Source organism: Lissotriton helveticus, chromosome 3_1, assembly GCF_964261635.1.
Source record: "Lissotriton helveticus chromosome 3_1, aLisHel1.1, whole genome shotgun sequence".
NCBI lineage: Eukaryota > Metazoa > Chordata > Amphibia > Caudata > Salamandridae > Lissotriton > Lissotriton helveticus.
In genome coordinates, this window is record NC_136061.1 from 668,139,894 (window position 1) to 668,284,072 (window position 144,179).

Below are 144,179 nucleotides of genomic sequence, written 5' to 3' on the forward strand. Positions count from 1 at the left end.
ATGAGCAAGGGACTCATGTCTGAGTATACCCTTCCACGCTTAGGGTGGACAAAATTATTTACAACAAGGGGTGGTGAGGGACAGAGTCTCTGAATTAAGCAGAATACTCTCACCCAGTCAAGAGATCAGGGCTAGATCCAACACCGTTTTTTAGCTCATTGCACCATCCCAGTTTCAGAACCTGGCTGTATGCAAATTAGTCTGTTCCTGTCCCAGTGCATGATGGGAACAGGGCAAACCAAACTACAAAAGCCAATTCTTACACTGGGAAGGAAACAAGCTTCCGGGGACCGGTTTCTGGCATTACAGCCGTCTCCGGCCCGGCTTGCTTGAATCCTGATGGTGCAATGAGCAAGGGACTCATGTCTGAGATACAGTTACGGTCTTTATAGTTCAGGATCTTCGCAATGAGGGCTCTAGGAGCCTCGCCTGGGCGCGGAGGGGGCACAAGGGCTCTATGCGCGCGTTCCACGACGAAGACGCCGGACAGACCAGACGGGCACAGATGGGTACGGATCCAGGTTTCTAGGAAGCGTTCAGGGTTCCCCGCCTCCAATCTCTCCGGCACTCCTAGGACCCTTATGTTACTCCGACGGGCCCTCCCCTCCGCGTCTTCAGCTCGCCTCTCCAAGGCTCGAGTGGCAGATGTAAGTTGCGCAACTGTCTTCTGCAACGAGGCCACTTCACCCTGTAGTTGTGTAATATTGCCTTCTGCATCTGAAACCTTATCTGCCACTTTGTGGAGGTCGGTCCGGAGTAGATTCACATCTATAGAAACAGTCTCTATTTGCCGCTCCAGGGCAGAGTGAGAACCCTGAACAGCTTTCAAAAGTTCGGCCCTAGATGGTTCCGCAGGGCCTTCGCTTCCGTCCTCGGGGCCCATCTGGCGCGTAATCCTCTGCGACTGCTGGTGCGGGGTAGTGTATTGAACAATAGTGTTGGGCTGGGAGCCCTTCGAGGACCGATCCTTGCGTGTCGCCATACTACTAGATGGACGCTGTACTTGACTGGTGCGTTCCAGAGGACCCACTTGTGGCTCGCCGGCCTGGGAAGGTGAGTGCGAGGATGTCCAGACCACGGCCAGGCAGCGGAGAGGCCGTTGCAAGACTCGCGTCAATCAGGTCACGGGCTATGTCCAACGTCAGCCAGACGACCCCACAACAGTGGCAAAACGATGGTAGCAGGCTCCCGACCTCTGGGCCACGTTAAGAACTCAGCCGTGATCAGGGCCCCGCGTCTGCCAAAGGAGCGACCAGGGGCCGGCCGTACCGTTCGTCAACGCACCCCTCCGGGATCCCTCCACCTCCAGTTGTTGACAGTTCGGGTCCGAGGGCTCCAGGGGCCCCCCTCAAGGCGGGCACCCACTCGCAAGCAAGTGGTATTCAGGAACTCCCCCCTCACATGCGGCTACAGTGCCACCCGGGAGCCCCCAGGGCAAGCTATCCAAGATGGCGGGTGAGCGCAAAACGGGCGCCGGCGCCACGCCACTCTCCAGGCGCCTCGTCCCACGTCTCCCGCCAGGAACCGAGGCACCAGCAACGGGCAGCGGGGGTGTATCGTGCAGGCTCCCGTGTTGAGGGGGGAGGGGCGAAGCTTCAGTTCTCGCGTGTCCCGGCCAGTGGCCCAGAAGAGGCCGAGCACCCAACAATTAGGGCCCGTCAGGGGCCAGGGTCAGAACACTCACGGAGTCCTTCGTGCCGGTCAGGGTCCCCAGAGTCGCAGGCGGCTGTCAGCCGACCCCCGGCGGGATCAGCGCTGAGCCGGGCCGTCACAGCAGGGGCCTCGCCCGGGACGGGCGGCGCGCGGTCCCACCGTCAGGCAGGCAGGAACTCCGGGGGTCCGTGGCCGCCAACCGCCACCGCCAGATGCACCCCAGTGGTGTATTTCAGAGCGCCGAGGTCTGCCAGGGAGCCCCCCGTGCCAGGAGCTGTCGCGCGTCCGCGCCAGGCGGGCCGCTTAGCGGACGGGCTCACGTTCTAGGCCCAGACCGCGGCGTCGCGTAGTCCAAAGTGGCGCCGCGCACGTCGGCAGCGCCACCACCTCCGCTCACAGCCGACCTCCGAGTTTCTCCGTCAGCCCAGAGGCTCCAGGCGAGTTGGAGAGGTTTCCAACATCGAATTCAGGGACTTTGACAGCCCAGGCAGGATGTTTGAACAGGATTCTGCGGGTCCTCGGGACAGAGCTAGTAGAGCTCACGTCCTGTCGGCCATGTTGCTTGGCCACCCCCATTATTACACTATGGACCATGCATAGATGTCAATAGAGGTCGACTCACAATTTGTCTACATATTGATAATCTGTTCCATTTAAAAGAGCCGGTACCAGTAACCTGAAAGCGAACCTCATTTATTTAAAGACTGCACATATTCTTGCCTAAGTTGTACAGCTGTGCTAAACTAATGGTTCAAGTCATATTTCAGGGTAGCACGCTTGAGATTCTATTTAAGTCTGGACAATGTCACCAAGACTGTGGAAAACTTACTTGTATTATAGAACCCAACTGAGATTCAAAATCGCCTCTAACTGACGGTTGTGGTTTTCTATAAATGAAAAATGATGTGTCAGAACACTTTGTCGAGACGAGTGATCGCATTTGCCTTAACCCCACTTAATTAGTGTGATTACCTGAGTCTATATTACGCATTGGTCGCAGCACTCATCTGTTTTCCTCCTCGGTTCAATTTTATTCTGTTTCCTTTTTCAGAAATAGTGATCTGTGAAATTAAAAAATGTTTTACTAACTCAATGACTTATGAAAAGGTGCGCTAGTGATGACACAAGCTAAGCAGCGACTTAAGAATTATTGCTTGTTGACATGGACGCGAAGATAACAAAGGTTTGATCCGCCATGTGTCGCAGGATCATCAATAACCCGATCCGCATTACATCGTTGGCTTTTTGACTTAATATGAAAAAGCCATGTCGTGTCTTGAAACTCAACCGTCTTAATCCATCAAGTGATTCTCTCCCTGGTGTACTTGCTGACGGGAGATTCCGTGACACATTTAGAATAGCTATGTTGATAACGCTTAACGTGACATGGCGGTGTTGTCATTGGGGCAAGTTGAACTAGAGCGCATTAATGCTCGTACTAGAGTGCAATTAACATCTCGTTACATCCCTTTGATGTTTACTATCGGACACTTTGGCAAAGCAACATGCAATTTATAAACAAGGCGTCGTGAGAGTAACTCGCTAAGCATTAAATCTAGGCTTGCTTACTTGTGCGAAACTTCTTGGCGTTCGAAAGAGTCTTTCCTGTTGGTAAAGCTCTGTCAAGGCGTGGTCCCAGGAAAGAACCAGCGGTCAATTTGTCAAGATACTTTCTTCGCTTTATAAAGTGTTGTAACAAGTGGTAGCTTGTAACTACGCGAGAGCTTGAGACCTAGAGAGCCTCCGGAAGTCCGTTCAACCTGCAGGGACTACAATCTTATGGTGCCTATTCCAAAATGGTGGCTCTAAGACGTACATTGTACAAAGTGGCGGCCATTTATAAAGAGGAGGACTCGCGCAAAGTTGCTTGAATACCAGGACACAGCTTGAAAATAAATAATAACGTTATTTAAGAAGTTTCGCACAAGTAAGCAAGCCTAGATTTAATGCTTAGCGAGTTACTCTCACGTTCTAGTAAGCATATTTTCTGTTCATACTTTCTTAATGATTTACATTCCGAGTTACTACCTGGAACGTTAAAGGTTTAAATAACCCAATTAAAAGGCAGCGGGTATTGTCTCATCTAGCCAAGCTTAAAACTGACGTTGCCTTACTCCAAGAATCCCATCTTTCTAAGAATGAGGCCTCGAAACTTAAACGATGTTGGGTGGGACATGTATTTAATTCCCCTGCTATGGGTAAGAAAAATGGCGTTGTGATTTTGTGTCATAAAAAGTTAAATGTTTCTACTGTTTCTCATGACTGTGATATTGATGGTCGTTGGGTAATTGTTAAACTCCTTATAGATAAGATTCCTATAGTTTTCTTTAATGTCTACGCACCTACAGGTGTTGATTAATATTTTTGGCCTAATATCTCTGAAAAATTGTACTCACTTAATGATGACTATATCATTTTTGGTGGTGACTGTAACCAAGTCCTTGATCCCATATTAGATAGAAATTCCAAAGTTAAATTCTGTACAACCAAAATGCATTCTCAATTTGCTGTTTCCATCCATCATAAAGCTTTAGTAGATATTTGGAGATTATGCCATCCAGACCTTAGAGAATATAGCTTCTTTTCTCCCTCCCATCATTCCCAATCCCGTATAGATTATCTTTTTCTCAGTAAGTCATTAGCCCAACATGCCACTTCCTCCGAAATTGGTTCCATTTTAATTTCAGATCATGCTCCCGTTCATGTCGATATTGACCTCATTCCCTTTCCCCCCCCATCCTGGCCATTGGAGATTTAACAATTCATTACTTCTTGAACCTCTTTTTTGTACCAAATTCACCGCCTTTGCCAATGAGTTTTTTTTATGATCAACCATACCCCAGTCTCCTCTTTTGTTATGGTGTGGGATTCTTTCAAAGCAGCTGCTAGAGCTTTTATTATCAATTTTGTCTCACAGAAGAAAAAGTTTATGGAAGCTAAATCAACTCAACTTCTTAACAAAATCAAACTCCTTGAATATACATATTATCATTCCAATACTGAATCCTCTCTTAAGGACCTTATTGATACCAAATTTACTTTTAATAAATTAACCACAGACGCGGCCTCCAATTTTTTATTGAAATGTAATTCCCGCTTTTATGGAGGACAAAATAAAATGGGAAAATTACTAGCCAATTATCTGAAAGTAAGAAAGGAACAAATAAAAATTGATTCTATTCAAAGTCCTACAGGTGTTTCCGTATTCAAAGACAAAGATATTAAATGAATGTGTTGACTTCTATAAAAATCTCTATACTCCTGAAACTACTCCAGATCCGGTTGATCTTCTTTCCTATTTCCAAACTATACCCTCACCTCCCTCCACACATGTGGATTTTGGACCCTTGGAATCGGACATCTCACTTGCCGAAATCTCCCATGCGGTATCGGTCTTACGTCGTGGTAAAGCACCCGGCCCGGATGGTTTTACCATTGAATTTTATAATCATTTTGCTGCACTTCTCTTACCAAATCTTTTAATTTTATTTCAATCCTTTCTTGATTCAGGTTCTTCACGAGGTACGTTTCAGGAAGCCTTGATTTGTTTAATCCCTAAGGAAGATAAGGATCATTCTTTATGCAAGAACTATCTCTCTATTTCTTTGGTAAATACTGACTATAAGATTTTGGCTCTTAGGATGGATCCACTTTTACCTGACTTAATTGGCCCTGAACAATCAGGTTTTGTCAAAGGAAGACTTTCTTCAGATAATTCCCGCGTCTTTTTTAATGTTCTAAGTAAAGCTTCTTCGCTCAATTTTCCTTTGGCTGCTATCTCTTTGGACGCGGAGAAAGCATTTGATAGGATTAGCTGGGATTTTATGTTTAATGCTCTTAAATGGGCTGGTTTCCTGCCTAAATTTATCTCTTATATCTCCTTATTTTATTACAGTCCTCAAGCATCGATATTTGCTAATGGTATGGCTTCTGATTATTTTCCTTGCACAGAGGGGTTAGGCAAGGTTGTCCTTTGTCCCTTTTATTATTTGTATTGGCTTTAGAACCTTTTCTCACTAAAATTCGACTTGACGATAATATCTCTGGTTTCCATTTTGGTTCTCAACAAGTTAAGCTTTCAGTTTATGCAGATGATATTCTTTTATACTGTTCTGATCCTCAGTCCTCTCTTCCTTTCTTCCTTCACCAGGTTTCTTTTTTCTCTAAAGTTTCTGGGTATTGCCTTAATGTTGACAAATGTGAAATCCTACCTTTAAACCACTTATGCCAAAACATCTTTTCAAACATTCTGGTTTCTCTTGGCAACCTTCTAAGATTAAATACTTGGAAATTTGTTTCGCTTCGCTCTTATCTGACACTCTTAAAATACATTTTGTTTCTATAACCAAAAAATTGAACAATGCCATTACCCGATGGAATCCTTTGGTTCCATCCTGGTGGGGTCGTCTCGATTCAATTAAAATGATGTTATCACCTCTTATATTGTACATTATCTCCATGATTCCTATCCATATTTCTGACTACTATCTCAAGAAGATCGACTCTACTTTACTTAAATTCTTGTGGAAAGGCAAACGTTCTCGTATAGCTCTTGTCACCCTGAAGAAAGATAAATCTAATGGTGGACTTCGCTTCCCTAATTTTAAAACTGATCATCAAGCTTTTTCCTTGAAACAAGCTGCACATTGGATTTCCACTGATCTCACCTTTTATCCTCCTCTCTGGCTACAAATAGAATCTTCTTTTATTACTCCCTTTGATTTCAGAGAAATCCTCTCCTTCACATCCAACATGACCTCTTCGAAACCCTGTCATTTCCCACTCTCGTAATCTTCTTATCCCTTTTTGTCCTCCTCTTACGCCTCTATTACTTCTATTCATTTACAGCCTATTTGGCATAATAATCATCTTTGGACCCGTAATCGTTCCATATACTGGAAGTCTTGGTACTCCAAAGGTTTACGATGGCTTTCCCAACTTCTTTCTAACAGCCAACCTCTTCCCTTCTCTGATCTACAATCTCAATTTTCCTTATCTTCCTCATCTCATTCACAGTATAATTTGCTTTGTCCCATCCTTCTTCAATACCTTCAATCTTTACCCGTCACCAACGATATCCCCACTATCTCTCAAACTGAATCTTCTGCGTTAGACCCCTTTCCCTCTACTTCTTTTCTATATAAATCCCTTCAACTTTTATTGGACAGATCTAAAACTAAAATTGAATTGGCTTGGGAAAAATACCTTTCTCAGGATTAACCTGTTCCTCTTTGGGATAAGATATGGTTAAAGATTCATAAGACCTCTAGAGCCGCTAATACCACCCAAACCCTTTTTTTCATTTATACTCGGATTTTATTTACTCCTTTGATTTTGTCCACTTTTTCATCTAACAATCCCTCTACTTGTTGGTCTTGCCCATGCTCTGCTGCTGATTTAAAACATATGCTATTTGAATGTCCTCCTATACTCCAATTTTGGAAACTTATTTGGTCCCAAATTCAAACAATTTTATTGTCCAAATTTCTTTTTCCATTACACACATTTTTCTGGGTACTCTTTCCCCTCTTTGGAACCAATCTTCACAACAATATAAACTCCTCAACCTTTTGATTGCTATTGCTTTCCATCTCATCACCTCCAATTGGAAACAGGCAAATAATGTCACCTTTCGCTCTTGTTGGAATGCGGTTTGTTTCCATCATCGCTTAGATACTAATTATGTTTCTCCCATTTCCCTGGCTATCAAAAGAGATCTCCCCGGCTCCCCCTAACCAATTACTTATCTTTAGTTGCTTCTTCGTCCACTACGTCTAAATTTAATTTAGATGAAGTACAGAAACCACCTTGAATTTCTCCACTGCCTTTTTACCACTTTTGTTAGTTATTTACTAATTGTCTTTTGATTGCTGTTCTATTTGATTAATCTTATTTTTAGTTATTGTTATGCTTACGATGATATTTCTATTGATATATTTTGAATGATTTTCTTCTTTGCACTTCTATATTTTGTATTGCATTTGCCAGTTTATAGTTTTCTTTATCATACAATATGTTTGGTTGTAGCATTTTAACTGTTTTCTTCTTTTCTGCTCTGTTTGTTTTTCAATAAACTCAAACTTAAAAAACAAATAGAACCTGATGCGATGGAGTCAATGCATCTGGGTTGTAGAAATCTGCTGCTTCTACTCCTCTGAAGCCATTGTGCCCTTGGTTGAAGGCGGACCAGGATTTGGATCAGTAACAATGAGAACAAATTGTGTATTCCAGAAGTGACTACAATTCTATATTGTGAAGTTAGTAATCAATATTCTTAGAGATCTGTTATTGACATTCACTTTGATAACAAATACATTGATTTCTTTTGACACTCTTGCCCACAGTGAATCCTACAGTTCCTGTAAATTTTATAGAGACACAATTTACTTAAGATCCCAAGATACTTTTAGAGCAAAATGAGATCCTCAAATTTGGCAAATTAGTGCTGGATTTCAATAGGCCTTCAATGTAATGACACACTAGACAAAGGTTTCCGAAAAGAGGACTAGGATTTCACATCAACAGGCAATACTTGATATGATTGCAATATTATTCAAGGCAATTAGATTGTTTTCCCACACATATGGAGGCCACACATTGGAATATTTGTTGGAGAAGGCAGGTTAAATGTTTAGTGGAAACCAAATAAAACCATTGTGATGAAAATAAAGCACATATTTACTTGTAATTGTAACAAATTACCTTGCCCAGTACTAAAATACAAAGGTTACTCTTGAAATTCAGAGCTCATTCCACAAGGCTTATACTGAATGATTAGTGTAGCAACTGGAATGTCAATGGCAGAAGCTAAAACAAGCTTTGGCAAATCCATGCTGTCTAGCCATAGCCAAATTGTCAATGGTTGATTCTTTTTTATTTTTGTTGAAAGTAGATGCAAAAAAAATAAGATGAAAAAACATGCATTGTCAACTAAATGAGGCCACCATATGCTTGCAGTGAAAATTGCAATTTAAAAAAACATTCACTGATGCAGCTGATTTACTAGTGATTCTTTTTTTAAACGTCTTTCAGTTGTGCTATGATTGTAGTAGCAGTAGTATTAGGAATTGGTGCTGTTGTTATATTATTAGTGAATCAAAAAATAATAAATAAGGAAATAAACCAACAACTCAAACAGCAGACAGCTACAATGTTACAATGTCATTTACACGCTTAAAACCAGCAACTTTGAAAATGAAATGGAAAATAAATCACCATCTTACTGGGCACCTGAAGTGTAGGCAAAATATATAGTGGTTCTTTATAATTAAAAAGACTTAAATAAAGAAGCACACCCTGGAGAGTCGAACCAAGGTCGTGGAGAACTGGACCAGAAGGAACAATCTTCGCTTTGTGGGCTTCCTGGAGGGCATTGAGGGGGTGGCTCCCGAAAGTTTCCTAGAAAATTGGATCCAGTCCTGGGTCCCTGAAGGCCTCCTGTCTTCTTGCTTTGTTATAGGACAGGCCACAGGTCGTTGGTGTCTGCCCCACTGTGAGATCCTTCACGACTGATGATCGCTAAATTCCTACATTTCAAAAACAGGGATGTTGTTCTCTGCCAGTCCCGCGAGCTGGTCCCTAAGACCTTCCAGTCCACTAGAATCCTAATCTTCCCTGATTATACATGGAAGAGGTGCGGTGCAGTGGCCAGGATGGTTGACGGGGAATGCAAGATCAAGCAACTCAGAACAGCCAGGTTTTCAGCTGTTTTTGGAAAAATGGTGAGTGAGGGACTTCTGGGAGTGATTTCCACAGCTTGGGGCCCTGATATGAGAACGCACTCCCATCCGTGACCGTTACTGTTGGGATAACACATAAGGAATGGCCACTGGAATGAAGCGAGCGGGCTGGCTGATATGCTTTAACAAAGTCCTATACATAGCATTGGCCCACTCCTGCTCTTTCTCTTTGCACATAACCCAACCTTTTGAATTAATTTGCTTCTCTACTGGGAGCCAATGCATCGCCAGCAGCAGACTCACCACCGATGTCCACTTTGGAAGCCTGTAGAGTATTTTTTTAAAGTTCTTTTTATTGCAGTTTGAACAAACAAAACATACAGTGGTCACGTGAGCAAGCTACAGAGGCACACAGTATAGCACAGTGGGTCTATCAGGTACATGCATGTGCTAGCGACAGGCATTGACAGCGTTTGACAGTTACAGATCGACCTCGAGAGCAGATCGGTTAAGCTGGGGGGGTCGCATATAACACCTCTATACTCATTCCATTTATTCCACACCTCCGCCCATTTTTGGGGGCATCCCCGGGACAGTTATACAGTTCTTTCTTGTAACATGCACCAGTCCATGTCACGCTTCCATTCCACTAAGCACGGAGCCGTATTTGCCCCCCGAGTCTTGCAATATTCCGTTTTGCCACCATCTGGCCGAGAGTGACCCACAGTATGCCTCTAGCTGGGAAGTCCGTTGGTTCCCAAACGTTCAGAACGCATCGCTTCGCTTCTGGGCGCAATGCAGCCCCCCACACATCTCGCATACATCTCACCACCTTCCGCCAGTAGGCCTGCAACACCGGACACTCTCATATCATGTGGAAAAAGGAGCCACTCATTCCGCATCCCCTCCTACATCTATCATCTTTGCTCCTGCCCATAGCCTTGAGTCTAGTGATAGAAATATAGACTCTGTGGAGAATTTTTAGTTGAATGAGTCGGAGCCTAGATGAGATAGCAACCTCCCTAGGGGAGGCCAGCGCGGATTTCCACTCCTCATCATCGATAATCAAACCATCCTCCTCCCACCTCCCCTTGAGGCCCTGCAATAAGTCGGGGAGATTGTTTATCAGTTTCTTGTAGGTGAGTGAGATTGCATGTTGAGGTAGGAAACCATCCAGTAATCTATCCTCTAGGGGGGAGGCCGGTGGAGGCACAGTGCCGCGTGGAATGTTGTTTTGTAAGGAGTGACGAACTTGAAGATACCGGAAGTACTCAGTGTTTGCCAGTTCGTACGCCGTTTGGAGGGATGATAATGACTTAACACCACCCTTGTCCCATAGGTCCCCAATCCGGGCGATACCGATGAGGTCCCAACTCCGGAATCCCTGAGTGCGACCCAGGAAGCCGAGATGCTCCGAAACCCAAAGAGGGGTAGCTAATGTGAGCACGTCTTGCCAGCCCAGCTTCCGCTGGCCCATGTGCCATATTTTCACAGAATGGAGTGTAGGGCTCGTGAGGTCATGTTTGAGTGGTTGTGAGTAAAGCACTGCTTCATAATTCCCACCAGGCAGGAGCCACCTGTCCATGCCGTATCCTGGGTCATTACCCGCACAGTAGGTACCCTGGTTGATCACAGCAAGATGCGCTGCCCAATAGTACCTGCGGATGTCAGGCAGAGCTATCCCCCCGTCGTACCACCCGAGAGTCAACTTCTGTAGAGCAATTCGTGGTCCGCCTGCCCATAAAAGGTTTCTCTGCGCTGCCTCTATGGCCGAGAAATAGCAAGGTGGGACGAGATCAGGATAGTTTTGGAGAACATACAGCAAGCGGGGCAGCGCCATCATTTTGAATAACGCTGCGCGGCCCAGTAGTGAGACTGGGAGCGTCTGCCAGGCTGCAGAGTCGCGCTTAAGCCTCTGTAGGGGCGGTAATAAGTTCTTATCGTACATTGCTGCCTTGTCTCTGGATATATAGATACCCAAGTAAGTGAAGCCTGCGGTGACTATCCTAATGGGACAGTCCCTTGGGGGGGGCAGGGGCACTTCCGTGGAGGACGTATAGGAGAGATTTCCTGTAGAGCATTATTGCTGCAGAATTTTGCTCCACCTTCAATTGTCTAATGGAGGATTTGTTCTCCCCCAAGTTGAGTACATAGCCGTAATTCAATCTCGCCATGATAAGTCCCTGTACCACCATCCATTGAGCTGAAAATGGTAGTAACCCAAAAATATTTCTCAACTATTTCAAAAGGGTAAAACGTGGCCACCACCTTTAACACCTGCAGCTTCATTGACAACTTGTCATCGAGCACAAACCCCAGGTTCTTAACCTTAGGGGCTGGCTCTGGCAACAGGCCCACAATGTTTGGCCAATGGTGGGGACCCCGAAGGGACGAATTCCTTCCCAGCACCAACAGCTCCGTCTTCTCTCCGTTCATTTTTAGTGAATGGTGATTCATCTACTCTGCCACTTTACTCACACCTGAGTTTAAGGCTTCTGAGTAGTGGTGCTGTGCAGAAGACAAGGAGAAGATGATTTAAGTGTCATCTGCATAAAAGAATAACATGAGACCACAACCTTCCACCTCGTCTGCTAGTGGGTGCTTATAGATATTAAAGAGTGCTGTACTTAGGTAGGATCCTTAAGGAAATCCTGAGTTGAGAGCATACTGCTCTGAGGCGTTAGCGGCTGAAATCAGCTGAAAAAGCCAGTCTTCTAAGAAGGAAGTCAACCAAGCAAGGGCCATTCCCCGTATTCCAATCTCAATTAGCCTCTCTAAGAGAGAGACATGGGACACAGTCTCAAAGGCCGTGAGAAGAATCAAAGCGGCTGTCTCGTCCTCATCCAGGAGACGCCTAGGATATTCCATAAGTCCTAGATGGATTCAGTACTGTGTCCCATCCTAAACCTCTATTGAAAGGGATGAAAATAGTCTTGTGACTCTACAAAAATTGTCGAGTTACCTCATTTGAAGCCGTTAAATAGAAGCTGCGAGCACTGAACCTGCTATATATGCTCCTCTTTCCAGTCCTCCTCTGTGTGGTCCATGCATCCAACTCCTTCTTACTTGACACCACTTAGGCCGCATGGGATTGGAGGATGGAGCTCCAGACTTTGCCCAGCCATTTACCCCCTCCGTGGGGGAGGGTGAACCACATGGGACGGCCGTTGATGGTGTGGCCCGCAGCCGTGGCAGACGACCGGGTTCTCTTGGTCGCCAGATGGGGACTGGTAGGTCTCTGGCCTCTTCTGCCACTGACAGCCCCGGTCCCTCATGGAACACTAATTGTGGGGCTGCTGCAGCTGGCAGCCCATTTCTCTTAACAGACTCAGTGACTTCGTCATCTGCTTCTTGAGTGAACAGCAGTGACGAAGAGTGAACAGGAGTTGGTGGTTATGGTCACCCATTGGACTCGACTGTGACATTGTGCTAGCAACACAATATCATTTTCAGTGAGTAATTCCGGTGAGGGGACATGAGTTGTATCGGTCCAAAAGTTGTTTTGGGGATTTTTGTGAGTTGCTTTGTTGGGGTGAGAGATGTTTCTGGAGTGGAAGTGGGGGGTGTCTTTGGGGGTTGGGTCAGTTCAGCCTAGTTGGACATGTGTTTGTTCATGTTTCAGGCAGGTTGCGATCCTGAGGCTCCCTTTCCTTGTGATTGTCTGACTCAGTGTTGCCCAGACCCATATGCCCGCCCCTACACCAGATGGCTCTTAAATTATTGACGTGGAGTGTCAATGCATTACATACCAATGGGGTAACCCAGTATTCCGCCAGACCTGGGTCATGTGAGGTACAGTAAAATTGCTCCATACAGAAGAAAAGGATTTGTAAAAATCACATCACCCAAAATAAACACATTCTTCAAATTAGTATTATAAAATTGACAAATGAATACCATGTTCAGCAAATCAAATTCAATCTATACAATTCTAACAGGTGCTCCAAGATGGGGTGAAAGTAACAAGTGCTCAAGGAAGTACTTGTGCGAAGATTTGAAGGATAAAGATAAAAGATATCACAGTATTTACATTTCGTATTGGAAAGTTAATGGGACAATGATCGCATCAGGTGGAGTGCCATGTTGGGCTTTGCGAAACGCAACTCCCCTGACTTGTTCCTACTGCAAGAGATGCACTTCAATGGTACCTGTTCCCCCTTCTTGGGCCGCCATGCTTATGACGGGTGCTACCATGTGGTCCTGTGGAGTGCCAATCCTGCTTCACAAGCGCTTGGCGATGATGGTTGCTTGTAGTGTTGTGAATCCACAGAGTCAATATGTTAGGGTATTAAGGGCGATCAATTGACAGGCATACTAATTTCTAATTTCTAATTTAAAATATTTCTAGAGCGCAGCGTACACCTTGCGGTTTCTTGGCGCTGGGGGGATTGGCTACTGCGAGAAAGAGACGAAGAGCAAGGATAAGAGAAAGTATTAAGAGAATTTAAGAGGAGAATTTAAGAGGAGAAAGCCTGGCTGAAGAGGAATGTTTTCAGATCTCTACGAAAGGGAAGGTACAGAGTAGCAGAGCGGAGGTGATCGGGGAGTGAGTTCCAAAAGGTTGGAGCCAGGGTAGAAAAGCTGACCCCGCCCCACTTTTTCCGTGTGAAGCGAGGGATCTGAAGAAGAGACATGGAGGAAGACCGAAGTTCTCTTGCAGGTACATACGGATGGATTAGTGAAGTGATAAAAGCGGGGGCAGTGCCCTGGCGGGCCTGAAAGGCCATACAGCCGATCTTAAAAAGGGAACGTTCTTTTACAGGGAGCCAGTGAAGCTCCCTGAGGAGGGGGGTGGAGTGGTGATAACGAGGAAGGCCGTACACCAGTCGCGCTGCCTGGTTTTGGATAATCTGGAGTCTACGCAAGCTGTATGCGGGGATACCATGATAGAGAGCGTTTGCGTAGTCCAGTCGCGATATCACGAGTGCGGCCATGATGATCTTGAGTGCCTGGGGGGAAAAGAAGCGGGAAATAGAGCGGATAGTGCGGAGAGTGAGGAAGCAAGAGGATACCACGGAACTAATATGTGAATGGAGAGTGAGCTGATTATTTATTTTTACACCGAGTGTTTTGACTGTGGTGGAAGGGGTGGGTGAGGGGCCAAGAGAGGGGGGCCAGAAGAAAGAGTTCCAGGGGCTGGATGAACCACCCGTGAGAACCAGCTCGGTTTTATCCGGGTTCAGCTTGAGGTGGTTGTGGTTCATCCAGTCCCTGATGAAAGTCATAGTTGACTGGAAATTAGAGACAGAGAGAGGAGAGGGGGATAGATCAAAGATGAGCTGGAGGTCATCCGCGTAGTTATAAACGGTGACCTCCAGCTGCTGGAGTGCGAAAATGAGAGGAAAGATATAAAGATTGAAAAGCAGGGGGTAGAGAGAGGAACCCTGGGGAACACCACACGTGACGGGGAGAGGAGTGGCCGTGAAGTTGCCTAACCGAGCCGCCTCAGTGCGGTCCCTCAGAAAGGAGGAGAGCCAAACAAGGGCTGATCCCCCGATACCAGCCGCCTTGACACGGGTAAGTAAGATGGTGTGGTCCACCGTGTCAAAGGCGGCGGAGAGATCGAGGAGGACCAGTGCCTGGTGCTTGTTCTCATCCATGCCCTTTCTGAGATTGTCTAAGACTGCAACCACGACCGATTCGGTCGAGTGCCTAGGACGGAACCCGGCTTGGCGGGATGCCAGTCCACCGTTTGCCTCAACATGGGCGCTAAGTGCCGCGGTTCCATCACCTTGCCCAAAAAGGGCAGCAGGGAGATGGGGCGATAGTTGGCCGAGATGGAAGGATCCGCGCCAGGTTTTTTCAAAATGGGCACTAATGTTGCTGCCTTTAGCGCAGGGGGCACAACACCCTGTGCCAAAGAGCTGTTGAGGAAAGCGATGGGGAGATCAGGGCAGCTAGAGTAAATTTGCTGCAGGACTCGCGCCGGGCAAACGTCCGCAGGAGACCCTGACTTCACTTTGGGGAGTATCTCCAGAAAGGAGTCCTGGGTGAGGGGGGGAATGGAGGTAAGTGGGAGTAGGACGGACGGGGGGGAGGGATCAACGAAGGCAGACGAGGGTGGTGGAATGTTGGTCTTGATGGTAACAATTTTCTCTACGAAATAAGTATTCAGTTGATCACAGAGGAGCTGGGAAGGAGGAATTTGGGACGAGGTTCGGTCTGAGAATGCCAGGTCATTCACTATTCTGAAGATTTCCCTGGTTTTGTTTCCTGCAGAGGTTATTTTTAAAGAGAAGTAGGAAGTTTTAGCATCCAGGATTGCAGATTTATATTTAGCCAGTGCTGATAGGAAGTGGGTTTTTAATGGGGGGCTGTAGTTTATCCTCCATTGCCTCTCCGCCCGTCGGGCGCTCAATTTGAGATCCTTTAGGTGGGCATTAAACCATCTATTGGAGTCCTTGGGACGGCGGATGGAAATGCGGCGTAAAGGCGCCACTGAGTCGCAGCCTCCAGCCAGCCAGGTGTCAATGGCCTTGGCTTGAGAGGCAGATGATAAGCCAGCAAGAATGGGAGTGGAGTTGCGAAGTGAGGAGGTCAAGGAGGGATAATCCAGTCTGTTCCAGTTCCGCGCCCAGGTGTTTTTGGTGTGCGGAATTTTGGGCCTCAGGTTTCGGAGAATGGAAAAGGAAATGAGGGTGTGGTCGGACCATGGGCACGGCGAAACAGCGGCCGAGGCCACAGGGAGGTTAAGGGACCAAACCTGGTCCAATGTGTGCCCATGGGAATGAGTGGGGACGGATATGTGTGACACAAAGTTGAGGGATGAAAGATAATCAGTGAATTCTTTAGAGGCTAAGCACTCATGTGGGTCTGTGGGCCAGTAATTGAAGTCCCCTAGGACCAAGACCGAGGCAAAGTTGACCACCAGGTTAGCCAACAGGTCTTGAAATGCCGGCAAGAATAAGGGTGAGGGCTGAGGTGGGCGGTACATAAGGAGACAAGTGATGGGGGGGGAAAATGAAAGAGAGCGGACTACCAGGAAGTCGGCAGGGGGAATAAGGGGAAAAGGAAGTTGTTGAAAGTTCAGCTCCGACCGAGCAATTAGGGCGACCCCACCACCAGCCTTACCTGTCGGCCGGTCGGCCCGCAGGGCCACATAAGAGGAGGGTAGGGTGGCCAGGAGAACCGGGAGGGAAGAAACACAGTGCCAGGTTTTGGTCAGGAGCAGCATGTCTGGTTTCTCTGAGTCGAGTAAGACAAACAGCTTGTGGTGGTGCTTGACCGCTGACCTGGTATTGAGTAGGACAACAGACAGTGCCGGGGAGCGGGGGAAAGGGTCAGGGGGGAGGGGGCAAAGTGACGGGGAGTCATACAATTTGTTGAGTGTATTTGTTCCTCTCCAACTACAGGGCCCTACACCAGATGCTGTGAAGGATGTCTTGTGGTGCCTCCCCTGGGTGTCACCATAGTGAGTAGGGATTTTAATATGAAAATGTCCCCCAAGATAGACAGTTTGAGGGCCTCGGAGAACCCTTGGCTCGGTGTTTCTCGGCTGGCGTACTTGGCCTTTTGTATAGGTCTCTGTGATGTTTGGCGCACCTGGAACCCTGGCACTCACGCTTACACCCACACTTTCACATCACACAAGACTAGGTCATGCAAAAATTATGTCTTTATGCCCGCTTGACCTCCTTCTTACTACAAGTGTGAAGTGTGGCAATCCTTACGAGGGGGTTACCAGATCAGGCTCCAGTTGTTGCGTGTCTGGGCGGGCAGAGCCCATGGGAAGCGCCAGATTTGGCGCCTCAGTGTCTGGCGGCTCATGGACAGAAATGCTGTGGAGTTTCAATCGCATGAGCTTGACACCTATGTAAAACTCAGTGCAGGGTCAGTGGATTCCCCAGTTATCCTTTGGACCACCGGCAAGGCATTCAGGCTGGTGAGGTCGCTTGTAGGCACTTCCGTGCTTTGGACTGACAGAAACCATAACAGGTGGAGGGCTTGAAGGCCCGCATAGTGCTGGCCATGGAACATTCCGCTGCGGAGGCTGGACAGGCTTTCCTTACATCAGCTTTGTCTTAAAGAAGCAAGACAATGCTGGATGGCCTCCCAGAGTAGGATCTATGGATGGGGTGATACATCGAGCAACCATCTGTTTGGGCTGGCAACAAAAAGCCTGGTAGATAGAATGGTCCCCAGTGTCTGGGCTCCCCAACAGGGCCTGGTCACTGGAGCCCTGGATATTGCTTTGGTGTTTTCAGAATATTACCATACTTTATATGTCCATCTTCCACGCTCACCCAGTGAGTGCTCCTCCCCTCTGATTGAGGACCTGCCCCTGTGGATGCTTGCAGCGGTGGATGCTGCAGACCTAGAGGGGCCCATTACCCTCACACAAGTTGACACAGCCCTCTCAGGTATGAATCCTGGCAAGTCTCCAGTCCCTGGCGGCTTCCCCGTTAAAGATTATAAGAAATGTTGTGGGTCATTGCTCCCCATTTACTAGCGCTTTATGAGGCCACAGCCAAGGACCATTTCCTGGTGGAATTGAACGAAGCGCCACAGTAGTTTTACACAAGGCAGGGTGGTCCCCTGTGGATTGTGCATCCTACTGCCACATCTCACTCATCAACTCTGAGCTTAAAAATTTCGCTAAGATCCTGGCTAACCATCTCCTCTGGGTTATTCACAGGTTTGTTCACTCCAATCAAGGCAGGGTTTATGCAACAACCCGCCACTGTATCTTAAGGGCACAGGCAGTGGTGACATACCATCACATGCTACCGGGATTTAATGCCTTTCTCCTGATAGATTTTGAGAAGGCGTTTGATTCCCTTGACTGGGACTTTCTCTAGAATACACTTGCTCGGATGGGTGTTGGCCCTCGTTTATCTCCTATGTGCTCACCCTTTATGATGCGCCCACAGCTAGGATCCATGTCAACGGGGTCCTTTCATGGGTGTTTCTGATACAGCAGGGCACCGGGCATGGACCACCAGGGATGTCTGCTATCTCCTCTTCTTTTTGCCCTCGCGGACAAACCTCTGGCCACAAGGGTTTGCTGTGATGCACAGTTGCGGGGGTTTCGATGAGGGGTTGGGGTGGAGGAAGACCGTATTGCGTTATACACCAACAACGTCTACTCTTCCTGAAATATCCGGTGGAGACGGGCCTCAGGGCACTCGATATGCTTGATCTCTATGGTCAGGCATCAAGTTTACTAGGTAATCGCTCGAAGTCTCTATTGATCGTGCTCACAGGAGCTCTGCAAGATCATGACTGGCAAGCTCACATACCCCTTCATAGATTAAACTTTCTTTGCCTTGGCATCTATATTTCTCTCCTTCCCACTCTTGCATTTCACCCTGAATATAATGCCCCTCATTGCACGCATGCGGAAAGATTTGGAGTGGTCGTCTTCCCTAGCTCTTAACAGTTTGGGGTAATCGCCTTCTTTAAAATGATGGTGTTTCTATATGTTTTGTAAAACTTTTCCTATGCCATATCCAGGTCCTGGTTTCGCTCAACTCAGGCCTTGGTGCAGCCCTTTCTGTGGGACCTTCAGATTCCGCGGATCGCTTTTGGCAAATGTGTACAGTTCACTTTTGATGGGGGCCTGCTGGCGGCAAACCTACAGCTCTGTTACTGCACTTCACAACTCGTGGTCTTGAATGATTGGCTTTATAGGGACAGAGAAAGCCAGGCATACTGTGTGAAATAGTCACTTATGTCTTGGGGGACAATAATGGACTGCTTGTGTGGGTCACCCATTCTTTGTTCCCTTCCCTACTTGACTAAAAAAACGTATTTGGGGTGTGGTGATCCGCCACTGAATGGACCGGATGAGGGGGCAGGATCACTCTCCAGACTCCCCTTTGGAGTGGCACACAGCTCTGCCAGGTGACTGGCTTGGTGGGATTTGGGAAATGGTACCTGATCAGAATTTCATGTTTAGGTGATGTGTGAGAGGGATCACAAAGGCAAACTTCTAGTTACATCGCTCTCAATTTTTCAGAATCTTACAGCTCCGCCATTCCCTCTCGTCTCACCAATTCTCACTTTGGTAGGTCACGGAGTTCAGCTCCATGGAGGCTAAGATCCTCATGACTCCACTGGGACAGAGTGGGGTCTCCCAAATGTATCGTTCATTGGTCATTAACTCCACGGATTTGTGTGCCACATTCCAAGCCCATTGGGAATCCTGGGTGGCAGCAGCAGTTCCAATTCAAGTATGCTGGAGCTCTGCCCACTCAGTTTTACTCTCTTTTGTCGCTGAGTAAAAAAATACATTAATAGATAATAACAGAATGGAAGCTGCTATTCTCACCCTCACAGGGAATGAGAATCAGGCAGCCAGGATCTTTCAAGATACACAGTGCGCTTGTGTACGCATGACACATTTAAACTGGGCTTAGATATCCTCAGCCCTGCAATCTTAAAGCACAGAGGAGTGCATTTGTAGTACCTGCAGGTTCACTCTTCAACTTGACTTCAAGATAGTCGTGGGAGCTTCAAGCTACAATTCCCTCGAAGGCTGCTTGCACGTCACCCAAGGCCTTTTACTCCACCCTTTACTCGTCACAGGGATGGGGAGAGAACCGACAATCCTCACTTCTTCCAGCCAACTCTAACAGGAGTTGGGAAAAGGATGTGGGAAAGCACATTTCCTATTTGGTTGGGATGTAACATAGGGCCTGCCTCCGATCGCAGTTCAAGTGGTTTTTAGGTCTCGCTGAGCCAGCGGCTTTTGCTGGCTTCAAGCTTGCGTTTACGCATGTGTGCACGCGCGCAGCCGCCAAATTGGTTTCTGTCAAGGCTCATTAAGCGTCACTCTGCTGGCCTCTACTCCCCCCCCTGACCATGCTTGTCTCTGGGGAATTGTGAGCACATTCTTTCATCGTTCAGTTTGTGTCTCGCTGATCGCGGTCACTTTCGCTTTTACGGCCACACAGCTGCGTTACTTTCACGGCTGCGCGGCCAATGCTTGTTTTACTCGTGTCCAGTAGCTTGCAGACAAAGCCGTGTTTTGAAGGTTCCCATTTGAAATGTTATTGTTTCTGTTTCATTTGCTAAGGTTTTCCCCTGTAGTAGCCTCCTTACAGTAACTATTTTGCATGCTCACATGGGTCTCGTTTTCTGGTGTTTTCTCTCTCCAACTTCCTGCAGTCTCCTGCTTTACATGGTAGTCTTTCTTCTTTGTCTACGGGTGTCTTTCTTCTCTGGCTATAGTCTCCCGCTCACACGCTTTTGGCAGTCTCTCTTTTGTTGCCATGATGGTGGGGCCTACTGTACGGCAGTCGTTAGGTACCCTTGTGTTTTCCTGCAGCCGCCGCTGCCTACAGAGCCGAAAGTGAGGTGAGTGAGCGGCGACTGTGAGCTGCCTGAACACTGTCCTTGGGGGTGCAGGGACATAGAGAAAACTATTATTAGCCCTGTGCGATACCCCCTACTGAGCTGTCATGGTATCCTCCATCCTTACCTATGTGTCTCCTCTTTCTCAGTCGCTTCTGGCCTCTGTCTCCTGTGGTGTTCGGCAGGACAGACCTTCAGACGCCACACCCACCCGCATCCCAGTAGCTTGTAGCTCATTTACATAGATTTAGACCCACAGTGCACTGGTGCAGGGGCACCTCTTGGCGGACCAAAGCACCAAGTGTCCGATTTCTAATCTCCTCCTGCCAACCTCTCAAATCTCACTCTAGTGGTATCATTGTTGTGGGCCTCTTTCGGAAAATTACATGTTTTTAAAAAAAATGTAATAGCTTGCATGTACCGATGAATATCTTCTACACTTTACGTTATTATATGCCTCCTGGACAGTAACTGCTGTCACTTCTTCATACACACGATACTCACCTTTCACTGACTGTGCACTTGAGAATTGTGAATCCTGTAATTATCCTTGATCACATTGTATTGTTTATTTTTAATGCATTTCATAGTATCTAGTTTTAATTGAACCTTTATAAAACTGACACCAAAGAATATTTATCAAAAGTAAATGATACATTCATTTATATTAATAATTGTGTCCTAGAATGTAACCTTTCGTTGGCACTTAATACGTTTCACACACACACACACACTCTCTCACTCTCTTGCATTACAGCATATTATATATCAACATGGGCATTCAGGAATGTTCTTTGCGTTCCCATGATCGTCTAGATTTACATCACAATATTTTTCCTCAGTTGAACTATTCTACTGAGAAGTCACAACATAAATGCATATATTGAAAATAAAGAAGATTGGAACACATTTTCTCTTATATCGTCAATAGCTAACCAGAAGACCATGCTTTTCTTCAGTGCTTTGCTTGCACTTCAGTATGCATCCACATTATACCTCTTCTGTTGCAGCCAATCCGAAAGTGTACGTTTGTAATGCATATGTACCCCATTGATTCATTTATGTCGACATATGCCGTCACTGCTTCTTTACCCAATGTGTTTTTTACATTTCCTGTGTGCTTCCATTTTGTGTTATGCGTCTTTCATGTAAAGCATATTTCGAAATGCATGATTAACCTTGACACTGAACCAGTGTTGGCACACTTTTGTAGTCTGGTATTTTTACAAATTTACCACAGCACATGCAGAATACTATATGCTCTCTTGTTCCTGGGGGCAGGGCCAGCATGTACCCTCATTTGTGGCACTACCCCTTGACTGAGGTGTGTTTGTGGGACAGTGTGGGATAGTTCAATTCAAACACAAGCTGTTCATGGAAAAGCGAATGTGCCAAGTTATTAAAAGCAATCACACGACTAAGTGCAGTGAATCCTAGAAAAGAAATTGTATGGTCAGCGCAGGCATCATAGTGGTATTACAAGATTCAAAACAAAGAGAGTGCAACCCCTTAGAGACAAAGTTAAGGAAGATCATGAGTTAAAATCAAATTTGAGAAATCTTGGGATTCCATCTGTGGAATTTCTATACAAATGGAGGGCAAGAACATGAAAATTCAACAGAGCTGCAGTGACTTAATAATAGAAATATGTAGTATCCTGCATTTATATTGTAAGGTGTGTTACCAGCCCTGCCCAGCCAGTGCCTGTGCTCTGACTCATTAGAATGTTGGAGTCTGATGTTGCCTCGGAATGTTGGGACTGAGAGAGGCAGACTGAGGCAAAGTGACAGTTGGTCATGGCTGAACAGCTGACAGGCAGCTCCTGGTGGGGCTCTGATCTACAACATAACTACTTGATGTCCTGTACCTTACTATATGTTATCTTCATGGAATAAAGAATCTTGAAATACTACCTTCCTGAGTGGACCTTCATCACTACAAAATGGATATCTGAAATTGAGAAGATGGAAAGTGTTAAAATTGTGGCAAGTATGGGGGTAATTGATTGACTTGCAAGGGAGGATGGAGGAGATTTCTGAGATGTCGTGGAGGAATTTGTATCTAGCTTGTTGACCTCATAGCTGATCTGACACATAAAACAATATTTTACGATCTAATATATTAATTTCCATTGGACACACTTTATCAATCACACAATAAACATACCATACATAAATTGTAGAAACTCACATTTTCTGTTAAGTATTCCATCCATTTTCTTTTATTGAAACAAGTTATTCTTAAGCATGCACTCTCTGAGAATTATGGAGTAAGTACAAGACATCTTTCAGTGAGTGACTTTTAACATGCCATCAAAGTAAGGCAGCATTATCAATCCTTCAAAGCTTCAATTACATCATAGTGGGTAATTACCTACGCCATAGTGGGTAACTACCACTGGGCATTTCTCTATCATATCTTTGGGCATACTGACTTTAAGCTTGAACTGGATCTAAAATAGAAAACTGGGCGAATAAAAAGACCACAAAGTTCCTACACATTACAGCAAGGAGCAAGCTAATCAAATAATTGGCTATGGGCTGATTTTGACAAGCATGCATATATGAGAGCTCAATCCCAAGTAAAGTATATCATTCTTTTTTTTGCAAAGCCAATGCAATACCTATAACTTAACCGGCTGCTTGTAAATGCATTTGGAGCTTTTTACTTTCTTTTGATCTTTAGATCTTTAGAGTTTTAGCCCACTCTAGGACTGTGTGCATGAGCACAGTATCAGTTTTGAAGTTGTGTATCACCATTGAACGCCAATGCTAGGCTCTGCACACCTCCTAAAACAAGCATTGGCATAGCCAATAAGTCTCGCTTTTAGGACCTTATAAGTGTTAAGTTATCCAGCATAATATCCTAGGTGCAACAACATCAACTGTTGCATGGCTAAACACTTATTAGGTCCCAAAAGCGAGACCTATTGGCTATGCCAATGCTTGTTATTGCATGGATTCCAACCATCACCATGGCATTACCTGTGATTGGAGGCAGTTGTGAGCCAGCTCTAGGTGCATTGCTAGAGAACCAGCATGTGATTGTTGAACAATCTATGCTCAGTGCTGCCCGGAGCAAGAGATCAGAAAAGTGCCATCAGCACAAATATAAAGGGAGGCCACTATTGGCAAAGTCCTTGCACATTGCACGCCTCTTGGTGTGAAATACGAGAAAAGTAAGTGCCATAGAGGTTGGAAAGTTGGTGAAAACATAGCAGGCGATGTTAGACAATTGTGTACTTCTTTCCTCCATTACTGACCCGTGCGGGCAGTGTGTTACAGGCCAGGGTGACCAACCATTTGTAAATTTCATGGACCATCTGTTATATGGGTGTTACGTCCGATGTCGGTAATGATCCCTTTTACAGACACCCTCACCCTTATCTCTGGAGATTGCAGAGAGATTTGCTGTTTCTCTGCGAGAAGCCTCCAAGTTCTGCAAGTGTCCGTCCTGGGGCTAGCTCACACGCCTCCTCTAAAAGTAATGGGGCTGCAGCAGCCCCTCCCCAACTTAGCACAGACTGGGTTGGTCCCATTGTTATTCTGTCTGACCCATGATTGTCATATACAGAGTGACAATGGGCTAGCATGGGGAGTTATCAACCATCAGTATAGTTTTTCACCTGCTTTCATATGGGTTCTGCCTGCCACCCTCGCTCTACTTTTATGCACCAATAGGTAAAAACATTTAGTGGCTGATTTGTACAAGGTGCAACCACAAATCCAGGATAAATCATGGCTTCCCCCTTAACCAAATTGTTTGATCTTAGGAAAATATTTTCTATAACAATCTGAGCCACATACAGGCTTCAAATAACAATTGTCTTGCCTCTTCGTTTACTAATGCCACTGTTGCCAAAGTGGTATGGGGGCAGGAATGGGTCTAACTTCATGTTTAAAAACTACAATTTTTAATAAGTACTTCTCAATGCAATCCTTTAATGTGACATATCAATGTCAATCTTTCCACTTGTTGATGAAATACACTTTTTATTTTATTTTAAAGAGACGTTATCATATTTTACATGATGTTTGTATTGATTTACATACCATATATTTTCAGGGCTTGGCTTGTGCCTGGGCTTTAAAAGCCAAGCCAGACCTTTGGCTCAGCTCTGGCTCGGCTTGTCCTGTTAGTTTGTAGGCTCACCTTCTAGGCTCATTTCTGCAGCCTGTGCAGTGCCCCTGAGGTTCCGTGGTTTTCGGGACCGGACTCCATTTTGTTTGCATTGTTCGAGACGCCATTTTATGTTGCCCTCACGTAGGCCTAGGTGGTAAACGAACGAACGAAGTTGCATGGGCCTCGTCGCTCATGTAAGCATTAACAGGCCCTTTTCGACTTGCGAGTGAACTACAAAGATGCTGACCCCGTCACCTGAAACTGACCCTTTGCGAAGCCAGTTTTCTCTAGCTGATCATTGTCTGAAAGTGCCAATCAATGTTCAGGATATCGTTAACTTTTAGTTTCTTGCACATATCTTATCCTACTCAACATCTGAATTGTTTCTTTCTTTACGACTTTTTATTACATGGGTAGTGCTTTCAATTATGGTTTTGTCCGGCTTGTGGTAATCGAATTTGGGACAGTCCTAATAATTAACTTGTGGGTTGGTACAATGTAGAGTGAGCTTTTTGGAATGTAATAATATGTGTGAAAATGTATTTCATTGGTCAGAATTTGCCGCAGTGGGTGTGCATTCGTTATTAACCGAAAACAGCATAAAAAGTGATGTCTAGCTCTACGAAAGTTGAGCAGTCTCCTGAGTTGTACACCGTGTTGTATTGCTTGGTTTACTGTTACTAGCTGCAGCTAATATATTTGATCTCTAACGCCACCTAGAAGTATTCCGTGTCTCTGTATTCCAAAACAGGAGAACTCGAAGACTTCGGGTGTGTCCCTGGCACCGCTGGGTTCTAAGAAAACCCGGTTCATCAGTTGGCGCCCAATGTGGGGGGACTTCAGCGGTACCGGTCCAAGCCCAAGGATCGTGAGGAGCCACGTGAGGAAATTCTGGAGGAAGGCCGCCACTTCATCGACCCCTGTATGTCGACGTGGACTGAAAGTCTTTACTGCAAGGCCTCCTGCTTTCCGACGGCTACGAAGGACTGCTGCCCTGACTGTTGCCCTGTTTTGGACGCTTGATTGATCATTTGTAAAGCGAGACGATAGACGGTCTTCTGGTGGCGTGACAGATATTTTGGTTAAGTATAAGTGGGTCGCTCCCACGACTTTGTTTTGGTTCTTGGTTTTGATTCGGTTCTTGCAAAAATCGAAGCCGAGGGGCTCGTATATTTACGAGTGTATCGATAGTTGATAACCCCTTGAAGTTTGAAGCTAGATTAGTGAGCTATAAGATGCCTGGTTTTAGCAAAATTAGGAAATTTTTTAGTTGTGGTTGCAACAGGGATTCCCGATTGGAGGATTCGTGTCTGATACCTCCGGTTGGAACTCCGACTTATGAGCTCTATTCAAAACACAGAGTGGGTCCTATCGCTTATAATGAAGTGTGGGTCCGCTATACGAAGAAAGATGGTGTTTTACGATGGCCCCAACATGGTAGTTTCGAATTAAATATTTTAGATAATCTGGAAGTTGCGCTATTTAAGAAGAAAGCCCGGCCGGCAATATTTGACTCTTTCCACCTCTGGCGTAAGGAAGCCAAACAGTGAGAAATTAAGCAAGCAAAAAGAGATAGGAAAGATAAGAATATGTCAGTACTACAAGCTGCTAGGCAGTTTAAGGAAGATGGAGAAGAGCGTGCGAGTGAAGTCTCAAATAGACAACATTGTATGGCCATTGATAAATGTTATCCGGCCTTGCCGTCTTCTCCTTTGAAAGTGATTGAAGATCTTGAAAAAGATCCTTTGATCTCTCATCTACTGAGATTGCCACCCCCTTATGGGCAGGGTGCTACTGTGCCTCCATTACCCCGGTTGTTCCACCCTTTGTTGTTCAACCTCCTGCTGTTGTTCAGCCACCCGGTGCTCACGGGTGGTTTTGCCTCCTACTGCGCAACTCACTCTAGGGTCGCAAGCTTTGCTACCAGCTTTGCCTCAAACTCCTTTGCCTTCTACTTCTGCATCTTCGACTCCTACTGTTCTTGCTTCCACACCTCTTTTGCCTCAATATACTCATTCTCCTGTTCTCATTTCTGCTTCTTCTCCTTTTGCTCGAAAACGAATGACTGAGACTGTTGCTAATCTGTTGTCTCCATTGTTTGGGTCACTGAGTATGACCCCTGTTTCGGAACGAAAGCAGAGTCGTAGTCAGCTTCCTAGTTCCGAAGAGCGAGCAGTGTTGGATCTTTTGGCTCGTAGATGGATTTCAAATGTTTCTAGGTATAATTTACAAGCGGTTATGGATGTTTTCTTTCAATGGGAGCCGCCTAAGCAAAGGTATGTTTTTGATGTAATGTGTACCTTTTTGCGTCAGGAATGGGAAGATAATGAGTTGGGTCCGATTCCACAGGAAGTGCTTGATGTTCAGTCCGAATTTGCTAAAGGGACGATAGTGGAGTCTGATATTGAGGAAGCCGTAGAGACAATACTTGCTTTCAGGTCTAGATTACCGCTTCAGACATTGTACGAACCTGATTCCTCTGTTAGGAGGAAAGTGAAGCAGTATTCTATGAGAGAGGTTCCTCCTGTATGGAGAGAGGAAGTTGTTGCTAATGTTAATCAGGGTATTGTGGCTGTACCGGCACATTTTCAGCAAGTATGGGTACATGTTCCTTGGAAGAGAGCAGAGGTCTTGGCTCTTAAGCAGACCTTACCTGATCCCCGTAAGAATCCTGCTGGTTATTACAAAGAGTTGTCCCAGACAGTTGATGCATGTATTATGAATTTAGCTGACATAGATATGTTGATGGGTAATGTAGTTCCTCAACCTTTGTGGGCGAAGATTCGTCATGAGAATCATGCGGCAGAATTGGGAGATACGTGGGCTAATATTGTTGCTGCAGATGATCGGCAGGTTGGAGGTGCCAAACCTGAGCCTTTAGTTGCAGAGTTACCTGGTAGAATTATTAATTTAAAGAAAACTATGATGCCTCCTTTGCGAGTGAATTGGGACAAGTTAGCAGCATGCAAACAAAAGAAAGACGAGAGTGTGTCTGATTTCTTCACGAGGTTTGAAGAAACGTTTATCGATCATAGTGGTCAGGACATGAGTACGGAAGGTGGTCAAAGGTTGTTCGTGTACAAATTTGTCTTTAATTTGCTTCCCGAACTTACTAATAAGTTAAAGACTCTGAGAGTTCATGGGCTGTTTCTTCGTTGGCCCAGATATTGGCTACTGCCCAATATTACGAGAATAGGGATAAAGATGAGAAGGATAAAGTAGAGAAGAAAACTAAGGATCTAAAGACGAAAGTTATTTTGCAGCAAGCTTATCCGCCTCGTCAGAATCAGCCTCAGTTTCAGCAACCTCCACAGTTTCAGAGATTGTTACAGAAGCCTGAGCCTTATGCTCCGCGATTCTTTCCTGGTCCTAATCAGTGTGCTTATTGCAGAGAGGAAGGTAATTTTAAGAATAGTTGCCCGGCTTTGTTACAGCGTGCAAATGACTTATCTGGTCAGAGAGGTCGTGTTGGTTTTCAGCAAGTTCCTAGGGGTAGGGGACGTGGTGTGTTACCCCAGAATGAGCGTTCCTCTTCCCTTCAGAATTCTGCGAATTATTTTGACAGACAGAATGTTCCGAGTGGTCAGTCTGCACAGTACTATGTTGATGATTACTATGTCGAGAGTGAGAGTGCTGGTTATAATGATAGTTAGGACAGCCATGGGCAAAGAGAGGGAGTAGTGTCAGTTCCAGTAGACCAGAGTGGACCTAATGTTGAAGTGATTACATCAGGTGTGGCAGAACCTTTTCTTTTGGATACTGGTGCGACGAAGAGTTCTATTATGCACTCTAAACTTCCTGGCACACCTTTGTCTGGCTTGACCAATGTTTCTGTAGGATTTTCTGGCGCCCCAGTTTGTAACCCGGTTTCTAGTCCTTTGTCCCTTTCTATTGGTCCTTGTGAATTGGAAGCTCCACTTATTCTGACGACTGGTTGTGGTGAGAATCTGTTGGGTTTGGACTTGCTGAAACGATTGTATGCGACATTACATTGCTCTCCGTCGGGAGTACATTTACCTTGGGTAAGATAGTGATTTCTCCGATGTATTTGTTTAAAGATTGTCTTCCACTGGAATTGCGTTCTCTTCCTGATACACTTTGGGCTACAGGTCTGAATGATGTTGGTCTCTTGCAGATTTCACCCTATGTTGTTACTCTCAAGTCGAATGCTAGGCTACCTCGTATTCCACAATATAAGATATCTAGTGATGGCGAGAGAGCTCTTTTGGCGATTATTTATGATCTGGTAGAGAAGGGTGTAGTTGAAGAAACGAGAGGTAATGTGTGTAACAGTCCTGTTTTTCCTGTCCTTAAGCGTACTGATGCTTCTCAGCCACCTGTGTATCGGTTTGTGATCGATCTTCGAGAAGTGAATAAGATTGTTGTGCCACAGTTTCCTGTTGTCCCTGATATCACTGCCTTGTTGACTCTGATTCCTGCTTCGGCAGCCTGGTTCTCTGTTATCGACCTGAAGAATGCTTTCTTTAGCATTCCAATTGCTGAGGAGAGTAGAGATATTTTCGGCTTCTCATTAGGAGGTCGAAGCTTCCGGTTTAAGAGAGCTCCCCAAGGTTATTGTGAAAGTCCCTCCATCTATAGTCAGGCGTTGAAAACTCAGCTTGATGATTTTGTATTGCCTTCTGGTGCTACTCTTATTCAGTACGTTGATGATCTGTTGTTTACTGCTGATGACGAAGAGATTTGTAAAGAGGCTACTCTTTCTTTGTTGCGACATTTGTCTGACCTTCATCATAAAGTGTCACCTTCCAAGTTACAGTATTGCCGACAAGAAGTAACCTACTTAGGTCATCTCTTGTCGAAGGAGGGAAGAAGGTTGACCCAGAACGAATTCAATCGATTGCGAAAATGAGTGTGCCATCCACACAGAGAGAAGTACGTGCTTTCTTAGGTATCACCTCGTATTGTAGGCAATGGATCCCTAACTTTTCCCTGCTAGCGAAACCTTTGTTGGCATTGACTCTTAAAGATACTCCGTATCCTCTCCCTTGGTCTGATGATTGTCAGAAAAGTTTTTCTGAATTACGTGATGCATTGTGTTCGGCTCCGGTTTTGGGTACTCCTGACTACAGTAAGCCTTTCACATTGTATGTTCACGAGAGAGAAGGTTGTGCATTGTCAGTGTTGACTCAACAGTTTGGAGACAAGCAACGCCCATGTGCGTATTTTTCAGCGACGTTAGATACGGTAGCTAAAGCGTTGCCGAGCTGCCTGAGAGCTACAGCGGCAGCGGCTGTTTCTATCCGACAGTCTGCTGGTTTGGCATTGGATAATACGTTGATTGTGATGGTCCCACATGCAGTGGATACCTTATTGAATAGGACTAAGACTCAGCACCTTACTAGTGCACGTCTGTCAGGTTATGAGCTGACTCTTTTGGCTAGCCATGTTCACATTAAGAGATGTAATGTGTTGAATCCAGCTACGTTGTTGCCGATTTCTGTAGAGACAGATGCTCAAGAACAGCATGATTGCTTTCTTTGGACAGAGGAAGAAACGAAGGCTAGAGTTGATTTGAAAGATACTCCTCTTACGAATGTTGATGGTACCTTATGGGTAGAAGGTTCGTGTTTCAAGCTTCCGAATGGTGAGACGACTGCAGCATATGCTGTCACAACTTTACATACAGTTGGTGAAATAGCACGCATAGCACAGAATTCTGCGCAAGCAGCAGAGTTGATTGCATTGACTAGAGCGTGTGTGTTGTCAGAGGGAAAGTGAGTGAATGTTTATACTGATAGCCACTATGCGTTTGGTGTTGCCCATAGTTTTGGGCATTTGTGGAAAGAAAGAGGATTTCTTACTTCCCATGGCACGAAAATACAGCATGGGCAGTTAGTGAATGAACTTTTGGAATCACTTACTCTCCCAAAGCAGATTGCAATTGTGAAGTGTAGTGCGCATAAGAAAGTTGTGGATGATGTAGGTCGAGGAAATGCGTTTGCGGATGAAGTTGCGAAGGAAACGGCGAAAGACATGATGACCCGTATGTGTGTTGCAGGCCCTGCAAGATGGGTTATGGCTGGTGGAATGTGTGAAGACACAATAGAAAGTGTGAAGATGATTGAGGCTGAAACTACGGAAAAAGAAGTGAGTGTGTGGAGAGAAACTATGGGTATGTTGGATTCGACAGGTTGTTGGGTTGAGTTGTCAGAACACCAGCGATGGTTGTTGCCAGACGCGTATGTGTTCCCAGTGGTTACAATGGCTCATGGAATGGCTCACATTAGCTCGAAAGGGATATGCAAGTTGTTGGCTCCAGTATGGCAGAATGCTGGAATTCCGAAATGTGCTGAGAATGTGGTGAAACATTGTATGATTTGTTTGTAGTACAGGCAAGGGAACTCCTACTCCAGCTGGTCATTTTGCTCCTCTAACGTATCCGTTTGAAGTGATACAGTTAGATTACATACACATGGAGAGATGCAACAATTTGAAGTATGTCCTTGTCGTTGTTTGCGCCTTTTCCAGATGGATAGAGGCTTACCCCCTAAAGGATAATACTGCCTTGTCTACAGCCAAGGTTTTGCTCAAGGATTATTTCACTAGATATGGTTTGCCGAGATTTGTATGGAGCGACAATGGGAGTGAATTTGTGGGCCAAATCATGAAGAAAGTGTGTGCGGGTTTGGGTATCAAACAGAAATTCCATGCTGTGAATCACCCCCAGTCTGCTGGACTTGTCGAGTGCTATAATGGCACTCTCAAATTGAAATTGGCTAAAATACAAGCGAGCACTGGTCTTACATGGCCAGATGCCTTGCCGTTGGCTCTTTTGTCAACAAGGACGACAGTGCATTCTCGTGTGGGACTTAGCCCATACGAAATTGTCTTTGGTCGTCCAGCGAATGTTTGGGGTGTGCCTCGTCCTAAGAAATACAGCGACATTGAGTACCCTATGTTGGTGGATTACTTACATGACTTGACTGCTAAATTACGTGTTCTCCACCAACAGGTCTATGACAGTTTGCCGACAGCTACTGCAGATCCAGGCCATACGATTCAACCTGGAGAGTACATCTTGATCAAGAATTTTCAACGAACCAAAAACTTGGAGCCGAGATGGACTGGACCACATTTGGTCCTCTTGGCCACTAGAACTGCTGTTAGAGTAGCTGGTAAAAAAAACTGGGTGCATGTCACCCATTGCAAAAGAGTACCTTTGCCCCTACCTTATGATAAGTGGGTGAAGGATGGAATAGCTGATTCTGAATGTGAAAGGATTCCTAGATTTATACCTTTTAGTGATGCACATTTGACATGGACACAGTCAGAACGCGAGGATGATGACATTCTGCAAGCTGCTGTGCCTTCGCCTTTGAGACTCGACACAACGAATCCGGAAGTCCTTTTTGAAGATCAAACTGTGCCTGGTAAAGAGCGCTACAATTTAAGACTGAGAAAGACTGAACCTATGGACAAATAAAAATGTAATTTTTTTATGTAGTGAATTACACCTTGTCAGATCAAGAGACTTTTTTCTTTTTCGAGTCACCATCCGGACTCAGCTGCAGGGTCGCGGTACAGCCTTACGGGGTGAGCCGCATATTGACATTAGGTCTGTGGTTCATGGTCGTTAGTACGATCTTGACGTACACTTAAGTGAAGAAGGTAATAGCCGTGAGCAGCACGTTAAAGGATGGAGTCTTTTGAGTCTGATAAGGGTATTAAGAGAATAGATTTTAAAGTAAAAATGTGTACATTGGTTCGTAGCAAATGTTTTTTAATACTGTGTTTTCTAATGCTTTTGAATATTACGTTAGCTTGTGTGGGTTGGATTGTCTATGTTACACAACAGACGCTTGCATCTACTTCCTAACCTACTCTTTCTTTTTCTACTGTTTCCCCACATGAGTTTCATACGTTGCCTGAACATGAACAGACACGAAGATCAGAATATGTGAACAATTCGTTTATACAGATGTTGCATCAGCATCAGTTAGTTGTAAATACCACAAATTGTTGGGTTTGTGGTCTTATGCCACATGCGACAGATAAGGGAATGCCATATTTAGTTTTGCCTTTTTCGCCTAATGGGTCAGTATGGCCACTCTAAGCAATGTTTATCTATGCGAATGAAGCATCTCCTGTACGTTCCGTCAAAGATAATGCGAGTAATAATGCCTTGATACAGGGAATAGTAGATATGATCAGAGATATTGATGCGTATAATGCTTTTCCTAAAGATGAGGTACGAGCATATGTTGGTTGGAACAAGGTGAGATATAGCATTAGTGTGACAGAAAAAGAGAGACAGAAAAGATCTCCTCCTTTTTGGATTGTACCTCACCGAGGTCATTTTTGTCTGCAAGGTAATGGTCAGAATCCGAGAGCTCAGCTTGGTAAGAGTGTGTGTGTGTGCACACCTATGTCTATACATCCCAGAAATCTCCACCGTTCGTGCCAGCTAAAGGCATGTATTTTGTTTGTTACGACAGAGCATATACATGGTTGCCTTCTGATTTTACAGGCACATGTTATGTGCCATTTTTGCTTCCCCCTACGTACACAGCTGCTTTCAATTACCATAAGACAAGATATGGTAGAGGTGTTATCGATGCGAAAGATACTGTCGCACAAGAAGTTGGAGACTTCTTTAAGGGTTTTCTGCCCTTTTGGGGTCCTATGGCTAATAGTAGGAATATTCGTCAGCTTACGAGAGTGGTCGAGGCCACTATAAATGAGACTGCAGGTGCCCTTAGTAATATTACAGCTGAGCTTCAAGCGGATCGCCTTATGATATTACAGAACCGCTTTGTTTTAGATATTATACTCGCAGATAGAGGTGGAGTATGTAAATTGATCGGGTCTAGTTGCTGCGTTTTCATACCTGATAACGCCCCGACAGTGTACCAAGCCATCTTGAAGTTACATAAGTCCGCTGAGTCTATACATGTGGACGAAGGGAACTGGTCGTTGATAGGATGGTTTTGGGAACTGCTGTCCAAATGGGGATGGAAGATTCTGATGTTTCTTGGTATGGCTTTAGCGATCCTTTTCTCGTGTTGCTTATGCATCCAGTGTGGTCCCGCCATTTGTGGCCTTTGTGCTACAATCTGTGTGAGAAGACCAGTCCCGAGAGAAGTGAAGGATAATAAGATGATGTTACAGCAACACCTTGATGACCTGATGAGAATAGACATAGACCTGGATTCAGATTGACGTGAGTTTAGGTCATTGCCTACGTAATGGCAAAAGGAGGGTCTGAGGTTCCGTGGTTTTCGGGACCAGACTCCATTTTGTTTGCGTTGTTCGAGACTCCATTTTATGTTGCCCTCATGTAGGCCTAGGTGGTAAACGAACGAACGAAGTTGCATGGGCCTCGTCGTTCAGGTAAGCATTAACAGGCCCTTTTCGACTTGCGAGTGAACTACAAAGATGCTGACCCCGTCACCTGAAACTGACCCTTTGCAAAGCCAGTTTTCTCTAGCTGATCATTGTCTGAAAGTGCCAATCAATGTTCAGGATATCGTTAACTTTTAGTTTCTTGCACATATCTTATCCTACTCAACATCTGAATTGTTTCTTTCTTTACGACTTTTCATTACATGGGTAGTGCTTTCAATTATGGTTTTGTCCGGCTTGTGGTAATCGAATTTGGGACAGTCCTAATAATTAACTTGTGGGTTGGTACAATGTAGAGTGAGCTTTTTGGAATGTAATAATATGTGTGAAAATTTATTTCATTGGTCAGAATTTGCCGCAGTGGGTGTGCATTCGTAATTAACCGAAAACAGCATAAAAAGTGATGTCTTGCTCTAACAAAGTTGAGCAGTCTCCTGAGTTGTACACCGTGTTGTATTGCTTGGTTTACTGTTACTAGCTGCAGCTAATAAATTTGATCTCTGACGCCACCTAGAAGTATTCCGTGTCTCTGTATTCCAAAACAGGAGAACTCGAAGACTTCGGGTGTGTCCCTGGCACCGCTGGGTTCTAAGAAAACCCGGTTCTTCACCCCGGGCCCTGAGGCAAAAGCACTTCAGGAGCTGATTGTGGGACAGACTGATAGGAAGTCATAGTCATCGAATGGAGAGATTTCATTTTATTGTAATCTCTATTTCTGTAAAGTTTAGATATCAACATTTCCAGTTAGTGGAGAAGAAAGATCACAATCATAAATGCTTAACATGACCATGTACTCTGATCCCAATATCTTGTAGTACCACAATGTAACTTGCCACACAAATGCTCTGTGCTGTAGCCTTGGATGGATTTCCCCCTGTTTCCTTTTAAAATAGCCTTTTCTTTGTAAATATCGCTTTCCAGTCTGTGTATGTGTGTGTATATATATATATATATATATATATATATATATATATATATATATTCCAGCTCCAGGTGTCCCTTTCTTGGAAACGCACTCGCAAAGGTTGGTGTCACAATCCTTTATTAGGAACAAACATCTCCCAACGCTGTAGGGATTACAGCATGTCGAAAAGCCTTACGCGTTTCAAAGCAGATTGCTTCTTCCTCAGAGGCTCGACTGATGCAAAAGGACACACCCACAGTTTTAACACATCCCACGCCCATCTCGGGGCAAAGCATTCTGGGTCCTGTAGTGTGTCCTGAAAAATAACACCCACAATTAGGTACATCAATGTTCACTTGCTGCCCTTTACAGTCTTTATAAGAGCCCGCAGATGGGCCCCAGCGTGGCGATGCCCATGCGATACCAACCAAGTCCCACATGTTAGGACATATCAAGTCAGCCCGTGGCCCACGGTTTTAGTGGTGGTGCGTTCCCCGCAGCAAGGACTGCCGCGTATTAAATTCCAGCTCCAGGTGTCCCTTTCTTGGAAACGCACTCGCAAAGGTTGGTGTCACAATCCTTTATTAGGAACAAACATCTCCCAACGCTGTAGGGATTACAGCATGTCGAAAAGCCTTACGCGTTTCAAAGCAGATTGCTTCTTCCTCAGAGGCTCGACTGATGCAAAAGGACACACCCACAGTTTTAACACATCCCACGCCCATCTCGGGGCAAAGCATTCTGGGTCCTGTAGTGTGTCCTGAAAAATAACACCCACAATTAGGTACATCAATGTTCACTTGCTGCCCTTTACAGTCTTTATAAGAGCCCGCAGATGGGCCCCAGCGTGGCGATGCCCATGCGATACCAACCAAGTCCCACATGTTAGGACATATCAAGTCAGCCCGTGGCCCACGGTTTTAGTGGTGGTGCGTTCCCCGCAGCAAGGACTGCCGCGTATTAAATTCCAGCTCCAGGTGTCCCTTTCTTGGAAACGCACTCGCAAAGGTTGGTGTCACAATCCTTTATTAGGAACAAACATCTCCCAACGCTGTAGGGATTACAGCATGTCGAAAAGCCTTACGCGTTTCAAAGCAGATTGCTTCTTCCTCAGAGGCTCGACTGATGCAAAAGGACACACCCACAGTTTTAACACATCCCACGCCCATCTCGGGGCAAAGCATTCTGGGTCCTGTAGTGTGTCCTGAAAAATAACACCCACAATTAGGTACATCAATGTTCACTTGCTGCCCTTTACAGTCTTTATAAGAGCCCGCAGATGGGCCCCAGCGTGGCGATGCCCATGCGATACCAACCAAGTCCCACATGTTAGGACATATCAAGTCAGCCCGTGGCCCACGGTTTTAGTGGTGGTGCGTTCCCCGCAGCAAGGACTGCCGCGTATTAAATTCCAGCTCCAGGTATCCCTTTCTTGGAAACGCACTCGCAAAGGTTGGTGTCACAATCCTTTATTAGGAACAAACATCTCCCAACGCTGTAGGGATTACAGCATGTCGAAAAGCCTTACGCGTTTCAAAGCAGATTGCTTCTTCCTCAGAGGCTCGACTGATGCAAAAGGACACACCCACAGTTTTAACACATCCCACGCCCATCTCGGGGCAAAGCATTCTGGGTCCTGTAGTGTGTCCTGAAAAATAACACCCACAATTAGGTACATCAATGTTCACTTGCTGCCCTTTACAGTCTTTATAAGAGCCCGCAGATGGGCCCCAGCGTGGCGATGCCCATGCGATACCAACCAAGTCCCACATGTTAGGACATATCAAGTCAGCCCGTGGCCCACGGTTTTAGTGGTGGTGCGTTCCCCGCAGCAAGGACTGCCGCGTATTAAATTCCAGCTCCAGGTGTCCCTTTCTTGGAAACGCACTCGCAAAGGTTGGTGTCACAATCCTTTATTAGGAACAAACATCTCCCAACGCTGTAGGGATTACAGCATGTCGAAAAGCCTTACGCGTTTCAAAGCAGATTGCTTCTTCCTCAGAGGCTCGACTGATGCAAAAGGACACACCCACAGTTTTAACACATCCCACGCCCATCTCGGGGCAAAGCATTCTGGGTCCTGTAGTGTGTCCTGAAAAATAACACCCACAATTAGGTACATCAATGTTCACTTGCTGCCCTTTACAGTCTTTATAAGAGCCCGCAGATGGGCCCCAGCGTGGCGATGCCCATGCGATACCAACCAAGTCCCACATGTTAGGACATATCAAGTCAGCCCGTGGCCCACGGTTTTAGTGGTGGTGCGTTCCCCGCAGCAAGGACTGCCGCGTATTAAATTCCAGCTCCAGGTGTCCCTTTCTTGGAAACGCACTCGCAAAGGTTGGTGTCACAATCCTTTATTAGGAACAAACATCTCCCAACGCTGTAGGGATTACAGCATGTCGAAAAGCCTTACGCGTTTCAAAGCAGATTGCTTCTTCCTCAGAGGCTCGACTGATGCAAAAGGACACACCCACAGTTTTAACACATCCCACGCCCATCTCGGGGCAAAGCATTCTGGGTCCTGTAGTGTGTCCTGAAAAATAACACCCACAATTAGGCACATCAATGTTCACTTGCTGCCCTTTACAGTCTTTATAAGAGCCCGCAGATGGGCCCCAGCGTGGCGATGCCCATGCGATACCAACCAAGTCCCACATGTTAGGACATATCAAGTCAGCCCGTGGCCCACGGTTTTAGTGGTGGTGCGTTCCCCGCAGCAAGGACTGCCGCGTATTAAATTCCAGCTCCAGGTGTCCCTTTCTTGGAAACGCACTCGCAAAGGTTGGTGTCACAATCCTTTATTAGGAACAAACATCTCCCAACGCTGTAGGGATTACAGCATGTCGAAAAGCCTTACGCGTTTCAAAGCAGATTGCTTCTTCCTCAGAGGCTCGACTGATGCAAAAGGACACACCCACAGTTTTAACACATCCCACGCCCATCTCGGGGCAAAGCATTCTGGGTCCTGTAGTGTGTCCTGAAAAATAACACCCACAATTAGGTACATCAATGTTCACTTGCTGCCCTTTACAGTCTTTATAAGAGCCCGCAGATGGGCCCCAGCGTGGCGATGCCCATGCGATACCAACCAAGTCCCACATGTTAGGACATATCAAGTCAGCCCGTGGCCCACGGTTTTAGTGGTGGTGCGTTCCCCGCAGCAAGGACTGCCGCGTATTAAATTCCAGCTCCAGGTGTCCCTTTCTTGGAAACGCACTCGCAAAGGTTGGTGTCACAATCCTTTATTAGGAACAAACATCTCCCAACGCTGTAGGGATTACAGCATGTCGAAAAGCCTTACGCGTTTTTCATCAGTCGAGCCTCTGAGGAAGAAGCAATCTGCTTTGAAACGCGTAAGGCTTTTCGACATGCTGTAATCCCTACAGCGTTGGGAGATGTTTGTTCCTAATAAAGGATTGTGACACCAACCTTTGCGAGTGCGTTTCCAAGAAAGGGACACCTGGAGCTGGAATTTAATACGCGGCAGTCCTTGCTGCGGGGAACGCACCACCACTAAAACCGTGGGCCACGGGCTGACTTGATATGTCCTAACATGTGGGACTTGGTTGGTATCGCATGGGCATCGCCACGCTGGGGCCCATCTGCGGGCTCTTATAAAGACTGTAAAGGGCAGCAAGTGAACATTGATGTACCTAATTGTGGGTGTTATTTTTCAGGACACACTACAGGACCCAGAATGCTTTGCCCCGAGATGGGCGTGGGATGTGTTAAAACTGTGGGTGTGTCCTTTTGCATCAGTCGAGCCTCTGAGGAAGAAGCAATCTGCTTTGAAACGCGTAAGGCTTTTCGACATGCTGTAATCCCTACAGCGTTGGGAGATGTTTGTTCCTAATAAAGGATTGTGACACCAACCTTTGCGAGTGCGTTTCCAAGAAAGGGACACCTGGAGCTGGAATTTAATACGCGGCAGTCCTTGCTGCGGGGAACGCACCACCACTAAAACCGTGGGCCACGGGCTGACTTGATATGTCCTAACATGTGGGACTTGGTTGGTATCGCATGGGCATCGCCACGCTGGGGCCCATCTGCGGGCTCTTATAAAGACTGTAAAGGGCAGCAAGTGAACATTGATGTACCTAATTGTGGGTGTTATTTTTCAGGACACACTACAGGACCCAGAATGCTTTGCCCCGAGATGGGCGTGGGATGTGTTAAAACTGTGGGTGTGTCCTTTTGCATCAGTCGAGCCTCTGAGGAAGAAGCAATCTGCTTTGAAACGCGTAAGGCTTTTCGACATGCTGTAATCCCTACAGCGTTGGGAGATGTTTGTTCCTAATAAAGGATTGTGACACCAACCTTTGCGAGTGCGTTTCCAAGAAAGGGACACCTGGAGCTGGAATTTAATACGCGGCAGTCCTTGCTGCGGGGAACGCACCACCACTAAAACCGTGGGCCATGGGCTGACTTGATATGTCCTAACATGTGGGACTTGGTTGGTATCGCATGGGCATCGCCACGCTGGGGCCCATCTGCGGGCTCTTATAAAGACTGTAAAGGGCAGCAAGTGAACATTGATGTACCTAATTGTGGGTGTTATTTTTCAGGACACACTACAGGACCCAGAATGCTTTGCCCCGAGATGGGCGTGGGATGTGTTAAAACTGTGGGTGTGTCCTTTTGCATCAGTCGAGCCTCTGAGGAAGAAGCAATCTGCTTTGAAACGCGTAAGGCTTTTCGACATGCTGTAATCCCTACAGCGTTGGGAGATGTTTGTTCCTAATAAAGGATTGTGACACCAACCTTTGCGAGTGCGTTTCCAAGAAAGGGACACCTGGAGCTGGAATTTAATACGCGGCAGTCCTTGCTGCGGGGAACGCACCACCACTAAAACCGTGGGCCACGGGCTGACTTGATATGTCCTAACATGTGGGACTTGGTTGGTATCGCATGGGCATCGCCACGCTGGGGCCCATCTGCGGGCTCTTATAAAGACTGTAAAGGGCAGCAAGTGAACATTGATGTACCTAATTGTGGGTGTTATTTTTCAGGACACACTACAGGACCCAGAATGCTTTGCCCCGAGATGGGCGTGGGATGTGTTAAAACTGTGGGTGTGTCCTTTTGCATCAGTCGAGCCTCTGAGGAAGAAGCAATCTGCTTTGAAACGCGTAAGGCTTTTCGACATGCTGTAATCCCTACAGCGTTGGGAGATGTTTGTTCCTAATAAAGGATTGTGACACCAACCTTTGCGAGTGCGTTTCCAAGAAAGGGACACCTGGAGCTGGAATTTAATACGCGGCAGTCCTTGCTGCGGGGAACGCACCACCACTAAAACCGTGGGCCACGGGCTGACTTGATATGTCCTAACATGTGGGACTTGGTTGGTATCGCATGGGCATCGCCACGCTGGGGCCCATCTGCGGGCTCTTATAAAGACTGTAAAGGGCAGCAAGTGAACATTGATGTACCTAATTGTGGGTGTTATTTTTCAGGACACACTACAGGACCCAGAATGCTTTGCCCCGAGATGGGCGTGGGATGTGTTAAAACTGTGGGTGTGTCCTTTTGCATCAGTCGAGCCTCTGAGGAAGAAGCAATCTGCTTTGAAACGCGTAAGGCTTTTCGACATGCTGTAATCCCTACAGCGTTGGGAGATGTTTGTTCCTAATAAAGGATTGTGACACCAACCTTTGCGAGTGCGTTTCCAAGAAAGGGACACCTGGAGCTGGAATTTAATACGCGGCAGTCCTTGCTGCGGGGAACGCACCACCACTAAAACCGTGGGCCACGGGCTGACTTGATATGTCCTAACATGTGGGACTTGGTTGGTATCGCATGGGCATCGCCACGCTGGGGCCCATCTGCGGGCTCTTATAAAGACTGTAAAGGGCAGCAAGTGAACATTGATGTACCTAATTGTGGGTGTTATTTTTCAGGACACGCTACAGGACCCAGAATGCTTTGCCCCGAGATGGGCGTGGGATGTGTTAAAACTGTGGGTGTGTCCTTTTGCATCAGTCGAGCCTCTGAGGAAGAAGCAATCTGCTTTGAAACGCGTAAGGCTTTTCGACATGCTGTAATCCCTACAGCGTTGGGAGATGTTTGTTCCTAATAAAGGATTGTGACACCAACCTTTGCGAGTGCGTTTCCAAGAAAGGGACACCTGGAGCTGGAATTTAATACGCGGCAGTCCTTGCTGCGGGGAACGCACCACCACTAAAACCGTGGGCCATGGGCTGACTTGATATGTCCTAACATGTGGGACTTGGTTGGTATCGCATGGGCATCGCCACGCTGGGGCCCATCTGCGGGCTCTTATAAAGACTGTAAAGGGCAGCAAGTGAACATTGATGTACCTAATTGTGGGTGTTATTTTTCAGGACACACTACAGGACCCAGAATGCTTTGCCCCGAGATGGGCGTGGGATGTGTTAAAACTGTGGGTGTGTCCTTTTGCATCAGTCGAGCCTCTGAGGAAGAAGCAATCTGCTTTGAAACGCGTAAGGCTTTTCGACATGCTGTAATCCCTACAGCGTTGGGAGATGTTTGTTCCTAATAAAGGATTGTGACACCAACCTTTGCGAGTGCGTTTCCAAGAAAGGGACACCTGGAGCTGGAATTTAATACGCGGCAGTCCTTGCTGCGGGGAACGCACCACCACTAAAACCGTGGGCCACGGGCTGACTTGATATGTCCTAACATGTGGGACTTGGTTGGTATCGCATGGGCATCGCCACGCTGGGGCCCATCTGCGGGCTCTTATAAAGACTGTAAAGGGCAGCAAGTGAACATTGATGTACCTAATTGTGGGTGTTATTTTTCAGGACACACTACAGGACCCAGAATGCTTTGCCCCGAGATGGGCGTGGGATGTGTTAAAACTGTGGGTGTGTCCTTTTGCATCAGTCGAGCCTCTGAGGAAGAAGCAATCTGCTTTGAAACGCGTAAGGCTTTTCGACATGCTGTAATCCCTACAGCGTTGGGAGATGTTTGTTCCTAATAAAGGATTGTGACACCAACCTTTGCGAGTGCGTTTCCAAGAAAGGGACACCTGGAGCTGGAATTTAATACGCGGCAGTCCTTGCTGCGGGGAACGCACCACCACTAAAACCGTGGGCCACGGGCTGACTTGATATGTCCTAACATGTGGGACTTGGTTGGTATCGCATGGGCATCGCCACGCTGGGGCCCATCTGCGGGCTCTTATAAAGACTGTAAAGGGCAGCAAGTGAACATTGATGTACCTAATTGTGGGTGTTATTTTTCAGGACACACTACAGGACCCAGAATGCTTTGCCCCGAGATGGGCGTGGGATGTGTTAAAACTGTGGGTGTGTCCTTTTGCATCAGTCGAGCCTCTGAGGAAGAAGCAATCTGCTTTGAAACGCGTAAGGCTTTTCGACATGCTGTAATCCCTACAGCGTTGGGAGATGTTTGTTCCTAATAAAGGATTGTGACACCAACCTTTGCGAGTGCGTTTCCAAGAAAGGGACACCTGGAGCTGGAATTTAATACGCGGCAGTCCTTGCTGCGGGGAACGCACCACCACTAAAACCGTGGGCCACGGGCTGACTTGATATGTCCTAACATGTGGGACTTGGTTGGTATCGCATGGGCATCGCCACGCTGGGGCCCATCTGCGGGCTCTTATAAAGACTGTAAAGGGCAGCAAGTGAACATTGATGTACCTAATTGTGGGTGTTATTTTTCAGGACACACTACAGGACCCAGAATGCTTTGCCCCGAGATGGGCGTGGGATGTGTTAAAACTGTGGGTGTGTCCTTTTACATCAGTCGAGCCTCTGAGGAAGAAGCAATCTGCTTTGAAACGCGTAAGGCTTTTCGACATGCTGTAATCCCTACAGCGTTGGGAGATGTTTGTTCCTAATAAAGGATTGTGACACCAACCTTTGCGAGTGCGTTTCCAAGAAAGGGACACCTGGAGCTGGAATATATATATATATATATATATACTTGTGTATATATATATATATATATATATATATAAATAAATATAAATATATATATATATATACATATATTCACTGAAAAAAACATAGGTTTCAGGGACGTTATAGTTAGTTGGAAATTTCACTCCTACAAAACCATAGAAATTCCGCCGTTATAGTTAGTTGAGCTAACTATAAATCGCGCCCCCACAATACACTGCTGATGACATCAAATATTACATCATTCATGACATGGTCAGTGAAATGTAACGTCCCTAAAACCTATGTTTTTTTTAGTGAATTTCAAAGGTTTTTTATATGCTAATTTGTAACTATAACGTGCCTGAAACCGATGTCTTTTTCAGTGAATTTCAATGGTTTTTTAAATGCTAATTTCTACCTATGCCTACAAAGGTAGGACATGTGAAGAAAGAGGAAGAAAAGCACAGAAAGAAGCAAGACAAATGCTGAAAGAGTTAACAGAAGTCCAGAAAGACGAATAAAAGTACAGGAAGAAGCAAGAGATGAATGAATGAATGAATGAATGTGAGACTTTTAGAGCGCGGACTTAGCCCAAGGGCATCAAGGCACTAGCACCGATAACATACAGGAAAAACCGATTCCTACTCAAACTCGACTTTCAGGGAACAACAATGTATTCAGGGCTTCACGAAAGATAGAATGCACACGTTGCCCCGAGAGAGAGTCCGGGAGAGAGTTCCAAACATTCGCGGCTGCAAATGAAAAGGCCCTTTCGCCCCATCTCATCTTTTTAACCCTAGGAACAACAAGGAGATTCTTTTTTGCTGACCTCAGGTTTCTGGAGGGCACATACTGTTGAAAAATGGTCTTTATGCCCGAAGGGCCCAGGCCATAGTATGCATTATGAGTGAGGCAAAGAGCTTTAAACACAATACTACGGTCCACAGGGAGCCAGTGCAATGACCTAATGGAGGGTGAGACCGAATGATGTTTCGGAATGTCCATCACCAACCTGGCAGCGGCGTTTTGCACCAGCTGCAAATGGCACAACTGGCCTTTGTTGATGCCTAAATAAAGGGCGTTGCAATAGTCCAATCTGGCCAATATTATTGCAACAACCACTTTTTCAAGTGAGAGGAAATGAGAAATTTTCCTTATGATCCGGAAAAGCCAGAAGCAAGTGGCCAGTGTCCTAGCAACCTGCAGGTTCATGGCTAGGGAGACATCAACCACCACTCCTAGATTCTTCCCATGGGAGACCGGGGTTGGACATACGCCTAGGGTGTCCGGCCACCATTACCTAGAACAGATGTTAAGCCTGTCTCCGAAAATCAGGACTTCCGCCTTCTCGCCATTCAGTTTAAGATAACATGCAGTTCTTAAAATTCTGCGCTGAGTCCCTAGCGTTTTGCGTGATTGACACCATGATTTGGGTGTCATCCGCATAAGACAGCACTTCCAACCCAAATGACTTAACCACCCCTGCCAGCGGGGCCACATAGATATGAAATAAAGTGGGACTCAAGGAGGAGCCCTGAGGCACACCGAAGACAAGGGGGAAAGCCTCAGTAGAAGCTTCCCAATTTAACTATTTGGGAACGCTCTTCCAGGAAGGAAGTCAGAAGATCCAAAGCCAGGCCCCCGACCCCTATCTCTCTGAGGCGCTACACAAGTCTCTGGGGAGACAGGGTATCGAATGCTGCGGTGAGATCCAGTTAGATCAAAAGAGTGGTGTGACTTGCATCCACCTGCACTCGAATATTGTCCAAAACTGCAGTAAGGGCAGTCTCTGTGCTATGGAACCTTCTAAAGCCATGTTGCGAGCTACCCAAAATTTGATGTTCCCTCAAATAGGCACTCAAATGAGAGTTCAGATGGATTTCTAGGATTTTCGCTGGAACCGGCAGAAGGGAGATGGGACGAAAATTCTTCAAGTTTGACGGGTCTAGCGAGGGCTTTTTTAAAAGATGCCTAACCACTGCCGCTTTCCAACTTAGGAGATACTGGCCCTGTGAGATGGCTAGGTTCAAAACCGTGGTGAAATGTGGGATCAGCACCGCCTTAGCTGTTTTCAGGACCTTAAGTGGACATGGATCCAGGGGCGACCCCGACTTGACTCCATCAAGTAGGTTCTCGACTATTTCCGGAGTAAGCATTGGAAAGGCAGAGAAACTTACAGATGCCACATTTCTCAAGCTATCACAGGGATAGCTTTCCGGTAGGCCACCAGGTGCCTGATTAGCATTTAGGATCTCTAACTGAGCATAAATGTCAGAAATCTTGGAGCAGAAAAAGGAGGCCAACCTATCACAGAGTGCCTGAGATTGCTCCACTGCCTCCGAGACCGTGGGAGCCACAAGGGAGTTGAAGATGTTAAAAGGCTCCTTATGTGACGTCAGGCTCTCTGATAACTTTGAGTAGTAGCTTTCCTTTTCTTCAGTGATAGCTGCTCTATAAGCCTTCAGGGATTGCTTGTGTAGTTCTCTACCCCGGGACGTCAGATCCCTCCGCCAGAGCCTTTCCTTCCTTCTGCACTCCTGTCTCATCCTATGCAAACGGTCAGGGGGACCAGGGTGCAAAAGGCTTCTTTCTAGCCGAGTAGTAGGTTTTTAGGGGGGCGAGAGTGTCCATCACAGCTAAAATCTTCTTAGAAAGGATAGCAGCAGATGAATTAGCACTTAGATGTCCCTGATATTGAAAATCTGCCAAAGCAGCAGTGACCCCTTCATTAGTGACCAGGTTAAGATTTCGCTTATCGCTCGCCTTCCTATTAGCAGAGTTAGATATTCCTGATATTGTGCCCCTTAGTTGAAAAGGAATAGCACAATGATCAGACCACGCTAACGGGAGGGGCACACCCACCTCCACCCGACGATCATTGGAAAAGATTCCGTCCAGGGTGTGGCCCGCCATTTGTGTGGGGGATTCAACCAGTTGTGCAAGGCCGCAGCCATTCATGCATTCCATAAATATTTGAGTGTCATGATTCGCTATATTTTTTAAATGAAAATTTAAATCCCCAAGAAGAGTGAAATTCAGTCTCTCAAGATAGGGTTCTAGCCTATTACACAGGTCCTGGCCCTAGAGCCCGGGGGTCTATAACAGAGGACCCCTGAGAAACTCTCCGTAGGGGTAGAATTTTTCAAACAATATAAAGCTTGGTAAGAATCGAGCGTAGAAGTGAGTGGTTCTGATCTGAAGGTGAAGGTATCCCTGACCAGGATCCCTAGCCCCCCCCCGTCGTCCCTCCCTATCCAGTCTAAAAAGACAAAATCCTGCTGTGATGGCTTCTACAAGCTCCGGGACGGACATCTCATTAGACCAGGTCTCAGTTACAAAATACCCAGTCAGATGAGTGCTGAAGAACAAAATCTTTAAAAGCCACATTGTTTTTAATCAGGGACCTAACGTTAATAAGAAAGTCCTGTAACATCTTCCTCCTTCCCATAGGGATTTCTCTAGTTGTTCTGTTCAAATGGTTGCTCACTTCTCCGCCCATACAGCACAAGCCACACTTCATACAAGCAGAGGGCCCCTTTTTGAACAGCCTTTCAGTGTTTAAGATGAGGTCACAACACCGGGATTCCTCCTCCTCAGGTCTAAAAGTGCTCCACTCAAGAACCATAGCTTAGGGCAGGAGACTGGTGGCAGAGATGCAGCCTCCCTGGCCCGAGGCCCGTTCTTGGCGCGGACGGGTGCAGCGCGGGGGACAGGGCATACCGTTTATGCAGGGAGGCAGGTTATTGTGCACTAGAGCGCCAACCCCCTGTCTCTGCCCCTTCACCAGCCGGCCAAAGGAGCAAAGAGGCCGCTTTCTCGTTCCACACAAATGGTATAGACCGCGGTGGAACGGGGTATGCGGCAAGCAGGAGGCGCCTGATCAGGTAAGTTAAGAACAGCAAACAGTCAATCTGTACGGCAAACCGTAGAATAAAGCGTTATTTTAAAAGCATAAAAAGCCCAGTGGGACCAGGAAAAGCAGGGTCAGTGTACCTGCATTCATCAGTACAGCACGTGAGCGGAAGAAAGGCTGAATTTAAAGATTATTGCGCACTAGAGCGCCAACCCCCCTGTCCTTGCCCCTTCACCAGCTGGCCGAAGGAGCAATGGAGCCGCTTTCACCCTCCATGCAAACGGTATAGACCGCAGTGGAACGGGGTGCGCGGCAACCATAGAATACATTGTTATTTTAAAAACATAAAAAGCCCAGTGGGACCAGGAAAAGCAGGGTCGGTGTACCTGCATTCAGGTCTAGAACAACCAGAGGAGCAGATAGTCCTACTCTGCCCCCAACTTTTTACTGAGAGGTACTGGTGGTAACTGACTCTGACTAATCAGGACCAGAGCCAGTGCTATGCTGAAAGACACTTAGAATACAGTTAAAATACCTACATACACTAGGGAACACTATGCCTTGGGGTACCCCTGTGATTAGCATGACTTCCTCTGTATTTTCATGAGTTAGTGCCTGGGCCATTGCATGAGTACATGGGTACTGAGTGGATAATTAGAGTACTGCAAAGAGAGTGCATGGTGAATGTATAAGTGCTTGGGTTTTGGCGGACTGATTGCATAAGTACACACATGTCACATCAGGCCCTGCCCTGCCCCCTCCCTTCACCACTGGGCAAACGCGCCCCCTGTCGGGTTCTAAGTTGTGGGATTAATTCCCCTTGATTCCTGAGGGTACCTGGGGGCCAACTAGCCCACCAGCTACCTCCAATAAGCACCACAGAGCTGTGTTGCAGAGAGGTGTAAAAAGGGGCATGGTCTCTCAACACCTCTCTGCAACGCAGCTCCCTGGCACATACTGGAAGTACCTGGTGGGCTAGTTTGCCCCCCGGAACCCTCAGGATTGAAGGGGACTTAATCCCCCAATTTACAATGTGCCAGAGGGTGCGTTTGCACACTTGCTATGTCAGGCCCCGCCCCCTCCCTTCACCACTGTGCAAATGCACCTCCTGGCGCGTTTTAAGTTGGGGGATTAATTCCCCTTGAGTCCTGATGGTCCCTGGGGGCCAACTATCCCACCAGGTACCTCCAGTAAGCACCACAGAGCTGCGTTACAGAGAGGTGTAAAAAGGGGCGTAGCCTCTGAACTCCTCTCTGCAACGCAGCTTCCATGTGCATACTGGAGGTACCTGGTGGGCTAGTTGGCCCCCAAGGACCCTCAGGATTCAAGGGGACTTAATCCTCCAACTTAAATCATGCCACAGGGTGCGTTTGTACACTTGTCACATCAGGTCACGCACCCTCCCTGCACCACTGTGCAAACGCACCCCCTGGTGCGTTGTAATTTGGGGGATTTGGTTCCCTTGAGACCTGAGGGTTCCTGGGGGCCAACTAGCCCACCAGCTACCTCCAGTAAGCGCCACAGATCTGTGCTGCAGAGTGGTGTAAAAAAAAAGGGCGTGGCCTTGGACCACCTCTCTGCAATGCAGCTCCCTAGCACATACTGGAAGTACCTGGTGGACTGGTTCACCCCCAGGAGCCCTCAGGATTGAAGGGGACTTAATCCCCCAATGTACAATGTGCCAGGGGCTGCGTTTGCACACTTGTGACATCAGGCCACACCCCCTTCCTGCACCACTGTGAAAATGCACCCCCTGGTGCGTTGTAAATTGGGGGATTAACTCCCCTTGAGTCCTGAGGCTCCCTGGTGCATACTGGAGGTACCTGGTGAGCTAGTTGGCGCCACAGATCTGTGCTGCAGAGTGGTGTAAAAAAAGGGCGTGGCCTTGGACCACCTCTCTGCAACGCAGCTCCCTAGCGCATACTGGAAGTACCTGGTGGACTGGTTCACCCCCAGGGACCCTCAGGATTGAAGGGGACTTAATCCCCCAATGTACAATGTGCCATGGGCTGTGTTTGCACACTTGTGACATCAGGCCACACCCCCTCCCTGCACCAGTGTGAAAATGCACCCCCTGGTGCGTTGTAAATTGGGGGATTAAGTTTCCTTCAATCCTGAGGGTCCCTGGGGGTGAACTAGCCCACCAGCTACCTCCAGTAAGCGCCACAGAGCTGCGTTGCAGGGGTGTAAAAACGGGCATGTCTCAACACCTCTCTGCAATGAGGCTCCCTGGCACATACTGGAGGTACCTGGTGGGCTATTACACCCCCAGGGACCCTCAGGATTGAAGGAAACTTAATTCCCCAATTTACAATGTGCCAGGGGCTGCGTTTGCACACTTGCTATGTCAAGCCCCGCTCCCTCCCTGCACCACTGTGCAAACGCGCCAAAATAAAATAGGTCCATTTGGGACCCCCTGAGGAGGCGTAGGGGGTCAGGGTGTTTCTACCCTGCCCCTTCTCTTGTTTTATATCTTTGTTTCTCTGTTTTCTGGCGACTTGCTTCTTTCCAGCCACAAGATGGCTGCCAACACTTCCTGGTTTGGAGTGTTGGCAGCCAATCACAGTGAAGCTCGTGCACGGGACTTAGGATCTGCCCAGATATCGAAACTTTTATTTTTCTAATTTCTCAGCAACTGCTGAACGGATTTACACCATTTAAATGAAAGGTCGCTTTCTGACCCACGCACTACCTTTGTGCCAAATTTGGGGTAATTCCTTTCAGTAGTTTCATCTGTAGCCTAGCACAAAGTTTCCTATAGGAAAATGATTTTTTCACTCTTATTTTTAGAATTTCTCAAAAACTACTGAATGGATTTACACCATTTAAAAAAAGGTCGCTTTCTGGACCAAGCTCTACCTTTCTGCCAAATTTGGGGTATTTCCGTTCAGCAGTTCGGGCTGTAGCTCATCGCAAAATTTCCTATGGAAATTAACATGGAGAAAACGTGTTTTGGGACCCCCCTTTTATCTCAGCCCTGCTTGACGAATCACCCCCAAACTTTCGGGATAGGAGCTGACCTGGATAGACTTTTTTTGGGAGAATTTTGCAAAGATTTATCAAAGGACGCCAAAGTTATTAGCAAATCAAAAAAAAAATTTCCTATGGAAACTAGGTTGTAACTATAACTACCTACTGGTGACCGCCCATAGGTAATATATATATATCTTATTTCCGTAGTACAAGGCAGCAGAGCACTGTGCAAGGTCCAAGACACAATGTATGTCCCTACACCTGTTCCACACCATTGATGGCCAGGTTTACTAACATTTCACCCAACACAGCACAGTAAATGAAGTTCCTGTTTTCCTTTAGGTAAAAGAGCAGAAGAGTAACATATTTCAAAAGAACTGATGCATTGGAATTTTAATTGAAAGGTCTGACATGCAAGTCATACAGTGAACCCTCACATAATCTTTCCGTTCACTCCCTTTTCTCTCTCTGTTGCCTTTTTTTCATATGTTCCCTCCTCTCTTTTCTACCTTGTCATTCATCTCTGCCTCTCACTCCCTCACATGCTTACTCTCGGTTCCCTCTACTTCACTTTTATATGCCCACTCTACCTTTTTTCTCTTCTCAACCTTTTCCTGTCACCCTAAGCATCTTTCTGTATCTGTTTGTTGCTCCTTTCACTGCCCCATCTTATTGTCTGATCCTCTTTTCGCTTTTCACTGCCTGTACTTTCTCTCAGCTGGCAGACGCTCTCTTGCTTTCCTCTTCTCTCACTGTTCAAATTTCTGTCTCTTCATCTCTGTATATAGCCCTCTCTCCGCCTTTCACACCATAATTTCTCTCTCTGTTTCACACTTTCTAGTAGTGCTACTCAGCGGTGTAACGAAACTTGAAGGGGCCCCCCTGCAAAGCACATGGAGGCTCCCCCCATAGGCCCACCACCTACCACTATGGTCCCAGATCCAGTCAGTGTACTGTACGGAGCAGGCCCTGGAGCTCGGGCCCCCTGCACCGCGAGGGATGTAGGGGCTAATGTTACACCACTGGTGCTACTGTGAACTCTAGGTCTACCTACAGCAACACAGCGCTGCCGCTGGCACTATCATTCATGGTACGGGTAGAATTGTGAAAACTGCCCCTTATGCCGGTTGTCAAATTTTGAAATTTTTAAAAATCATTTACTATGTCCAACTATTTGTGAATGTTTGCTCAATACTCCAATGTGTAATGTAAACTAAACAACATAAACCTGTTTGGCTTGAACTGATTTCAGCTGTTTATTTTATAACTGTGCAACGTCCTCAGGTGTGCCGTAAAAATGACCTTTTGTCCGGAATTTTTACTGCCACTGTCCAGAATTTTCCTTCTTGCCAGGTGGTCACCCTATTAGAGTCTCGGGTGTCCAGTTGAAACAGGAGGGCTGGGGATGGTGAGCAAATCAGATCCAACACCTGTGAGCAGAGCATTTGCACCTTCACTTCTCAACACTATTGCTGCAGGGGTGCCACGTGTGCCATGTTTCACCTACAGTTATCTCGAGTTTGTCAGCTCCACCATGCTTGGGAAACTCATCCAAACCATGGATTTTCTTTGAATGCGAACATTGTAGCCCTGCTTTTTAACCATACAAATCCCAGCACCCACCTGGAACGGGAGAGCTACTCACACGATGTTGGGAAACTTTAGAGTCCTTAGTAAGACTGTTATCGCCTCATTCACTCGCCACCAGTGCCTTCAGCTGCTGCTTCATGTCTCACGACCCACTCATTTGCTCAACCAGTTTGCGTTCTTTAAAAAATGAGCATTTACTACACCTATATTTTAATATGACTTTTGCAGCACCTCAAAAAGTAATTTAATACTCCCACGAGTAACGAGCACAGGCCTGTGGCACTCTCACTTCTCATGTTGTATGTATGCTTCATTTCCGTTTGCAGTTATTTCATATCATGAGATCAGGGTTCAAACATGTTTATATTTTAGTTGCTTGATGAAAAAATTCCATCTCCGACTACATGTCAACCCTTTCTCAGTGCTATGCTTAGTGTTTTCTGACGCAGTCGTGGTCATGTAACCTCTGCTAATTCCACAGCTGCCTAGTGGCCCAATATAATTTGAAACAATTTCAGCCAGTTCTGCCCCTTAAGGCAGCATGTCGCATTCTAGGAAATGAAGTTTTACTTTTGACATTGATAGTATGGGTTCAAAGCTTATAGTATGCATAGGGCAAGTAAAACAGAAATAATTACCCAATGGTGTGTCACATTAGCAGCTATGGATCAGCAGAGTACTCGCATCATGGTGTATCTTAGTGGTATACATTTACTCACTTGCGTTGTAAAGTGGCACCATACTCTTTCAAAAGGCACCTACTATTCCAATAATAGTTCTCATCTTTGATTACGAGGCATGGAGGCCTACTCATTATAAACCCTTCTCATTGTCTTGTTTTAGAAAGCTTCTTTAATTGACTGATGAAAAGACCTCTGTAAAATGCTTTTGTAACGTCTTGTTTCTTTTAACAAGTATGCATTTGTTTCAGGATGTATATATGGTGTGGGGAGTAACGGGTGCTAATCGTGCTGGTAACTGAGCTAAGCAATTAGAGTGAGCACTTGGTACAAATAGCAACTAACCTGATTTTTGGGGAATAATGGCGGAATACATATCCATGTGAAGAACAGCATCATGGACATTAATGTCTCTATTTCAGCATTTCATGGAAACAGAGAGATATAAACAAGCATTGGTAATGCATCGGTTTTGCCTATATAATGAATAAAGAGCTGTTTTCAGCAATCATTGTCTGGAAGATGGAAAGAGCTCCCTGACAGATAACATGGGAGTGGAGAGGACATGGCGCAGCGGGCAGACCTGCTGACTCGAGAGCTGGGGATCCTGGTTTGAGTCTCGGCAGCGCCATGCAACATCCTGAGGTTCTCCCAACATCACTTAATCTCTGTGGGTGATAAATTGTTATATAAGTATGCTGCAATAGTAAAATACAAAACTTTATGAACATATAGTTCTACCAAAGTGGATGTTAACAGTATTTCAGCCGCAGGAAACAGAAAAGAGAACCAGATGAGGAACAATCATTGCTAAATGTAGGTAAATATGCTGTAGCCAATAGAAATGGAGGAACATTAAGTGGCATGCACAAGAGCCAATGAGAAGCCAGGAAAGAGAGGAAGCGGGATGTAAAATCCTTTTAAGTTTATATTAATCACAAAAGATTTCTCAGGCACATCACAAGCGCTGTGCAGGTGAAACCTAAAAAGTATGAGGAATGTACCCATTATCTTTCATTTCAGGATATTATGCTGTACTTGTACTATTCTTTCGCAACAAAACCGGCCCAGAGTGGTGTACCCACCCCCCCACCATATCAGACCACCAAAAATCTCGGCAGCCAGTCAGATCCTGGTTTTCTGCCCTATCACTGCTCCAATCCTGAGTATTTGGCTACATCTTACACAGGACAGGTATCTCCACCCTTGCCTCTTGGGATTTTGAGCTTAGAGTGTGACTTCGCTCCAGGATCATATCAAGCTAAGAAGCTGAACCAATTCCCCATGCAGGGATGGAAGCACAACCACATGCCCAGCTAACATTTTTGCTGTACTCCACACATAAGCTCAGCTACAAAATATCAATATCAGAGAGCTGCTGGCTGTCGCACAACACCAAAATACTTTTTCCTTGCCCCTACACCTTTCCAACCATATACTATTCAATATAGCCCCTTCAGGACCTCTAGATTTTCAATTTTCTGTAAAAAATATGCTTTAAAATCCAGTCTTTGCCCTCCATTACAAAAAATATTTTTCCGGGAGACAACCTCACACTGCCAGACATTCTCTACGAGGACACGATTGCTTGCTCATTCTGTACTATTTGTGGAAGAAATTTGCACCTCACCTATTTCGAAGTTGAGCAGCCACCACTGCTGGGAGCTGCCTTGGAGGATCAGGAATGGAGGGAGGCACTCATGGTCCAGAAGAATCTGAAATGAATGAATGTGTTCTCAGCACACCAAGTTTCTCAAGATAAACCTGTCATAATCTTTCTCTAATTATCTGTGTGCTGCACCTAATAGAGTATACCCTAATACTCAGTTAATTCAAAAATGGAAAAGTGACTAGTCAACTGGACGTTGACTCAGACTTAGATGCGTACAACATAAGTAAATTTCTAGTGATCTAACACTTGTGTTTCTTTCACTGATACAATTTTATTCCTGTTGATTCACAGTAAATTCTATTAAATTCTGCACAAAGCATCATATTTTTGCAATTTTACATATACATGAGCGTTTTTAACACGTCATACAACATACAGAAAAAATCAATTAATTATCGATTCGGTTGTCAATCGCCCAATGCATTTCGGGACACGTAGAAAGTCCCTTCGTCCGGGGCAACACTGTAAATAAAAGATAATGTACAGGCACATCAGTTAAAAACGATGGTAACATCATGTACAAAAAGTAGTACTTTCTTTAACAAAACTACCCTTCACCAAAAGATCCACCACCAGTGTAATGTGTGTCTAAATATCAACAAAAAGGCAATCACTTACACCACTGTTTGAGAGCCACTTCCTCTCAATAATCCTTCAGTCCTTCTTTCAAAAAACGATGTCCGTATCCAGAAGTATATATGTGAGTATCTTAGCATATTGGACTCAAGACTAACCGGAATCACAATGTAATACTGACCAGCTCAACAATACTCGTACCTTGTGTTCATGACAATGAGACACCTTCGTTTGTAGCCGCACAAGATGTTCTCCCATATGTTTCTGTATACAAAAAACAACCATAGTAATCTCGTCCAAACATAAAAGATAGCATTATTAGTAAATCATGCCATGCTCACCAATTCTTGTCCACTCGAAAAGTTTTTGCATACAATTCCTTTCTGCTTCCACGTAACTCTATCCTTCCCTGAAGAATTAAAAAGGATCCAGTCACTAAGTATCAATATCATAACGAAGTTCTTGGACCAACCTCTGAGCTATCCCCTCAACACTCACCTCCTTATGACTCCGCTATCTCATGCCACAAGATCCGTAATATCGCCCAACTCCGTTACCGGTACCAATAACGCGACAATGCGTTCAGAACTACTTCCGCATTTAACCAAACTAACACGCCGCCACATTGGTTGAGCTCACAGGATTTTAACCAATAGAAATAACGCTTTCTCATAATAGCGTGTGACGCGTAACGTACCAAAACACCGTAGCCTTTCCGAGTTATTTAAAAAAACGACTGCAACAACAAGAAAACTTTAATCGACCTTCACATCTTACTAAATGTGCATCGTGCCAAAATAAAAATAAGCCGTGACCACATAGTACCATGCTCCTCAAATTCAGACGAATCAAGCAGCATAATATTGCCAAACGAGTAAGAAAACGTGAGAAACGAAGCGTGAATTAAACAAAAATAAAAATTAACAGAAATAATAAAATGAACATCATTTATCGTTATCACCAGTGATACATATAAGCATTTACAGCTGTAAGACCATAATTCACAAGTGACTACTCAGTTCAACACGGTCATTGAGACCCCCTGGAGTCAGAGTACAAAGCATTTTTATCCAGAATGTTTCTCTCTGCAATAGTTTTTTGTTCATATCAATACCTTCTTGAAACGACACTACATCTAGAATTTGAAATCTCAACTGTGCTATAGTTAACCCTGGGCGTAGTTCGCGGAGCCGCACTCCACGGAGCTACGCAAAGACGCACTTGCACTCCGCGAACTACGCGTAGCTCCGCGGACATGCGTAGTTGCTTGCTAGACCCGTTCGCGCGCCGTTTTTTGTCTTCGGGAGCACGGTGCGCGTGTTCGGGGCGCTGCCTGCATGCTCGAGATGGCTAGCGCGCTAAGTTACCCAAGAGGTTTGTCCCGCCCGCTTGCGTTCCCTTATTTCCTGTTCCGGGTCACAAGTAACGTGTTCGCGTTGTGCAAGACATGTTCGGAAACTCATCTTCTCGTTCGCACTACAAAAGTGCGTGATCGCGCTAAATATCACGCGAACTTACCCAGGCGGTCGCGACGGGCGGAGCCATCTTGGATTTCACACTCTGGCTATGGTTTTGGGCCTACTTTAGCATCTAGCTCCTATCTCTTTAATCCTGGTCTTTTCACCCACTTTTTTAAACTTTCTTTAGTTATTACCTATCTCTCTCTGTGCCTAGGTTTATATTTTTCATTTTATTTCTACTTTTACAACTTTTTTTCAACTTTTCTCTTGTTTTATATTACTTCCTTCTTTTACCTTGCTTCTTCTTTCCCCTACCTTTTTGTCTTGAACTTTTCTTCTCCCCTCCACCCAGAACCATGGTGAAGGGTGCCAGCAGCATCGGCGGCTCAAAGGGCAAGGCGGCTGTGCCCAAAAAAAACCGGCTGCCTTGCGGCAGAATGCGCCCCGCAGGAGTGACGGCCCGCCAACTTTTTGGGGAGGAGGAGGTGGCTGCCCTGGTCTTTTTTATCCAGCGCCACCTCCCCTTGACCTTGGCAGCAGGCGGCAGGCCCGGCTCCGGCTACCGTATTGAAGAGCGTCTCCGGCGGTGGGCGAAGGTGCGCCGGTGTCAGGTCTGTCGTGGTTGCTCCTCAGGATTGGATCGATGCTATAAGGGGGCCCACCTCTAGATCATCCCAAGTCTAACAATACAAAGTTACAGACTGTTAAGGAGATCAAGCGGGGGAAAATTGTAGGTCCGGAGGGGAACAGCTGGGCAACTGGAACCACGACCTGTAATTACAGAAGCAAGGGATGAGTGCACCTATGACTCTACACTAGAAAACAGTCTAATCAATATACCACATGCTATCTCACCTGCTTCCTACAGGTCTGGATAACCAAAGGAATAATCTAAAGGGCGGCTTCTAAATCCCCTGGTTCTGCTGCTAGAAGATATAATAAAGAGACCATTAGAAAACCCCCCTTGTTCCCTCCCTTCCTTTGAACTGGACCTTACAGCTATTGTAACTGAACGGACACCTACCCAGGCGTAAGATGAAGATAGCCCAACTCTGCCCAAAACAAAAGGAAAAAACAAGGATTCTCCTTGATTGTAGATCTCAACTAAATGTTCCTCCTCCGAGGAAATGTAAGCAACGAACGTTTCTGGGGATTGTAGAGATAGTGTCAACCCCAAGCAATGGCATACATTCCCTGAATAAGTTTTGGATCAAATGAGTAACAGGTAGTAAATCATAAGCCCAGCAAAAGCGAAATAAACAAAGCGTCTTTACAGATCCCGCTCTGTAAGCGCTACAAGTCAGTTTTGTACCATGAATGGGTTCTGCGGCACCTAAGCCCAGGTGTCCTGCACAAACCGGAGCAAGACGCTCCCAGAAGATAATAGTTTATCTGATACACGAACACCAGGTTCCTAGAAGGTGAATCACACTCTTAAAACACCACACTCCACAAAGGAAAACCTGAGGCTTGGCAAGCAGGTCACGATGTGGGCGTTTCCTAAGCCCCACCAGGTAATTCCAGAAAAACGGGTGCCAGGAATCCGGGGAACCGAGCAGATGCAGGCGCTTCCTAAGCCCCACCAGATAAATCCAAGACTCTTGCGCTGAACAACAGCGCTCGTAATGGGCGCTTCCTAAGCCCCACCGCGGTAGCTTTGATCCAAGCCAAACGGACTCACGCTACCGCCACCGATCTACAAGGTACCTCCAGCCAGAAAACAGGTCACACGCTAAGACTTGCTCTCAGCAAACAGGAATAATCGGCAGCGCGTCCACCGTCAGACGCCATGTTTATCCCATAGTCGCGCAGCGTCATAGCAGCGCGCCTGGCAAAGGATCATGGGATTTGTAGTTTCCTATCCCGTTCATAGCAAAGAGCAGGCAGTGTTTACCAGCGGTCGGGGGAATCGTGACAGTACACCCCCTCTCACAACATTCACTGACTGCCACCAGGCTTACCAGGATGAGAAGCATGGAACCTCCGCAACAGTCTAGGAGCATGAATCGCACCAACAGGTTCCCAAGAGTCCTCCTCCGGACCATATCCTTTCCAGGATACCAAGTACTGGAGCCTCCCTCTCACCCTACGAGCGTCCAGAATGCGCCGCACCTCGTATTCACAGTCTTGCTCAATCCGTACAGGAGCAGGGGCCTTAGCACCAGGACCCCGAGCTGGCTTGAGCAGTGAAACATGGAACACAGGGTGTATCCGAAAATGAGAGGGGAGACTCAACTTCACCGCCACAGGGTTGACATGGCGCATCACCTGGTAAGGACCGATGAACCGAGGGTTGAAAACACTGTACCGTTTAAAACGGATGTTCCGAGTGGACAACCACACCCAATCCCCTTTCCTGTACTCAGAACAGTGCCTACGATGTTTATCAGCTTGTTTTTTGTACCTTTGTTTTGCCCTTTCAAGGTTCCTTCTTGCCTGCAACACTGTCTTTCGCAACTGCATTAAGCTGGACCGTAACTGTGGAATTGGAGCGTCAGTGACCGGCACGCTCAAGGGGGCGAATCTGGGGTGAAACCCATAAGTACAAAAAAACGGGGTATACAAAGTAGAGGAATGAACTGCATCATTATACGCCACCTCAGCAGACCACAACCAATCCACCCATGCCTCCGTAGTGGTATCCACAAAACACCTCAGGTATTGCTTGAGGGTCTGGTTTAACCTCTCGGTCTGCCCATCCGTCTGCGGATGAAAGCTGGTGGACAAAGAAGAGGCAATACCCAATCGGTCACACCAGACCCTCCAAAAGTTTGCGGTGAATTGGGCCCCTCTATCGGAAACGACAACTTTGGGCAAACCATGCAACCGAACGACATGGATGAGCAGTAAATGGGCTAACTGACTAGCTGTGGGAACCCCTTTACAGGCAATGAAGTGGCCCATCTTGGTCAAGAAGTCCACGACTACCACTATCGCAGTCATCCCTTGATCTTTAGGGAGTCCCACCACGAAATCAACTGAAAAACTCTCCCAAGGACTCACAGGCGTGGGCATCGTTTGTAACAGCCCTTGTGCTGGTCGATGATCGCTTTTAGCCTGCGAACATACTTCACATTGTTGAACCCAAGCAAACACATCCTGCCTGATGGAGGGCCACCAATAGTTGCGTAACATCTTCTCCAAAGTTTTCTTTCCTCCAGTGTGTCCTGCACATGGTAGATTATGACACCACTTAAATACTTGTTGTCGCAATGCAAGTGTGGGGAGAAGCAACTGAGACCCCTTTCTCGGCAACCCTTGACGGATTCTCCATTCAGGGTGTAAACGGATCCAGGTTTTCCACGCAAAGGTCTGAATACCTCTTTTGACCTTGAGGAGAAAGCTTTCCGTGTGGATCACCCCTACCACCTGTCGGGGTTCGATGATGCTGGTTTCGGGATACTCTATCATGGCTGGGTGGCTTTCTGGACGGGAGAGCGCATCAGCTTTACGGTTGTCACATCCCGGACGGAAAGTAACCACGAACCGAAATTCAGAAAAGAAGAGCATCCATCTCAATTGTCTGGGGGTGAGATGGCGTGCGGCACGCAGAAACTGCAAATTGCGGTGGTCAGTATAAACAGTGATTTGGTGCGATGCGCCCATCAGCCAATGCCTCCACTCAGTGAAGGCGTCTTTGATTGCTAGTAATTCCTTCTCCGCAATAGTGTAGTTGCGTTCTGCAGGATTTAACTTGCGAGACATGTAGGCGATGGGATGTAGATGACCGGTGTCCTCACTCCTTTGGGAAAGAACTGCTCCCACCGCAAGTTCTGACGCATCAGCTTCTACCACGAAGGGGAGGCTTGGGTTAGCATGGACCAATATTGGGGCCGACGTGAATGCAGTTTTCAACCGATCAAATGCAGTTTGTTCTTCGACTCCCCATACAAAAGGGGTGTTCTTCCGGGTTAACCTTGTGAGAGGAGCTACCAAATCAGAAAAGTGTGAGATGAACCTCCGATAGAAGTTAGCGAAACCAAGGAGTTTCTGGATATCCTTAACCGTGTTGGGTTGTGGCCACTCCACTATGGCCCTTACCTTCCTCTCAGCCATTATTTGCCCTGATGGAGAGAGCATGACTCCCAGGAATTCCACCGTATTAACATGGAACTCACATTTCGTTAGTTTGCAGTACAGTTGATTTTTCCGTAAGGCTTCAAGCACTTGACTCACATGTCTTTCGTGTTCTAGGTCATCATCCGAATATATTAAAATGTCATCAATGTAGACTACTACGAATATATCTAAGTAGTCTCGCAATACCTCATTGAGGAAAAACTGGAAGGAGGCAGGGGCGTTGCATAGCCCAAAGGGCATCACCAAGTACTCAAAGAGCCCATATCTTGTTTTAAACGCTGTTTTCCATTCGTCGCCAGATCGGATGCGTACTAAATGGTAGGCTCCCCTCAGGTCCAATTTCGTGTAGATTTTAGCCGATCTCACTTGCTCCAGTAACACGGGTATCAACGGGAGTGGGTATTGGTTCTTGATTGTTATGGCATTTAACGCCCTGTAGTCAATACAGCAGCGTAATTCCCCATTAGCCTTTGGGATGAAGAAAAGCGGGGAAGCTGCTGGAGATCTTGATGGTCTGATGAATCCCAAAGCAAGTAGATTATCCAAATATTCCCGAAGATGTTTTGTTTCTGGTTGTGACAACGCATAGATTCTGCCACACGGAACCGCTGACCCTGGTGTTAAATCAATGCGGCAGTCGTATTCTCTATGCGGGGGTAGGACTTCCGCTTTTGCCTGGCTGAACACCTCCTCAAACTCCTGGTAGCATCGAGGAAGCTCCACCTCTTTTTCGGCGGCTGTAGAGACTGTGTGTGTCATCGCTAGTACCCTGGAGGGCCTGGGATTTACCTTGATGCAGTGGTCTTGGCAATACGAGGAGGTGAAATCCAAAGACTGTTCTGTCCATGATATAGTGGGTTCATGTTTCTTCAGCCAAGGGAGTCCTAGTATTATTCCATAGGTAGGGGCCTGGATGAGGTTAAAGGAAAGGAACTCCATGTGATAACCCCCATACCACATCTCGTACTCCGGGGTGTGTTGAGTGATAGGACCGGATTCCAGCACATGACCGTCCACTGCAAACACGTCTTCGAAGACGGTTTTATCCAATGGAGCTACACGCAACTTCTGGGCTTTTGTCAAATCCATAAAGCAACCTGTTGCTCCGGAGTCTACCATGGCACGAACTTGCTTAAGGTTTTGATCGATCCATATTTCGATGTCCACAAAGAACAGCTGGTTTCCCCCTCGGTCCTCTTCTGTTATTGAAGGGATGAAATGTGCACTTGAGCCCTTCCCTTCCTTTGGACTCAAGCTTCGGAGTTTTCCGACCCCTTGTCGACTGTGGATACTGCTCCTTGTCCTGTGCGATAGCGTCCTCCTTTCGGTTTCACAGGACATTCTCGTAGGAAATGGCCCTTTTTTCCGCAGTACAGACATAATCCAAACTTACGGCGATGTTCTCTTTCACTTGTTGTGAGGGAAGCTCTCACCACTCCAATGTCCATGGGTTCTGATTTTCCTTCGGCTTTATCCCCACCAGTCGTTTTCTCCCCACACACGAGAGGTCTGTCTTTTCTTCCTGTCTCCCCTTTTCGCTCTCTCAACCTGTGATCCAAGCGTAAGGCCAAATTAATGAAGGCCGCACATGTGGTAGGCTGGGGTTCAACTTGTGCTATGACGTCTTTTAGATTGTCTGTGAGCCCTTGGTAGAACAGTACCATCTGTTTGGCTTCAGGCCAATCAGTTTCAGCGATTAATCTCCTGAATTGATTCAGATAGGTCACTAAATCGGAATTGCCTTGCTTAAGAACAAGCAGCTCCTTATCAGCGGAGAAGGTTTCAGCTCTCCTATCAAACGTTGCTTCGAATTCAGCACGAAACAAGTCCCAATCATACAGGAGCCCATCATTATTCCTGACAATAGGGACCGCCCACTGCGCTGCTTCTCCCCCTAAATAGGAAATGAGAAAGGAAACCTTTGATTGATTGGTAAGGAAACATTTGGGCTTACAGGTGAAATGCATCATCACCTGTGTCATGAACACCTGCACCTTTTTTCTATCTCCCATAAACCGTTCCGGAGGTGCCAAGGGAACAGGGGATGGCATTTCTACCACCACTGAGGCAGCCTGAGGGGCAGGGTTCCCTGCATCAAACGGGTTCCGCTGCATAGCATCCATCCGTGCTTGCAACGCTGCCGTTTCCTGGCGGGAGGCTGCTAATTCCGCCTGAACTAAGCCCAATGCGGTCATCACCTCATCTAACGTAGCCATCCCTTATATCAACCCAACCGGGAGGAGCAAATATTCTTGGGCCGATTATTCTGTCAGGTCTGTCGTGGTTGCTCCTCAGGATTGGATCGATGCTATAAGGGGGCCCACCTCTAGATCATCCCAAGTCTAACAATACAAAGTTACAGACTGTTAAGGAGATCAAGCGGGGGAAAATTGTAGGTCCGGAGGGGAACAGCTGGGCAACTGGAACCACGACCTGTAATTACAGAAGCAAGGGATGAGTGCACCTATGACTCTACACTAGAAAACAGTCTAATCAATATACCACATGCTATCTCACCTGCTTCCTACAGGTCTGGATAACCAAAGGAATAATCTAAAGGGCGGCTTCTAAATCCCCTGGTTCTGCTGCTAGAAGATATAATAAAGAGACCATTAGAAAACCCCCCTTGTTCCCTCCCTTCCTTTGAACTGGACCTTACAGCTATTGTAACTGAACGGACACCTACCCAGGCGTAAGATGAAGATAGCCCAACTCTGCCCAAAACAAAAGGAAAAAACAAGGATTCTCCTTGATTGTAGATCTCAACTAAATGTTCCTCCTCCGAGGAAATGTAAGCAACAAACGTTTCTGGGGATTGTAGAGATAGTGTCAACCCCAAGCAATGGCATACATTCCCTGAATAAGTTTTGGATCAAATGAGTAACAGGTAGTAAATCATAAGCCCAGCAAAAGCGAAATAAACAAAGCGTCTTTACAGATCCCGCTCTGTAAGCGCTACAAGTCAGTTTTGTACCATGAATGGGTTCTGCGGCACCTAAGCCCAGGTGTCCTGCACAAACCGGAGCAAGACGCTCCCAGAAGATAATAGTTTATCTGATACACGAACACCAGGTTCCTAGAAGGTGAATCACACTCTTAAAACACCACACTCCACAAAGGAAAACCTGAGGCTTGGCAAGCAGGTCACGATGTGGGCGTTTCCTAAGCCCCACCAGGTAATTCCAGAAAAACGGGTGCCAGGAATCCGGGGAACCGAGCAGATGCAGGCGCTTCCTAAGCCCCACCAGATAAATCCAAGACTCTAGCGCTGAACAACAGCGCTCGTAATGGGCGCTTCCTAAGCCCCACCGCGGTAGCTTTGATCCAAGCCAAACGGACCCACGCTACCGCCACCGATCTACAAGGTACCTCCAGCCAGAAAACAGGTCACACGCTAAGACTTGCTCTCAGCAAACAGGAATAATCGGCAGCGCGTCCACCGTCAGACGCCATGTTTATCCCATAGTCGCGCAGCGTCATAGCAGCGCGCCTGGCAAAGGATCATGGGATTTGTAGTTTCCTATCCCGTTCATAGCAAAGAGCAGGCAGTGTTTACCAGCGGTCGGGGGAATCGTGACAGCCGGGCAGTCTTCCGCTGCTCCGGTATCCGGCGTACCCACCATCAGCTGTCCCACCGCTGGGCCGACATTTTGGACCGGGAGCAGGACCTGTTGGACCTGCTTGGTGTCGAGGTTGTGGGTCTTGGTGAGTGGCTACCCAAAAAAAAAGGTGTGTGTGTATATATATATATATATATATATATTTATATATATATATATATATAGTAGTATAAATATTGTTATTGTATCTTTCTAAATCTTGGCTGAATAAGTAACGCGATGACTGTTGCTCCTAGTTACATTTCCGATGTATTCCGTTATATCTACTGTAATTGTATGACACTGTTCTTCTTCACTGACTCTTGCGTGTTGTTTCAACTTGCCGCTAGCTGTTGCTGTTTATTGATGTGACATTTTCTTTATTGTAGAGAACTGAAGTTAGTTAATGCTATTAATAGAGTCTTGTCCTTCCTTTGTCCGTCAGTGAAATAGCGGTGGATGGATAATTGTACGTAGTTTGCATATTGTAGCATTTTTTTTCACGGGCTTCTCTTCTGCATGAATCCTCCTCTGGCAATGAATGCTAAAGTTACTTTGTTCTTCTTACCTCAGCCAGGGCCGGCTTTAGGCATGTGCAAGCTGTGCAACTGCACAGGGCCACCAAACTTCAGGGGCCACCACACCAATATATATCCTTAATTTAATAATCCTCTGAGGATGGATACATATTTGCGTGGCGGCCCCTGGCAGGGATTTGGTGCCTCCGGCTCTGTTCCACTTCCAAACACCCTGACTCCCCCTCTTCACTGGCCTCCGTCCTCCGCCCCGACCTCCTCTTCCGGGGCCCCCTACCTACGCTCCCTGCCCAGGACCACCATGAGCCTAGAGCCACCCCTGCCTCAGCCCTCCATAGAACTGATGTAGTTTGTTTAATGAGTGGGTAGGCTTGGCAGCAGTAGCATTCAGTCAGTAGCAGAACAAAATATGATGCAACGAACGTACAATTTCGTGTATGCACAAAGTTTCTGCATGTCTCCTCCTTGTGATCTATGCATTTTGCTGGCAAAAATGAAAAAGAAATGACTACTCACAGATAATTGATTACCCAATTCTTGAATCTTGAATCGGTGGTGTTGTTCAGGTGTTACTGCCTCTGTGTTACTTAGTAATCTGCAATCAGAATGTTTATGGAACATTTGATTTGTTTTCTCCAAGTATACAGTCAGTGAATCCTGCAAGGCAGTAGTCATTTGGTAGATCAATGTTTGTTTCTTTTAATGTTCTAGCAGTGGTTTTTGATTTGAAATGATGTCTATGTTTCACAGCACTCAATGTTTTTCTCTTTGTTTATTATTTCTTACATGATGAACCACAGAACCCAGGGGCAAGCAGAAGGCTGGGACCGAGTCGGCGGGTGAACCACCACAGGCACAGAGCTCCTCTACTGAGGATCCTGCTGCTGTCCCCAGTAAGTCCAACAGTGCTTTCTTTTGGAACAATGATATTTCCCTAACTTTGTAACGGAGCTTTTTTTTTTCAACCGATTAATTACATTTACTTCCTAAAGAAATTTTGACTCTTTAGTTAAGGTATTAATCTTTTCCATAAATATGTGATAAAAATTAGAATAGCTGTAGGCACAGGGTCCACTCCTGTCTTATGCTTTTTCCTCTGTAATGTCTCTGCTTTGGCAATTGACACCAACCAAGTATGCATCCAGATGTTGGTCTAGTATTTTGTAAATGTTAGTATACCACTAGTAGTCTTGTGGGAATTCTATCTTCTATGGAGTCATATACATATTACATAACTATGCATGCACCAGAAAATTAGATGTTGGTGCTGATAGGCAGGTTGGACCTTACTTACACCTCAGTCACAGAACTCTGAGGAACCCACAATTCACTGAACGACAACCTATATGAGCTCAGTCATTGGTCAATTATTCAATTATCACACTCCTGAACCCCAATACCAAGATGCCCAATGCTTTTATTACACAATCCATAACCTAAGTAACCCCCTTTTGCTCACTCACTCGTGTAAGTCTACAAGACAACAGACACTGAAAATAAACTTCAGAGTCAAAGTGGTACTTCAAAAGCTTTATTTTGTTAGAAGTAAGTAAGTAACATCAATGTTTTTAAGTTGTTCCGTGAAATACGTCGAGGGGCCCACCAGAAAAAATCCAGAGTTAAAAAAGGCTGAATAAAGTAATCAACATTTGTACAGCTACTAGTGCACGATAGGGAAATGTGGGAAATGTCGGAGACCCCTCACCATTGAACGTATACTGGTTACATATGCCTCTTTTTGGTAAGCTCTGGAAATGTCAGCTTCGTAGAAGGAAATCTTCTCATCTGCCGAAAATTAATGACAAAAGTGGTGCACGTTAGACAGTATGAAATACATTTAGGCAAGTTTTATGCAGCCATGCAAAAAAAAAAAGTTGTAACCTGTAAGCAAACTCGATTCCACAATCCACATACAAAACGTAAATACGGGCCCTTTTATTTTCCAACCTCTTCAGGTGTATGCATTGAACAATCATGTTGCCTCAAAGGCGTCTTCAACTGCGCAACAAGCTGCGAGGTAGCATGCGCAAAATTGGATACATTGATGTACAAAGGTTACATAGTTCACTTCAAATTTCCAAGGACTAGAGTAGCAGTACAGATGAGATGAGCTTGGGTACCATACCATAACAAATGAATGCTAATATGTGTAGTGACTCTGCTGTACTATGCAATGTGGACTACTACTGATTACGTACGTTGTACTTAACTGTTTTGCAGAACTCCATTCTTGGTGAACAAGTACAATGGGGGCTGTGCATCCATCTAAAAAGGTGTACTTATTTTTATAGGTGCAGAACCCGTACCATCCACCAGTGCCGACGGGGACAGCGGCGCAGCGTCAGCGATCCTGGAGGGGGACAGGAGGATCAGAGGCACCTACACCAGCACCAGCAGCAGTGGGGGAGGAGCCAACAGCGGTGGGCGATGGTAAGTTACATTCAATAGTGATCCGCATTACTTGGTGGGAGGGGAAAACTTCGTCACTGTACTCTGAGAATTAAGAACTTGAAGTTCTACTGGACAATATATGACGCCACCTTTACTTGTCACTACCGTGCTTAGCATTACCACTACAGTAATGCAGGTGGCTGATAGCAGTCGGATGCATGGGTTGTTGTTGAAGCATGGAAAGGGGAAAACACAGCTGCCTGCGTGGTTGGGAGACACACCCAATATTGGTGGTTAGTGGATAGTCTCAGCAGCAGCGGTGTTTTGGTCAAACCCAAAGGCAAGGGAAGGAGGGGACGACTGGATGCATGGGTTGTTGCTGGTGGAAACACAAACCAAACAAGGTTTGTTGCGCGATATAAAGAATGATAGTCTCTACTAGACATTTACTACTAGCTGCCCCCTGTTAATTAATGTTAGTTTGAGACTGTTCCCACCTTCCCTGAAACAGAGTATATAATATAAAACGAGATATCAAAAAGACAGGTGTTCGTTCGTATGTGTGTGACCGTTGAAGTACACCCATGCTACTAGGGCAGGCATAATGCCGTGCCAAAAAGTCCAACAAATAAATTATATAGGCCGTAGAATGTTCAAGATAGATGCAACACATTTTTTTGTACTCAGCTTGCTTGCTAGTGCTACTGTGCCACTATGTGTTGAATCAATTTTGTGTTCTTGATTTGCTGGGATTTTGGATTACAACAATTCTGTTTCTTTCTTTATAGTTACTCCTTCAAAACGAACAAGGAAGGAGTTGGCAGTCCGGGCCCGGCAGCGGAAACTGCAGGCCATCGTTGAGGCCTACCGCCGGCTGGTGGCTCAGGCCGAGGAGGAGGAGGAGGCGGCGGCAGCAGCTGCTGCCTCTTCCAATGCCCCGGCCCCCAAGCCTGCAGGAGTACGTCGCCGTGGTCAGGCAGCCGCCCGCCACCGAATTTTTACATCATCGGCGCCCCCCCCACAACATGCGTGCCAATGTAGGTGCCGGGAATTTCACCAAAAGATTCTCCGCCGGGTAGCGAGGCTTGAGGAGGAGCGGGTGAAGCTTGAGGATGGAATAGAGGAGCGGGTGAAGCTCATTGTGGACAAACACCTGAAAGCCCGCCGGCTTTGAGATGGACCCTGTTTGTTTGCCCCTTTTTCAATCCTTTTGTTGGTGGGTGGGATTTGGGTGTTGGGGTTTACATTTAACTTTGAAATTTGGTTGGGGTTAGGGGAGGGTAGGGACAGCTGTGGGGTAAGATTTCATATATATTTTATTTTTGTATCATCTTTCTTTATATTATGTTAAAATAAAAATGAGACACAAAGTTATTTTCCAAAGAAAACATTTGAAGTTCATTTGTGTTTGTTGGGGGGGTGGAGGGGGGACTGTTTCACCAAATAATGTACGTTGTGCAACATCGCAACGTTTAATTGGCCATGCAGGTCAGGGGACAGTGCTTTCGAATAAAAAAATATATTGGCCACATCTTTAACATGCAGACAGATAGATGCGGTAAACCCTCACCGAGTTATATTTGTAGTATTAGAAGAACTACCAGTCTGTCTTGCGTTATACCTCACAGCAAACTTATCTTACCTGTGATTGCTGATGATGAAGTGGGCTGCATTTGTTTCCCAAGACAATGGATAAGAATCTGTTGTTCTGAACTTCTGTGATAGTAGTAGTAGACAGACCCTGCCAGTAGCATTTTGAGACAAAAAGAAAGAGGCAGTCATTTGCGTGATAGACAATGTGGGGGTAGTATAAGTATTAAGTACAGTACATTACACGACTGACCCAATACAATTTTGCAACTGCTAAACTGAAACAAAACAATGGTTTTGGGGACTGGAAAGTAAGTGCAAGAGAAGATAAGAAGTTCAACTGTAGTTGTAGTACTCACGTCAACGTCAAACTTTTCTAAATCATAATGCTGTAAACTTAAACCCAAACAATGACGCCAATTCATTACGTATTCGTTGTTTGATGGTAATGGTAAATTATTTGGCATTATACACAGAGCTTGAGTTGGGAAGCAGAAGAAGATCCCGGCCATGCCTTGTTGAAATTACACTATTGTTGCTTTCACCACATCTGCCCCAGCAAGCGCGTGATCAAATTGTTGGTGTATATTTAATGTAACAAACATCGCACCTCAATGAAACCACGCAGCCCGGGGGAAGAGGGTTAGGGTTTGTTGAATGGATGGGTACGGGAGTTTTGGGAAAGGTTTGAGAAAGAAAAACAGTACGCATGTAGACAACAAAAGCAAAACAATGAAGACGATGATTTATGATGTTGAATTTGATCCACTAGCCAATGAATGTAAGGAATAAACGTAGAAACAGGATACGCTGAATATCATTCTTGGTTTCCCGCCATCCAATTGCTTGATGATGATGATTAGTGGTAATGGTGAGTAGATGCTCATAGTATAATAGCAGTGGGTGAAAAACGTCCAGCCTGTGTGGATTGAAAAAGAAAAGGCAAATACAAAAGAATGTGAATGACCTAAACAAAGTGTATTTGAAATACAGTGAAGATCAAAAAAATAATACAAGCGGAGTAGTCGTAAAGAGAGGACTTTCAGACTGAGGCGGCTTCGATACAATATGTTATGTATTAGTCTACTAGTTGCACATCATTATTAATCTAGAAGTACAAGAAAAGATAGGAGCCAGCACAGAACAGACCCACGACACAGGGTCGCCAGTAACACAAACTGCATTTACCTAACAATTTGACTGAGCCAGAGAAAGGGGCATAAAAATTAAAAAAGCAACCTAGCGTTTTCAAAATTAATCAACAAAATCAATGCCTCATCCTCAGTCACCAATCATACCACTATTGTACTGTACCACTGCACAGTGCACACACATGAAGTAGCCTGGGTCTACTGTGCTGTGCCTCTTATTTGTATTTACCTTGTATTCCACTCCAAGAAACATCGTACATCAATCAGCTCAGATCCAACTGCCTGACAGCGTGCAAAGATATGTGTGGTGTCACCATCATTATCAGGTGTGGCACGTCTAGTCCAACAGCAACAGCAACTCAGTCTACTCTGTAGTGAGTGACTACGAACGATAAATTAAGTCCTGACTGCGCCTGTAGTAGTAGGATCACAAGTGCATAAATACATTTTATATTATTAAATAACATGGAAAAATTGGCCATCACATCACGTGAGTCTGAAGTTACTAGTATACTTCAATTCCATGCACATTTGCTCAGAGTCAGCTAAACATCCTATGCAATGCATTGCATCATTCATTTAATATACCTGTCTTGCTCTTGTCTTTCACTGTCAGATGATTGATCACAGATGCAGCCGAGCCTTTTAAAAGTAATGACGACGAGTCACAACAAGTTGACTTCAGTTGTGGATGCCTGCTCAAGTATTGACACTGAAGAGTCGTCTATGAATGCCTGCAGACAGAGGTGGTAGCCTTAAGAGTAAGACAGTGATGAGTTGCAGATTTCAAATGATATAGAGGATGGCTGTAGTCATGACTGTACGGTTCACTTGTTATGGAGGGACTGTTAGAGGCTACATTATTGTACTATACTCCATCTACAACATCCAATGTATGGCTGGCAAGATGGAATTGTATTGACTTGAGTGGGAGTCAAGAAGATGGAGCAAGACTCTGAGGAGTGCTGCAGTCAACAAATGCACAGGCGTGCAACTCCAGTAGGTAAATAAAAAGATACAGTGAAAATAAATGCACAGGCGTGCAACTCCAGTAGGTACATAAAAAGAATCAGTGGTGGGGATGGATTTGGTTGTGGTTTTTATTTGCAGTTTAGCACCAGAAAGCCATTGTTAATAAGAAAATAACACAAATAAAGGAAGGGAGAAAGTAACAATTTAAAAGCCTAGTTGTCAGGGAAGAGGAGCTCGTCCTCAAACTCTGTGCGTTCGGACAGAAGTAGGTCATGTAACCCAGTAGTGAGGAGGTCTTCGGACTCGCTTTCTTCATCCTGCTCTGATTCACGTACTTTATAGTCTGGTGGTATGAAGTGTTGATTCATTTTTATAATTGTCAGCCTCTCCACGCTTTTGGGGGAGAGACTAGTCCTTTTCGATGTCACAATGGCACCAGCAGCACTGAAAACCCGCTCAGAAGAGACACTGGCTACAGGACAAGCCAGATACTTTATCGCCAGCCTGCTCAGCACTGGCCACTGTCTCCTTCTTTCATACCAATAGACCAATGGGCTTTGCTCCATGAACACCTCTGTTGTGTCATCCAGATAGGCCTGAACCATCCGCTCAGTGTTCATTGGGGCTCTGCTTTGCTGGTCCTCTTTCCCCTTTGCAACAGCAACGGACTTACCCATCCCTTTCTGTAGAAAAAAAGCAGTTATGCTTTTGGTTGGGTCTGCTGAATCAGATCGTGTAGGTGCTGCTTTTGGTACTGTTGGTGCCTGCTGGAAAGCAGACGCACTGCTCTCATGCTCTGAAGAACTTGCGTCAGGAGTACTTTGACTGGCCTGGGCTGGCACTGGCAGGCCTTTAAGTAACAGCCGTTCAGTTTCTAAATCATTAGCTTCCGCAGCTATGGAAGTTTTGTACTTGGCAACATCCTCATCTGAAAAAGGAATTACTGCGCTACTGCTGACAAATATTTTGTACCGTGGATCCAACATTGTTGCAGTTATGTAATGTTCTCCTGACACAATCATTTGAAGCCTTGCGTTTACAGATAAGCGGTTGGCTAAGGCCTTGGCCAAGGTATATGCATCAACTTTTTGTTCGTCACCTTCGTATGTTACACAGACCTCCTTCAACTGTTGCTCAAGCATGTACAACAATGGGATGGCTAGGCCCATAGTACAGTCCTCCCTGCTAACTGCACGTGTGAAGACCTCAAAGGGTAGTAGCATCTCTGTGATGCATTTAATGAGGTCCCACTGCCACATCTCAATGGTCAGGGCTTTAAGATTAACACTAGGATCCCCTAATCTTCTTGACATGACATAAGCATTCAGTGGTATGTACTGCTCAAAGAGACGCTCAAGCATGAAATAAGTAGAGTTCCAACGTGTTGGGACCTCCTGGATCAGTGCTTTGACTGGCAATTTATGCTCACGCTGAATGACCCATAGCAGCTTCCGTCCTTTAAAAGACTTGTTAAAGTGCGTGCATATTCTTCTGCAGATGGTCAGCATGTTGCTCACTTTGGCTTCAGTTTTCAGAAAGTCTTGCACGACTAAGTTAATGCAGTGTGCCAAACAGGGTACCCTGAAATAATGTCCTTCTCTCATTGCCTTCGCTACATTACTGCCATTGTCGGTGGCAACAAAACCAATCTTAAGGCCTCTTGGTTTCAGCCATTCAAAGACCTTGGTGTTAAACTCAGACAAAATGTTTTCAGCAGTATGACTTTTCTCCATAGCAAACATGGCTACAGTTGCATTTCTGCACGTATCATTAAAAATCCCAGCAACGTCAAGGAGGCCTGAAGTTAACTTGTCTTTAACACCTACAAAAGAGATCCAGTGTGCGGTGATGCACATGAAATATGTAGCATCGCAACTGCTCCACATGTCTGTTGTCAGGTGGATACAATGGACAACACTCTGTTGTAAGGCTTTCCCAATCAATTCCAGCACGTCGTGGTGTAGTGCTGGAACAGCAACTCGGGCAAAATAGTAGCGACTGGGAACGTTCCATTTTGGGCAGAGTGTTGCCACTAATTCCCGAAATCCCACAGCCTCAACAAATGAAAATGGGAGAAGGTCCAGTGCCAACATTTTTGCAAGTTTCGCATTGTACAAACGTGCTATTGGGTGGTTTCGCTCGTACTTTGCCTCCTGCCTAAACATGCTAGTAATGGTACGCTGCTTTGTATTTCTTTCAGTTATGCTAGACGGACCACCTTGCATCGCAGACTTTGCACTCCTTGGTGTCTCCAGCTGACTCTGGTGCCACTGAGAAGTTGCTGATGCGGAGGATGTGGACTTTACCACTCCAGTGCTGGTGACAGTGCTCATTTGTGTACCACTCCCAGATAGAAGGTCATCGTCTCCCTCTTCTTCTACCTCCTGGTCAACCATGAGTGGACCTTGTAGCACTGTATCCCCACCAACACCAGTGCTCACATTTTTTAAGCTTGCAAGGTGGTTCTCCCACCTGATTAAGTGTGTTTTTTTCAAATGGGTCGTTTGGCCTCCATTACCATAGTTTGTACCAATCTTACCACGACTAACATTGACATGACAAATGGTGCATACAGCAATGTTCTCCTGAACTGGGTGAACCGTAAAGAAGTCCCACACTGGGGAGGTAAACTTTTGTCTCCTGCCATAGGAAGAGGAGGACCCACTTCCAATGCCGGATGGACTGGAGGATTGTTGAATTTCCCTATGTGACAGCTCAGTCCTAGTACTGCCACTACCTCCTTCTGTTGAAGTGGCGCTTCTGCTGGATGTCGGATGCTGCCGGGCCTTCGCTGATGAAAAAATGGGAGCTGGTGTTACTTTGGGTGTTGAGTGTGTAGGAGTTATGCGTGCTACCTGCACATCACTAATCGCAGCATTTCTGGATAGGGTGAAAATGTTGGTCTCTACATCCTCTGCACCAGGAATAACGCTCGTGATGATGACAGTGTCAGACCCGTCTTTATCACCAGCAGTATCCTGCTCACCTACATCGACCTCCATAAGTTCAAGCCTTGCTGGAAACTTCCTTTTTCCTAGCCTGGTCTTGGGATGTCTCTCCTTTGAATGCTCAGATAGTTGTGGCTGCCAATCCTTATCAAGGTCATCGGAAGGGATGCTTGGCGAAGAACTCGATGCACTAACCCTCCTTTCCCTTGGTGAATTGAAAGACAATAGATCACCTCCAGAAGTGGCTTCCTCTTCTTCTTGCTCGGAATGAGGCTCTACTTCCTGAACTGCCCCGACTTCGGGAGGAACAACTACTACTATTGCGTGCGGAGATGGTGGTTGTTGTTCTTGAGGAAGTACTATTGCGGGCTGTGGTTCTTCAACAAGTACTATTGTGGGATTTGGTTGTTGTTGTTGAACAACTCCTATTGTGGGCGGTGGTTGTGGTTGTTGAACATCTACTGCTGGCGGTGGTTGTTGAGCACTTCCATCTTGCGTGGATTGTGTACTACTTTGAGACAGCGATAAGTTTAGTTCAGGCTCAGTATCACTGCTTGCAAACATTAGGCTGGCTACCTCTTCGACCCTCATCATGTGCTTGGCCCTGGGTTGGTGGGTTGCCCCCACTAATGCGGGTGTGCTGGTCCCAGCTTGCACCCCAGACACTGCTGCTGCAGGCGTACCTTTTGGGGTCCCAAAAAAGGTTTTGGGGTCCATACCAGACTTAAGTGACACTTCCTTCTTCTGTTCCTTCTTCTCAGCAACTTTCTTGGTGGTGGAGGACCTGGTAGCTTTCTTAGGGCCCATCTTCTTCTGATGTCAGCACACAGCAGCACAAATTGCAGAGATGTCTGGTCAGATGAGACACACCACACGTGGCGTACAACTGAAGGACGTCTGTCTGGCAGTAGAACGGGCGATGGATAAAAAAACAACCAGCACCTCCTCAGTCTTTTTTTGTGCACCTACAAGCAAAGAAGGCAGAACAACATCAGTCAAACAAGCAGTAAGCCAACATGAACAATTGAAAGACACACAGGCCAATGTATAAAAGACAAAACAGAAGACTAATACTACCAGTCCAGCACCACAGCTCCAAGCCACATGAAGTCCAGAAAGAACCAATAAAGTCAAGCAGGCCTATATATACCAATATGGACAGAAAAAGGAGGATGCCTGCTGCACATGACAGGTTAATGCAAGGAATAAAAATACCCCATGGCTAAGAGGTTGTAAACCTACACCGCAAAAACACATACAAAGGCATACATTTATTAATGCACCCCTGACCAGACAACACATTTTGGAATGCAATGCCATACACACATGCCCTAATGATGTTAATTGAATACACCGAATGGAAACAGCTACATAAAGGCAGCACCCCCGCTAACTACTACCTCTGGGACTCTGGCCTACTGTCAGATCAGACCAAAAGCTGGGAGGCCAATGATAAATGCACAAAGGAAGTACCTACAAAATGGCCACCACCACATGGCCTGGACAACCCCAGCAACATGAAAAGAAAGAGAAAAGAGAAGACAGACAATAAATGCCTATGGGAAAGGGACAATGCTTTGTTTTGCTTCACAAAGTAGCTGCACCGCTGCCCACGTGGTCAGCCCACCCACAAACCAGAAGACAGACACAGGAATTGTTCCAGGCTCCAAAAACTACAACCAAATGACAACTTCAGTTTTTTTCGGTGCACAAGAAACACATGCAACATTTTCCAGAAACTTTTATGCAACTCGGGACATATTGTTCGCGAGAATGCAAAATCGGCGTGTTCGGCAGCGCGAATGGAATAAAACGTCGTTATCGCGTTCCCGAGCAAGTACATTGAGCGCGCGAACAAGACAAAAAATGTAATGTCGCGTGTCAAGAGTTGATTAACTTTAATGCACCTATGGCTATGAGTAGTAGTACCTCTGCCCTACTGCCAGAATAGTCACAAACATTGGATGCCTATGGCAAAAGCACAAAGGAAGGACACACAAAATGGCCGCCACCATAGGGCCTGGCCACCAACAACAACATGGAAAAATCACAAAGGATGTATACACAAAATGGCCTCCAACACATGGCCTGGCCACCAACAACAACATGGCAAAATCACAAAGGAAGCATACACAAAATGGCCGTCACCACATGGCCTGGCCACCAACAACAACATGAAAAGAAAGAGAAGGCAGACAATAATGCCTATGGCAAAGGGACAATGCTTTGCTTCACAAAATGGACACACCACACCACCGCCCAAATTGGTCACCCCACCCGCCCATAAACAAGAAATCATTACATAGAGGACAGAAAATGGAAGTGGTCCATGCTCCAAAAAGAGAAAACTACAACCAAATGACAACATAACATAAATGAGGACTTTTTGTAGCACAAGAAACACATTAAACATTTTCGGCGTCTTCGGCAGCGCGAATGGAATAAAACGTCGTTTTCGCGTTCCCGAGCAAGTACATTGAGTGCGCGAACAAGACAAAAAATGTAAGGTCACGTTCTCGCACTGTGCGAAGTTACCAAAACTACCCAAGCTGTATTCCTAGGGTTATCTAAATGGCAGAAATTGACAGAGTATTTAAACACACCCAAAACCTGAAATACCCCACACATAAAAATAAGATTTTCTACATCAATCCAAGCCATCCATGATGTTCAAATTAAGGGTACACCACAAAAACAGTTGATTAACTTTCATGACCCTATGAGTAGTACCTCTGGCCTACTGGCAGATTAGGCCACAAGGTTGGAGGCCTATGGCAAGAGCAAAGTGGCTGGAAACATAAAATGGCTGCCAACACATGGCCAGGCCAACCACAGAAAGTTAATACAATGAACTCAAGCATGCCTACACACTAACTACATGGAGTACTAGGGTCAGCTATTGGCTTAAAAATAAAAACAATTTTAAATTCCACAAACAGAAATTCCACAACAGACATTGCTATTGCATAATGAACATAATCCAATGCCATCCATGATATTTGTTTACAAACTGGAATAAAAATTTAAACACAGACTACAGAAACATGATTGGACCCATGGGTACCTCTCTATGTAGCCTGGATTAAATTTAAAAAATAAATACAAGTTGGGACCTCATAAAAGTACAGGCCTCCATCAATAATTTAATTCCAGGATTGAATACTGTAGTTAAAAAAAAAATCAAATCAAACAAACACAAGTCTACATCATACTCACTCATACATTACACAAACTTACTTGAAAAAGAGAATTCCAAATCCAAAAGACCTCAATAAATCCAAGAAAAATCAGTAATGCAGCCAACACACACAGAAAGTGATCCTTCCAGCTCAAAATCCAAAGGAAAGTGAGCACCACATGGACAAAGCACTGGGAGGAGCCTGGTGGACAGGAACAGGAAGTTGTAAACTCAAGGGCCCTTCCTCCATCCTCCTTACTCTTCAAAACAAGAGTATAAACAAAAAGAGGACTCCTTCCCCCCAAAAAATACAGCCAAAGGTACAACTTTAAGGTTTTTTTTCATTTTTTTGCTAACCAAAATGGTAATTTATTATGGTTTTAACATGCTTGCGAGTTATTCTGTGCAAGAATGCAGTTTCTGCGTGTTCGGCAACTCGATCTTACCAACAAGCATCCTCGCGCATACTTATGACGCTATCGCTCATCCAAATGACGTTATCGCGTTCGGACAGTCGCACGGGATTGTGCGAGAGTGTTTACAAACATGGTGGCACACGCGACCGGGAAAAAGCGAACGCAGAACCAAGGTAAGCCATTGCCGCGCTCGCGATAATGTTATTCAGCGCGCGAGAACTATGCTACGCACCGGATCGCGGAGTAATCGACAGCTTCGCGTTCTCCATGGAACGCGGAGTTGCCGAAACTCCGCAAGCTCCGCGAACAGAGCGTAGTTCTTCGCCCAGGGTTAGCTATACTGTGGTGTGTTTCTTGCCAATGAATCGCTAAGGGCGATGTAGTGGATTTGTTGTGTATCCTACTTTTATGTTCCGAGATGCGGATCTTTAATTTACGCTCAGTTTTTCCTACATAAAGTAGCCCACATGGACATTTGATGGTATATATAACCTGATTTGAGTTGCAGTCACCTTCATATTTTAAATTGATCGATTTTTCAGTCTGGGGATGGAAAATCACATTTCCTATGATTGCATTATTGCAGTGTACACAATTCATACACAGACGCATTTCTTTGTAGATCTTTTGTTTTTGTGTTACTTTTGGGCTGAGCAATTCCTTAATGTTTTTAGATCGAGTATAAGCAAATAAAGGTCTATCTGAAATTTTTTTGTGGAAGTCTGCTTCCTGTTGTAAGAGTTCCCATCTCTTGTTAATGATATTCTTGATTTTCGAAGAGTTAAGAGTATTTTGAAACAAGCACGCTACATTTTTGTTCAATTTGTTCTTTCTTCAACAATAGGGTATTGCGATCCTCTTTAAGAGATTTTTTCTGTGCTTCTTCCAATAATCTCTCTGGATAGCCTCTTCTTTTGTAATACTCTGTGTACTCATGGATGTATTCAATGCTTTTTTCTTTCTTTGTCACTATTCTCCTTAGATTGTTTAACACGTTTTGAGGGTGGAAACTTTGGTAGTGTAACAGACTATTCTTATCCGTTGATTTTCGATGAAGTGTAGTAATAATGTGTGCTCCTTCCAATTCAACATTGACATCTAGATATGCTATCCTTGATCTGCTCGTGGTATGCGTGACCTGAATCCGTTCATTCCTTGTGTTCAAATGTAATATGTTGTTCTCTAGTTGTGTTTCTGAACCAGACCATATTAAAAAAATATCGTCAATAAAACGACAAAAGAATTCAAGATTGTCCATCCACTCTTTGTTGCCAAAAATGTGGTCTTCTTCAAATTTAGCCATGTAGGTGTTGGCATAAACTGGAGCACCAGTAAAACCCATGGAGGTCCCATTAAGTTACATGTAGTACTTATCTGCCCATCTGAAATAACTGTTTTGTAAACAAAACTGTGTTAGTTCCAATAGGAATACAGGGTTTAATTCAATTTCTGGGTGCTGTAACAGCATCCATTCTTCAGCTTCTAATCCATCAGCATGACCAATTGAGGTGTACAAAGACACCACGCCTATTGTACACAGAATGTAATCATTTCCAGCTTGCAATTTAATTTGCGCCAATTTGAGTAAAAAATCAGTAGTATCCTGTATGTAGGTGTGCCATTTTTTAATGAAAGGTTGCAAGAAATAATCAATCTAACATCATAAAAATGACTGTGCTACCTAAATATACATACCTCTTTAACACCATTCCGCTAGAATAACATCATAAAAATGACCGTGCTACCTAAATATACATACCTCATTAACACCATTCCGCTAGAATTTAAAAAAAACTGCTCTAAAAAAATTGCAGGGGGAAATCACTAGTTTCATATGGGCCTCCAAAGGAACAAGAATATCATGGAGAAAGCTCAGGAGGAAAAAAGAGAACGGAGGGATAGCAAGCCCAGACCTGGCAGAATATCACAGGGCATTTCACTTTAAAAACATGCGAACCCTTTAAAAAATTCATCAATATTACCCAGAACACTTACAGGCAATAACAGAAGCTGAGGATCACTTTCTTTTCAAGTTTGGTCACCAAAAGTACTTTAAAAAAATCAAACTAAAGATACTAAAGGAGGCAGCCAAATTATGGCTTCAAATTAGAACAATCCTAAATATTCCCTATTACTGCTCAATGGCACCGGTATGGGACTCACCAGGAACCCCGGACTGCTTAAAAGACGCCATGGCTAAACCTTTGAAACAAGCTGACATTAAACACTGGGGCCAACTTCTAAACGGATCAACACTAATCTCCTGGGAAGAACTGCACACGATTTCTAACGGGACAGTCTCCAAATTTAAGTTTTATCAACTAAACAGCTGGGCAAAAACAATTCCGGCAAATGACAAAGACAGTAAAACTCTTGAAAAAGAAATGATAAAAATTTTACCTATAAAAAAGGAAATTGCAAAGTGGTACTGGACCTTTATAATGGCAGGAGACGAAAGTATTCAGACTGAAGATCAAATCTGGGGGAAAGACCTGCCCATGGTAGACCTAGACAGAATATGGGAAGAGTCTCTAAAGAAATGTTGGTCAACACTAAAATCAGCAGCCTTGAAAAGAAATCATCTGTACACACTACATAGGGCATACTGGACACCGAAAAGACTATCCAAATTTTAAAATGCAGGAGTGAAAAAATGCCCTAAATGTGGAGAAGAGAGGGCAGACGATGTCCACATGTTCTGGAATTGCCCATCCCTGGAAAAGTTTTGGGAAGAAGTTGGTAAGACTCTAAACTCGATTTTCCAAAGACAACTAAACGTAAGTACAAGTCTTATTCTCTTTGGGATTGATAACACAGCAGAAGGGCATAAATTAACAGTAAGTGAGGCAAATCTACTTTTTGTACTAATGGTGATAGCAAGGAGGGAGATTTTTATTAAGTGGATTGGGCCAGTGCCTCCAACACATGGAGAGTGGATGAAATCAGCTCTCAACATAAGCAGACTAGATAGAAGAGGGAAAGCTAGCAAGAGACATAAATACTGGGAAATCATGGAAAACCACCTGACCTCCAATGCAAGGGCAGAACATACGGTCCTATGATTAACGTGAAAGCAACATCTGGTTGATGAGTATAATACTCATAGAGTAGCCAAGGTGGCTAGCTCCCCTCCTCCTGACAACAGAAATGTTAATATGTAATGGCTTAAAGGGACTCCTCTGACACAATGAAATAAGGGAAACTCCCCAACTAAGAGAGACCAAGGGGCAGTGACGGTACAAAAGTTCAGAGGCAGAGACCTGAAATTCCATACACATAGAATTTTCGCAATATGAGGACAAAAAAAAAAAAGAAATAATCAATTATTTTCCCTGCTGGTTCAAACACAGAGTTGCACCCCGACACTATCGGTCGGAATGGCGGATCTTCTAATGATTTATGCACTTTTGGCAACATATACATTTTTGGTCGTGTTGGATTTTTAACCATTAGGTATTTTGCCATGTTATCCGTGATCCAGTCCTCTTCAATTGCCTTATCTATGAGGGATTGGAGTATTTTCTGTATTTCAATTGTGGGATCTTGATATAATGGTAAATAAGTTTTAGTATCATTTACATGTTCTTGAACCTTTTTCTGGTAGAATTCTGAATCCATAAGTACTAAGGCACCACCTTTGTCAGCCTTCTGAAAAGTCAATTCTGTTTTTTGTCCCAATCTGATCAAAATGCTTTTTCCACTCTGCTCAAATTATTAGAAACTATCTTCTGTTTTTTGTAATTCCGTTTTTTAAAATCTTTTGGTACCAGAGTCTCAAATAAATCCAGCGTTTTATGTGAGGTTGGTGCCTCGAAGGTACTCTTTTTTTTTTTTTTTTTTTTTTATTGAGATGGATCGGAATATAACACAATTTACAAATACCAACTGAATCCCATCAGACATTTACACATATGGACATAAACTATAAGCATATGATAAAATCAGACAATTAATATGTAAAACATCTCGGCAAACAGCAGAAGGGCAGCAAAAGTACACAAGAATGTTACAGTCCAAATAATACAAGGGTATCATTCTTACATCAACTCACGGTCTATTCATCTTAGTTCTCTCCAATTTCTAAGAGGAGCCCAAATCCTTTTACCATATTCTTTCGTCCTTTTACCCTTAAAGTTATATAGGCATTCCTCTATATTATGGATCCCCAGCAGCCTGGTTAGCCACATCTGAAAAGAGGGCGCAGTCGGGTCTTTCCAAGCCGCTGCAATTAAGATTCTAGAAACGGCTACGGATAGAAAAATAAATGCTTCAGCTTCATGTCCGATTGCTAGGTTTTCATCCCTACCAAGTAAAACCATAATTGGGGATAGAGATATTTGAGACTCTAGCAGCCCCGATAAATTTTTTTCCATTTCTGTTAAAACAAGTGTGAGATTCTGACAAGAATAAAAGATATGTAGAAGATCCGCCGGGCCTTGATTACACCTTGGACATTTATCGTTATCTCTTAACCCCCATTGGAACAATTTTGCAGGGGTATAATACAAATTGAAGACCATCTTATAGTGCTGTGCTTTTAAATTAGTTGCTCTTAATACCTTTTTGTTCAGTGCGAGCGCGTAATCTATGTCTACATTTGGATCCCCTATCCTTTGAGCCCAAGCAGACTCTATCTGTGTAATATCATTACCCAGCGCCTTCAAGAGATAACTATACCCTACTTTGATCTTCTTGCCGCCATTTATTACATACTTTATAAGAGGATTTATCTCCTGTAATGCTAATCTCGGTCTGAGTGATTTAATCGTCTGCTTGACTTGATTATACAGGAGCCAGTGGGTAGCCGGAATACCAAATTTCTGTTGTAAAATATCGAACTCCAATAAATCATCCCCACACATGACATCCCCCAAATATCTAATACCCAGCGCCTTCCATGAGCTGCTGTTTCTATTCTCTCCAAGATGAGAAAAAGGTCTTGAGCTCCAAAGGTCAATCATACCATTGATCTTCGGGATTTTCAGGAATTTCAATATCGCCTTCCAAGTACCCCATACACTTAGCATTACTTTACTTTTACTCCTTTTAAAGTATGAAACATTGATTTCTCGTGTTAGGAGCCCCCGAGCCCTTTCTCCTACTAATACTTCATAAATTGAAGGAATTCTATAAAAGCCAGGTGGAGTCTCTAAAACATCATTTCTCAACAAATAATTCATTTGCAGCAGTAAACAAACCCAGTGGTACAGCCTCAAATTGGGTGCAGATAGCCCTCCTTCCTCTAATGGTGCAGAAAGTCGAGCTAATGATCTCCGGATTTTCCCATACTGCCACACGAATTTTACAAAAACTGCTTCCATTTTTTTAAGCAAACCCTCTTCTACTAGTAAGGGTATGGCACGGAATAAATACAACAATTTCGGAAACATTGACATTTTCAGTACATTCACCCTCCCAATCAAAGATAAATGTAAAACATCTAATCTTCTGAGTTCTCTATCTATTGAGGTAAGTAGAGGCAGATAATTTTCCTCGATAATTGTCCCAACATTAGCATTGATTCTTACCCCAAGATAAACTGCAGAATCCACATATCTTGGATCTCTTTTATGGATATTTCTTGTCCCAATTATTATTGTTTTTTCGGTGTTAAGCCTATAGCCAGAACATAATCCAAACTCATGCGCAAGATGAGTTAGTTCAATCATTGCCGTTTGCGGATCCTTAGTGGTGATTGCCAGGTCATCCGCATATGCCAATAATTTAGTGCTATGACCATTGGTTATGACTGGGGATATGTTATCAGAGGCGAGGATTTTCCTGATAAAAGGGTCGATGAAGAGAGAAAAAAGTATCGGGGAACAGGGATACCCCTGTCGAGTTCCTCTCCTAATCACCACTTCTTCCGACTGCAGACCCATTGCGTTAATTCTGGCTACCGGATCTCTATACATAGCTTTAATTGCATTTCTACATTTTTCTCCAAAACCCCTTCTAGCTAAAACCTCCCACATAAAATCCCATACTACACGGTCAAAGGCCTTTTCGGCATCTAAAAGGATCATGGCCATATCTCCTCCCGTAGCAGCATTCGAGTCAAACAGCGAGATTGCTCGCGCGATGTGTTCCGTTGTCCCCCTACCCGGGACAAACCCATGCTGCCAAGGTGAGACAAGTTGGCCAATTACCCTCCCTAGTCTTTTGGCCCATACTTTCGAATAGAGTTTTGCATCCAAATTTATCAATGATATTGGCCGATACGAGCCAGGGTTTTCCGCCGGTTTTCCCTTCTTATGAAATATTACGATATTGGTTTGTTTCCATGTGTCGGGGATCATTCCAGTGCAGATTATTCCATTAAAAAGGTCTACCAACATAGGAAGGATTTCGTCTTCCAGAGCCCTATAGACTTCTAATGGTAGCCCATCTGGACCTACTGCCTTACCCGCTGCTAGTTCATATAAAGCAGTCTTGATCTCTTCTGATGTTATGTCTAAGTCCAGTCGCGTCTTCTCCTCCTCCCCCAGCGAAGGGCATGATGGCCCATAGTCATGCAACATTGGTACCAACCCAGTCTCTTGATCATATAATTTTTGATAAAAATTCTGGAATACCCCCATTATAGCTTTAGGGTCTGTATGCTCAACACCATTATATTTGATCTTCGCAATTTTATTTTTATTTGTTTCTTGCCTAATACGGAGGGCTAGGACTCTTCCAGCTTGCTCGCCTGTCTCATATCTCCTTGCTCTGTGTGTCTGATAATTACCGATCTCCTTCTGCGTAATTATTTTTAGGATCTCCCCCTTGATCAAAGCCATAGTTCTAGTCGTTTCTGAACTATCCTGACCTGAAGCTATTTCCATTATGTGGCATTTCTCAGCTTCTGCTAACTCTAATGTACGTTTCTCCAAGATACTTCTATCCTCTTTCCTTAATTTGGCTGCACAGCTGATTGTCTCCCCTCTTAATGAAGCTTTAAAGGATTCCCATACACCATTTCTAGATGCACTATATCTATTCATTTCAAAAAATTCTTTCGCCCAGTGTTTAATGTGTTTGACAAACCTTTCGTCATTTAGGAGTTTCCTTTCAAACGTCCACTTTGAGATTTCCCTTTGAGTACTAGGGATTTTATATGTTAGTATCAAAGGATTGTGATCCGAAATAATTCTTGGGGGTTTGGTAATTTTAACCTTACAGATTTCTCCCTTTGTCACAAAGAAATAATCTAGTTTAGAATATTTCTGTGCGGGATGTGAGAAATATGTATACCCTGGATCCCCGGGCATCTTAAGTCCCCAAACATCCCCCAGGCCATGTGACTCTATTAGAGAGTCAAGAGCCCTCTTTACCTTCCGTTTACGCCCTGTGTATCTGCTTCCCTGTTTCCAGTCAGCTGTGATGTTCATATCCCCACATACTATCATCGGGGTTGCCCAATTAGCCAGTTCTTCCTCCAGCTTATCAAAAACCATTGGCTCATCTTCATTTGGGCCATAAATTACACACAGCGTAACCCCCATCTGCAGCTCCACTATGGCCCATCTACCAGACCCATCCGTTTTGCTACGTTTCGCTCCCCCCAGATTGCATTTAGCTAAAATAGCCACACCTCTTATCATCGAAGGTACTCTTTGGTCGAAATAGTTCTCTCTTTCTGATCCGAGTCTCATCTTTCGGGACGATGTTATCAAAGAAATTCCTTAACCTCAAATTCCTCATGAATCTGTAAAATGCTATTTCGGCTTCAAATTGAGAACCTATGTACGTTGGAACAAATGTAATTCCTTTATTTAAAGTCTTCTCCTCTTGGCTCGATAGTGAGTACTTTGAGATATTAATTATGAGGGTTTCCCCTGGCTCCTCAATCCTTTTTTGAGCTTCTCTTTTTCTTTTTCCTCTCCTTGTTTTCTTAAAGCTATTGCCTCTTTGTCTGGGGGATGATCTGTCTCCAGTACTTGTAACAAAAAAGACACTTGAGCTCCTGAGGTGCTGGCTTTCTCTTGAGTTTGTTCAGTTCCTGATGTGTGTATTATCTTTATTGGTGCTCTGGATGAATCCACATCCTTATCAGTAGCCAAGCTTTCCTCCTTTCCTATTTTTATTTTGACACGATGCACATTTAATAAGATGTGAACGTCTATTAAAGTTTTCTTGTTGTTGCAGTCGTTTTTTTAAATAACTCGGAAAGGCTACTGTGTTTTGGCACGTTGCGCGTCACACGCTATTATGAGAAAGCGATATTTCTATTGGTTAAAATCGTGTGAGATCAACCAATGTGGCGGCGTGTTAGTTTGGTTAAATGCGGAAGTATTGCTGAACGCATTGTCGCGTTATTGGTACCGGTAACGGAGTTGGGCGATATTACGGATCTTGTGGCATGAGATAGCGGAGTCATAAGGAGGTGAGTATTGGGGGGATAGCTCAGAGGTTGGGCCAAGAACTTCGTTATGATATTGATACTTAGTGACTGGATCCTTTTTAATTCTTCAGGGAAGGATAGAGTTACGTGGAAGCAGAAAGGAATTGTATGCAAAAACTTTTCGAGTGGAAAAGAATTGGTGAGCATGGCATGATTTACTAATAATGCTATCTTTTATGTTTGGACGAGTTTACTAAGGTTGTTTTTTGTATACAGAAACATATGGGAGAACATCTTGTGCAGCTACAAACGAAGGTGTCTCATTGTCATAAACACAAGGTACGAGTATTGTTGAGCTGGTCAGTATTACATTGTGATTCCGGTTAGTCTTGAGTCCAATATGCTAAGATACTCACATATATACTTCAGGATACGGACATTGCTTTTTGAAAGAAGGGCTGAAGGATTATTGAGAGGAAGTGGCTCTCAAACAGTGGTGTAAGTGATTGGCTTTTTGTTGATATTTAGACACACATTACACTGGTGGTGGATCTTTTGGTGAAGGGTAGTTTTGTTAAAGAAAGTACTACTTTTCGTACATGATGTTACCATCGTTTTTAACTGATGTGCCTGTACATTATCTTTTATTTACAGTGTTGCCCCTGACGAAGGGACTTTCTACGTGTCCCGAAATGCATTGGGCGATTGACAACCGAATTGATGATTAATTGATTTTTTCTGTATGTTGTATGACGTGTTAAAAAGGCTCATGTATATGTAAAATTGCAAAAATATGATGCTTTGTGCAGAATTTAATAGAATTTACTGTGAATCAACAGGAATAAAATTGTATCAGTGAAAGAAACACAAGTGTTAGATCACTAGAAATTTACTTACGTTGTGCGCATCTAAGTCTGAGTCAACGTCCAGTTGACTAGCCACTTTTCCAGAAGAATCTGGCCATATCCTCTCGTCTCCGGCTGATTCAAGTAAATGTCTTACACACCACATACCTGATGACACTGAGGCTTTGGAAGGCAAGTAAACTCGCAACACCCCATGCTGCTGCTGCGAAGCTGACCAGGCAGACCTTTATCATGTTGTGCCCCATCATACTTAGGTATTGGTCCAGTCTCTTGAGCTTTTTATTGGAGGTTCTGAGCATGCTCACGGATTATTCATGCCAGGTGGAGCTCCTGGGGTTGTGCGAAGACCTGGGTGGAAAGCTCTCTGAGCGGTACCTTATAGGTGTGGGAACTCTGCTCACCAAGCAAAATATAGTTCGGAACAGGTCATCGGCCACTGCTCTGGATCTGCTTGCATGCCATGGACTGATGTGCCAAGATGGAAGAGCCTGTGGATGCAGTGCGTGTTTGCCCTCATAAACACAGCAGGATTTTGAACATTTGGTGGGACTATTTTGGGCGCCAGGGAGTAATCTGAATATCCTTTGGATGACATGTGAGCACGGGTCGCAGCTTGTTCTTTTCAATCTGCCTGTTATGTTGATTGCGCTCTGTTTTATGCAGAGAAAGCAATAAAAGTATTCTAATAAACAAAAGCACATTTTGAACCCACTTTGTCACTGCCATTAAAGAGAAATTAACTATTTTTAGGTGGATGTGAATAATGTAAACAGGATTTGTGCAGTCATTCATAGTGAAGGGAGCCAGTGGGTATAGTGGGGTGACCCTTTGCCTTAAACAGTATGCAGTAGTTGGGGGATGCAAAACATGATGACATTTTAACAGACCAATAGATGAGGCCCGCTGATTAAAAGTCCCACTATGTATGTATAGTAAGTATTATTTGTTTTTCAAAAGCAGTAGTCTGACTCCAAGACCAGACTTAAAATAGTTAGATCCAAATGTTTAGGTTTCAATAGCCATACAGACCAATAGTGAAGTGTAGATGGTGAGAACAAATACAAAAACTAAAAACCACTCCTTCAGCATGAACTGCAGATAAAGAAACTAGAAGATAAGTCAATACAGGCAATAAAGCTGATGTTTCCAACGAGGAGCTTGTGAGCTACCATTGGCTCTCCAGCTCCTTGAGAGTAGCTCTCCTGCGTGCAGCTGAGCCTACTGCAGTAGAAGTTTTTGCTTGGTTTTTATTATTATTTGTATGCCAAGATAAAAAAAGCATATATTCAAGATGAAAATGTGTGTATTTTCGGAACTCATAAGCTGTTGCTTTGAAAAAATGTTTGAATTCTAAATGTGTTTAAAGTTATTATTTGAGTTGGAGAGATGTATTACTCCCTTTATTGGATTGGTGCTATGGGGTGGGGGTGCAGCTATGGCTGTTATGCATTACCCATGTTGAGGGTACCACTGTTGGTAACCCTGCCTAATGCAATGATGTGATCCCTGTTGACAATCTTGGATGAGGTGGGCACAAGTATGTCACTGATATTAGTAGCTCAGGATGATTTTCATTGAACATAAGTAGCCCTTGTTACAGAAAAGGTTGGAGACCCTTCTCATAAAGCATATCACAACCCAATGTAACAAAGAGTGTACTTAAAATGCAGGGAAACATATTGTCTAGTGCAATAGACCGGGAGTATTTGAGTAAGAAAGACTCGGTAAAATTCATGAGCAAAAGCTGGGAGAAAGACATAAGCTATCCTTACCTAGACATATTACCAAACCGATGGTTAAGAATGGAATTTTAAGGATAAGAATTGGAATAAACCCAGCTGTTACAAATAGTGCAAAAAAATCCGGCCTAATGCAAACAGATGGTAAATGCATGTGTAAGATGAGGATGAAATGTAACATTCTACACATTTTATTTGATTGTTGAACATTTTTAAACTTACTTAAATTATTTTTTTTCGCCCAATTTTTTTAAAGTATGATGTAAAGGTGCGCTTGCAAGCATGGGAGCTTCTTGCTGATATGGAAAATTTAGAAATTGCAATAGCCATTGGGAAATATATGCAGGGTGTATATAAGTTCCCTACTTCATTAGAGGCTTAAGTGTAGAAAATCGTATCGCAATCTAAAATGACATATTACAGTTTTTAAATTTTTTAGGGATGAAGTTTTAAGGATCATATGATTTTTTTATTGTTGAGAATAAGACTTTTTAATGTGTAAACTTTTTAAAAAATTGACTGTATGAGTTGTGGTTTAAAGATTAAGGGCCATATGTAGGTAAATCCCAAATACCGATTCTTAAATACCGATTTTTAACGAATTTTACTGGATCGGTGATAAGAAATCGGTATTTGGGATGTAGGTAAAAAATCGGTAAAAATTACCGAATCGGTATAATTCGATAAAAAATACCGAATCCCCAACACCGATTGGTAAATACCGATTCAGTAAATACCAAATCAGTAATTCAAAAATAGAAACAATTAAGGAATCAGCCAATCCGGTGCAACCACCCCTCCTCCCAACCAGGAAGTGGCCACACCCATGCAGGTGCACTCAATCTGAAGCTGCTGGAGAGGCTGGGAGAGCAGAGCAGAGCCCTTGAACCACTGGGAAACGTACTCATGAAAACCGGCAAAATGGCAAGCAAAGACCTTCCCCAATGTGGTAGTGTTAACCCCACTCCAGTACAGCTTTTAGTATACACCAACAATGCATTATGGGAGATGTAGTCATTGAAACAGCTACCATGTCAGACAGCACACCAAACAACAAGGCATGCGATACACATCAGTGATGAGCAAGCTGAGGCAATAGCGACAGTGTTTCAGAGATGAGAATTTAATTGTATACGCAGGGCTGCAGGACCACAGAGTTAATGTACGACTTTCTGTCCACAGGCGAGACATCTCGCAAGCATCCCAAGGACAAGGAAGGTAATGCACAACAGAGGGAAGACACACAGGAGGCGAGTACCAGTGCAGGGCAAACCACACAGGAAACTGCTGCATCAACAGCACAGCCAGCCTCCCAAGACCTTCCAGCGTCACCACAGCTGTAGGCCTCCCAAGACCTTCCAGCGTCACCACAGCTGCTGGCCTCCCCAGAGCGGTTTGGCTCACCACTACTGCAACAACACCTGCAGTGCAAAAACCCAAGATGCATGTTGTGGACACACTCAGGGAAATGGAGTCTTCAAAGGCAGATATGGTGGGGGGATGATACATCAACCGTGGCAGTTGAGGACAGCAATGCCAATCAGCAGTCCACCGCCGAGGGGGCCCACACAGGTGCCAGACGGCTCAGGGCGAGAGACAGCAGTCAATACCAACATGGCGAGGGTCACGGTGTCTTCTGCGGACTGGAGGCTAGTATGGTCAAGGTGCAGTGCATGCAGGGGAAGGCCATCCCGTCGGTCCAACGACAGATGAGGCACCTAAATGAAAATGTGAAAAACATTGATAAGGGCATCAGCTCAATGGTGGGGGGAATGAGAGAGATGGCTGCGGGCATGCGGGACATGTCCCAATCTGTGCTGCTCTTGTGCAGCAAGCTGGACAAGGACAGGGCAACAAGGCAGGAGGAGAGGCAGAGGTCAGAACAACACACAAGGGCAGTGAACCGCCTAGCCACTGCCACTTCCCTGCTTTGCAGGCGCTGCGTTAACATGCAGGAGGGACTGGCACACAGCATCAGTGAAGTCTCTAGGGGCCTTGTGAGGGTGACAAGTGCAGTTGAGGTGCTGCTGACTGCTCAGTCAGCAAATATTGTTGCTCTGGATGTGGGGGAGAGTGAGGAGAGCACCAGTGGGAGCAGCTTAACCCCTCTATTACTGACACCCAGAGGAGCAACAGGCTCCATAGGGCTGCCACTGCCAACACAGCCAGTGAGGACAGCCAGCCAATGGCATCCAGCACCGTTAGGCGTGCCCTCAAACACTGATGCTGCCTACACTCCCTGACCTGGAATGGGTGAAGTAACCCAGGAAATCCATAATGGATGGCTACAATGGGACTGGCACATTTGGGCCTTTGTGTACTGGCGTAGTGCCAAAAAATTAAACTACGTCGTGTACATACTACAACTGGCTGTGTCTCCTTACTTACTTAGAAATAGTTGCGTGTGATCTCTGCCCGTCTCTGTTTTCCATCTGTTGCTTCACCACTCCTGCTGTGTTGGGCTCAGGGTGTGTAAATTCATCATCGTCATCCTCAATATCTGTTAATTCTACTGCTGTTCCTTTCTTAGTGGCAAGGTTGTGCAGCATTGCAATGATTTTACAGCAGATGAGGGGTGAGTACTGACGTGCGCCTCCGCTTTTGTGGAGGCAGCGGAACCTGCTTTTTAACAGCCCAAAGGTGCGCTCCACGACGTTGCGAGTAGATTTGTGTGCGACGTTTTTTCATCTCTCACTCAGGGTTGATGGGTTCAGGTAGGGTGTCAGGATGAACGACCGGACGGCATATGCGCTATTGCCTATGTGGAAAAGAGAGAGCCATTAATCACATGCACAACAACACCTATTTCTGCAGTATCTATCAGGGTGTGTCACAGTGTTTTACCTAGCAGGTATCCTTCTCCGAATTCCCCCGCTGTCAGGCGTGTGCAGATCCCACTGTTCTGAAAGATGTAGGAATCGTGGGTGCTTCCTGGGAATTTGTCCACGATGTCTGTGATTATGCTGGCAGCATCACAGATTACCTGCACATTTATTGAGTGTGTGGACTTTCTCTTCCTGTAGATGTACTCAGTGGCTGCAGGTGGGCAGATTGGGGTGTGTGTGCCATCAATGCAGCCAATCACATGTGGGAACTCTGCCATTTGGTAAAAGTCAATCTTCGTCTTCAGCAGTTCCGCATGTGTGTCAGGGAAGCTGATGTAATGATGCATTCTCTGCATCATGGCCTCCAGGAACTTCCTGAAGCAACAGGACAGGCAGCTCTGGGACATCCCACCTATTGCAGCTATCACCCCCTGGTAACTGCCAGATGCAAGCAGGAGTAGGCTACAGAGCACCTGCACATGTGGTGGTATGGCGTGCGCCCTTGGTGTTGGGTGCTCCAGGAGTGTGTGCAGGTCCCTTATCAAGTCCAGGATGGTGTGGGGGTGTAGCCTGTACCTTTCATGGATCTCTTCCTCAGTAAGTTGGAAGAGTGTGATCCGCTGTCTGTAGACTTGCTCCTCCCGTCTCCAGTGCCTTTCTCCTGCTGCCTGTAGTCGTAGCCGCCTTGCTTTCACATAGAAAGCCACCATTCTGATCACACTGTGGCATTTTGGGGCCTGTTTTATGGTCTGCACCTGGTTACCACCTGCTTTCAATCCATGGTAATTACTGACTCTTAAAAGCCGAATTTCAGGAAATGCGGTATTTTCGAAGTTACCGTTTCTTATTTACCGATTCGGTAAACAAGGATTCTGTAAATAGCGATTCGGTAATTTAGAATTCGGTAATGAAGAATCGGTATTTACCGATTCATATTTACCGAATCCTTAAATTTGGCCTCCTACATCTCAAATGCCTAAATACCAGTGGGTAACGACAAATTTACCGAATTTCTGCCGTCACTGACCGGTATTTAACTACCTACATATGGCCCTATATGGTCTAAATAAACTTTATGTTTGAACTGAACTGTATCACAACCCTACGGTTTGCACATGTCATCAAACGTGCATCAAATGTGCATCTAAAAAGTGGACACCAGCATTAACAACGTGTAAATCAGAATAAAGATACATCATATACAGAGCTAAGAAGGTAAAATTCAGTTTTGCATAAGTCTCCGCTTGTACGTTATGTTAAGTTTGTTCTGTAAAGACAAGCATGGCGCTGCTCATTTTTATGGTTATGTTTAAAGGGTATGTGGGAGATCACACTTCATTCCACTTTATTGGATTTGTTCTGTACCTGCGCCTCTCCTTGTGTCAGAGGTTGTGCCTTCCCCCCACCGCCAGGGCGCCGTGTAGAAATGTGAGTCAACAAAGGCCCAGGGGGCTCAGGGAAGCACACAACAGGTTGCCCCACCATCCGGTGCTGGAATTCAGCTTGCTTCGATGTCCCGGTAATTACCATGGTGCCTGACGCGTTTCACTGCTTTCCGCCGCTTCCTCAGGCACCAAATTGTGTGCTGCCAGAAAGGACAGGAATGCACTGTATTTTATAAATACAGTCCAATCCTTCCCTTTTGAATTGGCATAGGGCAGCGCAGCAAAAATACCTGCTGCGGAGCTGCCCTACACCGTTTCATTGTAAATTAAGCCCATAGATTTTAGTAATATCTAGACCCTATGTAATGCATATTTTTTTTAACATAACTGTCCCTTCAACACATTGACAGGGGTTGTAAAAGTTAAGTGAATACAATGACAATTAAAAGCAAGGACTCCAGAGCTCAGTTAACTCTGTGCACTACCACTCAAAAAGTTTCAAGTGATTCAATAAATGAACTTCAACAGCACTCTCCTTTCCTGAGAAATCAAAGCCAGGCAGACATATAAACACACCTTTCTGCCAGTGTACTGCTGGCCTGAAAGAAATGCAAATGTACACAACGAGTTAATCTGCAAATCCTTTACATTTGCAGATTAACTCGTTGTGCACATTTGCATTTCTTTCAGGCCAGCAATTCACTGGCAGAAAGGTGTGTTTAACTGTCTGTCTGGCTTCTGTTTCCCAGCCAAGGAAAGTCAAGCAAGCCCGGCTGAAGACGGCTGTAATGCCAGAAACCGGTCCTGGGAAGCTTGATTCCGGTTCAGGGAAGACATGGCTTGGCAGTTCAGGCTGGACTGTTCCCATGAGGCACAGGGTCAGACTGATTTGCATATGGCCATGTCTGAACTGGGTTGGTGGAGTGAGCTAAAGAACGGTGATGGATTAAACCCAGATCAGTTGACTGGGGGTGAGTGTTTGTGTTGTCAATGCTCCGTCCATCACCACCTTTGTTTTTTCTTTGTTCGCCCTAAGTTGGCTGGGTATGCTCAGACGTGAGTCCCTTGCTCACTTTGCCACTGGAGTCAAGCAAGCCCGGCTGAAGATGGCTGTAATGCCAGAAACTGGTCCTGGGAAGCTTGATTCCGGTCCAGGGAAGACATGGCTTGGCAGTTCGGGCTGGACTGTTCCCAAGAGGCACAGGGTCAGACTGATTTGCATATGGCCATGTCTGAACTGGGGTGGCGGAGTGAACTAAAGAACGGTGATGGATTAAACCCAGATCAGTTGACTGGGGTTGAGTGTTTGTATTGTCAATGCTCCGTCCATCACCACCTTTGGTTTTTCCCCGCTTCCTCAGGCACCAAATTGTGTGCTGCCAGAAAGGACAGGAATGCACTGTATTTTATAAATACAGTCCAATCCTGCCCTTTTGAATTGGCATAGGGCAGCGCAGCAAAAATACCTGCTGCGGAGCTGCCCTACACCGTTTCATTGTAAATTAAGCCCATAGATTTTAGTAATATCTAGACCCTATGTAATGCATATTTTTTTTAACATAACTGTCCCTTCAACACATTGACAGGGGTTGTAAAAGTTAAGTGAATACAATGACAATTAAAAGCAAGGACTCCAGAGCTCAGTTAACTCTGTGCACTACCACTCAAAAAGTTTCAAGTGATTCAATAAATGAACTTCAACAGCACTCTCCTTTCCTGAGAAATCAAAGCCAGGCAGACATATAAACACACCTTTCTGCCAGTGTACTGCTGGCCTGAAAGAAATGCAAATGTACACAACGAGTTAATCTGCAAATCCTTTACATTTGCAGATTAACTCATTGTGCACATTTGCATTTCTTACAGGCCAGCAATACACTGGCAGAAAGGTGTGTTTAACTGCCTGCCTGGCTGCTGTTTCCCAGCCAAGGAGAGTTCCTGAATAACGCTCCAGGGAAGGCATTTTAACTACCCTGTCTGGAACGTTTTCTTTTAGCAAAGGAAGAGTGTCACCCCTTCCCATGACTCCGCGGGCCCCCTGGGGGTCGCGCCCCACAGATTGAAGACCTCTGCTCTACGTTCTACTGGATTGTCATGTTGTAGAGTTCTTAGCGCACATCTCTATGGATACGGGCACTCTTGCCTCTACGTTCTTCTCTATGTTTACTGGCATCTCCTCCCTCACGTTATGTTGTGTATAACATAATCACGCATTATACATGCCGCCATTTTGAAGCTGTTGGCTTTACTTAGCAACCACCGCAATTAACTGAGGTTTCATGCCGCGTTTTCCTCCGTTATTTCATATTCTACTTTCGTTCCGTTTTATAAATGAATTTGAACTTTCATCATTACTACCGGTGAGCCTTTTTTTGCAGTTTTTAATTCCTTGTTTATTTTTTTATTTATTTTTTCTCCATTTGGCAGAACTAAAAGAGAGAAGTTTGGACACCACTGTCTATTACATTTATATATCCATATAATTTTTATTTGACTATTGTATAACTCATTTTTCTGTCGACGACACAGAATTACAGTTTATCTCCTCGACAATGTTTCTGGCCCGCTGGTGGCACTCCCTGCATGCAATGGCCAGCATGGAAGGCATATTTTCTTAACTATATTGAAATTTTGGATGTCAAGGGTAAAATGGCTCCGGCAGAAAAGAAAGGAATTATCTTACATTCAGTTGGTTCTGAGCATCTCTAAGCTTACAATCAAATGACTAGAGTTGGTGGTGGTAGTGATCAAAATGTTTTTACTGCTGCAATAAATGATTTTGATCATTATTGTTCTCCCAAGGTATGCATTAGCATTCTGAGATACAAATGTTTTCAGAGAAACCAGAATACAAATGAGTCAGTGGATAGTTAAGTCTCTGCTTTAAGGACACTTTCTCTTGATTGCCAATTTGTGGGGTTACAAGAAGATTTCATTAGAGACCAAGTGGTCATGCATTTAAAAGACACTTCTATTCAAGACAGGTTGTGGGTCAATGGCGATTCCAAATTGGAAGATATCTTAGCCATAGTAAGAAAAGCAGAAATGTCTTGTAGAAGCACAAAAGAGGTTAAGGTTAATGATAACAGTAAATCTAACAATGTTGTAGCCAAAATGGAAAGTACAATACCGAAAACTAATCTAAAAAAACAAACAGCTACAAAAGAATATACTAATACCTCTGAAAAAAGCTATAGTTGCGACAGCAGTTTACATTTAGCAAATAATAAAAGTTGTCCAGCCATTAAACAAAAATTTTCTGTTTGTGGAGTAATAGGACATTTGGCTGAAACGAGCAGGAAATGCAAAAATAAGAAAAAAAATGTTTGGAAGAAGGTGATTCGGATGAGAGTGATTCTGACACTAGAGATAGGGATTTTGAAAGGTCTTACATATTAAATATCAGAGAAGATTCTTCTATAATTTTAAGCATAGATGATAATGCTGTTAAAAAGAAACCAATCTGTGACATGATGATTGGTGGGGTGGAGATACAAATATACGCATATTCTGGTTCTCCCTACTCCATAATAAATGAAAAGGTATGGAAATCCAAATTCATAGATCCTTGTGACATTAATCCTGAAGGATATTCAGGAGAGAGAATTGAGATTATTGGTATTAGAGTGCTTGTCTTTAAGTTTAAAGACCGTGAGTGTATAGCCATATTGTACCTATTCAAACATGGACCTTCTGTTCTGGGATGGTTTAAACAAGGTAAGCTTAACATCATCCTTAATCCCAACAGTCCTGACCCAGTTATGGTTATTGGAGAACCTAATGAGTGTAGTAATAAAATGTGAAATAAGTTTCCTGAAGTATTCAAGAATAGTATTGGAGAGTTAATCAATTTTAAACATGGACAATGCTTGTCCTAAAATATACAAAGCCAGACATATTCCCATTATGATAAGAAATGAGGTAGAAAAAGAGCTTAATAAACTTGTGGAAAGTAACATTATAAAGAGAATTGGATATTCTGAATGGGTTTCTCCCATTGTCGTGGCCAGACGAGCTAATGGGAATAAAAGATTTTGTATTGATCTGCACCATCTTAACAATAACATTGTGGTCGATCGATTCCCTTTACCTCACATATCTGAAATGTTGGCCTTGGTTAGTAAAGCTAAAGTCTTTTCTTGTATAGATTTATCAGCTGCATATCACCAAATCGTTTTACATGAAAGTTGTAAGAAATACACTGCTTTTATCACACCATTCGGGTGCTTTCAAGTCAAGAGAATGCCTTTCGGCCTTGCGTCAGCTGCGGATGTTTTTCAGCTCATCATGCACAATATTTTTGGTGATTGTAAAAATGCAGTGTGTTTCCAAGATTATATCCGTGTTTTGGCAACAACAATTCTATCCATGACCACGCACTAGAAGTAGTTCTCAACAGACTGTCTGCTAATGGTTTAACTGTCAAGCATGCTAAATGTAAATTTGGTGTTAATTCTGTAACGTATCTTGGCCATGTGCTTAGTAAAGATCGCATTAAACCCAAACCTGATCTTGTAGAGGCTATTCAACTGGCACCGTCCCCAAATTCTAAAGATGATATAAGGTTATTTTTGGGATTAACAGAGTTTTACTCCAAATACATACTGAATTTTTCTTGTAGGGTGTTTAACATCGCACAGTTGTTGAAGAACAAAACTAAATTTGTATGGGATGCTGAATGTGAAAAGGAATTCGTAGATGTCATTTTAGCCACTGGAAATGCTGCTGCACTTAATAGTTTTGATCCACAGCTTTCCTGCATCATCACTACGTATGTCAGTTCGAAAGGATTGGGAGCTGTTGTAGCACAAAGAATGGAAAATGGAGGTGAAGCCATAATTGCTTATGCCTCAAGAGCTTTATCTCCAACCGAGGAGAAATATTCCACAATTGAAAGGGAAACTTTTGCCTGTGTGTGGGCTCTAGAACATTTTAGAGTGTTTGTTTGGGGAAAGGAGTGTTTTCTTATCCAGACTTCCTTTACTTCTCAAAGAGTGTGTTCAGAATTCATGGGATGAGTTTCAAAATGCTTTAGTGCATGATGATGGTGTTTTGCCCATTAAGAGTTAGAATTGGTGCGGTGAGTATTTAAAAGACGGGACTTTACAAGAAGTCCAGAAATACATTATTAAAGGTTGGTCTACCCAAAGAAATCTTACTCTTGAACTAGGGTATTTTTGGGAGGTGACAAACAAATTATCTTTTACTGAGGATACCATTTGGAGAGGTGATAAAGGTGTACCTCTCACTGGCATGAGACACATCATTGTCATACATGGCCACAAAGGTAATAATGGAATTGTCAGGACTAAGCAATCAGTCAAAAAAATGTTTTGGTGGCCAGGTTTAGATATCTTTGTTGAAGGTATCAATAGAGATTGTGTAAATTGTGCCAACTCGGATAAGTCTTTGAAGATCTTAAAACCCAATATGGGAGAACATTGTGTTTCCGATGGTCCTTGGGAGACTATTGCTATGGATATTATGGGCCCCATTGGTCCTTTGAGCAAATATATTGTGGCAGCCATTGACATATTCTCTAAGTTGCCTGTCAGAAAAGTAGTTGATAGGGTAAATACCGATGCTGTCTTGTTGTTTCTAGATGAAGTTTTTACTGAGGAAGGACTGCCAATATGTATTATTACTGATAACGGTGTACAATCCTTATCTAGTAAAGCGAAGGAATATTTTCAAAAGACTGGTGTCATACATTGTACTACATCTCTTTATAACCTAGTGGGAATGGGATTATTGAGAGATTCAATAGGGTACTCAAAGGTGCTATACAAAAGGTTGGTGTTGAAGATGACAAATGGGAGGTTCAGGTGGTAAAAACCGTGTGGAAGTATAGAACTACTCCCAATGATATGACTGATTGTGCTCCTTTTGAGATTATGAGAGCCAGATTACCCAGGATGAAAATTAACCCACGTTGGTTAATATCTTCTACTAAATGTCACATTGATTTGGATAAGGTCAAGAAAAGGATTGAGAGAACACACATTATCAACAAACACAAGTTTGATTTAAGAAGAGGTTCGAAGATAGATCCCATTATGCAAGTTGGTATGCTTGTAAAAGTTAAGAAACCTTGGAAATTATCCAAAAGTGAAAGTCAGTTTATGGGTCCTTTTGTTGTGAAAGAAGTTTTGAAAAATGCAGTCAGACTTTCTAATGGTAAAGTTTGGAATTTAAACAGAATTGCTGTGCTCAAAGGCAACAGAAAATTATATGAAGAAGTACACATTGCATCTAAGCAGGATTTAGACATTGAGGACATTTCCATGAAAAGTACCATTGATGTCAGCAACAATGGAAATTACCGTGATCTCACTACTAAGTGTTCTATTAATGTTGATGTTTCTTTGCCTATTGTTTCTAACAATTCTTATGTTTCTATTGAAAATGAAAGTATTTCTGTTCATCAGTTTTCTGAAGCTAAGTGTTTACGCAAAAAACCTGTATTGTTATCTGATTTTGTAACTCGTATTAGAAATAAGTTGTATTCATAATATATATATAAAGTGCCTTCCGTAATTGGTGTGGAGTTGGACTGGTAATCAATATATATATATATATATTTTTTTTTTTTCGTTTTCTTTCTCTTTCATTTAAAGGGGGAGGATGTGTTATCTTGGCAACTATGCTATTGGCATGGAGCCTAGATAGATTCTATTGATGTTCTAGAGTCTTGGGTCCATGCCGTGTTGTCTTAGGGGCACTTGGAGGTTGGAATAGACGGAGCTGGATGTTCACTTGTTGTGCTGTACTTATATGAATAAATACTGGTTTCTACCCGTCTGGATTGCGATCCTTACATAACAGGAACAGCTATTATCCAATAGGGTCATTGCACTGAGCTAGTGGCTTCAATATTCTATATCAAAGCAAAAAGAAAGACGCTAGCAAGACAATCAAACGTTAAGAATGCAAATGACATTTTAATGACGCAGTTTCTGAAGCCCTGAATACAGACTATGAACCAGTGACACTCAAAGTACTGCATGGGGACAGGGCCGTACTGAGAACCAAAACCGGCCCCGGCAAAGTGCTCGGCCGGCCACCCCTCCCCACTCGGGGGAGGTTGGGGGGTGCAGCCGAGCTCTTTGCCGGGGCCGGTTTTCGGCCGATTTTGTTACAGGGCCGATTTTGCAGCTATGCTGCATAAACGGCCCTGTAACAAAATCGGCCACCAGGGGCCCAAAACCCGCCCCCCTCCCTTGCAGCGCAACAGGGGATTGCCCGGTACCCGCTACGGCCAGTCCGGCCCTGCATGGGGAACGCATGCGGCCCTCCTGACATTCACCTGCGGCCCCATGATCAACAGCAGCACTGGGCTGCTGTTCACTCGATTCAGGACTAACATTAAAGGGATGCTAAGTATACAGGCACGCCTTTATATAAAAGTGAATTTATGCTAAATAAAGGATGCGTCTAGATTTTCCAGCACCACTTGCCTTTAGGAACACCTTTACTTTCAATGCCATCTTGCACTCTTCTCCCCCCCCCCCCCATCCAATTGTCACCCTGCTGGCATCGTTTCTGCCCTAGGTCACATAAGAGACTAAACTTTGCGACTCTTGGGAAAATGTTTACGAGTACCCATGCTATGGACTAAACCCTTACCGTGCCAGGATTGTGACCTGTTGAGGAGAACTGTTTATCTCCCTTTTTGATTTTCAAGTGCTTACAACTAGTAGAGTGAAGATGACTTTGGTTACTAAGTTACACTCATAGGCGAGTTGAGGTCAGATGGAGAGGGTGAATCAGGTCTTAGCTAATAAGTCTTTTCCTGTGTGCAATCACTAAAGGTGTTCCAATATTTCATTTTAAGATATCAGTCGTTGGGATATTAGGACTTCAGGCTGAGGTGCGTGTCTGCTGTGGTATCATCCCTGATATTGTTATCTTCTCTTCCTGCTCACCCTTTACATTTCCTTAACCCCCGTTTCCCTTGGGCACAGCCATTGGCACTTATTATATTCCTTGTTGAGTATTGTTCCTTGGAGGTATTTGGAGGACTATCTTCATACCTGCAAATCCGAGACTTCAGGTGAGTGGAGTCTTGACATGGACAGGCTTAACATAGTACAATAACAATCCACCTTTAAAGGCTTATTAGCTTTAACATGTATGTTTCATAATAATTAAATGAGGTACATTGCCTTTTCATAGACTTGTGTCAGCTATGGAATAAGAGCAAAGTGAGCAACATGAACTGCAAAAAGATAAGTAAACATAATAGCAGTCCACGGGTTGACCCAATAAAATGAAACATTTTGCAGCAATGCAGTGAAGAAGGACCTACAACATAGAGAAACAAGGGAAACGGAAAAGAACACTGCAAGGAAGAACAATATTTATGGAGGAAATTACAGTGTCAGTCAGTATGGGGAAGGAAAGGAACGTTACATAGAATGGAGAAGAATGGTGAAGGAGGGACTGGATATTTTTTGTTTTTTTTATTTTCGCAATTTTATATAGCGCGGACATGACCCAAATTCATCAGAGTGCTTTACAACAGTGGCAGGATACATGGGCTACTACAAGTTACAGTTACAGTAATTAAATTCAGAATTTTACATTGGTGGGTACATGCAGGAGATAATTGCAGCAGCTAGTCAGAAGTCATACACAGTTAAAGCACTGATTTAGATGGTGAGGGTCACATAACAAAGGTAGTTCAGATCCTGGTGAAGAGAGTACTAAAGTATGGTCATGGATGTTTATCCAATGTGTCTGTAAAATAGGAGGGGCTTGAGGTCCTTTTTGAAGGTGAATGGGCAGGTCATTAGGCGGAGACAGAGAGTACAAGATTCTTGTGGCAATACCAGAGAATGACTGGCTCACGTATCATTCTCAACTGAAAGTTGGAGGTTGTAGGAGTAGGGATTGAGCATTTCTGGAGCCCTATTTGGTCCAGATAGTTTCAGTTTCTTGTTTAGATAGGAGGGTAAAGAGGAGTGCAGCGCCTTGGCTGTAATGCAGGCGGGTTTTGAATTGGGCCGGTGCTTCGATGGGAAGCCATTGGAGAGTTAGCAGGGAAGGGGAAATGTGGCCAAATTTCTCAAGACCTTAAATGAAGCATGCTGCTGTATGTAGTGCTGTTCTCATTGGGCCTAGATGGACTTTGGGAATGCCTACAAGAAGGGCAATTCCATAATCTAACGTGGAGAGAGCGAGAGACTGCACCACTATTTTGAGGTCCTGTTCCGGGATCTCTGATTCCTAAAAGCTGCCTATATTGATGTTGTGCGATTTTGGCCATGGCTGCGATGTGATTGTGAAGACTGAGATGATTGTCAAGGGTGATACCAAGTGATTCAGCACTCTGGACAATGGCAGGGAAACCATCCAAGGTGGGAAAGTTAGCCATCTATTCCTATATTAGAGTTTTTTCTTTCAGAGGCAAAATAACAAGAAATTCTGTTTTAGTTGGGTTGAGTTTTAGATGATGGTTTGACATCCAGGTCTGAATGTTTAAGAGTGTGATTGAAAGCAGGACAATGTCTTCAAGAGATGAGAATTTTATGTATATTTGAGTGTCTCCAGCGTAGGTGTGGAAGAGAATGCAAGAATTTCTGAGAATCACACATAGTGGTTCTAGGTAGAGGTTAAGAGGGTTGGGGAGAAGATTGAGCCTTGAGGGATCCCTTGATGTACGCTGACTGGTCTAGAGAATGAGTTACACATTTTCACAATTTGGGGACCATTAGTTAGGTATGAGGAGATCCACCAGTTGAGGACTGTGACTCCACATCCCATGCGTTGTTTTAGAGTGCAAATTGTTGACAGTATTGAATGCAGAGGACAAGTACAGGAGGACCAGGAGGCAGGAGTTCCCGGAGTCGAGGATTCTAAGGAAGTTGTTGACTATTTGGAGGATCACAGTTTATGTTCTGTGGCCCTGGTGGAAACCTGATTGGAAAGAGTCTAGGAGGTTGTTTGTTTGAATAGGTGAATCGATTGGTGACTCTATGCAACTTTCAATGACTGCCTAAAAATGGAAGTGCGGAGACTGGGTGGTAATTGTTCATGTACTCTGGATTGAGAGATTGATTTTTCAAGGGGGGAGAGACTTGACCCACTTTTAGTCGCTTTGGAAATATGCCCTGTTAGAGAGTGGAGATGACCATGTTGGTCCATGTGGGGAGTAGGTATGTGGCAAGAGATTTGCTTATAGAACCTGGAATGTTTTCGTAGACAAAGGAACCCAATGGTATGTAGGGGACCATGAACACAGTTATTTATAGAAGAACAAGCGGTCCTTACCAGCAGAATGTTTTACAATAATCCCCATAGAAGTCAAAGTAATTTTTATTGCAACAAAAAAAAGAAATTATAATTGAATTTAATAGGCAACAAACAATTAGATAAACAAAGCTCAGACATTTGCAGGGCGACTGCACATATAAACAATTAGTGGCACATATACTATAAGGTACAAATAATATCCTTAACAAAATAAAGAATAATTGCAATAGTCATGGTACTATGTGTTTATGATGTGTCGATCCCTCTTTACCACCTGGGGACCATCATTAGGACTCAAGTATGTTTGCCTGAGACAAGAAATTTCTGGTTGACCTGTAGATCAGACCAACCTGGAAAAATACATGGTTGTGGAAATGAAGGCAACGTGGCGGTTAACGGTGTAACTGCAGCCGTTGGATGCCCTGACTGTGCGGATGGCAGATTCCAGTATGTGAGGTAAATCCGGCAGAGGATGTCTTGTTTTCGATAGTGCTGGATGGGCGAGTATAATGAATCATCAGGTCCAATGCAGCAGATAGAATGAATGCACGGGGTTTCAGAAAGCAAGCCCCGTCTGAAACATCAAGTCACAGGGAGGGAGTGGCAGCAGATTGCAGCTCTCTGCTGCAACACCAGTTCTGGAAACTGAGGGGCAGATTTACAATAACTGGCGCATCACTACAGATCTGCAGGGATGCTGATGGACGATGTAGGTCTGAGGTAGCAAGGGTAAGTCATTGTGCGGGCAAGGGAGATTAGAGTCACAGTTTTCCCCGGGGTAGTGTTGCACCAATTTTGGGGTGCGAAGCCAGTGCCTGCTGGCTAGTCAGGTGCTCTAGGGGTTGGAAGTAGGTATTTGGTTGCTAGTATAAGCTTCCATTTCTTCATGAGGTGCGGAACGGATTGATTTTTCCTCATGTCCTAGGGCAATTAGTTCCAGATTCTAGGAGCATTGCCAGAGAAGGAGCGGGTACGAGATTTCTCTCTCTTAAATGTTGGTGGAATCAGGAGTAACATAACATAACATAACTTTCTAGATGTCCCTTTTGACCGGCTTTTGCCATTAAGAAGCCGTTCAAGGCAGTTTTGTTCTTCTTACATTGGCAGGTGGGGAAGATGGATCATGGCAGAGGCCAGGCTCGATACTCACCTTTTTGGGGCCCACTCTGCCAGGGGGGTTAAGGCATCCAAAGCTGTTCAGGTTGGTGGCAGACTAGAGGACATTTTGAGTGCGGCAGATTGGTCCTCAGAGTCCACCTTCAAAAGGTTATACATTAAACCAATATACAATGCTGCATCTCCAGTTGTAAGATTTAAAATGCATAATCCTTGCCTCCAGACCTGACATAGAATTAAAAAATTCCTAGCTCACATAAGAGAAAGATTCACTTCGGAGGCGAGGATTATCCCACACATGTCATATTGTTATATGCCTACCCTCCCAGATGTCTGGATTACAGGGAGTATGTTGCATCCTGTGGAATCCATTGGAAACATCAGTTTCCAATGTGACAAAAATTGTGTTATCCACATGTGCTTAGCTAGACCAATTGTTATCCTTTTAACTAGCGGCTCTATATATAATTGCCTGTTGATTTTTTGTCTTTATGGTTTAAAATCTGTCTTTTTTCTTAAATGTTGTATGTATAGGATACAGGACTGTATCCCACTGTACAAATTTTGTCTTATAAGTGTTATTCCCCTTAATAATTAAATCAGTGTCCGGCTGGGCACTTTGTTTATTATAGTACAGACTCTTGTCTATAATATATGCTTAACTTGGAATTATTGTGCTTTATCAAGGACCCTTGTTATTTGATAAAATTGCTACCCTGGTCCTTGACTATTTATAGGGTTCCCCTTGTTCTGTTTAAACTATATTAGCACTGTGAGCATAAATTGTGATGGCAACCCAAAGGAGCTTGGTGCACGTTGTGCTCGTGACACAGGGAGTGATGGCGCAAGTGACAAGTGTGAAAAACAGCGGAAGGCGCAAAGTGACAATGTGGCAAAAAGTTATATACAGTGATCAATGGTTCAGCAAGGATAATTATATGCAATGACTGTACATGATTTATGAGTTTTAGCGGGGAGACGAGACAGCGGTTAAAACAGCCTTACAATAGTGGCACAGCAAAAGAATTACAGATTCTACAAGGTTACCAATAAAAAATGGGAAGTCAGGGGGAGCAGCGTTAAAACAACAACTGTTGTTAAAACAACATTAAGTCAGCAGTGGAGCAAAAGAAAGAAATACCGGCAAGCAAGGGCAGCGCAACAATGGGCACCAGCCGGGTGCAGTCTTGAACCCTGCTTGGGTGAACCAGAGGCAGAGCACAGCACGGTGGAGATGCTGGGGAAGAGCAGATCTCTGTCCAAGGTCAGGGGTCTTGCTCGCGCTCCCCCGCAGCTGCCGCCATTAAGTAGGGTAGGGGGAGGGACTTGCAGCTGGGAGGTGGGAGCGGGGGTGAGGTTACGGCGGGAACACAAGGAAACAAGCATTTGCAATGCAATAGGTCTCGCATTAGGAAAGTTTGAGCTATTGGTCTTGTAAATGCCAAATTTTTAATTTATGTGTTGGTTTTGAAAATAGCGAAATTAATAGCTTTGTCATTTACAATGCCAATACTTTTATTTTTTGCAAATGTGACACCTATAGCATTTGTAATGCAACATGTTTTGTATTTACGTGACTTAGATTTATTGATATTACAAATAACAATGGCTTTTAATTTTTTTTAAATAATTAATACTTAAATAAAAGTTATTGTAATTTATAATGGCAGTAGCTTAAACTTTTGTAAAGATTATGTTCAGTGTATTTTATTGTGATGAAAATCCAAGAACAGAAGTTAAATATTAACATCTTTATGTGACATTTGTAATAAAGCTTGAAACATTGAGAGAACATATTTGAACCAGTTGTTGTTGAATGGTTGCACAGATTGATACTGTGGTGGCGCTGAGTGATGTTGTGGTGGCGACGAGTGATGCTGTGGTGTTCAGTGATGCAGTGGTAGCGCATAGTGACGTTGTGATGCCCCTGAGTGATGCTGTGGTGCCCCTGAGTGATGCTGTGGTGGTGCGATAGATAGATCGAGGTAGGGCGATAGATATCTAGAGTGAGGGCGATAGATAGATAGAGTGAGGGCGATAGATAGATAGAGTGAGGGCGATAGAGTGAGGGCGATAGATAGATAGAGTGAGGGTGATAGATAAATAGAGTGAGGGCGATAGATAGATAGAGTGAGGGCAATAGATAGAGTGAGGGCGATAGATAGAGTGAGGGCGATAGATAGAGTGAGGGCGCTAGATAGAGTGAGGGCGATAGATAGATAGATAGAGTGAGGGCGATAGATAGATAGAGTGAGGGCGATAGACAGATATGTGTGGTTGTATGTGTGTGTGGTTGTGTGTGTGGTTGCGTGTGGTTGTGTGTGTGGTTGGGTGTGGTTGTGTGTGGTTGTGTGTGTGTATGGTTGTGTGGGTGTGGTTGTATGTGTGGCTGTGTGGTTGTGGTTGTGTGTGTGTGGTTGGGTGTGGTTGTGTGTGTGTGTGGTTGTGTGTGTGGTTGTGGTTGTGTGTGTGGTTGTGTTTGTGGTTGAGTGTGTAGTTGAGTGTATGGTTGTGTGTGGTTGTGTGTGGGGTGATGTGTGTTTGTGTGTGGGGTTGTGTGTGCGGTTGTGTGTGTGTGGTTGTGTGTGTGTGGTTGTGTGTGTGTGGTTGTGTGTGAGATTGTGTGTGTGGTGTGGTTGTGTGTTAGTGTGTGTCTGGCTGTATGTGTGTGGTTGTATGTGTGTGTGTCTGTGTGGTTGTATGTATGTGTGTGTGCGGTTACAGAAGGATGTATGTGGAAGAGAGCAGCAGATCAGCACAGCAGAAGAGAACAGGGAGTTAAACAAGCAATTAACGAGGATCAACTGAAAACAGAAGCGCTATTTAAACAAAGACACAACTTTTTTCCCCCATGTAGAGTTATTATATTGGGGGCTGGGGAAGTTCACAGATCCTTCCTTTTGCTCCTCCCCCTCGTCCATGGCCAAGCTGCGAGCCTCAAAGTGACGAAGGTGGGTGTTGAGCAGGAGCACTGGCTGCAAACGGAATTGAGCTAGCGCCTTTGTGTGTTGCAGCCTGCAGAGTCAGAGGTTGTGAGGGCTGCCCAATTATTGAAAATTACCCCCCAAAAAATGCAAACACTCTAAAGATGACACTGCGTCCAGTGAAGAAAAAAAATAAGCTCTCACGTCATAGTTCGGCCGAAAGTCTTATCAGACACGCTTTTTATTCCTCATACGTTTCCCTACACTAGTCCCTTTCGTCAGAGGGACTCCCAGCATTCAGTCTGGATTATTCATCCCACACAATACTAATAAATCAAAAGGCAATGCAGGACTAAGATTGCAAGCTTGCTTGGGTGGGAATTGTGATCTATAAATAATAAATAGCCATTGCTGGTGTAAAGGTCAACAGGAGTATTTTGTGTTCGATATTTAATGCTTTATGAAGCATTAAGGCAATACATGCAAAGGACCCTGATAAAATATCAATGTAAAATAAAATTGCACATTTTGTACAGCAATGATATAGAAACACAAAAATAAATGCACTTCCTATCAGTTGGACAAAATATATTAGGTGTGCTTAAAATCGATAAAAATAACTACTTGTCATCCTAAAGTGAATAAAATAATTGACAAAGTAAATGACAACCTTCAAATTTAGCGCACTATAAACTTGGAAACGATGTGAACTCCAATAGGTTACGGTGCAGTGCCAAACTCACAGACAGCTTTGTGGAGCGGGGGTGGGGTGTACTGGCGGGTCTGGCCATGTAATACAATGGGCCTGCGGATAACACGTTTGCGGGGCGCGCACTTCGCCAATGTCACGGGTCGTCCCCACCGTGATTGCCTACAGGATGTAAGTCACTCTACTCGCTCTATCTGTACGAGGCCCGGGACAGACTGAGGAGGATCCGTGTAAGGGACCATGGAAGGAGCGTAACGGGAAGGGAGCTTTGAACAACCACAACTCTCCCACTAGAAGCAGCCCGTGGTGATGTTAGGTTTGGTCGGCATCAGACAAAATTGCCAACTAGTTATAAAATTAGAAATGCAAAGAACCGGACAGAAAAGCAACAACGTAAAATAATAATACCGGTGTTTTAACAGTGCTTGCTGCAGAAAATTTGGCAGATTATTTGTTCACATTACAAACGTAACTATTGTCGACTAAACGTGTGGCGTTGCTTTAACTGACCTCGAAAGGTTAAATGGCTGAGACGGCACTTCCTTGATTTGGATCTGTGACACGCACACATAAACCCAAGTGCCTCGCCTGTGAAAGAAAAAAAAGTCTGAATCATGCCTCTTCATATTTAAACATGGTGCTTAGATGTAACTGCGGGCGCTGCAAAAACTGGGTGAGAAGGAAGGGGTGAATGCCATGCAGGAAGGGAGGGGGTGGCAAAGCAGCTGGGGTGTCAAGGAGGGAAGGAAAAGGGAATGTATGCGCCGTGAAACGGACGGAAAGCCGTTACAAAGCTCTGGTAGCTGATGCATTCGGTCGAGTGCACCAAACTTAAGGGGAAAAATCGTAAAAGGGATGAGAAAGCAAAAGTGAACTGGGTAGAGGTAAACGAAAGAATAAGAGCAAGGCATAAGAGCAAGGATGCACAACAGGAAAAGAACATGAAAGAGACACGGCCTCGTGGCCGTGAAAGTGAAAGCACGGCCGTGAGACGCGCTCTGTAGTGGGGGAGGGGCAGGGGCCGTTATGAGACGGATTCCTCTGAAGTCTTACGAGGCGGCAGATGGTGTTTAATGTGGATTCCTCTGAAGTCTTACGAGGCGGCAGATGGTGTTTAATGTGCACGCGGGTCTCGCGGACCTTTGGAATGCTGGGTGAAGCTGAAGAAGTCGATTAGTAAAAGGAAGTCTTTTATGAGCAAATGAACTTTGTCCAAGTGAATGCTGAAGTCACCAGCTAATATTTATATATATTTTTACCAGTATCTCGTAGATGTTCACAAAGGCTGTGAAATGCTGACAGGAAGGTAGAACAGTGTTTGACGATTGATGGAGAATGCCGCGAAATGAAAACAAGTCGGACGGGGATGGGGGGGGGGGGGCGGGGGAGCAGGGGAGTGAGCGAGTGGGAGGGAAGCGTTGGCGAAGTGTCGCGCTTCAAGAGCCTGGTGGGGGGGCGGGGGAGCGAGCGAGTGGGAGGGAAAAAGAGCATATGGGAAGGTGGTGTGAGTGAGGCCAAGCGTGCGCTGGTGAAGCGTCATGCTTCAATAGATCACATGAACTGCCATGGAATCTGCTTCGAATCCGCTTGTTCAAAGAGTTTGTTTCAACTTCTATAGATCTCGACATCTGCAATGCGCAAGCGCATTGGCAGAGGTCGAGACCTAAAAAGAGGGCGCGGCAAAAGCGGGGAGATAGTGGTTAAAACAGCCTTACAATAGTTGCGCAGCAAAAGAATTACAGATTCTACATTGCTAGAGGATGACTTTGCCCCATTAAAGATGGTTGTCCTCTTTCTATTTTTGATCGAGGAATGGAAAGGCTGTAATTCTAGTATTGAGATTGGATCCATTGGAAGCCACTACGTGGAGGAACAGATAGCATTTGCGTTCGGTAAATAAAGTTTTCAACGGGTGGACTTTGTGCCCTGCAAATGTGCAGCTGCCCTCTGGTCCTGTCTGATGAAGAGATGTGCTACACCTCACTCTCCAGTTATAAGGAGACTTTGAATAAGGCAGATGGACTACCAGTATCCAGATCCAGTCCTAGATCTGTACTGGAGTAGAGAAACTGTGGCAACACTGGGGTGTTCCTCAATAGCATAAGTCAATCAGCCAGCTATCCGCCCACAGACCCTGACACATATTAAAAATGTATGTCATAGCCCAGTACAAGATGGCTGCTAAGAATTAGTTCAAATTATGGTTCGCTCTGTAACAAGTTGTAAGTGGCCAGGGATATGAGTCTGACATGCAATAGACAGTGCAGCATCAATGCTGGACAGACCAGGCGGGCGGATACCACCTGGAGAGAATGTGATCATGGAGCTAATAATAGACATGCATGCAAACCAAATGGCCAAATGATAATACCCAATCCAAAATGGCTGCCTTTGCGACGTTCCTCAGCCAGTTACCCCAGGGCAGTTCGGCTGGTTTTCCTGGCGCACCCCTGTAATGAGAGCCCCTCTACACCACACCACTCCTGGGCCATTGCTCATCTGGATACTTTGCTGCGAAACCCCAAGACTTAGCAACCACATCACACACAAATTCGTTCTGGAGGCGCCATCCAGTTACTGCTCCATGTACAGCCTGACGGAGAGTTTTCTCTGCATGTGCCCTGATCTACAGCCTGGTGGAGTGATCTTTGCCCCGGTCCTTCACTGCTCCGTTAGACACCAGAAATACCAGAAACAGCAGGCAGCCTGGACGGCATTGACAAATCATAATGACATAAACGCTCGGGCTTCACAAGAGTATGTTGTTGATTTCGGTTTCCTTTTCCCTGTGTGATGGTTGCCTAAGCTGTTCAATAGCCACACTGTCCATCTTTGAAAGGGGGTTCAATGGCTGCGCTATCCTTCTTCGAAGGAGATTGCATGCCAACATTTTAGAACAGGAAAGTGGGAGATTTTAGAAAAATAATTGGGAGATTATTTTTTCCCATTTACTTCTATAGAAGCCTGAATAAGGTCTACATTCATGAATGGGACTTAGTGTGCTGCTGCAGGATCGGATATCAGAAATGCAGATACATGTTTTTTTCCCTTACCTGTCCGGAGCACAGATAAAGCACAGGCAGAGAGTCTGTGACAAAAAAGTTGTGCACTGGCATGCAGGCGCAGGTTACTGGCTGTAAATACTACGAGTCTCACTAGACCAGTCCCGGCTGCCGCTTGCCGAGGAATCGGGTCTTTGAATGCAGGAATCGGGAGGTGGAAGACTAGCCTTAAATCAGTAGCCTCCCGCCTGGATCGGGAGGGTTGGAATGTATGATGGAGGGTTCAATGGCCTTACACTATAGCACATGAACCATCACACAGTGTCACATCTGGATACCATGCTACCTAAGGCCAGTCACCCAAGCGAAAACATGAACACTGAACACTCAGTGCTCTCACCCAAGCTAAATAGACAAACAATTTCAAAAACAGCTCTAAACAAGCATTTGCAATGCAAAGGTCTCGCCTTTGCCAAAATTAGAGCTATTGGCATTGTAAATGACAACATTTTTATTTATGTGTTGGCTTTGAAAACAGATAAATAAATGGCATTGTCATTTACAAGGCCAATAGCCTAATCTCTCGCAAACGCGACACCTATTGCATTTGGAGCCACACAAAATCGGATCACAAGCAGGCAACAGAGGCACACCAAAAGCAGATCACAAGCAGGCAACAGAGGCACACCAAAAGCGGATCACAAGCAGGCAACAGAGGCACACGAAAAGCAGATCACAAGCACGCAACAGAGGCACACGAAAAGCGGATCACAAGCAGGCAACAGAGGCACACGAAAAGCGGGTCAAAAGCAGGCAATAGAGGCACACAAAAAGCGGGTCACAAGCAGGCAACAGAGGCACACGAAACGCCGATCACAAGCAGGCAACAGAGGCAGACGAAAACCTGATCACAAGCTGGCAACAGTGGCACACGAAAACCCGATCACAAGCAGGCAACAGAGGCGCACGAAAACCCGATCACAAGCAGGCAACAGAGGCGCACGAAAACCCGATCACAAGCAGGCAACAGAGGCACACGAAAACCCGATCACAAGCATGCAACAGAGGCACACGAAAAACCGATCACAAGCAGGCAACAGTGGCACACGAAAACCCGATCACAAGCAGGCAACAGAGGCGCACGAAAACCCGATCACAAGCAGGCAAAAGAGGCACACGAAAACAGCAGATGGGTGCAGAGTATTATTTGGAGGATTGAGCAAATGCACAGGCCCTTGTGAGTGAGAGGAGAAATACCCAGAATGGGCGGAAACCTTAAAACAAAGGGGAGGCTTCGGTAACTGGGTTGGAGAACGCATTATTAATGTTATCAAAACCCTGCGCCCTGAATGTCAGACCCACTGAAGGTGATAAAATACCAGGGAAACGCTAGTGAATAGGGTCATTTAAAGGAATCCTGTATAAACACTGTGTGAAGCACAACCGTGTACAGGTGGATTTCCGTGAATAAGAGACATTCATTTTGTGATGAGGTACAAAACATAATAAGCCCACTTAAGTACGGCGTGTACCACGACCATGCAACGTTGGGTCTGTGTGTTGTGAAAAGAGAAAAGCACTGAATGCATGTGGGGTTACAGGAATAATGAGCCTTCAAGGCCAAGACCAATACCAATTGGTACACAGGACACAATTAAGCATAGCAGAAAGAGCAGGGAAGAGAGCAGTTTAAAAAAATCAAAACTTAGTCAATGGGCCGTGTGAATGTAAGTACTAATGCCGTGTTGTGTTTGTAATCTCACGGTGTGACCCCTGGCAAATTAAGGTGGGAGTGGGGAGCTCGAGAACAGCTGGGCAAAATACCGGGAGGTCAGGGGACGTAGCAGATTGCCAAAACCATAAGCACTATTGAGGCCTAGCAGGAAAAATGAACTGAGGCCTGTGCACAAATCAAAAGGGCAATCGAGGCTGGAAATAGACTCACCAGAAGCCTCGAGATGACGACTGAGTAAATCAAAAGAGACGCCGGCAAGCAAGAAGGCGGGGCTTATATGGCTGACGTGCTGGAACAAGCCAGAGGAAAAAAAAACAAAAAACAAATGACGACGAATCAGTCGGCGGCAGGTGAAGTTCTGACAGCACATCCACGGTGAGTGCTGAGCACTAGTTGGCAGACTGCAAGGGACCTTCATGTTTGTCTATTATTGCGATAAACTAGTGTACGCATGATTCCTTCTTCCATGGTTTTGACCATTGAAGATATTTTCAATAAAGTTTTTCTTTAAATAAAAAGTTCCGATGTGGGTGCGCCCTTTGAGGTAGTTGCTTGCCAGTCTTGTTTATTTGTTGGTGCAGGGAGGAAGTTTCCCGAGCGGACGAGCGCAGCAAGGGGCGAAAAAAACGCACATCAGAACAGGAAGTTGGTTGGAGGCAATTTGAGCTACATTTTAAGAAGCATATGGTTACACCATGTGACTTTACGTAGTAGACACCTAATGCAGTGAGAACAAAGACATTTCTGTGAAAAAGAAAGCATTGTCCTTTTCAAAAAAGCCTGGCGTTGATGAAACTGAAAGGTCTTCTGTGATGGCATTTACAGGAAAAGGAACGATTTAAGAACTATTTCGGAGCATTCCATTTATCTTAAAAAAGAGCAAGAGAAACAGGCTGCATTCCAATAAAAAGAAAGTCATTAAAACAGCATGCCGACAGGTGCCCCACGCTGCTAAATAATAGCACCTCTCCCGGAAAGGACCAATAATTAACGCAGCAGGTCTTCCGGAGAGGAGCACTCAAATTGAATGAACGCGCAAAAGCTGTTCATGTGAAGCACGTTCACAAACCTGCTCGTGGGAAGCGTGTTCACAGACCAAAGTCTGCTCGCGCACTGGTCTGCATTACTTGGAAGGTATCACAACAAGCAATATTTGTGTGTACACTTCCATGCAGGTGAAATGCTGTGCCGTTTTGTTCGTACCGGCTCACACAGTTTGCTACCTCTTACTTTTTGTTTGCTCTCGATACTTGATACCAATAAAATGTACAAAGTTCCCCAGAATAAGGGTAATAGAATAGGGGAGTAACTCTCTCACTGAAGGTTGTGTAGAAGCGTAGGCAGGGAATAAAGGTAATCCCTTATCGGAACTAAGGATGCCTCACACAATTAAAAGGCTGGACGACTGTTGCCATCCTACCTGATGATTGTATTGTATCATCATTGGCCTCCTGCTCCAGCGACAGGCTGGCGGTGCAATGCCTGACGGGTAGCACAGCGTTCTACTCTTTAGTGGAGTTCTTTTGTTCCTGGCCAATAGATGCGTGCGTGTGAGGGGCCTAAAGATACAAGTGCCACCATTGCCTATGTAACGTTTGTTCTTGTGTTTGAGTGTCCTTCATTTATTGCAGTATTATACCTCTACTTGTACTTTGTACGCTTTTGTAACCTGCACACATGTCACTTTTTCCTCTTGTAATGCACCGTTTGCTACCACTTGTACTTTGTTCACTCACGATTGTCACTTTTGCCTCATGTAATGTAACTTTTGCAATTTGTTAACTTGTATTGTTCTCTTATATCAGTTCTGTTCCTTTTGTAAAACACTCTGACACCTTCGGGTACAGTCCACGCTATATTAAAACGCATAAATAAAAAAATACAATGGGCAGCTTGCTGCTTGAATGGGGAGGGGTGGGAGAGACACGCACGCATTGTGGGCGTGCACATTGCCGTGGTCTGCGGGTCGTGCCCCGTGGCGGCGCCTGCAGGCTTCACCGTGCTCCGGTCGGTGGGTGCTGCGCAGCTCGGCGGCACCTTCCTCATGTCGGCTCTGCAGCCCAACATGGACACCTCTTCCCTGGTGCTGCCCTCCGACCACCAGCTGGACCAGCGGCACCGCGAGCAGCTGAAGAACACCTGCGTGCAGGAGCAGGTGCGGCTGCGCCCCGGGCCAACGGCGCGGTGCAGACCTATGCAGTTGAGTGCACGCCTGGGGCAGGGGCAGCACTGCCCGGGGAGGGCCATGGCTCGGGCTGGGGGGACTGGGGCAGGGGTGGAAGGTGAGAAGCACCCGGGGTGGAGGGCTGCCTATTATCAAGCTGCTGGGGTTGGAGAAAATATTCGGTAATTGTGTTAAAGTGTATAGGGATACAAGACACGTATGACAGGTGTCATGCACAGAATAACAGAGCAGTATTTAGTCAATTGTTTTGCATAGAGTGGACATCATCCCAAGGCATGTTTAAGTACTTTACACAGGAAAGCATTTGTATATCTCACGGGTTAGGCGACGAGTATATATAATGCATAGTAACTTAAAAAGGAGAGAAAAATACAATCATCTAAAACATCGAGAAGATCGTCAAAAGACAGCTGACCGCCTTCCTCGAGACAAACGGATCCCTCGACCCCTCACAGTCCGGCTTCAGAGCCAACCACAGCACCGAGACCGCCCTCATCGCAGCCACCGACGACATCCGGACCCTGCTCGACAAGGGGAAACAGTGGCCCTCATCCTCCTGGACCTCTCCGCTGCGTTCGACACGGTCTGCCACCGCACCCTAGTCCAGCACCTCAGCAACATCGGTATCCAAGAGAAGGCACTGGAGTGGATCATCTCGTTCCTCGCCGGAAGAACATAAAGAGTCCGCCTCCCAACGTTTCGCTCCGAGGCCACCGAAGTCATCTGCGGCGTCCCGCAAGGATCTTCACTCAGCCCCACCCTCTTCAACATCTACATGAAACCTCTCGCAGCCATCGCACGCCAGCACAACCTCAACATCATCTCTTACGCCGACGACACCCAGCTGATCCTCTCCCTCACCAGAGACCCCGACACCGCCAGAACCTGCCTACACGAAGGGATGAAAGACGTCGCCGAGTGGATGAAGGACAGCCGCCTGAAACTGAACTCGGACAAGACGGAAGTCCTCATCCTGGGATCTTCGCCCTCCGCCTGGGACGACTCCTGGTGGCCCCCAGCCCTGGGCACCGCACCCAAGCCAACCGACCACGCACGCAACCTGGGATTCATCCTGGACCCCTCCCTCTCGATGACCAGACAAGTCAACGCCGTCTCCTCATCGTGCTTCAACACCCTGCGTATGCTTCGCAAGATCTTCCGCTGGATCCCGACCGAGACCAGTAAGACTGTCACCCAGGCACTCGTCACCAGCCGACTGGACTACGGAAACGCCCTCCTCGCCGGAACCACAGCCAAGCTACAGAAAAGACTCCAGCGCATCCAGAACGCCTCCGCCCGACTCATCCTGGATGTCCCCCGACGCAGCCACATCTCCAGCCACCTGAGGAACCTGCACTGGCTCCCCATCGACAAGAGGATCACGTTCCGGCTCCTCACCCACGCACACAAGTCTCTCCACGACCTGGGCCCCAAGTACCTCAACGACCGCCTGACCTTCTACACGCCCACCCGCCAGCTACGGTCCACCAGCCTCGCCCTCGCAGCCGTACCACGCATCCGAAGAGCCACCGCCGGAGGAAGATCCTTCTCTTACCTGGCTGCCAAGACTTAGAACTCCCTCCCCATCCACCTTCGGCTGACCCAGGACCATCTCGCCTTCAGGAAACAACTCAAGACCTGGCTGTTCAAGCAGTAGCATACCCCTCCCCCCAAGCGCCTTGAGACCCTCCCGGGTGAGTAGTGCGCTATACAAATGACATGATTGATTAAAAATGTCTAATTTGTTTGTACAGTCATTTTTTCAGTACCAGCCAGTTAAAGGGTGAGGATGGGGCAGTCAGACGGGCATTATAGTTTATTGTTGTCAATATAAACGTGCATAGCTGTAAGGGAGAGTGAAGGCTGGGTTTGGTGGTGGTCTGGGCGGTGTGATTATATAATGTGACTAGACTGTCCACACAGCCTGACACATGATGTGTGGCTGGGGCGTGATACACAACACAGAACCAGGTAGGCCACGAAGCTCTAAACACGAAGGCCTGTTTGGTTTCATGGTGCACTGCTATTTCGCGCGTTCACACTGTTGACTCGAGCCAGCTGTGCACGCTTTGTAGCAGGCGCGTCTTACGTGCGCGTCCACAAACCAGAATCGCCGCGTGTGCCCCGGTCTGTCTCCCTTGAGAGGCATCTCGACGACAATAGGTCTCGAGAGCGAGACCTAAAAAGGAGAAAAGGAGGCACGAGGTGAGTTATAAAAGGACACTGTAGGACTACTAATAAAGTAGTCGAGGCAACATATTCATCTTGGCTAATGTGATTCGGCAGTGGTGGAAATAGGGAGTGACTTCCAGAACCCCCAGTGCTTGCAGGGCTGCCACTGTTTGGCTGAGGTTAACTTCCAATAAATCACTGCTGCAGTGATGTGTGAACGCATCAATATACTAGAATCAGTGGCAGAGTGAGAGGGAGGGGAGGCGGTCCGCCCGGGCGGCATGAGTTTTGGGGGCAGCAGCCTCCCCCGCTCTTACCTGCGAGCAGTGGCGAATCGTCCATGGGGGCATTTGGGCGCCGCCCCCCCTGCTTTCTCGCCATGCGAAAAGGCAGAAACAAATGGTAGTTATTGCGGTAATATAACTACCATTTGTGATTTGTTTCGGCCTTCTCGCACTCGCGAGAAAGCAGAACTCTTCCTGGTTTAGAGTGAGTGGGTGCGTTACTCGAGGGCAGGGGGGAGTGGCTTGGGGGAGTGGCTTGCCCACTGTTGTTAATACTGACTGTTTGGGCAGCCTGAGGCCGCCCAAACAGACAGTATTAACAACAGTGGGAAAGCCACTCCCCCAAGCCACTCCCCCCTGCCCTCGAGTAACGCACCCACTCACTCTCCCTGTTCTCTCTGTATGCTGCAGCAGCAGCATACAGAGAGAAAATGACGTAGCCTGGGGCAGCCGGCCGCACCAATCAAAAACGCGGCGGTGGAGTGGAGGGGAGGGAGGCTGCCTGCCGCTCCGCCTTCCTGATGACGTGCTGCAGGACGTTGAAGACTTCTTGAAGTTGAAAACGAGGACGGCGGGAATCGGGACGAGTCTCCGGACGGTAAGTTTATTTTTTTTTATTTTATATATATTTGTGGCCTCTGGCCTGTTTCTAAAATGTATGTCCTTCTGGCTCATGGGGTGGGTTGACGGTGAACAGTAGGGTGACGAGGAACTATGGCGTGACTGGCACCTGTGATGTTCTGATAGGAGACCACAGCAGTCGGAATTGACCTACACGCAATTATATGGGCGGATTGTCCGATTTCCACAATGAGTCGATCCTAAGCCTTTAAATATAATTCCTGTGACGGTTTTAACCACGTTGTTCTCCTTGTAATGACCCTGTTAGCAGCACTGGCTGGAAGGCGCGCTACACGGCATGATGGCTCTGATCAGGCATGAAAAGATTTTATAGGAAAAGTTCAGAGCTCCCCCAAGAGAACCCCACTTGCGCTTTAGAAAACAGTTTTATTGACAGTTTTCTGAAAAGTATAAACGGCTGGGATACACAGAGTCTGTGAGTGAAAAACACTGTACCTGAAAACTGAACACACAGAAGGAACCTCTGTGCTTGCGTCATAGGGTATACCCTTCTCTTTCACTTGTTTACTGTTTGGCATCTTTATTTAGGGGAATGGGTTTTTAGCACACAGAGTGCACGAGGGGAAGGAACTGTGGGGATCAGTACGCTCTAGAAGGAGCTTGGGAAGCCTGAGCTCCGAGATCTGCTCGATGCTCCTGGGAGCTTGGGCTAGCGGGGGCTGTGACTGAGATAGGTTTTCAGCTATTTTGGGAAGGGATGCTGAGATCGCTTTGATTGCTTTCAGTTGGTTGTAGTTACAAAAAAATAGCTTGTGAAAGGCTCTGACGAATAGGGGCGTTTTACTCTGGATGGTGAAGCCATGATTGAGGGGAGCCGTACTGGGGGCAGGTGGTGAAGGGGTTCTCCATTGTGTGTGCAGTAGGTAGATGTAGTGTGTGCTGCCTCCAACTGCCGTGCCCTCGAGGCGTGTGCTCTCATTTTCTGGTAAGATTGTGTATGGGCCTGTTTGTCTTCTGTCTTTATATGTGGGTGCAATGTGTTCCACTAGGTGTGTGCAGGATGTGGTGCCAGGAATGTTCACTGTGCAATCTCGGTGTACAAGATGCTCGTGCCTGCGCAGTGAGGCCTTTTCTACATGTGGTACTGTGCGAGCGATGCAGTACGACAATAATGTTACGCCCCCCCACTTTCAAATGTTACCAGCCGCCACTGCCTGTGAGCGTAGTGGGGGAATCGCCAGCAACCCCACCGCTCTTACATTTTGCATGGTCCGCCATGGGCAGGAAAAGGCCTAGCTACGCCAATGACTAGAACCATGCTGAGGCCCATGCAATTTCCCCACCTCCCATGTACATTATATTCTTGGGGAAATTGTGGGACAATGGAAACAGGGTGGACTTAGCTCAGTTAACAGCCATGCCGCACAGTGATTTAAATTCACCAAGGATTTGAGACAGCAAAGGGATATCATTTCAACTATCTCTGATGCACACAAGCAAATCATCAGCTTATAACAAGATCACATACGTGGTATCAGGGAATGGGGTCCCCAAGTCCCACCTCAGAGTGAGCAGTTCCATGGTTAGTGTCTTCATGGTGACAGCAAGAGGGAGAGCGAGCACCACTGCCACGTGCCCATATGGACCTGAAATCTATCTGAAATTAACATGCCGATCTTGACCCTAGTGATGGGTTAAGTATACAACAGTTTTATCCATTATATCATCTTGTTGCCCATGCTAATTACTTCCAACCCCACAAGCAAGTATGCTCCACCAGGAGGTGGACTGACCACCTTATGTTGAGGGAGGTAGATCTACCAGGCATGAAGCCATTCTGGCTGCCATGAATCAGATCCGGCAGACAAGCGAACAGCCGGTCTGCGAGGAGTTTACTTAGAATCATGCAATCTGAGTTGAGCATTTCCAGTGGTCTACAAGAGGAGACTTCCAGCAGGTCTCTTCCCTGTTTGGGAAGTGAATGTTTCTCGCAGTAACTGCGGCAGCAGGCAGGTCTCAGCCGCAGTTGATCACATGTTTGGAATATGTGCTATAGAATTTCAGTGGCAAACCGTCAAGGCCCAGAGTTTTTCCGGTCGCCAAGTCTCTGATTCTGTAATAGTCACAGAAGGCGGTATGTATTTCGCTTTGTGTATAGACAATATTGCCTGAGACAAACTGAGACAGGCCAGAAGTCTTCCAGACTTATCCGTTTCGGAATGAGTTTTGGCGGTTTATGCTCAAAAATCCAGACAACGCTGACTTTGAATATGAGAGGCGCTTCTGCCTTGTGGCTAAGAGGGCTTGTTTATCATCATCCCTGGCAATGGCGCCGGCCTCAAGCCATCCAAATGTGAATGCAGCGACCGCAGACTGCTTTAAATGCCGCCCATTCTATTAACGGATGGATTGTAGACCCAGCATTTCACCTCAAAGTAATCCTTGATGATTACATGCAGCATGGAACGAATAGCTCAATCCTCCAGCATAGCAAGCTTGAGTTTCCATGTGGAGACCGGCTATAGTGTCCTATCCTAATCCACAAGCACCATGATGGTGTAGTAAATTAAGATGCTGCACGTTCTTTGTGAATCACAGAGGTTTATTTGCAATAAGTAAATAATACCAACCCACCAGGGAAGTGCAGTAACACAACTCGCACAGCCGTGGTGGAGTCAACCTCCAACTGTTGATTTCAACCATCGTAACATCATCCCGTTCTCCCTAACTTTGTATTGAAAGCCCACCGCTAAAGTTCTACCAACCATGCATATATCACAGATGGGTTGTGGTCTGTAAAGGTTTTAACAAGATACTCACACGGGCAATCAGACATCTAAGTCCTCAGAGGGTGAGTAAAAGTAGTATTTCTTTGTAGTTGGATGCAGATTCTCCATTTTTCCCCTAAGTACCAATTTGATTGCCACTGTTAGAGTGCTCTAGCAACTTCATTCAAAGGGCATTGTGGGACAGGGGGTGGGATCTGTTGAGAGTGGAATCCTAGGTGCAGTTGAAGAGTTGAAGTCTCCTGTCTCCCCACCCCTGTGAACCCAGGGTAAGAAGCCCCCCTTCTCAGCAGCAGGACAAAGCAGCCAAGGGTACCTGGTCAATATGAGGAAGAAATGGGCTGTCCTGCAAGACAGTGACCCTTGTCCGGCCAAGACAATGGTAGCTTCAGCTGAGGCAATTCTCCCGGCGCTCAACCGGGTTCTGAACTCTTCCTTGGAGACCGGACAGGTCCCGGGTAGGTGGAAGAAGGCAAAAATATTGCCCCTACTGAAAAAAACAAATCCCACCAACTAAAATATAATCCCTACAAATCGGAAATTATCCTCTTTGGCCTCCCTCCAGACACCGTATGGCTGAACTGGTGGCCAGCCGCGGCCCGTGGAGGGAGTTCGATGGGGCAGGGAGGCAGTGCGGGGGAGGGGCAAGGTGGACAGTGATAAACACCGGAATATGGACAATTGCAGGTAAGTAAACAATTTACAAAATAAAACGAATTTCGTAGCACGTGCTGCATCACAGTTTGCGATGCATGGTGCGCTACGAAATTCATTTTATTTATTAAATTGTTTACTTACCTGCAATTATCCATATTCCATTGTTTACCACTGTCCACCCTGCCCCTCCCCGGCACCGCCTCCCTGCCCCACCGAACTCCCTTCACGGGCCGCGGCTGCTGGTGGCCCCAGGACATGTCCCCCCCTTCGCCTCGGTCAAGACAGTCAAGAATCTAGGAGTAAGGATGGAGGATAATTTATCCATGAATTCCCAAGTACAAGCAGTAGCGGGCTCTTGTTTTAGAGTGCTCAAAATGCTCAGGTAATTCCTGCCCCTCCTGACGGTAACGCATAGAAAGACTGTGGTCTAGCCACTGGTTCTTTCCCAGCTGGACTACTTCAATAGCCTATATTTGGGAATTCCGGACTACCTGTTGACACGCCTACATGTAGTTCAGAATGCAGCAGCAAGGGCAATCCTTAGGCTAGGGCCTAGAACACGGATGTCCAGTCATCTGAAATCCATGCACTGGCTTCCAATCCGTAAGCGGATTATATTTATGTCCATGGTCCTGACCCTTAAATCTCTTCATGGGTTGGGGGCACGTACCTCAGGAAGAGAGTGCAATTCTACTGCCTGCGTCGTGCTCGGAGGTCGGCGGCATGCCACTTAGCCTGCATTCCTAAATCATTCCATGCTTGAATCGGAGGTCGTTCGTTCCAAGTTCAAGCAGCTAAGATATGGAACAGCCTCTCATTGGATCTGAGACAGACACAGGATCTCCCTTCTTTTAGGAAATCATTGAAAACCTGGCTTTTCCTACAATAGTGCGACCTTGCTAGCTGAGTGCCTCGTTAGCCCTACCCAGTATTCTCAGCGCCGGGACACTCTCTAGAGTCGCTTTACAAGTCCCTAATAACATAACATAGCATAGCATAACAGCAACGGTATCTATAATAATAACAATAATTCCTGTTTTGTAAAGCGCAACTTAACACCCCTAAGGGTATTCAGGCACAGGAGGCTGTCTGGGAGAGTAAGTGAGCTATTCCCATAGCCACATGATGCTGAGCTGACCTGCCACCGGGGTTTGAACCATGAGCCCCACGCTCCGGAGTCAGCCGCTCTGGTCACTGCTCCACACCTTTCCGGGAATAGTAACTGCAGGAATGAAACCGTCCAGGAACTTTCAGTTTTAGACCTAATAGCTTTGCTAATATTTGTGTTTTTTGTTTGTAGACAGTCATACACCTCCCTAAATGAACTAGATTAACCCGGCTATATTTTGTACTGCTTTCCACCTGCCCAGAAGACATCATATGCAGAACTCTGCTCGAAGGTCAAGACCAAAACCCCAAGTTCAGGCGGAGGGACCTAATCCCAGTTCCAGATGAGAGAACAATTTGTTTTCTTTAAAGCAACAGCTTTAAATGTGCATAGAATCAAGTGGCCTGTCCAGAACTAGGGTGACAGCACCATAAATGCAACTGCTCTTTTCGCTTTAAAAACCTTAAGCAAAGTCCCAATTCACTTGGCCAGTAGCAGCTGGAGATCCCTGAAAGTGGTGAGTTAATGCTGGCCACGGGTTCACCTTGTTGATTTAAAATTAGGCCATGGGACCCCACACACAAATGTACCCACATGTTCACTGTTTCTCACTCACAAATGCACTTGCACGCACTCACACTTTCACAATTGAGAGAGCACAAGTTTGAAAAAAATGTATAAGTACGCCATATTTACAAGCACGTAGTTAGTTTAAACATGTTTTGCACACGAGTGTTTTATATCCAGGAGTGAAATATACAGAGTGGTTTATATTCAGTAGTGAAATGTATAGAATGTTAAGTAGAGTAACTATAATTATAACGGTGTGAGATTAATGTAGAAATGTTGGAATATATGTGAAAACCTCATGTTCTCATGTTAAAAGAATCATGTCCGAATTAAATGTAACTTTAAAATCCAGTATAATGTGTAGGCCTTAGGGCAATTCACAGCAAACCTGAACGTGCTGCTAAATTAATGTGAGATAAGGTTGATATGGTTCTTCCAAATGTACTATTGAACTTAGGGTTAAAAGTATATGCTTTATAGATGTGTTATTTTAGAAACGTATGCTAGTTAAGAATGTTTGCTGTTTAAATCAAGTTAACGTTTTAAGAGTGCAGGGACCTGCTGCATGTAAATCAAGTAGGCCAGAGGAGATAATGTCATGTCGTGTAAATCGTCATGTGCTCGTTAGAGAAGAGGTCGCGAGGTGTCCAGCACCGAGCTTTGAGAGTGTTTTACGACTTAAGATATGGTGGAGTCTGGAATTTGAGGCCCACTGCAGGACGAGCTGTATGCAGGTGCGAGGGTCCTAATCAGCTCGAATGAAAGGGACTTTGTTCAGTGGCGCCTTGCGCAGGCCTGTAGGAGTTTCCAGGAATTTCAGGGGGTATCAGCGCATTGGAGAAGAAGCCTGGGAACCAAGGTCAACTTTAACGAGGGTCTTCAAGAGTACCATCATGGAGTTTGCCGCGCAAAGATGTACCACGTGAGGGGCGTCCCAAGGGGCGTTTCTATTGGAAATGTGATTTGGTATTAGGGAAAGCGACCCGGGAGGAGAGCAGAGCAGATGATTTTGGGAGCCTAAGGAAGCGGATGGGTAGGCAGATAGGCTGATCAGGAGAGACCCATTATCAGAGAAGAGACAAAGAGAAGTGCGTGATCTTCTTAGGAAGTCACCACGGCTGACACCTAGAGGGTTAAGATCTTGCTAAGTAGGGATGTCACTTAGTATAGTGTAGGGACAGACTAACCTTAATTTTCTTTTCTGTAATGACTTTGAGATTGCAACTTATTTCTATTTTGACAACCCTTATGGTTTTTGAGCTTGTACTTATTATTTTGTTCTTCAGACTTAGATTATTCAAGAAGTTCATGTTTATAGTGATACCAATTTACCTTTTGAATCTCATTTTGAGAAGTTTGTATCTTCAGTTATCTTTGACTTTATATTAAATCTTTAAAACTTAAATTTGGTCAGTGGTCATTTAGCGTGGTGTAAGTTCTTAAATTGATTGACTTATTGCGAGATTACCTTTTACTCAACGACAGGTACCAACGATTCAGTCGACATAGTTTGGGATTTGGTAAGATAATTAGTAACCAGTAATCCCGCGTTAGCAGTTGGTAGCAGAGTGAGGATGGTTATCTTCTTGAGGAAGGTAATCTAGAGAGGTTAGTTTACCCCAAGGCCCGAGACGCCGAGAGACGAGCAGCGGAAGAATCGTGTGCCGAAAGGTGCAGACGGTGCGAGAAAAGCAGCAGTATCGGAGAGTGAGTATAAAAAGGGTCATGCATGAACAGATTGCGGTGTTTTGTGTTGTATTTGTATTGTAATGTCTTGCGGAGTTGAATGCCTGTAGTGTGAATGAGAGAAGGTTGTGAGCGCGCGCAACCTGGTAAGCTGGTAACCTGGTAAACGGGTGAACTGGTGAAATCTTAAGTTCAGGCCAGAGCTTAAGTGGTTTTGGGTGTATCGAACATCCAGGGTAGTTGTCGACCATAGTACGGAGGTCACGAGGTACCATTGACCGCCGTGGATCCAAGATAGGGGGAGTGTAAGAGTGAGTGTATGAGTAACGGACGCTGGTCGAAAGTTACTGTGTGTGAGTAACCTATCGGAGAAGGCGATTGTCTGGAAGTAAACGGAAAGACATTTCGCCAAGTTAAGGTGACAACTACAGAAAGACTGTGGGCGTACAGTCAAAGAAAGGTGATCGCTTGGACGGAAGTAATCATTTTTCAGAGTATGAATGGGATGCGTGCATGACCGAGGAGACGAGCTGAGAAAGGAGGGGAACTGCTGCAAAGGGGGACGGGTGACGTCGGCTAGAGCCGCGCTCTGATTGAGCGGTTGGTGTGACGTTAGCTAGAGCCGCGCTCTGGTTGGGCGACTAGAGTGACGTCGGAGGAAAGTCGCGTACGGATAGGCCAGTTAGTGAGAATGGCGCTGAGATTGGTGGAGTGTCATCAGGAAGTAAACAAACGCGGAGAAAAGAGAAATCATGAAGTGTTTTAAGTGTTTGAAAGGGATTTTTAAACGTAAACGAAGTGAACATTATTACGGGGAAGAGGCTCCGCCGGAGGGTACGCCAGCTCATTATATGGCAACGAATGTGGGGCTGCATACCATATTATGGATTGGGGCTTGGAATAAGCTTACGGAAGGAAATGAGGAAATGCAGTTCCCGAGGTACGGGACGTTTAAATTAGAGGTGTTACATCGGCTAAAAGCAACCATGTCCTCATTGAAACCCTCGCCCAGACCAACACAGTTTGAGGCTCTTAATGCATGGATTAAGGCTGCACACGACCGAAATTTGAACAGGCGTCAACAAAGGCTGACGCGATCGGTAAGGGCAGTGCGAGATTCCAAATGGGATGAGGAGGAAAAGCGTTGGAGAGTACAGACTATTGAGGTGGAGAAAATGTATCCGATGAGGGAGGTGTCAGGAGGAGGAAACCTCATGGAAGAAGATGAGGAAAGCGAGTCGGAGGACAATCTGATAAACAGATTGTTAATGGATAGACCACCTCCGAGAGTGGGGTTAATAGAAGATAGAGGGCTCGCAAGGGAAGATGGAAATGACATAGAGGGATATACACCACTCCCTATATCGGAATGGACACCTATCAAAGGCGGAGAAACACCTCCAAACAACACTGTACAGAGTGTAGTGGGAAGGTTTGTGGTGCAGAAAACGCCAACCACAGAAAGGGTTGAGTCTGTGGGATTGCCAGACGCTCTTCAAGTGCCTGTTACCATAGGACCCATAGTTTCGATCTATAATTCTGAGAGAGATAGAGGGGAACAACAAAGGCAATTGGATAGGGAAAGGATTGAGATGGAAAGGAGGAATAATGTGACAAATGCATGGAAACAATTGCCAGGTTCGGTAACATGGAACACCCCATTAGACACAACTGTCGGTCCCAATTCAGAACAGGGAGGTCCGAGAGGACCAATGGATCTAAGGGGACCACGGCCAAGATCTTTTTCAGAGTTAAGAGCTGATTTGAGGGAATGGGACGGGTCCATAGTATCTCCAAGTAACAGGACAAGAACAGAACCAGAGTGGGAAAACAGGGGTAACGGGACTGTATCTCATTGCGGGGCCAGCGAAAGCAGTCAGGGCCGGGAAGGCCAAAGTCAAGAGAATAGAGGGGATGCATGTCCTACAAATCAGAGAGAACAGCCGGAACAAAATACTAGGATTGTAGAATGTGAGGAAATGTCCCGTCTCTGGGGGAAAGGAGGAGATGAGGCGGTACGGGCTTTTCAGAATAGGTTTAGGTGCCTTCATCATACACTTGGGGAAGACGTTCAACATTGGAGAAAGGAGAACAGCGATAGGTCCCGCCATGCCTCGAATAATCAGGAATCACAGGGAAGTAGGGAAGAAAGAGGGAGTAATGGAACATCTTACCCTGCATCTCGTGAAACTAGTCAGGATGGGGAGAGAGGGGCTATGAGGCATGAAGGAGTGTTTCACCACCCACCCCGAGAAGATGGAAAGGCATGGGACCTAGAGAGATGGGAACAGGGGAGGACTCCCTATAATTCACCAATACCTAAACGTAGATCTCGGAGCTGGGATGGGAGAGATGCGGATGGAGGAGCTAAATTGAGTGTCTTGAAAGCTGAAATTAAGGCAAAAAGGCTTGATGTTACTAGTTTAAAATCAGATGTTGACGAGATAATAGATGGAACATTGCCTTTGGAAAGGATAGAATTGTATGAACAGGATGAGTTATTGTTCATGGCAAAGGATATTACTAGGAAAGCTAGAGCGTTTCATGAGAAACTGACTGATTTGGCAGATAGATATGCCGTGGATTTGTCTAGGACAAGGGCATTGCAGAGTAACCACAGATTACAGTACGCAGACCAGGATCTAGATGAGAAGAGAACTACTGGATTAAAAACACACATAAGGGAGCTGGTATCAGGGATAAGAGTGTGGAGGGAACTGGATAAATGGGAAGAAAGGTGGTCGAAAAAGGGCACAGTTAGGCGAAGTACAAATGTGATGACCCCTGAGGGAAGGGTAATGCAGATGGAGGCATTCCCTTTGCGAGAAATATCAAACGGAAATTATGTACATGTGCCCTGGAGTAGAGGAGATTTAGCTGCATTTACCAACTCATTTCCGAAGTTGCGGGACAATCCAGTAGAGTGGTATAAGCAGGTAGAGAGGTTTGTTAAAATTTCGAAGGTATTGTGGATTGATTTGAACACGTTATTTGACATCGTGGTCCCATCTGATCTGTGGACCCCTTGTAAGACTAGTGTTGAATGGCCAAATACTGAACCAGTGAGGGATGCTCGGACTAATGGACCGTCCGAGATTGTCATGCAAAAGTATGAAAGGGTAATAGCATGGCTGAAAGATAAGGTACCACCACAGGACATAGATTGGGTAAAAATAGACCGAACAAGGCAGGAACCCAAGGAGACAGTTCACGAGTTTTATGAAAGATTATTGAAAACATTCAAGCAATACAGTGGACTAGATGTAATGGATCCCAAAGATATAGGGCAGTTTGAGTCAAAGTTTGTCTTGGGGTTGAGACCTGATATTTGTTTGATGATACAGCAACATTTAATCTGTTGGCAGAACAAACCACTAGATGAGATTTTACGTTATGCGAGGTACTGCAGTGACGAGATAGATTCAAAAGCCAAGAATCTAAAGGAGAAATTGATGGTGGTGCAAATGCAGTCCGCTGGGAAGGGTGGCCAGCAGAAACAGGGGATGGGACGAAAACCAAACGGTCAGAATAAGGACAATGAGGAAGGGCAGAGACCTAGGATAGACTTTGCCACTTTAAAGAAAACGACAAAGTGTCATCAGTGTCACCAGGTGGGGCATTGGCGACGCGAGTGTCCCTTTAACCCTGAAAATGGAGAGCTAGAAGTAGAAGAGCAGGTCCAAGAAGTCCCAGTGCAAAAGGTGACAGTTCCAGGAGGCAAGGTGGCCAAAGGGGGGACTTCGGCTCCACGGGCCCAATTCCCACAGCCACCGAAGATAGCAGCTGGGGGAAAGGTCTTTAAACAAATGCCTCTGTTTATCGAGGAAGAAAAGTGTTATTACATTGATCCATTGACAGGACAACGGGTGAGCAGTGAAGAGGATTGTACCCTCGGGGCAGTCCTAGAAGTGGATCAAAGAGGGCCATTTGTTGAGGCAGAAGTGGCAGGGTGTCCCACTACGTTCTTAGTGGACACTGGGGCTACTCGTTCGACTCTGAGATCAGCGGTGGTTCCAGACTTGCCGATGTCAGGGGAAACAATCCAGGTGGTAGGAGTCGCAAATAAAAGAATGACTAGTCCTTTGACAGAACCAGTGTCTGTGAAAATTGGAAACCACATGAACGAACATCAGTTTGTGGTTTGTGACTCGAGTCCGGTATGTCTGTTAGGAAGGGATTTGTTGTGCAAATTGAACTGCACCATATACTGCACCCCGCAAGGAGTGGAGGTACAGACTACCGACGAAGATGCTACTTTTAAGGTGGCCAATTCGAAATCATGTGTAGAACTATATCCTACTCTGACAATAGAAGATCTTCCCCAAGACCTACGAGATGCAGTGGCGTCAGAGGTATGGGATTTCACAGGAGAAGAAATAGGATTGATTAAGGGGGTAGAGCCGGTAAAAATTTTGGTAAAACCAAATGTTGAGTTTCCAAGAACGCCTCAATACAAATTGTCACAGGAAACGATTGCAGGAATAAAGCCTGTGATCGAGTCAATGATACAGCAGGGAATACTGAAAGAAATCGTGGGTAGTCCTTGTAACTCCCCGATTATGGGTTTGCAGAAACCTAGCGGGAAGTTTAGGATAGTTCAGGATTTACGAAAAATTAACAACATAGTCGTTTCATGTTGTCCCGTGGTACCGAATCCATCAGTGATATTGTTTCAAATACCATGTCAAGCAGAATGGTTCACAGTGATAGATCTTTGCCAGGCTTTCTTTTCAATCCCATTGGATGAAGAGAGCAGGTATCTTTTTGCTTTTAAAATGGAAGATCGCGTTTTAACATGGTGTCGAATTCCACAAGGATTCACAGACAGCCCATCCATCTTTAATCAGTTGTTGAAGAAGAATCTTGAGAATCTAGTACTGCCACAGAACTCGGTTCTGGTACAGTACATAGATGACCTACTTGTTGCGTCAGAGACAGAGGAAGCTTGTAAAGCAGATTCAATTGCCTTACTGAATCATTTAGCTGAAAATGGACATAAGGTATCTCCGAGCAAGTTGCAGTATTGTCTGACAGAGGTACAGTATCTAGGGCATAGGTTAGAAAAAGGGAAACGTAAGGTGTCCCCAGAGAGGATTGAGGCGATAATGAAAATGAATGCGCCTACAACACAGAGAGAAGTTAGAATGTTCCTAGGAATGGTGGGTTACTGCCGACAGTGGATAGTTAACTTCTCACTGAAAGCAAAGCCCTTACAGAAACTGACGCACAAGGAGGTGAGTGATCCGGTACCATGGGATGAAGAATGTTTAGTGGCGTTTTTACAGCTGAGAGACGATCTATGTCGTGCTCCGGCTCTGGGAATGCCAGATTACGAAAAATCATTTTCACTCTATTGCTGTGAGAGAGAGGGATGTGCTTTGTCAGTCTTGGCACAGACCCACGGAAATGCCCGTAGACCAGTTGCATATTTTTCGGCTACATTAGATCCAGTAGCCGCAGCGTTGCCCGGATGTCTCAAATCCGTTGCTGCAACGGGTGTCAGCATTGAAAGGAGCGAGAGTATTGTGATGGGACATCCAGTGGTGGTGTATGTACCACATTCAGTTGAATTGCTAATGACCAGGACGAAGACGCAGCATCTGACCAATAGTAGGCTCACGCGCTACGAGCAAGTTATACTTGCCGCAGAGAACGTGACTCTCAGGAGATGCTCTGTCTTGAATCCTGCTACTTTGATGCCATTACCTACTGTAATAGAAGGCGAAGGATGTGAAGACCACGATTGCCTTGATGTGACTGAACTATGCACGAAACCCAGACCAGATATTGTGGATGAGCCATTGTCTGACCCCGATGAAATTTACTTTGTTGATGGCTCATGTTTAAGAGACGATACTGGTCGGTTGAGAGCAGCTTATGCTGTTTGTACCATTACTGGAGTTGTGGAAGCCGCTTGCCTGGAAGGAGTACATTCCGCACAGGTAGCAGAAATTATTGCCCTAACTCGTGCCTGCATAGCAGGAAACGGAAAGAGAGTCACCATATACACTGACAGCCAATATGGTTTCGGTGTGGTTCATGATTTCGGGCAGTTGTGGTCTCAGAGGGGTTACATGACCTCCTCTGGTTCGCCCATTCGAAATGGAGAATTTGTGCGATTGTTGTTAGAAGCATTGCAAGGTCCAGTTGATATCGCAATAGTAAAATGTGTAGCTCATACTAAGAATACAGATTTTGTGTCACAAGGCAACAGATACGCTGATGAAGTCGCACGCTATTGTGCGGAACAAAATTATTCTTTCTCAAAGGTGGAAATAGAAGGTGCAGAAGAAAAGACTGAATTAAGTATGATGTTAGAAACTGTAGACACTTGGGAGGATTTAAGAATAATGCAGGAGAACGCACCTGAAACAGAGAAAAAGGCATGGGAAATAGCAGGTTGTGTGCGAAGTGAAATGGATTTTTGGGTTTCAGCAGATGGGAGAGCTGTGTTACCTGAAGAATTAGCTAATCCCATGGCGAGAGAAATACATGGTCCAGTACATCTAGGAAGGGATGCTATGATGAGAGTGTTTAGGCAAACTTGGTATTGCCCTAAATTTAGAATAGCAGCAGAATCAGTATGTAAGAGATGTGTTACCTGCCAACAACTGAACGTAGGCAAACGAACACCAGTCACACTGAGTCACATTGGGAGGTCGGGGGGGCCTTTCAATAGAATGCAATTAGATTTCATCGAAATGCCAAGAGTCAATCGCCTTAGGTATGTGTTGGTGATTGTATGCGTATTTTCCAGATGGGTTGAAGCGTACCCTACACGTAGGTGCGATACACTCACAGTGGCTAAATTGTTGCTCAGGGAGTTGATACCGCGCTTCGGGGTGCCTGCCTCTTTGGAATCTGACAGTGGAAAACATTTTAACAGCGAAATAGTGAAGATGTTGTGCTCCACACTGAATATCGATCAAAAGCTGCATTGTAGTTATCGACCAGAAGCTTCAGGAATTGTGGAACAAGTGAACGGCACGTTGAAGAATAGATTGGCTAAAGTAGTGGCATCCACATCTTTGAGTTGGCCAGATGCTCTTCCTTTAGTGCTCATGAGCATGCGCAGCACACCTGACAGGAGGACAGGTCTCTCTCCCCACGAGATCCTGATGGGGAGGGCCATGAGACTTCCTACAGTTCCAACTACTGCTCTATTGAATATTACAGATGATCTGATCTTGGATTATTGTAAAGGACTGTCTGACGCCATCCATTCTGTGTCCCTTCAGGTGCATGCGGCTGAAGTTCCAGCATCGAGGAACCTGTGTCATGATCTGAACCCAGGGGACTGGGTCTTAGTTAAAAAACACGTCCGGAAGAACTGCCTAGATGTTCGCTGGCGTGGGCCCTTTCAGGTAATCCTGATAACGAACACCGCGGTGAAGTGCGGGGGGCTGCCAAATTGGATCCATGCTTCCCATACTCGAAGAGTTCCAGCACCTCTAGAAGGAACAGCTCCCATCCCAGACGAAAGCCCGGAAGTGGAAGAAGAGTCGCAAGAAGGGATTGAGGCAGCTGAGGGGGTGTCGGAAGAAGTTGGGAACGCAACGGATTCAGAAGAAGAGCGAAGGCAGGACGGCAGTGAGACAGAAGACGCAACTGAAGGAGAGAGCAGAAGTGAATACGACTCAGACTCAGATCCGTATCAGAGCGACCAAGAACCAAGTGAGAGGACAAGAAATAGGAGAATAAGGCTTGGAGCTGCCACTTGGCCAGCAAGGAGAAGAAGGCTAAGTTTGAGGTCGGCCCAGGAAGAAACGCTTACTCCTATATCCGAAGACTCAGATCCAGAAGAAGATATCCAGGATCAAGCCGAGGAGGGTCTTAGAAGATCAAGGAGGGTGCGAGTGCCTAGTAGAAGATACTCTACTCCCGACTGGACCTACCTTGTTGCAGATGTCTGGGAGACACAGAACAGGGAGGATCAGGGAAGTGGAACTGATCAGAACTGACCCGATCATCACAGTGCAAATAAGGTTTCTACTGCCAGGAGCGGAGACCGAAAGGTTGCTGACACTCAACATCGTTCATCCTGCTCTCCTGAGTGGAATAAGAAAATTGATTTTAGAGACAGTTGAGTTTCCAGTTTGCTGTTCACGATATCCAATATTGGAGGGAACTCTTCTTCGTTTGGAAATGCTTGAGCGAGTAGTAGAAATGCTAGGAGCGCTTATTGTTGTGGATTAATACCATATTACGAATGTCTTCAAAGGGGCGCAGAACTGGAAAAGTGAAGAAAGTGATCCTGATTAGAACGGACCCCTTTGTAATTGTGGATGTAGAACTGATAGTACCAGGAGTAGAAATTGAAAAAACGCTAACTCTCAATTTCGTCCGTCCACTTGTCTTGAGCGAAATAAGGAGAATAATCCTAGAAAAAGTTGACTTTCCATGTTGTGGTACGAACTGCCCAGAACCTGAGGGAATGATACTTCGGATGGACATTTATGAAGACGTAGTGTCACTCCTTGAGTCATACATAACTTCAGACGAAAATAAGACTGTTGAAAAGAAATTGTAAAATTTTTGCAAGATAACCTAGCGCCGAGTGGAAGAAGAAAAATGGTAGGGGTTTCATTTTAGTGGATGGAGAAGGGCTAGGGTTGTCTAAATTTCTACTGGACTTTGAACTGTTTTGCGGAAATAAATTGTCAAGCTTCCAAGTGTTCAAAAGAAAGACATTGCGAGAAAGAAAGACTTTTGGCTCAGAAAGGAGAAGAAGTGAATGCTGGAAGAAAGTCAAGAACTACACTGTTTGAGAACATGGAGGCTGGCAACCCGAACCGCAGGGCAAAATGTATAGCTGTTACACTTTTAGGAGTAGTGGTTTCTCTTATAATTTTAGTGGTAACTGTTTCATTCCTAGCGGGACACGAAGGGGATGAAACCGCAGTCAAGGAGGATAAGGGAGTATCGACACCGAAAACTACCATTTTTAAAGAGAAGGGAAACATCAATGAGAAAGACAAAGCATTGTTAGATGCAGAAATAAAAAGGCTTCACACAGATGAGTCACAGGGAAATTACAAGTCAAATGCTTATGCTAAATTGCTTTATGAATATGTTGATGCCATGGAAGTGAAGGATTGTTACGTTTGTATGCAATTACCAGCTTCAGTGGAGGAGGGTATCAGATACCATCATCTTCCGTTGACATATGGAATAACGTGCAGTTTATTGTTGAGCATGTTTTATGGACGAGAAGGATTCGAGTATTATTTCTCGAATTTCGACTCGACATTGCCAGAGGTTCCGAATTTCAAGCATTTGAACAAATGGGACTACTACAAAAGCGAAGACAGATTACACAAATGGTTTATTCCATGGAAAACGTTAGATACTTCACATGCTCGAAGAAACAATCTGACTTGTCAAATATCAGAGGTTGAGAAAAAGTTTATAGCACAGGTAGATACTAGATACAGGAGGCAGAAGATTTTGAAAGCATCAGGACAATGGGAAACAGATTGGACCAAGGAGGAGAGGGCACATCAAAGAAAGGGTAGTATTGGTCCAATTGCTTTGGATAAGGATAAACGGGGAAAACTGTGCATTCACAGGAGTTACTCCTATTATGAGAATTTTTATGTAGGTCAAGTCAATTGTGAACATGCCTTTCAATTGGAGTATTACTCTAAGAACTTTTTGAAAGGGATGCAAGCAATACCAAATGTATATTTTGTATGTGGAAGAAATGCCTATGTGAAGTTACCAGATAATTGGTACGGATCATGTTATTTGGCTGTTGTCTTCCCTAAAATATATCATGTTGAGAATTTAGACACGCCTAAGAAAGAAATATCAACTAGATGGAAGCGAGGGCTGGGTGCAGCAGAAGTAGTTGGAGATGTACTCGGTGCTGCATTCCCTTTCTTAGGATTGATAATGAATGACATCAAAATTAGGAGGTTAGCTACAGTCGTAGATAGGCTATCTGCTAGTACTGCAAGATCATTGATGCTGATAGAAGGTGAGATGCAATCGATTAGGGCAATGGTTCTTCAGAACCGACTTGCTTTAGACGTTCTGTTAGAAAAAGAGGGAGGAGTCTGTAAGGCCTTGAAGGTCCAGGAATGCTGTACTTACATTCCAGACAATTCAAAGCCTCTAGAGAAGTATATACAAAACATCACTGCCATACACTACGAAATTGAGGACCTAGCAAAGGTAAATGTGTGGGAAAAAGTGGGTCATGGAATGGGTAAAGTTGGAAGTTGGTTTGCCAACTTAGGAAAGGGTATCGTTTGGTACATACTGAAACCCATCATCATAATTGTGATTTGTGTAATCACTTTGTGGGGATTGGTGCGTTTGTATCAATGTTATAGAGCAAATAGGTTACAGAGAGCTATGAAGAAACAGGAAGAAGAGTTGACAGCGATGCAGGACACTCAATATAAGAGTCTGAAAGCATTAGAGAGTATGAAAAGAGGTGGAACTGCCCTGTCTTCACTTTGAAGGGTTCTACATTTTTTTGGTGTCTTGGTGATGATGACCCCTGAAGGTCATCAAAGGGGGGACTGAGAGAGCACAAGTTTGAAAAAAATGTATAAGTACGCCATATTTACAAGCACGTAGTTAGTTTAAACATGTTTTGCACACGAGTGTTTTATATCCAGGAGTGAAATATACAGAGTGGTTTATATTCAGTAGTGAAATGTATAGAATGTTAAGTAGAGTAACTATAATTATAACGGTGTGAGATTAATGTAGAAATGTTGGAATATATGTGAAAACCTCATGTTCTCATGTTAAAAGAATCATGTCCGAATTAAATGTAACTTTAAAATCCAGTATAATGTGTAGGCCTTAGGGCAATTCACAGCAAACCTGAACGTGCTGCTAAATTAATGTGAGATAAGGTTGATATGGTTCTTCCAAATGTACTATTGAACTTAGGGTTAAAAGTATATGCTTTATAGATGTGTTATTTTAGAAACGTATGCTAGTTAAGAATGTTTGCTGTTTAAATCAAGTTAACGTTTTAAGAGTGCAGGGACCTGCTGCATGTAAATCAAGTAGGCCAGAGGAGATAATGTCATGTCGTGTAAATCGTCATGTGCTCGTTAGAGAAGAGGTCGCGAGGTGTCCAGCACCGAGCTTTGAGAGTGTTTTACGACTTAAGATATGGTGGAGTCTGGAATTTGAGGCCCACTGCAGGACGAGCTGTATGCAGGTGCGAGGGTCCTAATCAGCTCGAATGAAAGGGACTTTGTTCAGTGGCGCCTTGCGCAGGCCTGTAGGAGTTTCCAGGAATTTCAGGGGGTATCAGCGCATTGGAGAAGAAGCCTGGGAACCAAGGTCAACTTTAACGAGGGTCTTCAAGAGTACCATCATGGAGTTTGCCGCGCAAAGATGTACCACGTGAGGGGCGTCCCAAGGGGCGTTTCTATTGGAAATGTGATTTGGTATTAGGGAAAGCGACCCGGGAGGAGAGCAGAGCAGATGATTTTGGGAGCCTAAGGAAGCGGATGGGTAGGCAGATAGGCTGATCAGGAGAGACCCATTATCAGAGAAGAGACAAAGAGAAGTGCGTGATCTTCTTAGGAAGTCACCACGGCTGACACCTAGAGGGTTAAGATCTTGCTAAGTAGGGATGTCACTTAGTATAGTGTAGGGACAGACTAACCTTAATTTTCTTTTCTGTAATGACTTTGAGATTGCAACTTATTTCTATTTTGACAACCCTTATGGTTTTTGAGCTTGTACTTATTATTTTGTTCTTCAGACTTAGATTATTCAAGAAGTTCATGTTTATAGTGATACCAATTTACCTTTTGAATCTCATTTTGAGAAGTTTGTATCTTCAGTTATCTTTGACTTTATATTAAATCTTTAAAACTTAAATTTGGTCAGTGGTCATTTAGCGTGGTGTAAGTTCTTAAATTGATTGACTTATTGCGAGATTACCTTTTACTCAACGACAGGTACCAACGATTCAGTCGACATAGTTTGGGATTTGGTAAGATAATTAGTAACCAGTAATCCCGCGTTAGCACAATCACTAACCTTCACTCACTACTACCCATTGTACAGGGGCTCTGATCTGAAATCCAGGGGTACAGGTGTTCTGCTTTAATGGTGCAGCAGGTGCTAACTCACTTACTCTGCTTTACTCACTTGCCTTCGCTTCCATCTATTTATACTCATTCTCACTCACTCATTGACTCTCCCTCTTTCACAATGATTTGGGAAATAATGCTGTCACAGATTTGTTTACAGCAACTTCAGCTGCAGATTAATAAAAGTACATCACAAATGTATAAAATTTAGCAGTTTCGATGAAATCCTCCACTAGCTGTCATGTTTCGGCTTTTCAAAATCTCAAAAATGAAGGGATATATATGGCCTACATGGATATATATACAGGGCACGAGTCGAGGGTGCACGCGGGTGGACAGCGTCCACCCACTATTTTCGCAGGGTGAATGCCGTCCACCCTGCCAAGAATTTGGGCCCCACTGAATAACATGCTAAACTCCTCCCGGTTTAATTTTTAAAGACCGGAACACTTTCAGCAGCACCTGCATGTTGTCTGCTTTCCATTTGCATCAAGCAACAACTTGCAGGCGGGAATTGGGCTTTTCTTTATTTAAGACTCCTGCTGGGCCCATAACAAAGGCCAAATTTGAGGGGTATTCAGGCCTCCTTTTGTCGAGTCTCTTGACAAGGAGCACTCAGGAGCCTCACACCTTATGCAACTGAAGTGGAGGGGAAACAAAGGCTCACACCTTGTTAGCACTTCACACATACTGAAGAGAGGCAGCTTTTTACTTTGTTCAGTCCCTGTTTATGCATGCACCGTAAGAATGTCAGATGTTTTGGTCTTTTCCAGTATTTACACAAAGCAAATTGCATTTATATCGAGCTTACTTCCCCCAGGAGGATTTGAAATCATTTAAGTACCACTATTTTTTCTTGTATAGCCCTACTCATCCCAATGTTGAGTGTCAGAGCGGTTTACATCAAGATGCGCACATTACATGTACAATTAATTATATACGTTTGTAAATATATGTACATGATGTGTTACATAAAACTGGGGGATTGTAAGGTGTCGAAGTCCCATATCATCTTCCATAGCTCACTGTGTGATGTGCTCAAACGTACACATGATAGACCTGCTAAACATATATGTGAGGGCTTTAGATCTGATGTCACTTCTTGTGACGCCACTTCCTGTAAAGTCCTGGCTTGTGATGCCACTTTCTAGGATGTCGATTCCTGTGATGCCACGTGTGATGTTGCGCTCCGTGATGTCACTTGCATATAGCCTAACTAGGTTAGTCCTCCCACTTCTTTTTTAGTAATTGTGCCCTGGATATATATATGGCCTACATACATCATCAAGTACATCCGTCTGCACATCAAATATTAATATACATTTGTTTTGGTCTATAATTTCCAAACCTTTTGGTGCTTCTTTCTGGCCTGTGATCTGATGAAAAGTTATCCGATACTACCACCTGCAGGATGGTACCGAAACTAAGCACCCAAACAGGATTTTCCGTGGATTAATCAATCGATTTGGCATATCACGACCACAGCTGTGTATGCTGAGTAGGTCACGAAGAAGATGTGTGGGCGTCCTGGATGAAGGATAATCGTGATGTAGGGAGAGATCTGAAGCTATTAGCTATAGCTTTGCATTCTAAATGTTATTTCCTCATGCCTGTCCCAAAATGTATTTATCTCCATAAATTGCTGTTGCTATAACGCATAACAATAGAAATTTTCTGAAAAATATTTATTTTTTAAGTGCGGTGTTTGCAAAGTCCTTTTCATTTGAATAACATTACATGTATTCTTACTGATAGGCAGGGCCACTGGAATTATGCAGCAGGCGAGGGCCAAGTTATGCGGCAGGATTGAGTAAATTATGCAGAAAGAAAAGGCTAATTATAAAGCACATTTTATGATAGTATTCATTATTTTCTCACTTTTATTCTTATTAACACTGTCTCGGCATTGGTTGCACCTCATTACTACCAGTTTAACACACAAATATAGTAAAAAGCTACAGGAAGGTGACCATTCAAACTTTGCAAAGGCATTTCCACTTCCACTGCGCTGCAAGACGTGTTGCTGCATTTTTACTTACTTTTGAACCGTTTGAAATAGAAAAAAAAATGTTTTATGTTACAATATGCTAATTATGTGGCAGATGATGGATTAGATGGCAAATGCGACAAATTCTACAATTAGGACAAAATAGCCACGGCTACACAACCTGCTTATAGGGGCTTTTGGAACAACTCTGTTCGTATGTGTGCCATTAACCTTTTTGAACCGCCCACCACAGCATGCAGCAAGGAGCATTGGGTAAGCTCACTTCAACCAGGCATGCAACGCCCATTGGGATCAAAGGGCTTCAGCCCCAACCCCCGTTGTGTGTGGCAGCCCGGGCTGAGACAGCTTCCCAGGCACAGACACTGCCGCACCTGAGTACTTCACAGATTTTTAAAAGACCATTTGCTTGTTACTGAGGCTTTGTTGTTTTTCACCCCTCCTTAGAGCCTCTGCATCTCCACTCTGCCTATTGCTGGAACAATTAGCCCTCCCTGAAATTTTTTCTTAGCCGCCCCCAAAATTTGGTGCTAGTTGCGCCTCTGACTTCAGCCATTTGCATACCTCTCTGGGGATTGACAAAGCCAATGACTTTACCTTGGCAAGCTTGTGCCATTTTTAAAAAAAATCGCAATAGGTGCCACAAAATAGGAAAAAAAATGCTGCCATTTAAAAGTGGTCACCATGTACTTCCAACTATCATTTTTTTAATAAAAAAAAACATTCACTTATGTCGCCGGTTTACTAGGGATGTTTTTCATAACAATCGTTTCAGTTGTGCCATGCATTTTAATATTAGTTTTATTTGTGGAGTAGACAAGAAATCCCCACCTAGCCACGCACTCGAAGCAGAAGTAGAGAAAAAGTTACAATGCCACAAATACTTTATAATAACATTTTAAAAAGAAGGCAGAAACTAAATCATGACCTAATTGTTCTATTGTTGATGACGCTCTGTGTGGAAGAAGCTTGCTCTCCTGATCTTCATTTTGTGCATGGCTGAAGCTCATACCGGCGAGCACCTGTAGAAACAATCTATTGAAAAAGTGGAAAAATTACTTGTCTTTTAAACTAGTAAAGTATATAGACTATATTACACTTCAAACATTTAAGATTCTCGCTCTATGATTTGAACTAGTGGTGCCGTTTTTCCCTGTAGCTTTCATTCTGTGTTAAAGAAGGCACCTCTTTCTTTCAGAAACCTAATAGTTTCAACACTACATACTGCATGCCACACTTGTGAGACATTCAATGTCAAATATATGTTGTTCATAGAAATATATTTTAACACCAATGTCCAGTTTGCTGGAGACCCCCACCATATACAAACACAGGAAGCATTACATTAGAAAACAAGCATTGGCATAGCCAATAGGTCTCACCTTTGGGATCTTATAAGTATTTTGTTATGCAGCACAATATTCTTGATGCAACAACACCAACTTTTTCATAGATAAACACTTATAGGGTCCCAAAGGCGAGACCTATTGGCTATGCCAATGCTTGTTTTATTGAGGCGCTGACCCTCTCACACTTTACTCTTTAAGTGAGAGGGCAGCAGTGATTGTTAACGAAAAAACAGTTGCCTGCCTCACACAAACTACTACAAGAAAGACATTTTGACATTTTATGTGCGTGGTCCAATTCAACTAACATGGGAAATTGGTTATCTGCAAAAACACAGTGTCCTAATGCGAGTCAAGGTAAAGGGACTGTGAAGAAGACATTAAACCAGTGATTGAACAAAAAAATATGTAAACTGCTCCCAATGTCATATGCAAATCAGTCTGACCCTGTGCCTCATGGGAACAGTCCAGCCCGAACTGCCAAGCCATGCCTTCCCTGGACCGGAAACAAGCTTCCGAGGACCGGTTTCTGGCATTTCAGCCGTCTTCAGCCCGTGTTGCTTGAATCCAGTGGTGGCAGAGTGGGCTAAAGAACGGTGATGGATTAAACCCAGATCTGTTGACTGGGTGTGAGTGTTTGATTGGTTTAGATGCTCCGTCCATCGCCACCCCCTTTTGTACCACTTTGTTCGCCATAAGTTGGCAGGGTATGCTCAGACGTGAGTCCCTTGCTCACTTTGCCACTGGATTCAAGCAATCCGGGCTGAAGATGGCTGAAATGCCAGAAACCGCTCCTCGCAAGCTTGTTTCCGGTCCAGGGAAGGCATAGCTTGGCAGTTCGGGCTGGACTGTTCCCATGAGGCACAGGGTTAGACTGATTTGCATATGGCCATGTCTGAACTGGGGTGGCAGAGTGGGCTAAAGAACGGTGATGGATTAAACCCAGATCTGTTGAGTGGGTGTGAGTGTTTGATTGGTTCAGATGCTCCGTCCATCGCCACCCCCTTTTGTGCCACTTTGTTCACCATAAGTTGGCAGGGTATGCTCAGATGTGAGTCCCTTGCTCACTTTGTCACTGTATTCAAGCAAGCCGGGCTGAAGACGGCTGAAATACCGGAAACCAGTCCTCGGAAGCTTGTTTGCGGTCCAGGGAAGGCATGGCTTGGCAGTTCGGGCTGGACTATTCCCATGAGGCACAGGGTCAGACTGATTTGCATATGGCCATGTCTGAACTGGGGTGGCAGAGTGGGCTAAAGAACGGTGATGGATTAAACCCAGATCTGTTGACTGAGTGTGAGTGTTTGATTGGTTCAGATGCTCCGTTCATCGCCACCCCCTTTTGTACCAGGGTGTGTGGGACGGCCCTCAGTGCAGAAAGAAAGTCTTCTCTGTTCCTACACTGTTTGGATTCAGAGGGACAGGAGGTATTTGAGCACCTACCTGATTTACCCGATGATGAGGCCAACTCGCTCAATGAATATGAGATCTGTATCAAGAAAATGGACTTACATTATCTTCCGAAAATGAGCATGGGCCCGATTCACAGAACTAACTTAAGACAAAATCCTAAACGTACTACCATCTTGGTATTCACAGAAGGCGCTTACTCATTTTGGTATTCACAGAAGGCACTTACTCATTTCGGTATTCACAGAAGAGCGTTATCATTTTGGAAAGAGGGTACAAAGGCATGATGAAACAGTTGAACAATATGTTACAGCTCTACGTCAACTTGCCTCAACTTGTTCATTTGCTTGAAGTTTAGATTGAGAGACTTAGAGATCAGCTTATGTTGGGTTCATCTATTGATAAAGCTAAAGATACACTTTGGCAAATAGATAATCCGTCACTTCAAGATGTTGTTACTACCTTGAAAATGCATGAGCATTCCAAAGCATGCGTTGAAGCAATACACAAAGATGCAGATAGCCATAAGAGTTCTAACTCTGATGTGAAAGAAATTAAAGCTACCACTGCTGACAAGTCATTTAAATCTCCTCAGCAGAGTACCTCTCTTTCCTCACAATTTTCACATTGAAATGTCAATTCTAAGTCTTTTCCAGTAAAATGTTTCCGTTGTGGGAATACAGGACATGTTGCTAACTTTAAGGACTGTCCAGGATGGAAAACTATTTGCTCAATTTGTAAGAGGAAAGGACACTTCTCTAGGTGTTGCAGATCCAATAAGAATCAAAAGAATGTAAGGGAGGTAGACATGTATTAGTAAGATGATGATAATTTTGTTGTCTCTCAAGTCAGTGATCAAATAATAGATGGCCCCATGGAAAAAGTTCTGATTAATAATAATTTTGTCGAAATGTTGTTCGACTCAGGGGCTAAAATTACCTTAGTGCCTAAAGTGTTTTATGAGAATCATTTACTCAAGAAGGTTAAGCTCTTCAAACCTGACATTGTTCCAAGAGGTTATGGTGGGCAAATTATTAATCTGTTAGGCTATTTTATGGGTACAATAGATTTCAAAGGCAGGATTACTGCAGGAAAGATGTATGTGTCTATGAAGGGTAACTCCCTGATCAGTTGGTCTCATTAACGAGATCTTGGTGTTTTCCTAGATCCCAATCAATCTCCTTCTGTGTGCTTAAGAGATCTTCCTACTATTGCTTCGATCTCTGGTCACGAAACCTGGATTAGTAAATTTCCAAAGGTTTTTGATAAAAAAAACCTGGTTGTCTCAAAAAATGTCTACATCTTATCAAATTATAAGAAGGTTCAACGCCAAAAGTTGCTACAGTCAGGAACGTACCATTGTAAGTTAAAGACAAAATGAAAGCTGAACTAAACAAGTTATTAGAGAATGGTGTCATCCAAGAAGTTGTGGCCACTGAATGGGTCTCCCCAGTAGTTATGGTCCGCAAGGCTAATGGAGAGGCCAGATTATGTATTGATATGAGGGAACTCAATAAGGCTGTAGTTGTTGACCGTTACCCTCTCCCGAATATAGCAGAAATGTTATCTTCCTTGGGTGGTGCCACACATTTTTCTACTTTAGACTTGTCCTCGGCCTATCACCAGGTCAGGCTCCATCACTCGTGCCAAGATTTGATGGCTTTTATCACACCTTTCGGTACCTATAAATTTCTCAGGATGCCTTTTGGTTTGATTTCAGCCACATCAGTATTTCAAAGAGTGATGGAGAACATGTTGGAATGTATTAATGGAATGAAAGTCTACCAGGATGATGTGCTTTTTCATGGTGTGAGTCAAAATGAACACGATGTTAGGGTTAATGAAGTGCTGTCTAAATTACAAGAATCGGGTCTCACTCTCAGATTGGACAAGTGTAAATTTGATGTAAAAAAAATCGAGTACCTGGGACATCTGCTTTCAGGGTCAGGCATTAAACCTAAACCTTCTCTAGTAGAAGCTATCTCCAATCTCAACTATCCAGTGAATAAAGACAAACTCATTACGTTTTTTGGGAATGGCGGAATTTTATAACAAATTTGTTCCTGGCTATGCTCATAAAACAGAAAAAATAAGGGCTTTGTTAAAAAAGGGGTGTGAATTCAATTGGATAAATCTTGTTGTGATGAGTTTAACTTGATCAAAGAATGTTTGAACAAAGCACCCAATCTCTCTAGTTTTGACCCTTCTAAAGAATCTTACATTATGACGGATGCTAGGTCCAAGGGACTGGGGGCTGTACTCTTACAACCTGGTGAAAAAGTAGACAACACCATTCTTTTCATTTCAAGGCCGCTTAGAGGTTCCAAATGCAATTACTCAGTAGTTGAAAAGGAGGCTATGGCTGTTTATTGGGCAGTACGCAAACATAAGAAATTTTTGTGGGGCAAGTGATCTACTGTGATTTCTGATCACAAACCTTTAAAGGAAGTATTTGAGAAGAAATAGAATGAGAAAATGGGTCATTGCACTACAAGATTTTGAATTTAATGTTTGTTATTTACCAGGTGCCAATAACATTCTTGCGGATTGGTTGTCTAGACTTAGTGGCGCTGCTGTTTCTGATGATGGTGATGATGAATTTTTTGTTTATGAAGACTCTGGAGAGGATTTGAAAGTTTGTGTGGTGACTGAAGGAGTAATTACTGAAGAAGTATGGAATTCAAGTTTAAGTGAAGACTTAGTTCTGCAGCGAGTTATTTCTTTCATTCGTGATGGGTGGTGTGAGAAACGCATGTGTGATGATAAAGTTAAAGGTTTCTGGAGTGTCAAAGAAGAGTTATCTTTTTCCAATGGACTTCTATTCAGAGGAAGCAAACTTGTTGTTCCATTGAGTTTGCATCATAGGTTGATAGAGATTGCACATGCAAGCCACATGGGTATTGCAAAAACGAAAGAAAGGCTTAGGGAAGCCTATTGGTGGCCAGCGATGGACACACAGATTGAAAGGCTAGTGCGATCTTGTTCTCTTTGTGCCAATAGCGACAAAGTTCTTAATTGCAAAATTCAACCAATGATGTTAAGGAAACAATTCACTGGTACTTGGGTAGATTTTGCCCTAGATATCCTGGCTCCAGTTAAGGTCAGATCGCTAGATAGATATGTTTTGGTTTGTGTTGATATGTTTTCTAGGTGGCCTGTCATAAAAATTGTCAATTCTATAGATTCTTCTTCTGTGATCAATTTTCTTGACGATCTTTTTGCAAATGAGGGTTTACCTAGTGCTATTTTGACGGACAATGGGGTACAATTTACTTCTAGTATGGTTGAAGAATTCTTAAATGAAAGAGGGGTCATACACAAGCGTGCATCTTTGTATCACCCGGAATGTAATGGAGTGGTTGAGAGGTTTGTAAGAGTTCTCAAAGAAGCTATGCAACTAGCACTAGTGTCCAGTTGCAACTGGGAAGAGTCTGTTGAGAAAAAGGTATGTAAATATAGGTTCACGCCTCATTCCTCTACAGGCGTCGCACCTTTTACTTTGTTTAAAGGAAGGGTACCCAGCACGCAAGTTAATCCCCTTTGGATGACTTCAGGAAGGTTGAAAGTAGGTGGTGTGGTTGATCAAATAGTAGGAATGAAAGATCGTAAGTTGGCGAAAATGGTGAAAAGGAAAAAAAAAATTTTTATGAAAGAAAAGCAGTAAAAACAACTATTGTTCAGGTTGGTGATTGGGTCAGGGTAAAACTCCCTGAAAGAAGATTTGGTAAGTCAAAATTTGGTCAACCAATCAAAGTGATTAAACTATTGGTAAATGCTGTCAGAACTAAAGATCATAGAGTGTGGAACCTCAACAGAATTGCAAAATGTCCTTAAAAATGTATTGATAGGAATTCTTCTCGTCT

General features: G+C 44.9%; 1 protein-coding gene across 1 annotated transcript; it reads left to right on the top strand.

Moving 5' to 3' along the window:
* Positions 1-990: 990 nt before the first annotated feature.
* Positions 991-67,534, top strand: LOC144823562 (uncharacterized). Its single transcript, XM_078682173.1, has 5 exons — positions 991-1,053; positions 20,580-20,630; positions 64,731-64,823; positions 66,222-66,360; positions 67,110-67,534. Exons 1-5 carry the CDS (start codon positions 991-993, stop codon positions 67,493-67,495), a joined length of 732 nt encoding a protein of 243 aa, XP_078538299.1. The 3' UTR covers positions 67,496-67,534.
* The last annotated feature ends 76,645 nt before the right edge of the window (positions 67,535-144,179 follow it).

Coding starts and splice junctions, on each gene's coding strand:
- LOC144823562 (XM_078682173.1), top strand. CDS start 991: ATGGACGCTGTACTTGACTGGTGCGTTCCAGAGGACCCACTTGTGGCT. Junction 20,631..64,730: donor CCTACAGAGCCGAAAGTGAG/GTGAGTGAGCGG, acceptor GATGAACCACAG/AACCCAGGGGCAAGCAGAAG. Junction 64,824..66,221: donor GGATCCTGCTGCTGTCCCCA/GTAAGTCCAACA, acceptor TTATTTTTATAG/GTGCAGAACCCGTACCATCC.